Source organism: Diadema antillarum, unplaced genomic scaffold (genome assembly GCF_040938485.1).
Source record: "Diadema antillarum isolate AM-2024a unplaced genomic scaffold, OU_Dant_1.0 seq00000782_RagTag, whole genome shotgun sequence".
Taxonomy (NCBI): Eukaryota; Metazoa; Echinodermata; class Echinoidea; order Diadematoida; family Diadematidae; genus Diadema; species Diadema antillarum.
The window spans coordinates 937,528-1,081,706 of NW_027271670.1; the positions used below are offsets into that span (position 1 = coordinate 937,528).

General features: G+C 39.1%; 3 protein-coding genes across 3 annotated transcripts; 1 reads left to right on the plus strand and 2 right to left on the minus strand.

Moving 5' to 3' along the window:
* Nucleotides 1–2,185: 2,185 nt before the first annotated feature.
* On the minus strand, nt 2,186–52,152 carry LOC139739075 (cold shock domain-containing protein E1-like). Its single transcript, XM_071649688.1, has 22 exons — nt 52,047–52,152; nt 37,423–37,748; nt 33,305–33,405; nt 32,221–32,269; nt 31,353–31,449; nt 28,137–28,297; nt 27,148–27,195; nt 25,090–25,187; nt 24,325–24,451; nt 23,645–23,731; nt 22,779–22,951; nt 21,720–21,891; nt 20,815–20,910; nt 20,082–20,126; nt 17,175–17,300; nt 14,913–15,053; nt 13,925–14,097; nt 12,563–12,689; nt 11,805–11,907; nt 10,988–11,175; nt 10,009–10,169; nt 2,186–6,594 (listed from the first exon to the last, which is right to left on the minus strand). Exons 2-22 carry the CDS (start codon nt 37,447–37,449, stop codon nt 6,462–6,464), a joined length of 2,433 nt encoding a protein of 810 aa, XP_071505789.1. The 5' UTR covers nt 37,450–37,748; nt 52,047–52,152; the 3' UTR covers nt 2,186–6,461.
* A 7,244-nt stretch (nt 52,153–59,396) lies between these two features.
* On the plus strand, nt 59,397–77,544 carry LOC139739082 (protein arginine N-methyltransferase 3-like). The gene is made up of 14 exons (XM_071649697.1): nt 59,397–59,483; nt 61,202–61,485; nt 62,761–62,810; nt 63,436–63,544; nt 64,510–64,714; nt 65,949–66,165; nt 66,975–67,096; nt 67,586–67,658; nt 71,556–71,661; nt 72,223–72,410; nt 74,245–74,331; nt 75,108–75,158; nt 75,847–75,934; nt 77,435–77,544. Exons 2-14 carry the CDS (start codon nt 61,245–61,247, stop codon nt 77,542–77,544), a joined length of 1,647 nt encoding a protein of 548 aa, XP_071505798.1. The 5' UTR covers nt 59,397–59,483; nt 61,202–61,244.
* Nucleotides 77,545–83,251: 5,707 nt separating this feature from the next.
* On the minus strand, nt 83,252–135,860 carry LOC139739095 (inositol hexakisphosphate and diphosphoinositol-pentakisphosphate kinase 2-like). The gene is made up of 25 exons (XM_071649715.1): nt 135,624–135,860; nt 135,095–135,441; nt 134,150–134,232; nt 133,595–133,749; nt 130,249–130,350; nt 128,567–128,728; nt 127,716–127,837; nt 126,737–126,838; nt 125,818–125,904; nt 124,858–124,975; nt 123,751–123,913; nt 117,281–117,292; nt 116,709–116,720; nt 108,841–108,846; nt 105,061–105,183; nt 98,502–98,623; nt 97,029–97,141; nt 96,509–96,575; nt 90,992–91,133; nt 89,912–90,144; nt 88,374–88,619; nt 87,667–87,888; nt 86,737–87,136; nt 86,051–86,185; nt 83,252–84,420 (listed from the first exon to the last, which is right to left on the minus strand). The coding sequence occupies exons 1-25, from the start codon at nt 135,717–135,719 to the stop codon at nt 83,606–83,608; spliced, it is 4,185 nt and encodes a 1,394-aa protein (XP_071505816.1). The 5' UTR covers nt 135,720–135,860; the 3' UTR covers nt 83,252–83,605.
* Between the last annotated feature and the right edge of the window lie 8,319 nt (nt 135,861–144,179).

A 144,179-nucleotide genomic window follows, 5' to 3' on the forward strand; every position in this document is an offset into this window, starting at 1 on the left:
TTTCCCCTGCAAGATCTCGCATGTGGAATTTGTTCTTTCACATTTTTCGTTAGAAATCAGCATGCTTAGAAAAAACAAAAACAAATGCTAGTCTTGTTGTTAATCTTTTCATGACATTTCAAATACAAAAAGCAATATCTACAGCCTCACAGTTTTTATCAATACCAAAAATCAAATGAATTTGCAAAACAAAATAAAAACAATGTCCCTTGAAACAAAAAAATGATTGGACATTTTTAAATGAAATCATGAAACGATTAACAATGACTAAGGCACAGAAATTCAAATAGATAACCATCTATAATGTGGTTCTGTCATCAACTTGTACAATACCAGATATCTTTTAGATTTCAATACATAGCAAACAAATGAAAGCTTGAAAAACAGAATCACATTTTCACAAAAGCCAAATAAAAAAAAAAGAGAAAAAAGACTTGCAATAGATAAAAAAGATAGACACATACATACCTTACATACCTACACCTCCTATAAGAAGGCCCCTCCCCCCCCCCCCAAAAAAAGAAGGTTGCTGAAAATACCACTGACACTGTGCCTAATGAGGTCACCGATTTATGGTTAACGACACAGTTAGCACGCGGGAACATCTCTTCCCCCCGTTACGAGTGAAAGCTCCGTATCAAAACAGTCTCTTTTTTGAAGACGTGTTAAAGCAGATACCATGATTGCCATATTGCCCAACATTTTTCAAGGCATGTTATTTTGTCACAAATGTCAGGAAAGTATGTATGTACCACACATAACAAGCACATCGACCTCTTTTCAGTAATACACATGCATACACTCACCCATACACTAATACAATAAGTCAAGCCACAGAGGGCATTTCTCTAATATGCTTACATCCGTTTTGAGTTCTGATTGGCACAAAAAAAGCTCCATAGAATCGTATGCACTATCCAACGCCCCTGTCATGGAAAGAGTTAAAGTCTTTACAGGAGTTGCACACTGCTTCAAACAAACATCACCATCTCTAAGTGCCAAGCCCACTCGGCCCCGATAACCAAATCCAGGGGTCAAAGGTCGCTTGAAAGACACGGCTTTCAATGACCGGATGTTGCAGCACACTGCAAGTAACAGTTTAGAGGCCTACTTTAGTAAGCCTTGGTGCAGTATGTAGGCAAATTCATGCAGGGCTGATCAGCCTTACATATTCCTGGATCTCAGAAGGCTGGTAGATCTTGAAAGTAGCATTAAGTAAACATGCTGTGCTGCTTATCGAATTGGCTTGCGTAATAATTGCCCAGAGCTTTACATGAGACATTGACATACTGATATATCTACCACAGGCTGCATCATACACAGTATGCAAAAAAAGTGGCCATCTAGCATATTTTCACTCTCAGTTGGGGAAACAGAAAGATGGACTGTATATGCCACATATTTCACAGAGTTTCTATCTTCACAAATTTTGTGAGTTGTGTGCTACTTGTGAATATCAACTCTGGTCCCAACATGCATGCTTACATGTACTGGTATGCAGTACAAAGTATGTCAACAAGATGTGTGAGAATACAGTTTAGTAAGTCTAAGTCTTGCAGCCCCTACTATGTGAATGGATGTGCACAAATGATCCTGATCGCATATTCTAACCACTAGCAAAATTAACGGGAGTCCAGTTTTGTAAAAAAAGAATTAGACCTGCTAAACATATGGCATATACACTACATGTTTCTGGGAGTCTCCAGGCAAAGTAGGTGCAATCAAGTAAATTTGGCAGCTCAATAAATGAGGTACAGTGTATTCAGAGGGAATCAAGTTAAGGAGGAGCTTTAGGCAAGTGGTGCACAACCCAACATGTCCCAGATCGAACCCTGCCCTGGTCCGAAGTGGGCAGAGAACCTGTGGCTACAGCACATCCAAAATCATCCCACTTTTTTACCTTTTGTACATGAACACCGCTTGCAGCAGTAGGCTATATGACCAAGACCTATACAACTCCAGGTTTCACATTACATGTATGATTTATATCACAGGCATAGAATATTCAAATTAGAGTTACAAGATAAACGTACATGTAACCATCTTTGTATGAAATAACTTTTCCAGATGCTAAATATATGACCTTTTGGTAGATGGGGTACCATACAATATAATATATATTAATAACACTGAATGAGAGAAAGAGAGAGAGAGAAAAAAAAAAAAAAACCCGAAAACCCTGGACCGGAATTATGATTTGTGCATGAACACAGCTGGGTAAATAATATTATCAAGGCACAAGCTAAAGATATATAGGCTGGCTCTAGGTGACACTACTGTATCAGATATTTTACAAAATTCCTACTGATGTTGTCACATAAAATACCAGCAAAGAAAAATAACAACAAAAGTCTTCAGGTCCATCACGGTTGATCAATTTTGAGGTGCGGTTGAATGTCAATACCGCTATAATACTTAGGTCATCAGAAATGAAAATGCAACGTCGGGAGAAATATTCCCATGCTTCAATGTTCCTTGGGTTGGTTTGTTTTTTTTTTTCCCTCCAGCATAACTGTTCTACCTAGAGGTCTCGGTCTACTTTGATCGAATTTCTTCGAAAAAGTCCATATGGTGAGCAACTAATCAAGCGCCGCACAATTTAAGACTGTGAGCACTACATAGACATTCTTTTCTAATAATTTTTACTGATGTAGCAACACCAAGGTGATAAATTAAACAGACATCTTGTGTGTTTACCCCCTAACCGCACACTCAGAAACTCCTCCAACAGAGAAATGTGTGAGTTTCAAGATGACGTGTATGAAGACTGTGGATGACATACACGTTGAACAATTACTAGGAATCTCACAGTCACCACAGAATTGTAACACGCAAAATAGAAGCTGCACGCAGCATACTCATTAGTGCAGTCCATCTGATCTTGCTCAATAACCAACAGAACTTGTAGCTGATGGCAGTCGCTTTTTCGTTACGAAAATGAAGCCATGTCAACTTCGCTAATCGCAGCTACTGTATGATGAGCTCAGTTGTCAAATTCATATTTGACATTCCTAATACAAGTCATATGACCTTCAAGCATATGTTTCGTTTTAAAACACACATCTGTAGACATCATGTGGCACATTATTGACAAAATGCACTGCATAGAACACACAAGACTTAATCAGAACGCTGTCGATTATTACATTATTTAGTGAAACAAATATCACGCTGTCCTTCAAGAGAAAAACTCCCACACACGTCACTGTATTATTGCCCAATATAATCGACCGGAACATGTTGAGCTGCAAAAGTGCAATGATTTCCCCATTGCTCTTAAATGACAGCATGACAAGTGTTTAGGCCGAGGAAAGCATGTTGACCTTCACTCTGCTCCCCCATGCTACGTAGCTTCACTATATCACAGTATACCAATGTTCCGTATTCTCAGCGCTTTACATATCACAGCCTTCCCGTACTGTACGACAGGCAAGAAAACAAACACAAAAACACATACACACAAACACACAAGGACACAATCATCTGTGTCACAATAACCCCAAGAATTTTTTCCCCCTCTATACACGGTGCATACTGCCAGCAAGATGCCCACTTGAAGATATATTACATTCAAGATGCTTCCCTGTAGACAGTGCCTTCGATGTAAAAACATGCAATCACTGGCGCCAAGGTATCGTTGCTAAATTTGCACCATATTTCATCCAGTTGGGTTCAGTTCACCTGTCATTATTTCATGGTTTCAAGACGCAGAGAAGTGCAGCTGGCCGACTCTTCTAGGCAAGATCGAAAACTTGGATCTGTCATCATGCACAACAAACTTGGCCTGTATCACAGCATACGTGTACATAGTACAATGCCAGCCGTAGCTCGCTTTGCACAAGCTGTGAACAGATTTAAAGGCACAGTTCACTCAATCGTATTGACTCATAAAGAAATAAGTGCAAATTGAAGATCCGGCATAGATGCACCTCCTTTAGGGCGACTTATACAGAGTGAAACTGGGCCCTGTTGCATAAAAAGATGCAAGCAACATAAGTCAGAATATCAAACTTAATGCAGGTACAGTATCAGCCAATCAGAATTGAGTATTAAGAGACTTAGGTTTGATTTTCTGACTTCGTTTGATCCCAACTTTTATGCAGCAGGACCCTGATCACATATCATGACATCAGCGATATTTATAGTAGGAGCAGGAAAGTCGGGAGAACTTTGAATGAACATTGCAAGAGTGGTCCAAAGGCAAGCCTTAGTTTCCCCAGTGGGGGCTGAAACATAAACACTGGCATAATCCTCAGTTAAGTAATAATGACCTTATACTTGAAGAGTGCTCTCTTGTGAACACTTATGGAGTTATTTTCTTCAACACAATAACTTATCAATGTGAGGTCAATGTGTCAGAACAAAGAATAATGTAATGCTCACCCACTCTGAAATAAAATGATGGCGATTTGAGGGTGGGGTCAAATAAATGCATGCATCTAGAATTTTTCTAAGGTATAGCCATATGGGGGAAAAGGAATAAGATATTTTGGAATTGGACTACAGTCTGCACACAAATGAAGCTAAGCATATAAATGAGATAATAGTAGCTAGCATGGTATTACTGTTCTCTCCTACACCCCTGATATTGACTACCATTTGTGTCAACTCCATGCAACGACCCACCCATACAAATGATATGAGATGTAAACACAACTGTCTTGCACACAATTTTGCATTCTTACAACACGAACAGTATTCTTGGCATGAGCTTTTGGTCAACAAGATTCGTGGCACAGCGAAATCTTCGTCAAGCTAGCCTCACCCCTCTATCTTGATATGAGAAGAGAGAGAGAGAGAGAGAAACACAAAATAACACAGTATAATTATACGCTTCAAACGTAGAGATAAATTGTACGTGTACTATTCTATCACATGCAAATATCAGCAGAAAAGGCATATAGATGCCATGCTCCAAACAATCCTGTTGAGGAAGTTCTCAAGAATGCATCCCTCTCGTCACACACGCGCCCTGAGGGTGAGGGTACACAAAATGGTCACTAATAGCTACAAGACTACCCAGACTGTGTCGGGCAGATCGTTACATGAGAGCAAGAAGGGCGTTAGAATATGTACAGGGTTCAACGTAAATCTAACACCCTTCTGCAGTTGGACTGCGAATACTTTCACAGACAGAAAATATGCGTGCCAGAGGCAGAGATGACCTGTACATCTCCTTGTACATGGTGTTCCAGCCTGCTCCATTTAAAATGAGCTATCTACATGAGCATGACTGGTGGCATGGATACTGTGGCACGTTATAAACGTAGAAATCTGGGACAATCACGACACATACACGTTTCTTTTCTTTCCACACAAAACGACATGTGGCCTTCATCAAAATACTTGAATTGTGATTATTGATCCGTGTTGACGACGATGACGAAGGAAAAAAAAAAGGCGCTTTGCACACGAATACTCCATACATGGGCGTCTTTCACAGAGCGCTGGTTAGATCACTGAGGCTCTGTCTTCTGACAATGAATGTGCTTTGCTCCGATGCGGCACGAAAGCACGACTCCGTCGCAACGGAATGCTCAGTTCGCACTCAGCCTGTCTGCAGGAGGAAGGTAGACGCTTCCATTTGGCCGGCGTCACCGAAAGCACGTATACAATATATGCACCATTCGACTCTTGGCAAGGAGGTAGGCATATTTGACGGTGTTGTCATTTTTGCGCTTAATGGCGAGTTTAGTTCGTGAGCCCCTTCATGCTAGTACCACAGACTTTGTTTACAGAAAAGGTTGATAACTCTCCAATCGTTGTCGCTTTGAGACAGAAATCAGAGACATAGATCACACTCCATGGTGACGCAGTCTTCACAGAGATCATTTTGTACAAAATACTTTTGTGCAGTATCCATTCAGGAGGAGAATCATTAGTCAAAAAACATTTTACCCTATCCTCAAAACTCATTTACACATAGATTGTGTGGCTATACACTGATATATTCATGTGTGATATGCAGCCACATTTCCTGTTGCAAGCCGATCATTTCTTTTCTTCTTAGGCAAAACAAGTGATCAGCTGAATGAAATTCATTCAATTTCTTGTATAGTTTGTACCTTTTCATCAGAAACACCTTATAACTACATTCAAAAAGATTTATTTATTTCTATTCTACAGAAACAAAGCATAATAACTGAAAAAACTCTTGAAAAAAAACAACAAACAACTTAATAAAGAATAGGAACAAATTAATGATTGAAATCATCAAAGGTATGAAATAACAACAACAATGCTTTTTCATTATGGTGCAACTTGAACCATGAAAATACATGACAGATAGCACAGAAAAAGATAGAATAATAGATAGATGGACAGATAGATAGAAAGACAGATACTGTAAAAGAGCGACAGAGAAACAAAGATTGAGATGCTTGGAGTGAATTGAAGAGCCAATATAGCCGAGCTCCCCTGTCGGATGTTGACGAACGCCGAGCAAAGGTCAAAAGGTCACTTTAGCGCTTGAGCATGAATCCAAACTCTGCGCTCTTGGGCCCGACTGGCTGGCGGAGGACAATCAGCCGGAGTCCCTTCTCGTCACTGTGGATGCTCTTCAGGCGACTCAGGCGTTCAGGTCTTGGGGTGCTCCTAAAAACATGCCATTCATACACACACAAAAAAAAAGTGGATAAAGTTCTGGCGTGATTTTAAATATATCAATTCCACAAGGCACAGACAATTGCATAACCTCTGGTCTTATAATCATACACTGTATATACCACATTTACAAGCTAGTAAGGGCAACTCAACTGCAGCATGCAGTAAACTGGAAGGCTTCTGCCTAGATTTTCTTAGCTGGAGACAATTCTATCCCAAATTCCAGTGAAATTTGACCTTGAATTGTAACCCATTATATCATCCAAGGAATTGCTAATTTACCTCTATTCTTCCTTGATCTTTTGCCACAATCACTTCATGCAAATAATCACCTTCTTATGTCCATCCTCCCTTGTAAGTTATATTACCACTGGACATTCTTGGTTTTTCAACAGTTGAGGGTTGGACTGAAATAATGTAGGAAAATTATTATTAACTTGACACTACACACACAAAAACACTACCACCAGTCTGGACATCTCAAATGTTTCTATTAAGCGTATACACATAGCCAGGGCTCGACACTAACGGTGGCCCAGTGGCCCAGGGCCACCAAAAATGAAAGTCGGGCCACCAAATTTCAAAAAAGGGCAAATTTGGTGGCCCGCCTCGGGCCACCAAAATTTTTTGAAAAGTATGTCAATAAATTTGTTACTTTTTGCGCCGGAAATTAGCAGTTAAATTTGTTTAAAGAATGGATGAAAAGGACTGAATGAGTGCCTGAGAGTGAGTGTTGCAAGTTTGTTGAAGTTTATTTATGAGTAGATAGTTTTGTCCAACTTCTAATTCTTACTATCATAAAACTTAACTAGAGATTGTAATTTGTCATCACTGACAAATTAAGGTGATCCGATCTTTTTTTTATCAATGATTCAAGTCCTGATCGCAATAGGCATGACCATGCAGGTTTCATCTGTGGTCAGAGACATTGGCCGTGTGATGTTTGGATTCTCATTTAGAAAAGGGAGTCATATCTGCTATCTTTGGTACCAAATCTGTATATACTATAACGAAGATACAACAAGTACATATGACCTTTGACCCCACTTTGCACAACCTAGATGGCATCTGAGCAAAAAGTAGTTATTTTGTGAAATGATTCTTGTAACATGATCTTTGCGTGTGCAAAATATGGGAAAGATAAGACATGTATTCACCAAGATACAGGATGAAACATTTGTGACCTTTGACCCTAATTTACATACCCAAGATGTTGTCCGATCAAGTAGTTGTTATTTTATGAAATAATGTACGTGACATGAACTAAACATGTGCAAAATATGGGAGTGATAGGGGCTGTTTTTCTTGACTTATTGCAAAGAAAGTTGCAGAAACATAGAAATATCTCAATACATCGAAGATAAGCTTTAATTTCAACCAAGTTTTTTAACATGATTCCGACATTGTATGAAGACAGGAAGGCACACATTCGATAGCGCACAGTCTCAGCTACAACATATTAAAATCGAGGAGAAATTCACCGAAGGGTAAGTGAGCTAGTGCTTGATAAAGACAATCATGTCAATTTTCACATTTAAAAAAATTCCCTCCCATAGACATACCACGTCATAACGAAGATAAAGAAAGAAGTACATATGACCTTTGACACAACTTTGCATAGACAAGATGACATCTGAGCAAGAAGTAGTTAATTTGTGAAATGATCCTTGTAACATGGTCTTTACGTGTGCAAAATATGGGAAAGATAGGATATGTATTCACCAAGATACAGGATGAAACATTTATGACCTTTGACCCTAATTTACATACCCAAGATGGCGCCTGATCAAGTAGTTGTTATTTTATGAAATAATGTTCGTGACATGAACTAAACATGTGCAAAATATGGTGGTGATAGGGAATGTTTTTCTTGAGTTATTGCATATAAAGTTGCAAAAAGAAAGAAATATTTCAATACATCGAAGATAAACTTTAATTTCAACCAAGTTTTTTGACGTGATCCCGACATCGTATGAAAAAACGAAGGGCACATTACGATAGCCCAAAGTCTCCGCTACAACATATCAAAATCTTGTAGAAATTCACCAAAGCATAAGTGAGCTCGTGCTCGATAAAGATAGTAATGTCAATTTTCATTTCCAGAAAAACTGCACTGCCATAGAGATTACACGTAAACTGGTCAAATTTGACAAGGTTACTTTCAATCCATTTTTACGAGGTGATGCCGTCATTAAATCAAAATTGTGTTTTTATATTTATGAAAGAACATTTCATAAGCTTCAACATATTGAAATTTGGGTGAAAAATGGCAAAGGATAAGTGAGATACGCTCGAGTAAACTTGGAATTTGATGACGTCATTTTGAAAATTTACTTTTTTGACTTTATTAAGAAATTTGATATCTTTTAATCATTTTGTCAGCATAGCCAACCCATGAAATAACATGTACAACTCATCAGCTTTCAGAATATGTCAAGAAAATGGGGGGTCACCGTCCATCCTGACGAGTAAAATCCGATTTAAAATTGGCGGTTGTTTGGCATAGTTGCACTGTGTATCCCCATTGACGCACGCGCGGAATTTTGAGTTTGACGGGCCCGTATGACGTCATATTGAATCGGATTGACTTGAAACTTGGTAGAAATATTCCTTGACATTTTGGACATCCCATCCGTGTAAAAAAACTGAAAATTTCTATTGCATACTAGCTGTGCGTGCGAATATGTGCGCGCGCGTACGCGTCCGTCCAATTTTTTCAATTTTTCAAAAAATGCTCCAAATGATCTGAAACGTGTGCAAAAAAATTTTGAGCTCGATTTGAGCATACAAATATTTCAACGCGCGCGTACGCGCGCGTTTTAAGATAAATATGAATTTTTGAGAAAATGAGTAGAACCCGCTTGACTTGAAATATATGTGACGTAATTTACATTAAAAAATTCCATTCCATTTATGAGATATGCATGAAAATGTGTTTTCATATAATGACGTCATAGTGACGTCACGGTCGACTGATCACTATGATTTTACTTGCGCTGTTGTCTTTGCGACATGATACATATATGGTATAAGTTTGACATTGATAGGCAATGCACTTTCTGAGCTAACTCTTGCACAACTTTTGCGGAGAAATAAAGAAATAAAGAAAGAAGAATAAAGAATCAGTACAGATACAGAAGGTGATCCGAGAGGATACTCGGATCACCTAAATATTTGACTCATTTAAAAAAAGGACTTTTTAATGTTTTTTATTGTTGTTTTTTTCGGGACACCAAATTTTTCTCTCGGGCCACCAAAAATTTGAAATTTAGGATTTTGGTGACCCCATCGGGCCACCAAACAAAAAAGTTAGTGTCGAGCCATGACATAGCTCTACTCTTCCCGAACGGAGACAACGTGGGGCATTTTGGTAGGGTGCAAAAATCTATTCTCTGTCCAACTCACGCGACTTTGCAAACGTTGACGGCACTTTGGCGGTTGGTTCTTTGGTTGGTGATGAGGACGAATTCCACCTCGTCGCCGCAGCGCACCTCTCCGCAGGTCACCTCGCTCATGTGGAAGAAAAGCTTCTTGCCGTCCCCGATGTCGTAATCCAGGAAGCCGTACTGCAATTCAACGCATCATTCATAAGGTGGAGTGATGTCAGATAGTGGACGGTATAAGACTACACCCGAGGCGAGAGATGGCATGTTCTATATGCAGTGAGGTGAACTACTGTATATGCCGAATATTTCCTGAGGTTTTTATATTTGCAAATTTCGTGAGTCAGGTACTATTTGGGAATTTAAAGACATGTAAAAATATTGGCCCTGATCCTGACAGGAATGTGACATGCACACTTGAAAGTACTGTACTCCTCGATCGCGAATTTAACCACTTGCGAAATGGTCGGGAATCCAAATTCGTGAAAATCTAGACTCGCTAAATACAGGGCATATACAGTATTTGATTTGTCATTCATGTGAATATGCGATGGGTAAGTAATCATACATCAATATGTAATGGTGATAAAACAAAACAGAACTACCCAGAAGGGGAGCAAGAATATGTTTGTTCATTCAAATTAATGAATTCCTGCGACAATTTGTTTTCATTGCAACTGATTGGCTAAACACACTTTGACGAAAAAGAAATCTAGATAAATAAATGAATTGAATAAATACACAGTACCCGTTGCTACGAGGAATCAGAACCACCACTGGCTATTGGGCGGGAGCTCGGCAGTCTAGTGGATACAATGCCTGTCAAGTAATCAGGAGATCGTTGGTTCTCCTCCACCCCAAGTACGTATGCCCATGATATTTATCATGGCTACTACTAAAACACTGATGGTCGCTGCTTATTAAAATAAATGAAGGGTAATTTGTCATTCAGTTGCAATAGATGTTTATTTTCTTGCTTAGTATTTTTTTTTCAGCCTCACCTGTCCCTTAATGGAGTCTACTTTGGTCCTCTGAATGTTGCGGATGGCAGCGACGTTGCAGGCCCAGACCTGGTCTGAGTCTGGCCAGGTGCAGAGCTGGAAGCACACGTTGTCAGATTTCTGCAGGAACTCATGTTTGTTGAGCAGGCTGGTGATGGAGTATGGATAGGTGGTGGTGGAGCTGCCATCTGGACAACAACAAATATTGGGTGGGGGGAGGGGGGGGGGGGGGAGAAAAGGGGAGTTAAAGGTAAAATGTAGTTTCCAAATGACTGCAGAAACTGTCCATTTTTGCTCCAAAATGTAGACATATACACAAGAAACAAGTACAATAATGGTGTGATAACATGATTTCAGTTGGGTAACAAAATATTACTAAAAAGGTATGCCGGAAGTATTGCAATCTTAGAGCACATCCGATCATGGTTACTATGTGACGTTCTATAATTGATTATGTATATGGTGTAGCATCTCCATGCCACATGCAATGCTTACTATGAAAGTGCAAGCATATAACATAACATGACTGGAAATCACTAACTGTGCTTCTTGAAGAGAGAATAGCATAATTTCTTATTCTGCTGCCGACATTCTTAAATTGTGAATTAATCATTTTTGGCATATAAGACGAAAGATATAGTAAACAAGCAAATTTAAATTTGTCAGCAAATGTGCCAAATAAAAAGTCCCAAAGAATACTGCAACTTTTGGTGAAATGTTTGGCTCCATTTGTCCTAGAGTACCAAAGAGCCCCCCCCCCCCCCTCAAAAAGAAAAAAGAAGAAAAAAGAAAGAAAGAAAAAGAAATAAGAGGCTACCTTCACTATTGCAAGCTATCAGTCCGGTGTACTCTTCTTGGTGTGGGTCAACATTGCGCAGTGGACGGATGACGGTGCCATTGTACTGTCCCTGTTTGACCTCCTGCAGAGAAATTCAGGCACCTTATCATGAGCTTTAGTGGATCATTGTCTTTTCGGCCATCATTTCCTATTCTTACTGTGAGAATCAAGAAATGTTTCATTAAATTGTGATAACAGGATGTAGGACAGACAGATGGAGGGACGGACAGCCTCAACATAAAATGCCTCCAGTGCCCTCCCGAGTGAAGGCATACAAGAATTACTCCCAGACAGAACCACACATAGTGGAGAAGTATTCCTCTCACGATGTCTAAAAGGATAACACACTAGAGCCATTGCCTGCAAACATCTTACATTAAGTCTCTGCGGAGTTCTCATTAAAATACTATATTTCTCATTTCTTCAGGAGGGCAGTATCATGACCTAAATAATGAACCTTGAAATCTCATTCAAGTTGATTTTCAAACAGAATCTTCAAATTCAAAAGACATCAGAATCAATTTGGAAAAAAGAATTTGGTCAATGAAAAGCTGGACAGCCACCTCATGAAAATGTTTTACAAAAATCAATCCTATCCACTTGTAACAGATGAACAGGAACAATTCTTTATTTGTTATTATCATTTTTTTTTTTTTCTTTTGCAGAAAATACAGGAAAGAACTTCACAGAGTTCATTATTCCATGACTTCACGAGAAAGGATTGTGCAGCAACTTACCTTGGGTGGGATGGAGCCAGCTGGCTGTTTCTTGACTTCTTCTGCGCTCAGTTTGGAGCCTTTACGAACAATAGAGTAAGAGACCTCATTGCCTACATCCAGGTCATTCAGGTTGCCATGGTATTCACTGAAAGCAAAGGAAACAAATGTCTCGTCATAAATATTTCTCTTGATCTCACATTTAACGCCCCTGAATATGAAGTGAGGCAGAACTTTATACTTTTCAATTACCGCATACTTTCATAGTGTATACTGAGAATAATGACAGTGATATTGATGTCAACATTGATTACAGCCTGCAGGCATACTTATATGCATCAATACTGTATATGCTGAATATTTCACAAGGTTTTTATTTCCACGAATTTCGCGAGTCAGGTGCAATTCACGAAATCAAAGACACATGAAAATATTGACTCTGATCAGTTTATATGAATGTGACGTACGCATATACTTTCCTCCGTTCAGTACAGAATCCACGATCACGAATTTAACCACTCGCGAAATCGTCGGAATGTCGCAATTCGCGAAAATTTAGACTCGCTAAATATATGGCATATACAGTAGTTCCCACATTCCTCCTGGTGTGTTGTCAGTCAAGAGATTTCAATTGTAAATGTGTATGTGTGATATTAACTCCGTATCAAAAGTTTCTTCTTCATATGGCATCTTCGTATGGGCGGTGATGTGGCTCAGATGGTAGCGTGTCTACCATGCAATCAATGGCTAAGGTTTTGATTCCCATTGAGTCTAGCTGAGCAATGTTGTGTGCAATCATGCCATCCCCTCTAGTAGGAGGCAAAAACACTCTGTCGCTCTGACAGAGGACATTAAATGGAAGACCTGTGTGTGAAGGAGTCACAACTCACTCACGTAAAAGATCCCAATTTACCATCTCAGGAAGAATAGGGTGCTAACCCACAGAAGTGGTCCACCCACATACCACACCAGAAAACAGGCGAATGATGCCGATCTCTCATTGTTTCCCCCATGTGACAAGCAAGAGTCAGTAAATGGTATCAATATCTGTGCATGGTTAAACTCAATCGATTGCATTCCAAAAATAAAGCAATGCATAAGGTCAATATTCATTACATAAAGCACCAATGGTGCTATGTTGTATCATTATAACTTGCCACTCTGATGCAAAGCTTTGTGATCAAGAGCTGTTAACACATTTTCACCAATGATTTTCCAAACAGAGTCGTAATCTTAAACAGAGTTTTAGAATTGGATGCTTGCATCACTAATAAGCTTTACAGTGATGTTTCTAGCCCATCAATCATCACTCGTGAAAACATCTATGAGAAGTCTAAAGTTTGCCTCAGAAGCAGTGAACAGAAAGTTGCTTTTGATTCTGACCTGAAATGGAAGAAGATTTCCTTGTCTCTCTTGTCGCTCTCGATGAAACCAAAGTTCTCCTTCATGACAGAGACCACGCCCATCTTGCGTGAGTCGCCGCTGCGATTCAGGACCACCACGTTCACGGCCATACGGGACCCGTCCTTCTTTATCTCGGCGATGTTGAACTCCACCTGATGTAGAGGCAGAGTAGGATTTGGATTACCACTGGGATCCATTTCTCACAGAAAATTGCACTTACTGTACATCTCCTCTTTAAGGTATTTGTAGTAAGTAATTAAGACTTTTCTTATGCTTGTTTTTAATAGCATTGTTATGAGTGCATTCTGACTTATTTACATATTCATTGCACTGTATAATAGAATTTATTGTTAAGTTTACATGAATGTATCTTTCTATGTATCTTTTGTAAAGCACTTACAAAGTTCTGTACCAGGAGTTTTATAAATGTCATTCATCATTATTGTCATTGCAATCACTGCAACAGCCAAAACAAACTTGACAATCAAAATTAGTTGGACAACTCATTCAAAAGGAACAATGCCACAATCTCACACAATGGCCATAGGGATGAAATAAGGACAACAAGATTTTTTACACCTCCAACTTATTGACAGTTACAATGTAGTTGCTGTATATCTGTACCGACAGGTGAAGAAAGAAAGTCAGCAGAAATGGCAAAACCAGCAGATACGGTAGAACCAGAAATATTTGTGGCATGAAATTTTGTGAACTGCTACTGGCAATTAAATGCAGACAGCATAGACAAGATTTTTCATGTCCATTTAAATTTCACGAATCTTGGCTCCTCACAAAATTTGCGCAAATTTCTGGTTTTACAGTATGTTGACTGGTAAATAAGCACAGCAGGGGTTAAAGGTGACACAACTCATTACCCTACTATCATCAGCTCTGATATCATCAGCTTTTGGACAGTCTGCTCCAGATAAAACTGAACAAAGCTTCTGAGATCAGAAGCATGACTTACCAGGTCCCCGATGGCTGGGGGTACTTTGACTTCAGTGTCCTTGGCGTGGAATGCGATGTTGATGCGGCTTCCATTCTGACCGTAGGTGATGCAGCCAAGGTCTAACTCCTTGTCCCGGTTCTTGCCAGGACTACGTCCATACTGCGAACCGAAAAAAACATGAACAAAGTTTTTCAATTTTTAAGAGGCAAGAATAACTACCACAACTAGAAATAATTTATCTACACCAGGAGTATCAGTATGTTGTCCATGTTCTCTCTCACATTGCCTCATAATTTCCATTACATGCCCTCTATTAAAGACAACTGGTACAGTGTAGTTGTGTCATGGTTACTGATCGTATAATGTCAAACTAGATATATCGCTACGGCGACTGATATGCCTCCGCCATAATGCATGGTTCTCCTAGGTCTATAGTACAATGTCTTGACAATGTGTGATGACAGTTTCACACAATTGGCAAAATATTAAAATGACAGGTTTGACACAAATGTGCTGAATGTTCACTTTTTCTAGAACTAGGTTCAATTGGATGAATGATTAAAATGTCAGAGTGCAGGTATTTGGGGAACTGATGATTTTTACTTGACTTTTGACCCTTTTATAAGTCTATGCATTGAGTAATTTTCAAGGTATTGAGAAAAAGCATAATTTCAGTATCAAATGGGAAAATAGCATTATCTAAACCTAGCCTTTGACCTTTGATCTCACAGTTCCAAAGAGAATCACTGTTAGGTTGAACATGCATAAATATGTAAGTTTCATGACGATACCTTGAGTTACTTTCGAGATATGGAGGAAAAAGTGCAATTTAGCACTTTCACTTGACCTTTTACCTTTTGACCTTTGACCTTTTGGCAAGAAACTTCCCCAAAAATATATATTGGGTAATACATGCCATACATCAAGTTTGAAAAAAAAAAACCCTTCAGGCATATTGCATTTTAAGGAAAGTAGTGATATTTTGAGGAGTTGACCTTGACCTTTGACCCCCTGACCTTGACCCATGACCCCAACTTCCCTAGATAATCACTGCCCATCGGTACAAGCATATATACTAAGTTCCATGAAGATACCTTGAACCATTTGCGAGATATGGAGAAAAACATGAAATTTCAATTTTTTTTTCACAAAATAACCTGTGACCTTTGACCTTTGACCCTGTGACCTTAAAATCCACACAAAGTATCATCCCCCAAGGATATACCCTCATACCAAGTTTGATGTAAAACCACCACACGGTTCTTGAGATATCGACAAAAACAAAACGGGACGGACGGACGTACGGACGGACGTACGGACGGACGTACGGACGGACGTACGGACGTACGGACGGACGGACGGACGGACGGACGACCCGAAAACATAATGCCTCCGGCCACTTCGTTGCGGAGGCATAAAAAAGACAAAGCACTGTACCCACACTGCGCATGAAAATGAGACACTGAGCTGGAACATTCTGAAAGATATAAATGCAACCTCATTTGTAAGTTGACTAGTTGTTAAATAGTGTAAAGAATGTTTGTTTCCTGGTCTTTCTTGACCAGCAGGATGTGGTCATCGTAGTACAATGCCAGGAAGTTTACGATCCAAATTAGCCTATAGTCGGTCACTGGCCTCATTTCACTCTCATTACTGCTATCTTTAGGGCACTTGCCCCTTAGGGTGAACACCATAGACAATTGGCACTGGGATCATCACAGGACAATAGCCAGTCTAGTCCCTTCTAGGACTATAGCCAGTCTAGCCATTCATAGGAAAATAGCCAGTCTAGCCATTTATAGGACAATAGCCAGTCTACCCATTCATAGGACAATAGTCAGTCTAGAGCACATCCATTAGTGGATGTCACTGGATCCACACTCTGCTATGTGCATTGAGAAGATCTAAGAGTTTGGCCTTTCACAAATTTTGAAATGCTGATAAACTTCACTGCTAAGAAATGCACATTTACAGGCTTTTAGACTGAAAAGACATGTGAAATTTAGGCTGAAATGTTTGAAATGGCCTGTAGCACTAGTAAACAATGACATCGCACACACTGATCCTTCACATCCACAGAAGAGGGGTGTGCAAATATGAAATAATAACTTGAAGAGATCAACTTGCTGGACCAAAAAGAAAAATATTTTGTAAGTCCACTTTCACACTAAATACCTACATGTACATATAGGTGTCATACAAGGCGTGTGTTCATTTCTTCAATCATTAGTATCCTCTTTGAAAGGTCTTGAAATTAAAAGCTTGTAATGGTAAACTCACCAGAGTGGCAGGCACTTTGTCCACCAAACCCTGGATGCGGTCGGGGAGGATGTTCTCAAATGTCACGGTTCCCTTCGGCAGACGCTTGATGCGGATGGCGATCTGACGCTGTGGTGATGTTGGGTCCTGCGGTGGTGAACAACAAAGAAGTGACACAATCATAATAGCACGTCCAGCATGGCAAGCCAAGAAATACTGCATTCTAACATCATCTCTCATAATGATGATAGGGTAAAATCTAAATGCAGGACTGGGAAACACCTATCATATTTTCAAAACAGAGATCCTACAAGCCTAATCATAGAAGGTGCATATGTAGAAGCCATACTTCATTGAAATCGATGATTTTAAAATGACATGGAATTTCCATGTCAAAACTGTGACAGTGACAGTGAAAATCATTATGTTTACATTCATTGCAGAGTGTACGTATGATCCATGTTAACCTCTGATGAAATCACCGGACTATTGAAATTTATATAGCAGAGGAGCTTAAAGGGATCGTATAGGTTTGGTTGAGACCTAATTTCAGGTTTCTAACATTTTTGGTGAAATAATGAGAAACCTCTTATGAAATATGAAAGAGCATGTAATTCTATGAGGAATTCAACGTTTATTTGATGAAAATTGGTTTTGAAATGGCTGAGATATCCAAATCAGAGCAATTCTAATAAAGTGTGGGACCCACACTTTTTTACGATTGCTTTGTTTTACTTTGTTTTTGGATGTTTCAGTCACTCCAAACCTGATTTTCATCAAATAAACTTTGAATTCCTCTTAGAATGGTATGCTCTGTACTATTTCATACGTGTTTTCTTGGTATCTCGCAAAAAGTTAAAGGGGCATAGTCCCGGTAGTGTAGATGGCGCTGTTGATGATACTGCCGATCACCGTTAGCATTGATACGAAGATTACCGAAGTAGAGTTGTCATCAAGAGTAAAGTGTGTAGGTGTTGCTAAGTAACGTTGCCTTTGTTGTCTTCTCTGCGCATCGCGCAGTCTGTAGTAATGCCAGGGTGCGTGCATATGTGCTTGTTATTATGACATCACAAAAGAAGTTTGCTAAAGCTGTCATCCCCCTCAGCCGAATCATGAGCCGAACTGTGATCGGACCACTGACTACAGTGAATCGGCCTTCTTCAGACTTGGGAAAGTGGGCCACAGCGTAAGCGCCAAAGAGAAGTCGATAGCGTAGGTCTCTATAGGAAACTTGCGCCGTGCGCCCGCGTATGCATTTGACTAAAACAGGGGGACCATGCACCTTTAAAAGCCCAATTTTCATCTTCACCAATACTGTACCATCCCTTTAAAGTTTTGCATCGACAAGCAGTTTCTCTTGAAATCTGCAATGGTACGTCACTGACCCCAATGTGAACATTGAATTTGAGTCCATATAAAAACTAGAAATGTCGCTATGGCGACTGGTATGCCTCCGCCATAATGCATGATTCTCCTAATAGGTCTAGATAGTCCATGTGGACAATGTGTGATTACATTTTCACAAAACTGGCAAAATATTGAAATGACAAGTTTGTCAGAAATGTGTTGAATGTTCACCTTCCTTGAACTTGGTTTAATTGGATGAATAGGAGAGCATGTATTTGGGGATTTAAGGACTTTAACTTGACTTTGACCCATTCATACATTTATGCATTGAGTAATTTTCATGGTACCGGTATGGAGAAAAAGTGCAATTTCTGTACTGAATAGTAAATTGTTACCATGTTCATCTGGCCTTAGACCCTAAAATTCATAAGATAATCACTTTCAGGTAGAACATGCATAGATATGCAGTAGGTTTCACGATAAATTGAGCCACTTCCGAGATATGGAGGAAAAAGTTAGTTCAGCACTTTCACTTGATCTTTGACCTTTTGACCTTTGAGGCAATAAAAAAAGAAAAAGAAAAAAAAACTCTCCAGAGAATTTCTATTAGGTTACACATGCATACACCAAGTGTAAAAAAAAAAATACTAATCCTGCTGGCATTGCATGAACATGAGGGAAATAGTAAAATTTTGAAGTGTTGCACTTGACCTTTGACCCCTGACCTTTGACCCCATGAACCCTACATTCTCTAGATAATCACTGCCAGTCAGTACATGTATATATACTATGTTCCATGAGGATACCTTGAACAATTTTCCAATTTACAGAGAAAAAAAAGAAGTTTTAATACTTTTACTCAACCTTTTGACCTTTGACCCTTGACCTCATGACCCAAACTTTCACCAGAGAATCTAAATTGGGTAATACATGTATACACTAAGTTTCAAGAAAATATCTTCAGGCATTGCATAGATATGGTGGAAATAGTGAAATTTTATGTATTTGACCTTGACCTTTTGACCTTTGACCTTGAGCACGTGCACCCAAAAGTTGATAGGCACAACTTCACCCCCTAATACACATACATGCCAAGTTTCATCAGGATACCTCAACAGCTTTTGATAGTTACCTTGTCCACAAAATTCATTACGGACGGACGGAAAGACGGACGGACGGAAGGACGGACGGACGGACGGACGGACGGACGGACGGACGGACGGACGGACGGACGGACAACCCGAAAACATAATGCCTCCGGCACCACTTCGTGGCGGAGGCATAAAAAAGAACAGGCTGGTACCAATTTTAGGAACTAAATCAGTCTTAGTCAAATTAATTCTTGGTTTCTGATGGTTTAATGAAACAGAGCAGCCATCTGCTATGACAACAAGCAATAGCTCTCTCATATGTCACATAAAATAAAACACATAACAGGGTTGTAATTTTGTCAGAATTCAAAACAAGTGTTTGATTAGGAGAAAATGCTTCTCTATTGCAACATCTATTCCCCCTAGCATCCAAGCCAAGACAAAACACAATGATAAGTTTGTGAGGGCTGAAAACAGAGAGAATACTTACTGGTATAACCGAGAATTCCACCTCATCAGAGACACATATATCACCCTACCAAAAGAAAAGAAAAAAAATTGCAGACAGCATTTTGTAAATTCTGACTATGGTTTTATAAATGCATTGCTCCAATCTGTCTACTAATTGCCATCAATATTATTATTATCATTATTATTACTATTTATTCAGCCAAATGGAAATGAAAACAACATTACATACATTCAAATGGAAATGACATATGGAAACATTAGATGTGAATCCTGACATATTTTCAATCATAAGCACTAAACTTCATCTTGAAGTAATGCATCATGTAAAGGACACTACTTTTTGTTTGGTGGTTTTGTGCTGAAACTTTACATCATCATTTTTAATATTCGTTGCTAAAATTTGACATGGTAGAGTAAAGCTTTCTTCCATTTGAGCCCTGTTTTTCACTGCAGAATTTCGAAAGGTCTTTTAATTACTACTTAAGATTTAAACTGGTTCCTAAAACAGCAACACATTTCTCCCTGAAATGGCAGATTTTTGTACATTTCTTGAGGATTTTGTGCAGACTAAATCAATTTTTCCGATTGCATCAAACAACAGCAGACATAAGAAAAGCCTCTTAATCTCTACACTTTTAAATGACTGTTAAAAAAGCCACATACTTTAGAACTCTGAATATCACAATACATTGCTGATCGAAACATACTATCTATTTCAGTCAATTATGTGCCAGTGTGCTTGTGTGACTTACAGCTTTTAGCATTTCACTGAAGTGAAAGAACATCCTGGCCTCCCTGCAAGCACACTTAATGAAGCCAAAGCCATCCTTCACAGCTGCTACTGTGCCCTGAATATAAGAAATAGGACGAAAAGTCTGCTGCACGAGTCTACACGAAACGTCTACACAAAAGATGTACAGTGTATGACTCTCAAACAGCTGCTTGACTTTCTAATTATAGCAATGAGACAGAAACTAATTTGACTTTCTGTTTTCTCTCATTATAAATAAAATTTTATATCATTTTGTCACAGCAGAACAAATAAAGATATACGCATATCAATTAAGGGACCTGAACTTTTACTTCATTGTAACAAAATTATGTTATAACAGTGTTCATTATATCAGGAGCACACAGTACTTCATTTTTTTTTTGGGGGGGGGGGTGTAGAGAAATAATAGAAGAGAACATATTTGTTCTAAAGCCCCTTTTGCTTATTTTGTGACAGTGACGTCTTTTCTCACTTGAACAGGAAGTTATCAAACACATTCAAGAATAAGTACCTCATTTTGCACAACATAACAGCACGATGCAAACACCATGCGTCTAGATATTATCAAAACAACTTTTTAGTAATTTACATATAAGTGGGGAAGGGTTATGACTTTCTCAACACTTCTATAGTTTTGATCTTTTTCCTCCTTAATTCATTCATTGCTCTCTTTGCATTGCTGTCCATAAAACAAAAGTACTATCATAGGCAATTTTTGTGCAAGGCTATTTGGAACAATAAAAAGATGCCTCCTTTTTTTTGTGTGTGAGTAATTCAAAATCAAACACAATGATGGGAAAAAACATTTTCCATCAAAATTTCGTCATAAATTTGAATGTTACAGAGCATGCGCATCACTACTATCATGACTAAAGAGAGTCTCACCGTTTCGCGAGTTTCGCTGCCGCACTCAAAGGTGCACTCCAGGAGGGCGATGTTGGTGGCCCGCTGGAGGTGGTCCCGTCGGTCAGTGGCGATGTGAAAGTCCACCATGTCTCCCATCAGGAAAGTGTACGAACGCAGGGTGTCCTTGTCGCCAAACGAGAGCTCTCGCTTCCTGAGAGGGGCAAATTGTGGTGGACAGCAATTTAAGACCATAAATAAAGAGACAGAGGTAATGATTACAATTTGATTCTCTTAAGCGAGACCTAAAATCTCTGCATTTTCTAGAGTTTTGCTTATCCTCCACTTTCAACAACTTCAAGGGAAATTCTGTACCAGCAAAAAGTCTGAGAGAAAGTGTAACATTTTACAAACACAACAGTGAAAATCTGATCAAAATCAGATGAAATTAGGAAAGTTATGAAATTGTGAAGTTTAGCTAAATTTCATAAAACAGTTTTTGAACAGTCAATATGAATACGCAAATTGTTAGTTGATGATGTCATCGCCTCACATCTTCCCATGTAATTTGTGCATAAACTATGCATAGTTTCACTACCCGCTATTTTGCTTTGCATAGTTTGGGCAGTGTGACCACAAACTTCACGAGAAGTTACCAGCGAATCTTTCTTCAAAACTCCCTGCATGCACTTGAGAAGTCTCTCATTTCTCGCAAAAGTATGCCTAGTTTTGTGTAGTGAGACTTCGCACGGCTTAAACTTCAAGAAGTTCATGTCATGTGTTTAGATTCATGTCGTGTTGTTTAGGCAAACTGCGCATTATGCTGCAAGTTGTTGCTCATTTGCATCTTTTATATTCAAGGAGGGCGCATGGTTTTTGCCCCGTGTTTGAGACCAAAACAATGGGTAGCTTCGCATCACTCGAACTATGTGTAGTTTTGTTGGTAGTGTGACTACGTACTCAAAACTTCTGGAAGCTATCGGGAAGGAGAGTATGCACACTTTTGAGTTGTGTGACCGCAACTACTGAGGAAGAAGAAAAATGATGACAAGGGAGAAGAGAAAAAAGAGGAGAAGAAGAAATGATGTGAGGTTTTCTCACCCTCCATCTTGGGTGCTGTAGACCACCTTTCCGGGGAATGGTTCCGTCGTCTTCTTGTTGGTGAAGCGAGGAATGACCTTGGTAATGACTCCCTTGTACGTCTCAGGACTCACATCCTCAAAGATGACTGTTCCTGCAGGCAGCTTCTTGATCTTAGTGGCAACCTCCTTGTCCTGTCAACAAGCCGTATAATTTGATGTTTTGTTACATTGAATGAAAAAGGAAAAGAAATTAACAAACCACAAAAGAGACTTACACAAGAAAGAGGATCACTAGCGCATATTAACAAACAAAAAACAAAACAAAACAAAACAAAACAAATAATGATGATGTAGCTGGTTATCATAATATAACAGAAATACGTTTCACACCTCATATATTACAAATTTTTCTTTGGGGAAACTGAGATGTTCCCAAAAACAGTAAAATGAGAAGGAAAAAGACTGAAATTGAAAAGGCATCTCAAACTTCAATTCCAAAGCAAAGGAATGGCAACATTGATAACAATTTGACAAGTCCCTTTAAAGCAACCTGACATCCACAGACAAAGTTGGCTAAGTAATGAGAAGATTTTCCACGAAAGGCCACTCATGTTGACTCCTTTCATATATGGGAGTTCTTGCAGAGAATAACTATTTTTTTTGCAGTACAATTCATTTCACAATGCATCAACCAACTTTAAAACAGCACACCATCCATTCTTTTTCACACATAGTCTATGCTGAGTTTGTCGATGTATATTTGGAAGAGTATACTCATTTCTAAGGCCTGTGAGAGTTACAGCAATGAGCACGAAGGGTAGAATTCATTGCATTTGATGAGGGGGCTTAAAGGCAGCTGACCCAACTGCTCGGCATCTGACTTACGTTACGAGTTCCAATCTCAAAGTCCACATCATCCCCCAGGATCAGGTCGCTGATGTCACCGGTGAACTCACTGTAGTGGAAGAATATCTGTTGGGAGACAAACAGGGTTTCATGCAGTCACACAACTTGATTTTACTTTCAAAATTTTCACAACAGAACAGCATTCACACATTGCCATTGGCAATCTATGAATTTGATAATAGTTCTCATGTGTACAAGTTTGTCAAAAAGCAAAGCTGAAAAATCATGATCTTTCAGCAGATCAACCCTATGGCAGATGGATCAGTGACATACAGTGGACTCTCATTATAACAAAGTCCTCGGGACCGACAGTTTTCTTTCGTTATATCGAAATTTGGTTATAACCCAACAAATAAACAATAAAAACACATAGAGCCGATAATGTTGCGGCCTAAATTTTTATTTCGTTGTAACCGGAATTTCGTTATAACCGTGTTCGTTATAACGGGAGTGCACTGTATAGAACAGACAAATGTACTTGTGTGTTTGTGCATGTGTGTGTGAGAGAAAGAGAGAATACTTTTCCATGTGCAATAATTGCTCACATTTCAATCTACTCAAGAATCATTCAGGGCATACCTAAATGACATTTATAGTAATATTTCAATGCAAGATGTGAAATTTCTGATGGTTGCGAGTCTTTGATCGGCCCTACTTACCTCTTTGACAGCATCGGCTCGCTCGATGAAGCCGAAAGATTCCTTCATGGAGCAGACGACGCCTTGGTAACGAGGCACTTGGGCTGACTCTAGGAGTCGCAGCTGTCTAGCCTGCATGTGGCCATTTCTGATCAGAGCAAATCAATCGTCGCATTGGCTCAATGACTTTCTTCAACTTCAATTGCCATGCTTTTCAAAGATATATATTTTTTCTATATCTGAATTGAGTTAGATTGATTTGTTTCATGTGGCTGCTATTTATGAAACAATGGACATTTCTAAGCAAGCAACCATGGGACCAACAGTTTACAAAGTTCCCTCAGAAGGACTATGCAAATGAAGATAAAGTACCTTGCAGGAGGCACAATGTTGCAGCCAGGGGACTTGAACCAGGGATCTAGTGACTGAAGGCCCAAGGCCTTATCCAATGAGCCACACCGGCTCTTCAAAGGACAGTGTTTCTTTTCTGAAACACTAGCAATGCTACTGAATGGGTTTACTTTTGTGGGATAGCTGGTGAGGGCTGCCATTATTCACTTTGACTTCTATCATACCATTTTTGTTCTGTTCCAACTCTGTTCTACCTCCTTATTTTTCCTGGCCTTCTAAAAGAAATCCAAAGAATATCAAAGCAATTGGCAGTCAAGCTCTTAGAACCGAGTTACATACAATGTATATGTTGAATACTTGCTAACCGTCAATTGATATGCAGCCAGTAAGTGGTCATATGACATAACAGACATATGCTGCTTAACATTGGTGTACCTTTTGTCTGTTGCAACAAGGAAGGCAACTTTATCCCCCTTCTTGATGGCAGTCCCCTCTGGCACGTCCTCATAGCTGTACATCAGGAAAAAGCTTTCCTGTTATCATTTTTTTTTTTTTTCAGCCAGAGGAAAAGTAAAAAAGAAAGCAGGAGAAAGAAATAAATAAGCAGTTTTCTAGTTGATGTATTCATTTGTAATCATTCAAATCTATATGTACAATGTACTATGCGCACACCATACACAACACATGGTTCGTTCACTCATGTCATATATGGCAGTAGCTTCATTGGTTCACAATCACTCTACATATTCTCCAATTCACTGTAGAAATTCCAAGTCATCAAATCTACCATTTCAGATGTTTGTATGACACAGAAGACACGGAGACCTCCCATTTAATGAGTTGACCTGATAAATTTGATGGCTTTTAAGAAGAACTGGCACATCACAGGCAGCTTGATGGAAATTTTATGTGCCACTCAACATTTCCCCTATATACACGTCATTAGCTGGCAGGCATGCTTCATTCTGACCTTCTGCCGTAATCACCTGGCTATTAACAGAATATTCTGTATGGAAAGAATCTCTACAAGTTCATGACCTCTTTCATGCTCCACAAAAACAGGAAGGAGATGTCGCTGTGCCATAAATAGCCATCACAGAAATTATTCCCCCTTCCACCTGCTCTGCAAATCTGTCAGATTTTGTTAGTCATTTACTCAAAATGTTCTTTAACCAAAATATCTCAATTGAATCTCCCCCCCCCCCCCTCATTCATCACAAAAACAACAAAAGGAAAAGTGTAACAAGCTATTCTCTAAACTTATGATGAGTTACAATCTTCGCCACCATATTATCGCATACCTCTTGAATAAAGTGTATGGCTAGTTTTGGTGCAAGCACCATTACACCATTCTTTGTACATAAAATATTTATCTCCCAAAGTCTATCAGCGGTTAACCAAGTGATTTTATACCATCTAGCCTATAAATAGATATCTTGTATCAAGGTATTTGCCACCATGGCTTACTGAAAGAGGGGGTAGGGGGCAATGTGGCCACAAAACCACAGAGGCTGGCAAAGTGTTATTTCCCATTAAAAAATAGAATGCTGTGGTTAGTCTTTGAGATCCTTGATCTTCAAGATTTGAATTCCTGATGTCATGGGGCAGTCTGGGGCCTGTTGCAATGTGTGAAGTGCTCTACTTGCAGTGTTCACAGGTGTACACAATTCAGATTCAATGACCAACTTTACACTCTTTAGTGGTGCAGCATTTACAATCATTATGGATCATGGAGGTGTTTGTAGTGTTGTAACCTCACGCCTGTCTAAAATAAAACATCAGAATCTACATTGGTCATCACACTGACAGGCAATGGCTTTTAATGATGATGCATCCTCACGCCTGTCTAAAATAAAACATCAGAATCTACATTGGTCATCACACTGACAGGCAATGGCTTTTAATGATGATGCATCCTCACACAAGCCTGCATCCCTGAAGCGAATCTCACTGTGTCATATCTAATCAAGAATGGTTAAAAATGGCCATGTTCAAGCACTCAAAGTGAACTGAACCATACTGTACCGTACCATTACTGCACCAGATTGAGCTCTGTTTTGAACTTGATTCTGAGGGGTCACACATTGCATAAGAATAGGATCAATCACTTAGCACACTTACATTGTACATTACATACCAACATCCCATCACTAAGGCACGGATTTAAATTTTTGTATTATGCGTTACCTGCACTCATCTCATGTCAATATCCCGTACGATACGCTTTTGGACCAGTTTGCATTCGAGCGCTCTCTGTATGGGTATGGTACAGGTATGGAACTGTGCGCTTTTGGACCACATCAGGAGATACGATGATCTTTTGAACATGTATGGCACTGTTCGGTTCTCATTACGAGTGTCAAAGTGCTCCCCTGGCATGGGTACAGTATGGTATGGCACGTTTTAAAAAGAGCACTCAAACACATGCAACAAGAAATTATTGAAAACATTTTGACAACTGCTAATGAATGCACATAAACAGAGTGCTCTTACCCCACTTATTTCATAGGCTACTTGTCCGAAAGGTTCAGATCCGGAAGCCTAGGATGAGAAACAGCAGTTACAGAAGAATTACTATCTTATCATCGATGCATATTTACTTGAAAATCAAATCACAATTACTTCAAAAGTCAATGAACACAACAATTGTAAATTTTCATTATTGAATAGATACAAGGAAAAAACAACAACACATGCCAAAACCGCTATAAGTTTGTACATATGATTCATACATCGTGTTTTCATAATATCGACCCTTTTGCATTGTGAGCCCACAAACTTTGTTGGAACTTTGCCAGGCTACTTCAATGCAATTCTTCATCCCCTGAAACCCCCCAAATAAAAACAAAAACCTTTAATGGAAAGGTAGACAACTCACTAAAGAATAATAAATGCTACAGTTACACGTTTGTACTTATGAATGCTAAGGTAATACAGTTGTGGAAATTTTCACTTGATAAAGTTTTCATATTGGGTCAATTTTAGTGAACTTCACTTGTTTCTTATGATTGTGAGTATTCTCGGCTGAGAACATCTTTATCCACAACTCCTCACGTCTCCCAAAGATATTTGTGCTCGTGCAGTGAAGCACACAATAAAAGAAAATTCCTCTCTGCAAAATATTTTACATTAGCAGTACCATGGGGTCTAGGAGTTTACATCACCTTTGAAGTTCAGTGATGGTTACTTTTAGTACTTCTGCGCCGACTGACGAAGATATCAAGCCAGCGGATGCACCTATTTTCAAGTATGGGACAGTACAGGTTACATGTGCACAACAGCACAATTTCCAGGAGCGTAGTGTATACTGCTTCTTTTGAAAAGTTATTCTTTTTACAACACCTCATATCTAATACACACATGCATACACTCTCCCAAATGGAGGGAGAGATCTCGATAGGAAGAGAAAAAGAAAGGAAGAATGAGGGGGAAAGGAGGGAGGAACGGAAGAAAGAAACTCTGTCAATTCTACGAACACTCACTGCTTTGCTGCTCTGCGGTTTGGCTTCGGTGACAATCAACCCCTGGAGCTGCTCTTGTCCCAAGATCTCTGTGGACACCATTCCCGGTGGTAGCTTCATTATCCTGCTGGCGATGGGCTTCCCTGTACGACGATCGCTGATCATCTCAAATTCCACGGGGTCTGGAAACAGAAGAGCAACAGTTCTTAAACTACCACTCCTCAGTTGAATGTTTATTGCCACAGGTTAATGACATAGACAAAAGTACCAACAACAGTATCTGTAGAAACCCTTTGCGGCAAGGCCTATACTGTATATATGCTGTTATTTTGGCGTACAGATTTTTTTCGCGAATGAGGAGGTCATAGACATATTCGTGAGATGTTGTTTTCGCGAACTGACGCCGACACTAACGTAAATGCGCTATTACCCTAGCGCATGGAGACATTTTCGTGTGTTGTTAAATTCGTGAAATTCATGAAAATTAAACCCTCGCGAAAATAACAGCTTATACAGTAATTAGTGGCAACAGAGATTAATTTCGAGATATGTGCTAATCATTCAGAACATGCGCTTGAAAGTACTCCTAATAAAACCAAACATCGTGAGCTGCGTCGTGACATGAAGCTAGTCAAGTGATAAATACTCCACGGAGCCCATACAGCTGGTTGTATCATGTGCTGCTTTCTGACAGAGTTTGCAGTTATACAAGTCTCTTTCTCACACACACACACACACACACACACACATACACATGCGCACCACCTACACACTATCCACTTCCTGTGTAATGACCAGTACACGTGTAGGTAAACAAACACGGACCACTGTTTACCAAATACATACTATGTTTTCATCATCTTGGACCATAATACACTACTCCACATTGACTGATGTGCAAGTTCAGACGTGAGGATCTAGGCACTACTACTTTGTCATCATTACATCATGTTTCTTTTCTGTGCCAGCTTCCCCTCAAAATGCGGTCACATGATCTACCCACACACGACTGCAAGCACTGTCTAAAATATTTCCACTCAGTGGGGGTTGTTTCCTTCCTTGTCTTTCAAGAGTACATGTATGTCTTACATATTAGGAAACCACTTCCGACTGAGCCCCCTCATTTTGTGTTTTGTTTCTGTCAAGATCTGTTACAGTACGTGATGAGCCTGAATCACATTTTGCTGACTTTTCATGTTTTACAGGTTTTGATGTTAGCCCACATATAAGAATATCAACAACAAGAAACAAAAATAAGCAAAAGGAACTGACATAAACAACTCTTCTTTAATAGCTAACAATATTTTTGAATTTATCAGAAAGTCATTCTCCAGAAGTGCTCAAGTACCTTGCCACAAAACAAGCTTTGGTTTAAAAAAAAACAACAAAATAGAGTAAAAGACACTGAAACAAGACTTTAAATGGGTGTCAATCTTCTTCTTTTTTTTTTTTTGATTACTTGAACTGTGTCTCTTTCACTCTAATCTCCCAGGATAATACATAATTATACGTCACACATTCATCAAAAACCTTTTGCTCTATACATGCAACAGCAACAAGAGACCCGCGGGTCTAGCGCTCACCTGAGTATCGCACGTTCACCTTTCACGCAGTCACTAATCTAAATTATTCACAGCTCTACCAAAATTTGACGAGGCATTCTCAAGTGGAAGATGAAAATGTACAATAAGGGCCCAATTTTTTCAAGATTCCTTAATTTGGGGGAATTGGGGCCCCCTGGGGCCCTCTGGGTGGGGCATGGTGCCCAGTTTGATAAATTGAGATCCTGACCACCTAGGGATGCTACCTGCCAAGTTTGACAAAAATCCATCATGAGGTTTTCAGGAAGAAGATGAAAATGTACAATTCAGGCCCCCATTTGGACCCTTCCAACCACCCCCCTCCCCCTACCCCCAAGAGGAGCACCCCTGGATCTCCTATGAACAAACTTGAAACTACAGTCATTAATGTACTCACTCATAGTATTATCTCAGCTCTATAACTTCTGATTCTAGAGAAGATTTTTAAAGATTCCTTCATTTGGGGGGTTTGGGCCCCCTGGGGGCCCCCTGGGCGGGGCATGTGCCCATTTTAACAAATTGAGATCCTAACCCCCTAGGAATGCTACCTGCCAAGTTTGGTGAAAATGGGTCATGGGGTTCTCAAGAAGAAGATAAAAATGTACAATTTAGGCCCCATTAGGACCCCCCCCCCCCATCCCCCCCCCCCCCCCCCCCCCCCCGGGTCCCAAGGGGGGCACCCCTGATTCTGCCATGAACAAACTTGAAACTACAGTCATCAATGTGCTAACTCATAGTATTAACCTAGCTCTATCACTTCTGGTTCTAGAGAAGAAGGTTTTTGCCGATTCCTTAATTTTGGGGGGTTTGGGCCCCCTGGGGGCCCCCTGGGTGGGTCATGGTGCCCATTTTAATAAATGGAGTTCCTAACCCCCTAGGGATGCTACCTGCCAAGTTTGGTGAAAATGAGTCATGGAGTTCTCAAGAAGAAGATGAAAATGTACAATTTAGGCCTCATTAGAACCCTTCCCCACCCCCCTCCCCTGGGTCCCAAGGGGGGCACCCCTGATTCTGCCATGAACAAACTTGAAACTACAGTCATCAATGTACTAACTCATAGTATTAACTTCGCTCTATCACTTCTGGTTCTAGAGAAGAAGATTTTTACAGATTCCTTAATTTTGGGGGGTTTGGGCCCCCCTGGGGGCCCCCTGGGTGGGGCATGGTGCCCATTTTAACAAATTGAGTTCCTAACCCCCTAGGGATGCTACCTGCCAAGTTTGATGAAAATCGGTCATGGGGTTTTCAAGAAGAAGATGAAAATGTAAAAAGTTTACGCACGACGCACGACGGACGACGCACGACGGACGACGGACGACGGACGACGGACGACGGACGACGCACGACGCACGACGCACGACGGACGCCGGACGAAGGGCGATCGCAATAGCTCACTTGAGCCTTTGGCTCAGGTGAGCTAATAAAGTGGCAATGTAGGAAATATGTACACTCAATTTGTGGATACCACATTTGTTTCATGTGTACAAAGAGAAACCCAAAGTGCAGATTTACTCCTCATGAAATATCAGCACTGCACTGCACAGAAACAATGCAGAACTTTTTTTTTTTACTTTTTTTTTCACTGCTACAAAGTGCATCACGTCTAAAAGTATTTTCAGAGTGCAAGGAGACAAAATCTCCTAGGGGGCGACATTACCTCCAATGTGCAGAGCCTCGATGGGGCCCTCAAAGTGGCTATAGTGGAAGAAGAGTCTCCCCTCGCGGTCACAGCACTGGAGAAATCCATAGGAGGACTGCACGAAGGGGATAGGACAAGAACAACTCAATCAACCAGAGGCTAAAGATAGTCGTACCCATGTGCAGGTTTAATGAGACAGGTACTCTCTTTGATACAATGTCTTGTGCTTCTACAAATATCACTTACCCTTTAATATTAATGTGCTACTAAATGAGGAAGTAAACATAGACAACAAACTTGCCTTCTACAGAGCAGTATGCACGACATCACAAGGTATCACTTTGCCTGTCCAACTGATATTTCACCTGAATGAATGTCAAACACTGTCTGCTCTACATGGGGCTTGCACTAGAATTCAGTCCTCCAGGAACACACATTGCAATCATTCCCTTTAAAACATAACCAATACTTCGTTTTCATTTCACTTAATAAATCCGATAAATATGGGGAAGTCAGCTTTGTATTGTCATACAAATCGGGCATGAGGAAAGATCCATCAACTCTGAGAAAAAGGTGACAGGTTTTTCTTTTTCTTTTGCCTTCCACATCGATGGGGAAAGATGAGGAGATAGGGAGCACATTGACTTTGGCAGGATTTCAGATCTTCCCTGGCTAACTGAAAGGTCAGGGGACTGCTGGAATCTTCGTCTTTAAACACACTGCCTGATAAGGAGCGTGGAAATCACTTCTGTTGCAAAAACATTGAAGTCTGCCACTCACCCTTTGAAACCGTACCGGTCTGGAGTTACATTCTACGTGTGTACACGACAGAACGTGTGATACATTTACTGAGGAATGAAAGCAATGTCATGGGCAGGAGACTTACCAGCATTTTTTCAATGATACCAGTTTCTCGTACAGGCACTGCGGCAATGCTGGGAAAAGCAATGAACAATATTAAAGCATGAAGCAACTTGGGGCAACATTTGTCTTTCTGCTGATAATGAAACAAGTCATTTGGTGAAATCAAGACTCATAAATCTTGATATGATAAAAAAGACATATATACAAATATAAAGACACATCTTATATACAGACATACACATACACACACAAAACACCAACCACCACATTTAGGAAATAGCATAATACAAGAATATCTGAAAAGCAGTAAACCACCACGTTAACCCCCATATATGTGTACTGAAATATACAATGCACATTATTCACAAGAACACATCATTTTTTTATACACATACTGTACCTACACTAACAAGTACAGGGATCCCCCTCTATTTATATTAAGACAAATATCCTTTTGTTATGTGGACATCCATATTTAGAAAAGGCTTGAAGTCTACACTGTGGCACAGAAAGAGGAGTGGTGTAATTCTTTGTAATGTTTTGACTTGGTTTAATAATTCAACTGTATGGCAACAGAAGAAAGGAAAAAAGCATTACCCGAGACTGACTCAAAAGTATGTATTAACTTTAAGGATACAAGTTAGCTTTATACTTGCAACAGATTATTAATATACAGTACCTCAAATATTCTGTATTTGTTATTAATATTGTAAATATGTGTTGTACAGTGGACTCCAATTATAACGAAGTCCTTGGGACCGGCAGTTTTCTTTTGTAATATCGAAATTACATTATAACCGAATAAATAAAGAATAAAAACAAAGAGCGGTACATGTTGCGGCCTGAATTTTTATTTCGTTCTAACCAGAATTTTGTTACATAACCGTGTTCGTTATAATGGCAGTGCAATGTCTCAGTACAAAATGTTGCCTTGCGAAACATATCTTATATATATAAAAAATTCATTAAAAATTGCCTTCACTGTGCAGGAGATGAAAATGACTAGAAACACTTTCCATAAAAGATACATGTGTATCCTACACAACAGTTTATAAGATTTAAAAAAATATATATACATATATCAGGTTCATTATCACAGTTCTTACCCATTGTTGATGGGTGTCCCTGGGTAGCTCGTTGACCTGTGAAAAGTGAGGGCGCCCCCATTGGGTGAAAAAGGTTTGGAATGGTCCTGGGAATTGCAGCGCTGGTGAAGAGAAAGAGAGAGAGAGAAAAAAACCCAAACAAATGTGTCAGCCATTCACGTCCTCATTCATCAAGTCTTGGGTTAACTCTGCAGCAGAAATCATCTTACACTAAATTGGCAACACTGAATATCACTGCATGTACTGTATGTTAGAGAATTAGTTGTACATCATGAAACTGGTTGAATTTAATAAATCTGCACAAAGGGAAATTTACAAAAATTGTCAATTTTAAATGGAACAGGAACTTTAATCTTCTCATATGTGTTGCCACATATCGTACATGTAAGAGAAAGTGCTCTACAAATTGTGCAAATACTAGGAGGCTTTTGATGCTGTATACATTAATTTCATCAAATCTAATCCTAACCATGTGCTATTTCTGTCAGGGGGGGGGGGGGGGGGGGAATCTTGTCGATAACACAATGATCTGGCCTTAAATTGTCAAATCAAAGACTGTTCCATTTTGTTACTTGCATTACACACTTGTAAACTTGTTTGCAATACACAGTGTACATACACTGTAACTGTGTAGATACTTTATTTACAGAAAGCCACAAACAAATTCTCTTTGACATGATAAAACATGGCAGGTGAATTTTGCTAAAAGTTTTCATTGCATCACGTCAAGCAATATTTGCTACATATGGCCAAATATATGTCAGTTCATAATTTAAACAAAACACTGAATACTGCATGCATCGATACACATCTGTGAACACTATCCAGACATTGCAAGTGTACATTCCAGACACACAATATTCCATTCTCCTAGACTTTTATAACATGGAATGGCAAAGAATGTGAAGTAAGTACAAGGACAGAATTGGGGAAAGATAGGGCAATATAAAATATCACATTTATAAACACACACAAATTTTTTAATATGTATTGTGTGTCAATCAAGAAGAAAACAAGAGGAATGGGGGGGGGGGGTACTTAAAGAAAGCCTAGGTACATGTAACCAATTAATCATGTTGTTATTCCTGCACCACATACACAACCACATGATTATTTAAACTTTGCTGTAATGTATAATGTAATATGAACTATGACTAGCAACTAGTTCCATTTGAATGATGTAAACAAAGCACAGAGAGGCTGAGTAATATCATCACTCGGCATGACGATGACACATCATTTCTACACAACTGTGCGTCTTGTGAGCACTGCGCCAGCAATGCCTGCGCTGCAGCGGGCGGTTGGAATACAACCCTGCGTAGATGGGCTGATGCTGGAAAACAAGCAACCCCTGGTTCCCCTCTCAAAGATAATTACTGGATGAGCAGCTGGTGATGACAAGCTGTCTGGTGACATTCAATAACACATGATCAAGACCTACAATTGTACATGTGCTCAACACCCGCACGGGGCAGCTCCTCAGCTGTGCAAAGGGGCATAGCTGGGTACACATAGTTTCGCATAACTGGATTCCAGGAAAGCATGGGCCCAGCCTGCTCTGCCTTGTTGTGTCTGATCGAGCACTTTAACTCTGTGTTGACACAAAACAAATCAGGACTCTATGCATGAAATCTGTTCAAAGCATTTCCCTGATGGTTCCAGATATTTCTCATTTGAGATATAAAGTACTTCTTGGGATGTGGGAAACTGGTTAGAAGTTTGCTGACAGCATGGTAACTATAAAACTGTACACACTGCCAGTACAGTTGAACCTCTCGTATCCGGACAAGTCGGGACCGGGGCTCATCCGGATAAGGGATTTGGCCGGATACGGGAGACTCAATGCTTTATACATGTACATATACATACACATGTACTGATGTAGCCCATTGTAGTACCACATGTAGTAATGTGTATACTGCAACCTTTTCATTGTTGCACTCAGTAACAGACCCCAAAATAGAGGTTCGTGTTTGCAAGAATGAAATCATTTTCTTTTATAAATTCTTGGGATGATTTACCTAAATAATTATTAAGAAATGTATCAAGTATATGTAATTCATGTGTGATTGTGTAGGAGTTCTCAAGGAGTTGGGAATCCCCCTTTCCTCCCGTAATTATTGGGAAAAAATCATGGCGAGATTGCGTCCGTATAATAGAGAGATCCAGATAAAGGGAGGCCGGATAAGAGAGGTTCAACTGTACTTTACTAGTAACTTGTCACTGGTACAATCACGGGCATTAAAAATGGAACAGTGCACACTTATGTACAAGTGTGCATGGTTGCATTTGTATAGCGAAACTTAGAGCATACTGTACCTCCAAACAGAAACTCTGAAATAAGATTTCAGTTCATTTAATGTACGTTACAATGTATAAAGCACTCTAGTGAAAAGGAATTACACTGTATTTCTTTTCATTCTACATATCATCTAATGTATAATATTACAAATGGTGCACTGAGTTAATAATTCTTCTTTGTCAGAAGTACATGTACGATTATTGTGAAATTTAACAGAATCAAGAAGATACACATCTTGAATGAGCATCATACATTAAAAAAAAACAAACAATACATAGCAATGATAAAGGTAAATATTCTCTCCTTAGCCTAGTGACTACATTACACTTGTATGGAGTACATTCTAGTGTGCAGCATATATTTGAAATTCTTTTGTATCATGTGTGTAGCATGCAAAGGGAATGAATCTCCTCAAATCATTTTATTCTCAGTGTACATTTGTAAACTGCCAATGCTTTGCAACAATATTCTTCCAATTTGCTATCGAATTGGTGAAATGAAATATTCAAATTCAGGATTTGTGCACTACCCATCACAAGACGCTGTGCACGAACAGAACATCAGGCACACGACTCAGACAACACTAATCCATGCCTCACATATTACACATACACTGCATGTACATGTACATTGCCTCCGGCGCAAAAACAATTCAAAGGCAAATCTGTCTGCATCATGCATGCCTACATGTGCACGCATCTCTGGACTGCGCATGACGGAATGTGGTTGCCGTTGCCAAGATGTCAATTACAATGCCCGCGAAACAATGCTTGTTTATGCTGGTTGGAGTGGGCAGCAAGCACTGATGTCTTCAAATAGTTACGGTGTACTTGCACATCACTGTGAATGTACACTGTACATGTAGACCTGCTCGGTTTGGTTGCTATTCCAGCATAATGGGGGCTTCAGTATACAGATCAATAGCAGATTTATGCACAGACATAGCACAGATGCATGTACCTGACTCATAGCAGAACTCATTGCATCATCTTCTCTTTTGCTTTCCAAATTCTGAAAATTAATATCCAGGTCTGTCATTTCCTTCCAAGGAAAATTTAGCAGATATTTCAACATGGGCAGCCAATAATGAATGCTAATAATGGAAAACTTGTATACCTAAAGATTTACAGTATCATACTGTATTATTATACTGACTGCATAGTATGCTGTCATCCAAACTGAAAGTTTTATAAGTTTCACATCAATGTGTATGTGTACTTTAAGGTTTCCATACAAATTGCATGATGTACCATTGATCAATGCTTTATTCTTACCTTTGTTTTTCTCTTTGATTTGACATTTTGCTCTAAAGTTCATATCATATACACAATACGCCTTACTTGTAATCAATTCTAATGGATGTTGTTAACCCTGTACAACTGATGAAAAAACAAAAAAACAAAACCCAAACATATTTGCACGGAAATTAATAAATTGGTGATCTTAAAGCATAAATAGCAGAGAATAGTAATTCAGTCTGGATAATGCAAACCAAGCAGAGAAACACACAGACACAAACACAATAGTTTGCGACATCAACACAGGATAGTGATATTAAAGAAAATGTACAGAAAATTCAACATATTATCATTTTCTGGCATAATGAATGATAATAATAATGATGTCACAAACTATTGTATTTTTCTCATCCACTGGAGGTGGCACTGTTCATAACTTTTGAACAGATAGCTGCATTCGTTCATTACTTTTGAATGGACTGCTGTGTTCATTCCGTCCACATGCATATTTAGGTTTCATTCCCCTCATAGCAGTCTCCAAGGACAAGTGATGCAAAGTTCAACGTCAATTGCCTTACCTGCATTTTCCATTGAGGACTGGCCATTATCTGTTGTATAACGATTCCCTGGTACAGCTGACAGCAAATTCTGAGATGGTTTTAGATGAAAGTGAATGGGTGTCAAGGAAAACTTTTCTTCGTTTCTCTCCTGGTTTCTTCTTGGCAGAGTGCTGCTCTTTGCGCTTCACAGTTCAAGTAACTTTTCACGGAGTTCCTCCAAGTTAGAGCCACTTGACTTGATGGTCTTTGAATGGTCGGTGCTGTGTTGAGCTGAGTAGAGTTGACAGAAAGACTTCTTACAGCGAGTGTTGCATCTCATGGGCAGCTTGGATGAAGGAAGGATACTGCATCAAAAATGGATACAAAACAAATTTAATAAACTTAACCTCACTGTATGCGGCATTGGCATCAACTTTAGTGGTGCACAAATTTCAGTGCATTTGCCCATAGAAACTAGAACTATCACTCATTGTGATTAATATACCCCCACCCACAATTGAGGAAATTAGCTCAACCCGGATTTTATTTTTACTTTTTAATGAAAAAAAAAATTACCAAGGCAATGCACTGTCCAACACTAAATAAATGTATTGCTCACTGTTAGTCAAATGTCCCACATCTCAAGTCTAGTGCTCAAAAACTGAGTGAGCAAGATAAATAAACTGACGATTTCTATGGTTTTTATTAAAAATTGTATAACCATGGCACAACACAATGTTGGATATTAACCAAAAAATGAAGTTTTGCACAACTAATCATAGCCATCACATGTGCCAAATTTCAAGCCAAATGCTAACAGGATGAGGGGCTTAGTTGAATTCACAATATCAGTGTATCATTTTCATTAAAAATATACTGTTACCATGGCAACACATTTTCAACACTGACAAAAGAGTTTTTGCACATCTAGGTAATGTAGAGGTAACATGTGCCAAATATGAAGCCAAAATGCTGTAAACATAGAAAGTTAAAGTAGGATCTAATCAAAATGTTTGTATGATTTTCATTCAAAATGCACTGTTACCATGGCAACACATTGTTCAACAATGATGAAATACAAAGTTTGCATATCTCTGTACTACAATGGTTGCATGTGCCAAATTTCAAGCCAAATGCTCAAAAAGTGAGGGATTTAACTAAATCCACAATATTTTTTTATGATTTTCATTCAAAATTCATTACCATGGCAACGCAATGATCAACAATGACGAAAGGTTAAGTTTGCACATCTACATACCATAGTGGTCAGGTGTGCCAAATTTCAAGCTAAATGCTCAAAGACTGAGGGAGTTGGCGGAATCCACATGCTTTTTGGTGAAAAAATGTTGTTACCATGGCAACGCATTGTTCAACAATAATGACAGATTAAGTTTGAACATCTATATGCTATAGTGGTCATCTGTGCCAAATTTCAAGCCAAATGCTCAAAGACTGAGGGAGTTAACTGAATCCAAAATATTTTTGCATGGTTTTCATTCAAAATATACTGTTACCATGGCAACACATTGATCAACAATGACCAAAGACTATGTATGCTCATCTACGTACTATAGTGGTCACATGTGCCAAATTTCAAGCTTAATGCTCAAAGACTGAGGTAGTTACCTGAATTCACAATATTTTTGTATGCATTTTAGTGAAAAGCTGCTGTTACCATGGCAACCCATTGTTCACCACTGACGAAAGATTAAGTTTGCACATCTATATGCTATAGTGGTTGCATGTGCCAAATTTCAAGCCAAATGCTCAAAAAGTGAAGGATTTAACTGAATCCACAATATTTTTTTATGATTTTCATTCAAAATATGCTGTTACCATGGCAACGTATTGATCACCACTGACGAAAGATTACCTTTGCACATCTACGTACCACAGTGGTAATGTGTGCCAAATTTCTAGCTAAACGCTTGAAGACTATAGAAAGTTAGCTGAATCCACAATATTTTTGTATGTTTTTTGGTTAAAAAAAGCTGTTACCATGGCAACGCATTGTTCATCACTGACGAAAGATTAAGTTTGCACATCTATATACTATAGTGGTCATGTGTGCCAAATTTCAAGTCAAATGCTCTAAGACTGAGGGAGTTAACTGAATCCACAATATTTTCGTATGACTTTCATTCAGACTATGCTGTTACCATGGCAACACATAGAAAAAAAAGATGAAAGAGTAAGTATGCACATCTACATACAATAGTGGTCACATGTGCCAATTTTTAAGCCAAATGCTTGAAAACTGAAGGAGTTAGGCTAATCCACACATTTTTGTATGATTGGTAAAAAAAAAATTCTGTTGCCATGGCAACAGATTCATCACCACACACATCAAAATGTGTTTTGCACAAATATATATTACATTGATCGCATATCCCAACTTCAAACTGAATTGCTACAAAACTAAGAGATTAGAGCAATCCACAACATTTTGTAAGATTTATATGAAAATCTTCCGTTGCCATGGCAACGCATTATGAAATACTCATGAAAAAGGTCTCTTGCACATCTGCCTGTGATAGTGGTCACACATGCAAAATTTGAAGTTTATTGCTAAAAAAATGAGAAAGTTGTTCAATCCACAAGTTTTTATGAAAATATGCCGTTGCCATGGCAACGCATTATGCAATAATAATGAAAAAGGTGTCTTGCACATCTACCTTTGATAGCAGTCACACATGCCAAATTTGGGGTCAATTGCTCAAAAAATGAGAGAGGAGTTCGATCCACAACATTTTGCTAGATTTTTTTAAAATTTGCCGTTGCCATGGCAACTCATTATGCAATACTAATGAAAAAGGTGTCTTGCACATCTCCCTTTGATAGCAGTCACACATGCTAAATTTGGGGTCAATTGCTCAAAAAATGAGAGAGTAGTTCGATCCACAAGTTTTTATGAAAATATGCCGTTTCCATGGTAACGCATTATGCGATACTACCGAAAAAGTGTCTTGCACATCTACCTTTGATAGCGGTCACACATGCCAAATTTGGGGTCAATTGCTCAAAAAATGAGAGAGGAGTTCGACCCACAAGATTTTGCAACGGACCGACCGCCCGACCGCCCAACCGCCCGCCCGACCGACCGACCGACCGACCGACCGACCGGCCACCCGACCTCAGGGGGGCATTTCATGAAGCGTTTTGTCAGATATTTCGTCTGACAAAATGTTAAAAGCTACTGAAATCCTTGCATCAGGGGGGCATTTCATGAAGCATTTTGTCAGATATTTCGTCTGACAAAATGTTAAAAGCTACTGAAATCCTTGCATCTGATTGGCTGAGAGCAAATTTGTCCGACAAGTTGTCAGACAAAAATGCTTCATGAAATGCCCCCCTGATTGGTTGAGAGCATTTTTGTCCGACAAGTTGTCGGACGAGAATGTTTCATTCCTATATACCCCCCCCCTACACACTATGTGTGGGTGGGGGTATAATAAATGATACAGAAAATATCTTTTCCTCATAAATAAAATGTACCCCAAATATATGTTTGAAACATGATGTAGATATTCCTATCAATTGTATGAAAAGTTGGTCATGGCAAGATTTTACACACATTTTTTTTCTCCTTGATGTTTATTGATTTCATTCAAATCATTCATGAATTAACCACACACATCCATACATACACACACACACACACACACACACACACACACACACACACACACACACACACACAATTCCAGGCGCAAAAATCATTGAACAAGACCGAATATTTAGAATACACTGGCTTCCCACAAGCAGAGGTAAATTTGCACATTTACAAATGCGGCAACATTGTACTTGGAGAAAACCAAGGGAAGATCGCCTTGCTTCTCAGATATTATTTGTAACTGCCTATTATGTTTAACTAACAGCATTTTAATACCTGTGTACATACAGTGTATGTGTGCACCGTATACTTTAAGATGATTGTACAAAATAATATGCTTAATATCTTTTATGCACGACGCAGACATGATAAAACGTTTACACTAGCTTCAGCTGTATCTTGAATGAGAGCAGTCATTATGTGAAAAAAAAAAAACATATCAAGTTGAATAAATAATTTTCTGTGTTTGTGTCTTGTTGTTGTTTTTTTTTAGATATATGGCTTAAAAGAACAACCAAGACAGGTGCAGGTAGAACATTCATGCATGTTTTGTTTGAAATTTCATGTCTGACTCCCCCATCCCCTGGTGTCAGAGGTACCATACATTGTACGAGGGTTACAACACTGCTAATAATAACGACACCATTGTTGCACCATGAGCCACATTTGACATTGATGTGTGCTGAATCGGCTGTGACTGGCATGATCCTTTTAATGATACACTGTATCATGTTTCAACTTCTCTGACTGCACAGATAAGAATGCAAAGATAAGAAGGCAGTCTGCGGATACACTTTGTGAATGAACTGATACAAGTAATGTATTAAATATTTACCAGGTACTTAATCTTATTAAAGATCAAATGGCTATATTTGTATGATCATAATATTACACAATATTGTGTGAATTTACCATTTGCATATATATCTAATTCACTTTTATGCTCTTTATTTCTAGGACAAGGTTTGGTAACATGCTCAAGCACATGCACACAACTTATATTCCTAATCACACTATCTTTCAACAGTTTTTACATCATACATTGTAGTCAAAATTCATACACATTGTAGTTCTTATCACACAATTTTATACCCAATCACTGGGAGTTATACTCATGAACGTGTGTACTGTAAATACATTGTAATGTTGAGTTCTGCATTTGACATAATTCTGAACTTTAATTGATAGTGCTTTAACTAAGAGTGTAAATCTGCAAATTTCCACAGAAACAGAAATAAACTTCAAATTCAATCTAAACCATTCAGCTAAAATTTGCAAATTTTATGTTATCATTTCCATTTCTACATGTACTTTGACCACTGAGGTTTACTACTCTTTTAAAGAGCATGGCATAAAAACTGATCTGCTATTTTTTATAATGGCACAAAGTTGACATTGTTTCTGAAAAATGTTTCTCCAACAAGATGAAACATTGAATAAGACTTTGCCAGCCTACACCACCCTCCAACCAAAAACTAAGCATAGCCTACAATATGTTTGTTTCATTGTCTACCATGGTGAGATTTTGGTCAAGGAACCTTGTCACCTTTGACCTGATGCTCATAACTTTGAGTTGTATAATGCCTTCATCCTGGAGGGTGTTTCATAAACCTGGGGCCTGTCTTATAAAGACTTGTGATAGAAATCAATCACAAGTTTTGTGAGAGCTGCAATGCAAGTTGCATTGATTTGGGGACTTGTGATTGATTTGAAGGCTTTACAAGACGGGGCCCTGTTCTTAAAGTTACGAGCGACATAAGAACGACTGGTGATCAGTTCTTGTGCTGAATTATTGAAATTCTTTATGTATAGGACATCAGAACTGATCATCAGTCGTTCTCAAGTTATTGGTAACTTTAAGAACAGCTTTATGAAACACCCCCCTGGTGTGGTTTGGATTTTTGCAATGTAGGCCTACACAATGTAGGCCCCTACACATTGTACATCGTATGGTTCACACACACTTATGATAAGTTCCCATTTAACCCATTAGTAGTTGTACCGCCCAAAACCACCATCTTATTACTCCCTATAACACCCGAAACCACTCGTTTGCTTTTTCTTTTTTTAGTTTCGTTTTACCATTTTTATTGTTTTCATATAGAATGTATACATAATTTGAAAGAGGTCAAAGGTCAACAAAAGTATGTCAGAATTACTTCTGTGACATACCATTCTCTTGGTGAAGTCTTAACAGGCTTTCAAATAAACATAACTTGTAATAGACAAAAATAAACATGCAGTGAGCTATTTTACATAATTTAGAAAGAACATGTCAAAATGAGAGTAATATTGCCGCATCTTCTAGGGAACCATAGGCCATTATGTACGGAATCTTCAGTTGGTAAAGGGTTAAATACCTCGAGGTGCCAAGTAAGTATACTTGGGTGACCCGCACCTCGTCATAGTTAATGTTTGCGCATATTTGAATCACATTTCGCCACTGAAATTCTTTGAAATCCAACTCACATACAGGAAAAATGCTGAAAATTCCAATGGAATCACAAGCTCACTGATCGATATCGAAAATTTGCAGCTATCGTCGTCAAACGCGAACGATGCGAAATAGCTGTGCGCTAAGGAAGGGGCCCGCAACTCGTCACCCGCGCTCCCATAGGCAAAGCATGTAAAAGACGTGTGCGGCTGACCGTGATGCTCCCATAGACATACACGTAAAAGATGCGTGCGGGGACAGTGGTGATACTTATAACACGTAGGGTCCTATTCCGATTAAAATTTCCGATTTTCGCGAAAAACTGTTCGGTTTTCACCAAAATTTGCTTGGCCCTGCCAAGTTTCAAGCATACTGAACACAGTCCCGGGCATAAATTTTTGTTTAGTGCGTTTAAAACGATTTTAAGCGGGGTGACGGTATTCGGGCCCCTGACGAGGTGCGGGTACCTCGCTATACCACTTCCGGGTATGCTAAAAAGAGACAATCCCTCAATACTTTACACCATGTATGACTAGACAGATGGATGGATGGATGGATGAATGGATGGATAGATGGATGGATAGATGGACAGATAGAGAGAAAACCCAACACATAATGCCTTTAGCACTGCTGAGTGAAAACAGTAGTAAAACATCTGTTCCTGTCAGACATGTTATCATTCACCTTTGGCAATGACATGCTTTCGGAAGCTCCATGGTGCTGTCATCCTCAAATACCGCTTCGTGGGTGCACAGACTCAGACGTACACAAGGTATACTTTTGTGATAGAAATTCCTTTACCTCATAGAACTCAGGCAAACGAAAGACAGTAAGGCATGTCTGCTGCGTGCTTCACAATTTTTTTTTTCTTTAATTAATGACAGGTACAGCTAGTTTTACTTTCTTTTTTTCATTAAGAAATATAGTTTAAGAGCCAATTTCCTGGTTTTTACAAGAATAACAAAGTCTTCTGTGTTATTGGATAAATTGTCATTATGTCCATTTTCAGTACTTGCAAATTGCAAACACTGAAATAAAATAAGAGAACTCTCCATGAGATGGTATGAAAAAGTAAACAAAATAACATTATTAACTCTCACAAGAGATAACAACTGTCACTCTGGTATGTGAAAGAATGAAAAAAATCAACCAGTATTAAATTACAAGCTCAAAGTGAAAGTAAAAAAAGACAAAGTGAAGAAATTTCCCAACACAGGTCACAAGCAGACACATCATACTGAACAGATTGTACTGTATGTTGATACTTTGTTGGGGGAATCAGCCAGAAAGGAAGTGAGAGCTTCAAAATCTATGTTGTTACTCAGTTTTGTGCTTTTAGTCACTATGCCCTTTGACACTTGTACTGTACATTAGATGCTGAAAGCACACTAAGTCAACATATGCCTATCGACACACATTCTCATCAAACAATAACATCCACAGCAGAAAACTTGTGAGCTGACCCGAAACAATCATGTTGCAATGGCAGTTGCACCAGTAGATTGTTACGTCTGTATTCACTTGAACAGACAGTACAAGAGTGTGCCACATCCACCCCCCCCCCCCACCAGACTTTGTCTACAGTAACTTGTACATAACCGTCTACCCTCAGGGCACCCATGCCCATCCCACATGCCGCATACCAGGTATGATCATTACACAGTGACGTAGGCAATGTACAGGATTAAGGTTCCGCATAAGCCTGATGACATTTGTACTTGAGTGTATTCACCATGTGAGATGTAAAACATCGTCAAATTTTTCCCAAGTATGTCGCCCACAGACGGAAACTGGAGTGCAGCTTGTTGTGGAGAGTGGTGGACACGTGACCAGGAGGGAAACCATTCAGCATGCTACACTGTACATGCCACACTCTCAAAACGGAAATGAAATCGAACCCCACCTTGTTTTTATTGCAGTTACTATAATTTTAATTTATGTCTACCTCACTGACTTCTGTTCTTATTCATGCTTTGAGAAAGAATCCTGAACTATTTATGTATCACGGATCTGTAAAACTATTTCTGAATTAAAGGTTTCAGTCTTGCTGGTTGACAGTGCAGAATCATTTTTCGCACTCATTTGCATGGCCAATTTCCATTTGAACAATACACTGAGGGTGTACAGTGTACTCGTACTTGGCAGTATTTTGAGACAAAAGAAACACCAGCTCCTGGAGTTAGCAGTTTGTATTTTGTCTTGCTAGAGTGCTGAAGACTTTAATACTGAAGGCCTTTATACCACAACTTTGCAAAGAAACAGATCACTAACAATCACACCTACAGAGCGTACGACTATCCAGTAAAAAAGCATGATCACACTGACTTTTCATATAAAAATGCTATAATGTTTTTGCCCCCATGTACTTCTAGCATTGCACACAGCCCAAAGCACCACATGCCAAAATTTTAATGGTTACAATTTGTCTAACAATTGGAAAGCAAACAAACAAACAAACAAACAAACAAACATATTAGTACAACCATAGAGCACATGATTTCGGTACTAGACCCTGAGTCTGACAGACAAGCAAGGCCCTTCAGGCAGTCAGCTAATCAGTCACACAATACTTTCGTCCAGAATTATTGCTGCTGTCACCATGGATGTTTCATCACCATCTCAACATCATTCAATTCTGACTCACACACACACACACACACACACAAACACACACACATGCTTACACACATATTTCAGCCCACTCTTGGGTAAATTCAGGAGGTTCCACTTGGCAAATTTCCTAGCTAAATTTGCATTTCCCTTATCCAGTTTTTGTCTTGGGACTCATTCTGTAAAGTGCGCAGACTGTGTATGGGAAACAGAGCTCCATCTGGAAAGATTTATGGTCCACTGAGATGGCATTTCAAGGAATAATTTCCTTTTAGAAAATGAAAAACAGTTTTAATATGTATGTCTGGAACAAAATGCAGTGGCAGATCCAGAGGGGGGCGCAACGGGCATGCGCAACCTCTTTATATTTTTTTTAAACAAAATATATATGAAAAGAAAAAAATAATTTTGTGAAGGTACCTCCCCTTTACGGAATTCCTGGATCTGCCCCTGAATGGTGTACAATCTATGTAATGAAAATACTACGCAAATGGTATTTTGTAATGAATCTAGCAATCATACCATGGAGCTACTAACAGTTAGTAGCTCCATGATCATACCAAAATGCATGTAGCAAATTGCTATGCAATACCAGGAAGGAAAATGATTCCCCTCATTTTAAAAAATTCGGAACTTGTGGTCATGGGCAATCTCTCTGAAATAAATCTAAAAGTACAAAGTGTAGTATTGAAGTACAGCATTCAAGCATCTTCCATTTTAAGTCTCTGCTGATCACTGCAGCACATTGTTATTTTAAATCAGAGAATTACCATGAGGACATCTACAGCTGTACAAGTTAATGCACATTATTGCATCAAGTTTCAAACTCAGCCACTCACATAATTATGATAGGTATGGCAGAACAACACTGAACATGCAACTTTGAATTTACAATTGTTTATTAAAAGGTTCATCTTTTACAAGCAATAAAACTGACATTTACACTGAAAAAGGAAGGATGTTTAAATGCCATGAAGGATAAATTATTCTTCAAAGTAATACCCACACAATACTTGTTTTTCTATTCTGATCTGCTCTAGCCCTGCTCTGCTAAGATTTTTGCCAATAAATGTCAAACATAAAGGCACATCTTGCTGCCATTGTTGGGTACTGCCACAAAACCACTCTTACACTTGTCCTTGGCAAACAAACCTCACTACCAGACAAATCAAATTGATAAGAACTTTCCTGTACAAAGTACAATGTATGAGACCCTTTAAAGGACAAGTTCACCTTCATAAACATAAGGATTGAGAGAATGTAGCAATATTAGTAGAACACATCATTGAAAGTTTGAGGAAAATCAGACAATCCGTTCAAAAGTTATGAATTTTTAAAGTTTTTGTGCAGTACCCGCTGGATGAGAAGACTACTGCAGTGTATGAATAACTTAGATGTCACATGCGTACAACAATATAAGGAAAACATAAAGAGAATTTCACAAAATTCCATCTTTTGAAAAAAGTACACATTCCCCTGACTTGTTACCGACAAATGTTATGGGTAATATTATTCCCCCTGCCTTTAGAAAGAGGCAAGTCAAGTGCTCTTTTATTATGCGAAAAAAGTGAAAATATGTTGAATTTTCTTTTACATTTTCTTTATACTGTTGTACGCATATGACTCACAAGCTGTAGTAGTCTCCTCATCCAGCGGTTCCAACACAAAAATTTAAAAAATTCATAACTTTTGCATCGATTGTCTAATCTTCCTCAAACTTTCACTGATGTGTTCTACTAATATTGTTGCATTTTCTCAATCCTTATGTTTATGAAGGTGAACTTGTCCTTTAATACCCCAGGGCTGCACACTAAATCATTTCTTCTACTGGTCCAACCAGTCCATTGGACCAGTAGATACCCAGTTTTTCCATTTTTTACTAGTGAATTCCTGAAAAAGTTACTGGTCTGACAGTGCTTTTTACTGGTCAAGGACTGTTGGACCAGTGCCAGTGTGCAGCGTAGCTTACACTATTGGCAATGGGGCAAGTAAAGCCCGCCGCACACTACACGATTTTGCCCCGATTCACCGGTCTTAAGACCTTAAGACTAGAAGTGTGACGTCACAGTCTTGCCATTTTCTAGTCGTACGACTGGGTCTTAGCGCCAGTCGTAGAGATTTGACATGTTGAATTTCTACGACCAGTCGTGAGCTTTCAGCCATTTACAATGCAGCAAAATGCAAGCGCACGCAGTGCGCACTGCGCGCGCTTTACAGTCGTAAGCCTACTCGGTCGTATAGTGTGCGGTGTCCGGTCGTACGACTGGTCTTGAGACCCAGCTTGGCTTAAGACTTTAAGACCAGTCGGATCGTGTAGTGTGCGGTGGCCTTAAGACAAATATTTTTTGTCATGCTCTGCATTAAAGGCACATGGTCCCGGTGGTTTAGTCAAAATGCGTACGCGGGCGCACGGCGCAAGTTTCCTATAGAGACCTACGCTACCGACTCCTCTTCAGCGCTTACGCTGTGACCCATTTCCCCCGAGTCCGAAGAAGTCCGATCCACTGAAGTCAGTGGTCCGATCACAGTTCGGCTCATGATTCGGTGAACACGGGGGATGACAGCTTTAGCAAACTTCTTTTGTGATGTCATAATAAGAAGCACATATGCACGCACCCTGGCATTACTACAGACTGCGTGATGCGCAGAGAAGACAACGAAGGCAACGTTATTTGCAACACCTACGCGCTTTACTCTTGATGACAGCTCAACTTTGGCAATCTTCGTATCAATGCTAACGGTGATCGGCAGTATCTTCAACAGCGCCCTCTACACTAATGGGACTATGCACCGTTAATGCAGACACTCTATTTTATGAGCCAGCTTGGAGTAACATTCTGCACATGAGCAGATAAAAGTCATTTGTGAAAAACTTGAGACACAGTGTTGTATCAAATTAATTGACCAATGTCATAGACAGCAGCTGAACAGTTTCTTTACAGTGCAGTGAAAGGACATGGTTTTCTAAACATTCAAGGATGCTTGTTAAAGTACTATAAAAGCAAGTTGGATTACCCAGGAGGTGTATCTACAGTAGCGGTGTGACTTTTGTTTCAATGCTATAGGCCCAATATATTGTAATTGATGTAATCAAATATGAAACATCATGTACACTGCAGCAACCACAATAGGGTAAACTCTGAGATTGTAGTAATTCCAGCCACGATTTTTGGCTTATATTTCACATTTTTGTCATTATCTCAACTATAATTTATTATTTCAGCATTATTTCACACATTTCCTAGATGCATTTGACTGAATACATTTCAGAGCAAAAATTGACAGTTCTGCAGTCATGCAAGAACTGAATGTTTTTGCATTTAATGTCCTGTCATAGGGACAGTGTTTTGCCCTTACCAGAGGGAATGGTATGATTGCATGTAGACTCGGTTTTAAGATCAGGATCTTTAAGAATTGCCAGTGTGACCACAACCTTCCCATGAAACTTCCCAGGCCACTCAAACTAGGCATATTTGAACGTTCACAACTGAAACTTTGCAAAGCTTGTCACGTGATCAGTCCACTACCTGTTGCAGCATTGATCGATGGTCATCGGGTGGCGCCTCAATGGGATGCACCTGCATGTATTGTTACAGTTTGTATGTCACAAGACATTAGCTGTCAAATTGCGTATGGTTGGACCTACTACTCATCGACCGCTTTTGACTAAATAACTTGTGTGGTCCGAATGGACTATTAGCAGCTCGCACAGGCGCATGCAGATGACGGCTAACGGCGGCCAATCACAGTGGCGTCAGCTTGGTGCAGGTAAACTCGTAAACTCGTGAAAGTGACGGCCAATGGTAGCTAATCACACGACAGGGGCATAGTACAGTCTAACACGTAACTGCATAAGGGTGGCCGCTAAGCATGGCTGATCACGGCTAGTGTACAATTGTATAGGTGTGTATGCCAAGCTTTTAGGGGCGGCGCTAGGCATGCGCATTGGGGCTGTGGATGCCTGTGCCCGGCTGGGCGCAGACTATCAACGCAGACTGTCTCAATGCTTTATCCTGTCTGGAGAGGTCTCGTCTCTACCAGGTACTGGATCTGAAGCCACAAGGCCTCTCTGCTTCGACTCTGCCACCACTGCTACAGCTCTGGGGGAAAGGTTTGCCATTCTCTCCAGCTCTCCGGCTCAGTTACAATCCTGTTCGTATATTCTTCGTTCCTGTGCTCTGTTTGTGTCATCTTCTTTGTTCCTGTTCTGTTCTACCTGCGTTCTTGTTCTTCCATCCAGCTCAATTTTGTCGATGTCAGATTATACCCAGTTCGCCCGTGACAGGTGAGTTTCATACCCATAATATGTGTTTTGACCACATTGGCGCTGCAAGCATGGTTCGAACCTGGGTGGGAATTTTTTCTAAGTAAGCATCTTAGTAAAAATTCCTCAGTTTCACCTTAATTTCATTTCATTTATGGCAGAAAATAACAGATTCATATCACAGGCTCAGATTACTGATTATATACGCAATTCTCGGGGACAAAAGGAAGTAACATTTTTAACTGTGCGCCGGTGCAAGCTCATCGTTTTATTCAAATCAACTGCCCATTGAAATCTCATAAATAGCTAAGACCTGTTAACATCAATTACTAATGAGGATTTTCTTCACTTCCTTTTCCTTCTGTTTCCTGAGGTTATTCACTTGTACCATCCTCATTTCTCTTGATTTGTATTTATGCTAAAATATTTCAGCATATTGCACCCCGTCCCACGGGTACAATCTGTACGTCTGATTTTATAAGCAAAAAGGCCATTGTGTGAAGCTGGTCCATCTAAAATAGTAAAAATAAGGTGGTCTATGAGTAGTAAACTTAACAATATAGGCCTACTCTTTTTCTTTCTTCTTCTTCTTCTCCTTCTTCTTCCTGTACTGTGCAGAACCTCCTGAGAGTATACTTGCACACTTGGTGGGCTCTTCCACATGACAGACATCAGTTGTTGTGTAAAGTGTCACTTTGTTCTATTTCTTTTCTTTACGTCTCCCTGTAAAGTTGTAAAGCTGTTAAGTTAGTTGTAAACCAAATATGGTTAGTCTTCGGACTCTTATTTGGTGTTTTTTAATAAAACCGAAATTGAAATCATGAGACTCCAGGCATAAAAATGCACAAAAAATATATACATGTTTCTAAAAAGTTTTTGTACAAGTTAAAATCCTTCTGCGCTGCCCTGGGTGGTTAGTTGAAGTTGACATCTTTGAATGTCAAGTGATGTCAAGTTGACTACGTCTTGAGGCAGGTGGTTCCACAGGCGGATGGTGTCTGGGAAGAAAGTCCCTCTTACTAGTGCGCATGCACACAAGTAGTAGTAAGTACGTAGTTACCCCCCCCCCCCCCTACTACCTAGTGTAGTGACCCAAACGTCAAGAACTAGTAAGGATTGAGAAGTTTGGCTGCCAGTGACAGGTGTGGGTGGACGACCAAAAATCACAAAGACTTCGCAACTGTAAACATTTGAAATCCCAAAAGGCAAGGCCAAGGTGCAAGCCCAACAAGCTCAATAATGAATGAACAGGCACTGCCTCTGCACTGCACTGTCTGTCCTAGGACTCCTACGCTTACGTGTGTAAATTTACTGCACAAGTCAAAGACGAGTAAAATTAAAGTAGAATATCCAAGTCGGAGCAAGTATGACCAGGTAGAGTCTTTAACTAGAATGATGTGCCGGTGAATGAATATGAATCCAATCAGCCTTTCATCTGTTCTGGAAATTGTGTTAGATACATAGTAAAGCCTACGCAAATTTCGACGTTATTTGAGGAAAGACAATGAAAAATGCGACAGCAATGCAATCACAGTCAATGACAATGAATGAATGAATGAATTGAATCCATCGGCTCAGTCGACAATACAATTCAGTTTCAAACTCAAAATGCTGTTCATTTCACGCACATACAATCTCATGATCATTTCCAACACGTCTGCATCTTCCACATATAGCTAAGTTGGGTAATTGAGACAATAAATGACCTTAAATTCTGTCCAAAAGTGAAATTTCAGACTCACCTCAACACGGCACAGCAGCACGTCTGCCCTCCGCCATAGTTTGCGTGTGTGTGTGTGTGAGAAAATTGTTCATTCGCGCAGCGCAGAACGTACGCATGTTATGAAGTACGCATGTTATGAAGTACGCATACAAATACCACGCAGTCATCCTATCCAATGCATCAAGAGAAGCAGACAAGGCACGCGCACGCGTTCGAGTGCGTGCCGCTGGAGGTGGACCAGTGCGGACGGGTATAAAGAGGGGTGGGTGGGGGGGGGGGGGGGGGGGGGGGGTGGGGTGGGGAGGGGAAGGGGATAGACTTAATCAAAAAATATTACGAGATTTTGCTAAAACTGGAAAGCTATAGGCACCTATCACATACGGTACTGTCATAAATAAGAAACAGAAAAATTTCGAACAAATCACACTTCTTTCCGAAAAGTTCATCTGCTACCAATGATATTGGAATCAGATGGACAATATTGTGACATTGTGCGAATTGTTCTTATTATTATTATCTACCAAGATATAATTATCAATCAGGGAAGAAACATGCAGGAAACAAATACATGGCCAAGGTTTTATATTGATCAGCAAACAATTTATATTCTATATCTTTCATTTCACAGTGATATCAAGAAATTTGCGAGAAGAATGTTGGTCTGCCTGAAGGCCAACACATAAGAACAATTCAAATTCACATTAAATCTTCCCTCTCTCGTCAACATATCCGTTGTTTGCATGTTCGTTTGTGTTTGATATTAAAGAGGGCATGGTTTTGAACAAGTGCTAGGGTGTTTGCTTATGTATGGTTGTTAACAAATTAAATTTTGTGGCATCATTGGTCAATACACCTAATCATTACTGACTTGAAAAACTCTGACAGAATATAGGCTTACAGGCCCTATGAAAATCACAAAGAATTAATGCTAAACTACTCACAACTTGGTGAACAAAATAATCTCCAATCAACTGCAAACTGTGACATGGAAAATCACGCTCGCATCTCGCAAAACGTTTATATTACTGAACATTTGAAATTAGATTTCAGTTTCAGTACAGATGCTGGCCCAAATGTAAAGTAAAATGCAGGTACTTTTCTAAAAATGAAAGGCTATATTATGGTAAACTTAATGCAAAAGGAACACAGGGGCGTCACCAGATTTTTTTCAAGGGGGGTGCGTTTTGACAGTAAATGTAAACTGTGAGATTTTTTTTTTAAATTTGATTTATTGGCTCCTGTGTCATCATGTACATTTACACATACTCCATACATTGTACATGTGATTGTATACATACACGAATCTTTCGCTATGAAGGACTATACGGGGTACATTATGTGACGGTGTGAGATCCTCGGCGATGATCCATTCCGCTCCTTCAGTGCGGAGGGTGGGAGGGGGATACCCCTGCCGTTTGTAGCTATATTTTTTCGTTTTCGAAATCAAGGGGGGGGGGGGGTATGCACCGGGCACAACTGCTGGCGATTACTGGCAGCAACATCAGGAGAATGGCATAACGATTAGATCGTCTGTATCACTTCAGTCAATCAATTTTCCTTACAACGTTTTTGTTACCCCAAGTTTCCACAATTATGTTTTCTCAATTTACTTTGTTTTGATTATGCAACCTTATTCTATGTTACCAAAGAAAGTGAAATGTTTATGTTCTTTTCGAAAAATGAAATAAAGTTTGAATTGAATTGAATTGATTAAAATGCGAGCGAGCGGAGCGAGCGAGCGTGAAAATTTTGACATTTTACAGTCCAAAAACTGCCGTTTGTAGCAATGTTTTTTTCGCTTTGGAAATTAAGGGGTGGGGGCGGTGCGCCACTGATAGTCAAGGATGTCGGTTTATGTTCATGATTGGGGGAGGTATGACCAGCGAGGGGGCGTCGAAGTGACCAAGCGGGAGAAGGATGTCCAAAATCTGCACTTTAGAGCATCCCCTAATTGTTTGTGTTTGTGTGTGTGTGTGTGTTTTATACATGGAAAAGTTGGGAAATAGCCCAGGTCAAGTCAAATTATTGGCAATGCAAGGCATTTCAATATAGACTATAGTATGTAAAGCAACACTCAGTGATCTAGCTTTGATATAACGAAGTATAAGGTACAGAGGTGTACATTCTACATTGCAGCGACTCTTTGCCGTTCCAATGTTCTGAGTATACAGCTCCATCCTGCTTATCATTCAGAATGCCAACCAGGAATCACGCTGAATCACAATATTTTGTCGGCTCCGGGCTTTTGAACAATGTTTCACACTATTGACATGATTGATGCCTCTTTAATTATGGCTAAAAGAAATCTTAGAGAAAAAAAAAATAATTTCTTGCTCACCCTTTCATGTCAATTTCAAAAGCAGTTTACTAACCCTTGAATTACCATTTTGATATATTTTTTTTTTTACCAGCGGATGGGGGGGGGGGGGGCACGTGCCCCCCCCCCCCCAGTTACGCCACTGATTGGAGACCTATAATGGGGGATGGTGTGGGCGGGGTATCTCCCTCCCATGCGACGGAGCTTTTGCATTTTCTGAATTGATAATCCGTTGCACAATGAATGAAATATACCTATGACGTACACAGTATAACGGTCGATAGATAGTAAACACTACTGTATTAGTCTGAGAGCTGGCTGCTGGTCAATTTACCCCACCAAGCCCAAAAGGTTTGACCCCTCAGAGTTGCTGGGGCCACCCTCCTCATTGAAAAAATGCGCGTCAGCCTGGTCCCTGAGGGCGGGTTCGGCCCCCAGGGACCCCCCGAAAAGGCCCTCCGGCGGGTGTAATTTACCCCATGGAGCCCATGGACCAAACTTGGCCTAAATGAATGTCCTATGGGTGTACATAATCAAAAAATAAAAACTGACAAAATATCTGGTCGGGAAAGGGGTTGCCAGAGCACTTGTTTGGACGCACAAAACCTTGTTTTCGGTCAAGGAGTCTGCGCCAAGACTACACTGTCCCATATACCCTGTACTGTAGCGTCTCCCACCAGTCTCCAGTTAGTGCATGTAGTAGTCTTGGCGCAGACTCCTTTACACCCAACAAGGGTTGTGCCTGCAAATTACCCGTTTATACCCTGGGAACCAGGGTAGTTTGCATGCACAATTTGACCACACACACACACACACACACACACACACACACACACACACACACACACACACATGCTCACACATGCCTCTATGTAGTATATACCATAACACTAAACATGTTATTTAGGTGTCTTAATAATACAGCCATAATACCTTGCACATAATTAATGTCAGACATATAAGATGTTCATACCTTTTGAATGTTTTACATGGATACTATCAATACACCTTTAAGGAACACTGAAGAAATTTGAAATTTGTGTGAAGTTGTATTTTGTTTTACTGGTCACACAGCCTACTTTTTCTGTATGATGTATTCACCTTATGAGACACAAATAGAGCTTTTCAGAAAATGCTGAAATAAAACTTTTGTTATGAATAGACTTCAGTTTCAGACCAACCACAACAGCACTAAAGGCCAGTTGTATAACACATTTAAGTAAACATTTTCATCATCACTGCAGTGCATTAAACATACCTTTAATAAAGTTTATGTCAAAAAGTCGGATTTAGCTTGGATTACTTCTCTTTCTCCTGCTTGATATCCTCTTTTAAATACATGTACAAATAACAAGTCTCAATCCTCATATCCTCATATAAGATTCTTTTGAAAACCTCAAACTAATAACTTTTTGTGTTTTTGGCTAATAAAACCACCCTTTGATGTATAAAATAGGCAAGGGTTACAGCATCCATTAAAACATTCCTTTATTTGACTCTAATAGATTCCAAATCAGAATAAACTGCATAACATAACATTCAGCATGTTCAGGAAGGAGATTAATGGTTTTGGAAATGATATTGATCCATTTTCATACTCAGCAGTACATGACACCTCATAGTTTCGGACAAATATCTGCATAAGACTTATGAACACATTTATGGTGTTCTATATAAATTGTATACATGTATTGCTGAACTTCCTTGAAACATCAAATAACAAGCTTCACAATCGAATGCTAACTTTCTGTAATGAAAATAAAAGGCTGGGAGCATTTACTTTGATCTTGTGTTCTCTTTATATCTTCAGCACTTTTTTTTTTTTGGTCAAATTCTAATTTCTGGAGATACTTTTTATTCATAGTAGTCTAAGCCCCACACAAATGGTGTCACATACTGCAAACACTGCAATTGACCGTGACCAGTACACCGTGACTAAGCTGAAACATCAAATCATCAGCTAAATAGCTCTCTTTTTATATAGCATATAGGCTGAGAGTATCAACTTGGTCTTGTGGTCTCTTTATATCAGCATGTTTGTCAACTCCTTATTTCTGGAGATACTTCATCTTTAGTTCCCCAGCCCCACACAAACAAAACTCAACCTATGGTGTCACATACTGCAAACAGCGCACCATATATAGTATGATTGCCATTAACCCTGGACATACACATACAATGTTGAAACACAAAATTAACAGCTAAATGAAATGTTCGCTTAATCTCTTTTGTTTAACAATATTATGCACGTTGAGAGCATTTACATGTTGTGTTCTTGTGTTCTCTTTTATATCAGAATTTTTGTCAACTCCTCATTTATGAGATACTTTGTCTACCTCCCCTTCCTCCCCCCCCCAAAAAAAAGGTAATACTTTCAGGGTGTAATATACCATGTACAGTTACAATGTAGTTCATGTTTATGATTTAATTGCCATTCAAAACTGGCAATTACACATCAAGCCATCCATTGCACTCTATGGAAGACTAAAGCTTACATAATTTACATAATGTAGGCCTGATAAGCATTGCACATGCCTGTTACAGTCGCAGGCTATGATTCCTGAACTGAACAGTATTTGGCATGTTTGTTCATACAAACATCAAACATAATTTCATATTTTAGTCTATCATACAGTATGATGCATGATTTGAGGCATATATAACTGAAGTCTACTCATACATGCGTGTATATATATATATATATATATATATATATATATATATTTTCTTATAAGGTGGATACATAACAAAGAATAAGCAGGTTGTGTGGCCAGTAAAACACAATACAATTTCACACAAATTTCAAAATTTCCTCAGTGTACCTGCTTGAAGGTTCACTGATAGTATCAATGTAAAACTTCAAAAGGTGTGAACATCTTATAGGTCTGACATTAATTGTGTGCCAGGTATTATGGCTGTATTACTGAGAAACCTACACTTATGTTTAGTGTTATGGTATATACAATAGAGTAATGTGTGAACATTGTGTGTGTGTGTGTGTGTGTGCGCGTGTGTGTGCGTGTGTGCGTGTGTGTGTGTGTGTGTGTGTGTGTGTGTGTGTGTGTGTGTGTGTGTGTGTGTGGTCAAATTGTGCATGCAAACTCCCCTGGTTCCCAGGGTACAGCGGGTAGTTTGCAGGCACAAACCCTTGTTGGGCGTAAAGGAGTCTGCGCCAAGACTACTACATGCACTAACTGGAGACTGGTGGGAGACGCTACAGTACAGGACCTATGGGACAGTGTAGTCTTGGCGCAGACTCCTTGACCGAAAACAAGGTTTTATGCATCCAAACAAGTGGTCTGGCAACCCCTTTCCCGACCAGATATTTTGTCAGTTTTTATTTTTTAATTATGTACACCCATAGGACATTCATTTAGGCCAAGTTTGGTCCATGGGCTCCATGGGGTAAATTACACCCGCCGGAGGGCCTTTTCGGGGGGTCCCTGGGGGCCAAACCCGCCCTCGGGGACCAGGCTGACGCGCATTTTTTCAGTGAGGAGGGTGGCCCCAGCAACTATGAGGGGTCAAACTTTTTGGGCTTGATGGGGTAAATTGACCAGCAGCCAGCTCTCAGACTAATAGCATCAGTGCTGCCAAAGCCGGGGTGCGATTTTTTTTTTTTTTATTTTTTATTTTTTTTTCCTCCTGGTGCAAAATAAAAAAAAAGAACAGTTATCTAGCGTCCGGCGTTGAGGTCGCTCGCAGACTGAAGCGTTTTTTTTTTCTTTCTTTTTTTTAAGGTTCTGAAAGGGGTGCGTTCGCACCCAGCGCACCCCCCCCCCCCCCCCTGGTGACGCCCATGGGAACATTCCTATTAATCAAATAATGACACCGTGCTCTCTCCCCTCACCCGGAAAATCAAAATAATAGAATAGAACATACTACGTTATAGATCAATTACTTTATAGGGCAAACACTCCCTGCAGGGATCATCATAAATTATGTTTCGTTGCGAATTGTGTCTTCAAGGACTACTGGAAGGTGTTTGCTGCTTTGTTAACGCTCCTTTAAAGCGATCATATAGTTTTCGTTGAGACTTGGTTTCAGGTTTCTAACTTTTTTTGATGAGATAATGGAAATCTCTAATGAATTATAAAAGAGCATGCAATTCCAAGCGGAATTCCACTTTTATCTGATGAAAATTGGCTTTGAAATGGCTGAGATATCCGAAACAAGCGATACTAGTTGAAAAAAAAAAATTGACCCACCTTTTATATTAGGATCTCTTTGTTTTTTGGGGGGTTTTTTTTCGGTTATCTCAGCCATTTCAAAATCGATTTTCATAAAACTTTGAATTTCTCTTGGAATGATATGCTCTCTAGGAGCCCTAACATTTCATGAGTGGTTTCTCAGTATCTTGCAAAAAGTTAAAAGCTCTATCCTCATCCCCACCAATACTGCAGAGTAAGATGAAGAAAACTATTGAATACATTATTATTATATTTCCGAACTTATTCACACTGGAGTATCAAATGCTATCGAATAATTCTACATCAGAGACTCCAACCCCAAGCACCTTCTGATCTGGAGATTCTCCCGCCTGAAACCTCTAGCAAAACGGGAGACTCCAACCTGATGTGCGTGAAGGAAGTTCCTTGCAGCCGGGGTCCAGCTCTCTAGGGTTCTAGAGATGCTCTCCCGTGCTATCTAAGGCTTATTTTTCAACATAGTAATGGCAATAAGTAAGAAATCATGTCAAGCTGGAGAAACAGAGCCAAGGCGGGAGAAATTAAATCTCAAGCGGGAGAACGGGAGATTTTGCAAAAATGGGTTTTCGGCGGGAGATCTCCCGTCGAAAACGGGAGAGTTGGAGTCTCTGCTACATAGGGTACTTTAATGCCCTTTACCACTGTCTGAGTGCTCAAAGGGTACTGAAAATATTAATGGTAATGAGTGAGGTTAATATTACACAAAATTATTGGTATTTTGTATGTCCTTGAAACATCGTGGTTACACTACACATTCTTTATGACTCCGTTAGTAAATTTCCGGAGTTGAAAGCGTGCGCGTCAACACCCACATGCGAGCGCACGTTGCATTTAGAAATGGCGGCTCCCTGTCGCTGTTCTGTTTATCACTGGTAAGCACGTGGTTACATAGAATTAGCATTAGCGTCTGCCGTGGTATCTCCTCAAGCAAGTAAGTGGAATTCAGACATAAAATGTCCGTATTTTCCGTATTTTTTATCTATCGTATATTTTTATTCTGTAGACTATTTCTTTGAGACTTGAGGTTAGCTAAAACTATTGACATTGCGCGAAAGATCTGGTGATAAATCAGAAATGTTGTTAAAGTGGGTGCGCGCTCAGTCCCATACATTCACATATTTGTTGCAAGTTAAATGAAATATCATATGGCTTAAATTCGGCTGTAATAAACCAATAACCATTGCACTGATGATTCTTCTGTCGCAGAATCTAGGCAGACAAAGTCTTAATGACTTAAACTGCCGTAGGGAGATGAATTGTCTGTCATCAGGAGAGCTAGAGAGATGCAATCTAGATCGAGACTCTCTAGACTCTAGTGTCGTATCGTAGTCGATGGTAGTGGAGACATAAAAGTTACTGAGTCTATAACCCCGGCGCGGGGCGCTGTATACGTATTGGGGTCGCTGCTGCGGTTACTGAGTCTATAGACTCTTAGCCAGCTGAGCTATGGTAACTTAAAATTACTTGAAATGGGCCCCATATATAGAGTCTCTAGATCTCTGTATAGGCCTAGGTCTACTATTAATTTACTAATACAAGTACTAGACTAGGTGACATAGGTCTACAGCTAGGCAAGAGTCCACGGCACATAAGTCTAGTCCATATAGACCTAAGGCCAGGGCTAGGAAAATGTACTAGAATTAATCAAAGTCTAAATTTAGAAAATGTATTTACAATTAGTTTTAAATGCAGTTACCAGTAGGCCCTAAATAATGTTCAATAATATAGGCCTACTAAATTTAATGTACCCTTTTACTATTTTTCTATGTAGAATAGAGTGGAATTAACTTGGAATTTAAAAGTGAATCACACTAATGATATTCATGTTTGCTTTTTTAAAGAGTTACACCTCACAGAGAATTCGAGAAGAGGCATAGACAAGAGGCATCAAATGCACTGTAAAATTAGTCACACAATGATACATCAGTGCACAATCTAATGTGAACACATAGGCCTGTATTTCAACGTGAATCATCATGCATACTGTGAACCCTTGTACTTGCAGTACCAGTATTGTCTCTGCTTTGAAGTACCCGGTGATGCCTTGATGAGCAAGTTTTCTGCTTGAACCTGAACCACATGGTCTTGCCAAAATTGTCTCATTCTTTGATTTGTCAATTTTTCCCTCAGAGTAGGGGTGGAGGTAAAATGTACAGGTGGTCTAGTCACTCACAGTATGGTAATGTGTAATAACAGTGAACATATTTACAATATAGGTGCAAACCAGTTGCTTTGAACTATGAAAAAAGGGCTGCAAGGATAGTGCCTGATGAGCTGAAGGTTTATTGGTGCAAGATTACCATCAATGACAAAGTTTACTAGCTCTCTCTCTCTCTCTTTGTCATTGACTCTGTCAATTGAAACACAATTCATTCATCGCACAGACCCAATTTTATCAAAGGGGGTAATAATTGTTATAAACAAATACCATGGTATAGGCCTATAAGATAATATGGATGGATGATGGGTACATGGTAACTAATAAAATTTGCTCTTGTAAGTGGTTAAAAATCATTTACGAGTATTCAATCACACCATTTTCTACTTCTACCTCTACTTCTACGGTGCTTCTCATCAAAGCCTGTTCAGCAACTGGATGAGGGTTATCTCATCTCGATCCTGAGCAAAATGTTCTCATCCTTACCCTAGATTTTGACACCAAAGTCATCATATCACTCTCCATCAAATACCAATGGCCGAAAGCGAAGAAACTGTCGCTGGTTTCGGAATGAGGAGTGGAGGAGATGATCACGAGGACATGGAGGATGACGACCTCTGGGAAGATGATGATGAAGATGAACCAGGAGCTTCCGTAGAGTGTCAGCCGATAAAGTGTTTATTCTGCGAGACCTTCCATCCTTCTGTGGAGGATGTCATACGTCACGGCGAAGAGAGGCACAACTTCAACCTTCAGCACGTGGCAGTTCAAACAGGTAAGTATATGCCAGATTTTGTTGTGGAAGATATAAGTATATATACTGTAATACCAGATATTGTTATGGAAGATATAAGTATATGCCAGGTTGTGTTATGGAAGATATAGTGGAAAATGCACTATTGCATTTATGTGGACAGTGAAATACCATGGTGTTTTGTGCAGTAATTCGAATGCAAGTACACCACAGAATGCATTGTGAAATGCAGTGGAATTTAGGCGGGTACTGTAGTCATTCAAACTTCAATCAAAATGTGCATGCAAGATTTTAGTGTGAATCGTGTCGTGACATACCACTAATCGTACAGCGGTGTATTTCTCACATGGCCCGACACTGAACTTGTCTTCTCCATGTAGGAGATATGCATGCACAGTGCTTACCTTACAGTGGTGTACTTTAAGGCCAGAAATATAATGGTACTTTGTGAATGTAGTATTTATTACCATGGTATTTCGCCAATGAGAATGATGGCACTTAATACCATGGCAATTCAAACATGAATGCACCTACTGACTTCCTTTTGAACAGGGAGACTCTTTCAGACCAAGCAGTATTAAGTGTTTTTAATGTGAATGCACTTTGCTCCATTAAGAACTAATGTTGGTTAGACTAGCCTTGGTGGGGCTGCACCTCTCCAGTCACTAAACTGTAGCATGGATTGCTGTGCTTAAACTGATAAATGTAGTGTCATTCCAAATTCTTCCTCTTGTTGAAGAGTCCATGGAAGATCTCTCAAGTCTTGGTTGTAACAGCCTACTGGAAAGATGATGATAATGATGATAAGGATTCCCAGCATTTATATTGTGCCATGTATGATGTATCGCAAAAAAAACAAAAAAAACAACACAGAATCTTTTATGAGAATCAGTAATTGAATGCCTGTTTAAAAAATTAAAAAAAATTATTGCGAGTCTTGAGTGAAGCTTTGAAGTGCTCCAGATAGTTGATTTCATGGAGAAATAATGAGAGAGAGTTCCATTGATAAGGAGCGACAGAGGAAAATGCCAGGTCTCCTTATATCTCTTGAGATGTGTCATTGGCATCTGGAGAGTAAGGCTAGATGATTAAAGAAAGATAGAAAACTAGTTGGATAAACAGAAAGATAAATACATAGACAGAATAGTGAGTACCTATCTGGTCACTGATCATTTCTCTGTTTTGTTTCTTGTTTTCAATAAAATAAGTACTTGCTTGCTTGGCGGATGAAAGCCAAATAACCTTTGTATCTAAAGGCCTAAGACACACAAGCTATTTTGTTTTCAATATTTGCAGATTTGGACTGTATTGGATTCATCAAGATGGTGAACTACATCAGATCAAAGGTCAGTATGAAATATTGGCTATTTCCGATCTTTCTTCAAAACAAGGATTATTATGACTGGTCCATTATCTTCTATCCATTTTTCACACACATCAATAATTTTATCATATAAGTTAAGTAAGTTATAGGTCTCAAGTTAGGTACAGGTCTTCTTCTCTTGTCCTAGTTCTTATGATAATGATGATGATGATGATGATGATGATGATGATGATGATAATAATGATATCAGTAATAATAATAATGATAAAGATATTGATATAAAGTTATATAATATTTTTGATAATATTCATTATCCCTATCATCTTTAGTTACTATTGTAATTAGTATCATTATTATAACTGTTGTTATTGTCATATCATGATATCAGTGGGTACCTCCATTCTTCAAATGTGCATATTGTTTACTTCACTTTGATCACTTCAGTTTTCATGACAATATATAATTACAAGGTTCCACAATTATTGTGTACTCTTTTCACTTCACATAGGTTTGCATACCTTATTCTCTGTTACCAAAGAAAGTGATATGTATATGTTTTTGTCGAAAAATGAAACAAAGTTTTAATGGAAATTAGAAATTATATTCAATCAATGTCATTATCACTGTTTTTATTGTCATGATTTTAGAACGTTACAGCAGATACCATCATGACATCTGTAAACATGGCTCAGATCCCGTGGGCAGACGACACCAACATGAGGCCAGCCAACCCAGAGGACCCACTGCTCCTTTTCGGTGAGCAGACAATTTCCAGAATCCATAGCAGTGGCATATACACAAAGTCAGTGTGAATAGTGTGTAATTATAGGGGAAGTTTCACCGAACGTGTATTTGGCTTCGATCCGGGAATGCAAAAAGATCAGTGAAATGGCCTATGAAAGTTTGAAGAAATAGCACTGTACGAATTCAAGAATTATGATTTTCTACAGTTTTTTTTTAAATTTCTTGTGCCTCCCTCTACAGAAGGATTGAAGAAAACATAACAGGAATTTCACCAATTTTAATTTCTTTTAAAGAAAAAAAAGAATACTCAACCTTAGTCTTTTTCTAGAATATGTTTGCGCAAATATCATTTGTGGGAAAAATACCACAAGATCAAAGGTTACTGAACTGTAGTTTAAGGTGTAATTATAATAATAATGATCATTTATGATAAAACAACAAATTTGTGCAACCTTTTTTTTATGTCAACATTGTGTATATGCTGTGATCACATTGTTCCATAAAGATTAAGGACAAAGAAGACATTAATTTTGGCAAGTAAATGTCTTTTCAGGAATTCCTGTAGGCTTTTGTTGAGTACTGTCTATTTTGCTAAATAATTTGTAGACATAGCCATTTATGTACTACATTTGTAAGATTTTCAATATTCCCCTTAGTAAAATACTCACACTACTGTATAAGCTGTTATTTTTGTGACGGTTTGATAATTTTCTTGAATTTCGCGGATCACAGTTGAATCGTGAAATTAACAACATGCGAAAAAATGTCTGCATGTGCTTTGTTGATGGAACATTAATGTAAGCATTGATCGGCATTGATTCGCAAAAAACAACATCTCGCGAAAATGTCTATTGCCTCATCATTCGCGAAAATATCTGTACGCAAAAATAACAGTGTATACAGTACAATGTATGTGACAATTTGAGCAGTTGGTATAATCTTACCTGACTCTAATGATTTCAAAAAACATGCATCAGACATAGAATCCTTCCTGGAGGATAGACGGAACAAGCTTGGCACACAGTCACCACTAGGGGGCAGTGCTTCTGCAGCAAGCCACATGGTCAGCATTTCTAGCAAGGAGCTGCTTGACCTGAGGAGAAAGGTTCAGAATCTTGAAGAGAGGCTAGCACAGACCGAGGATTCATTATCAAGAGCTGTGCAAGATTTGTCTTCAACAAGGTATCAAAAAATGAGTAATGAGAAGAGAGAAAATGTGATATATATTAAGCTGTCAATCTATACACAAAAGAATCACATTTTCCTAGACATTTTCTGAATGTTAGACTTTGTATGCTGGAAGGTTTTGATGGATGATTGGTGTCTTGATAGCAGTAAAAGACAAAACTTGAATCCATAGTTTGTGAGTGGGATCACATTTCTGTGAATCATATTTTATGATGGATCATCTGGAGGTTTAGCAGTAGGAAATTAAAGGACAAGTTCACCTTCATAAACATAACGATTGAGAGAATGTAGCAATATTAGTAGAGCACATCATTGAAAGTTTGAGGAAAATCAGACAATCCGTTCAAAAATTATGAACTTTTGAAGTTTTTGTGCAGTCACCGCTGGATGAGAAGACTACTGCAGCGTATGATGTCATATGAGTACAACAATATAAGGAAAATATAAAGAGAATTTCACAAAATTTCATCTTTTGAAAAAAGTACGCATTCCCTTGACTCGTTACTGACATATGTTATGGGTAATATTATTCCCCCTGCCTTTAGAAAGAGGCAAGTCAAGTGCTCTTTTATTATGCGAAAAAAGTGAAAATATGTTGAATTTTCTTTACATTTTCTTTATAATGTTGTACGCATATGACATCACAAGCTGTAGTAGTCTCCTCATCCAGCAGTTCCAACACAAAAATTATAAAAATTCATAACTTTTGCATCGATTGTCCAATTTTCCTCAAACTTTCACTGATGCATTCTACTAATATTGCTGCATTCTCTCAATCCTTATGTTTATGAAGGTGAACTTGTCCTTTAATGTTTTAGACCTCATAGGCTCTTCATTCTGAGTGCCATACTTCATTAAATTTCAGCTTATGTCTGTTGCCCACCTCTAGATCAAATTCAAACTTTTTTGTGCTGATAGCACACTTTGATCTTTGTTCTGATGATACACTTGCTCTGTGTATTATCATTCTAAACTATGATGAGTCCAACTGTGTCAAGTCCACCCAGAGATGTTGTACAAATCTGTCAAACAACTGACATACATGTATATTCACTCACAAAAAAACAAAAACAAAAATGTAGCAGTTGATCATGGTTTGCCAGGGCATGTCATTTAATGTAACCGTAGTGATTATGGTTAGACTTTGGTAGACAAGTTTCTCCCTTTTCCAGTCATGTGAGCAGTCTCTAAAGAACTGAAACTGTTATGTTGTTTGTTGATTAATCAGAGAATTTGCACACGGGCTCCTGGCCTCGGCAGACAGCACCGACAGGTCTTGCCGACCCGATCTGTCTGTTGGCGAGAGGATGTCGAAGGAGGAAGACGAAGCGTACTTTGACTCCTACGGTCACTACGGCATCCACGAGGAGATGCTGAAAGACCGTGTGAGGACGGAGGCCTACCGGGACTTCATCTATGATAATCAGTTCATCTTCAAAGACAAGGTGAAGAGCAGGAAGGTGATGCGGTTGCTAGGCGTGCCATCGTCATACAGATGACAACATGCCACTGTGGCATGGTATACGAGGCTGCTGGACAGTAATCAGATTGCTGTCTGCACAGGTCATGAGATCATAAGCTTCACCACTTTAGATATGACAAGTTAATAGGAACACCAACTTGCAATGATGTATACAAAAAAACAACTGGAAGAACTTTTGATGTGAGAGACAAGGTTTTGCTTTCGTTTTTTTTTTGTCTGTTTTTTTCTTTCTTTCTTTTTAGATAGTCACAGGCATAAAATGATATGACTGACTGAGTGTAACCTCACAAGCATAAATCTTAAATCAAGATGTTGTTTATCTTTTGTTCGTGAAAGCTGGTTCTCATTTTCGTTACAGCGACAGCATCATCATGTCACCAATTTAATAGACTATTTTTAAACACTGAAAAATTATATGAATTGTGTACTGGAAGTCAGTAGTCGTATTTCTTTGTTAAACTTTTATCAGTTTTTACCTTCTCTGTTTCACTTGTTTGATCGGCAATAATGGCCAGTCCACTTGTATTTGAGGGGCCTTTTCCCCCTCAAAATCAAAGCAAAGTTTCTGTCTGAGATGTTTTCTACAGTGAATCCTATAATGATGTTTTCAGTGTTTGATGGCAGAGGAGCAAAGTATTGCTATGTTCTTGTCTTCTATTAGACCATGTTTTTAGTTGTAAGGATGACCCACCCCCCCCCCCCCTTAAAAAAAAAAAGAAGTGATAAAACGATAAGAGTATTTTTACTTCTCTGTCCACAATTCCCTGCTAGGTGGTGTTGGATGTCGGCTGTGGAACTGGTATACTGTCCATGTTTGCGGCCAAGGCAGGTGCACGGAAGGTCATCGGTGTCGACCAGTCAGACATCATTTATGAGGCCATGGAAATTGTCAGGTCAGTTTGAACTGCCCAGATGCAGATTCAGGGACATACGTATCATAACCATTATGCAAAGGTATTGGTTTTTACGGCAGATATTTTCAAACTTTTAGTTACAATAATTGCCATTGTAATATGATTCAAACATTAACTTGTGTTAATAGGGCCGTGTTGAGGAGGATTAACAAAACTTTTAAGATTTAGAAGAATGAAATAGGTTTACAGGATGCTTTGGTATGATGCTGCTCTGAGTGGTATGAAGTAATTTTGGACCTGTGTCTTGCCAATACTAAAAACTGTGTGTATTTGATGGAAAGAAGAAACTTGGTGAATAAAACACCAACAGAGTTTTAGTGTAGGGGCAGACAAAGGGGCTAGAGTTCAGAAGACATCCTTTCCTAAAGTAGCATGAGGATAGCTAAGGTATTATTGATAGTTTGTGACTGTTTTTCTTGAAAATGATAACATGTGGAATTCACAATTATTGAATGAACTCTTTTGCAGGGAAAATGGTCTCGACAATGTCATTACACTTCTGAAAGGACGATTGGAAGATGTAGACATTCCTGTAGAGAAGGTAAGGGAAGGCTTTTATCTTGAAGCTTTCAATACCTTGGAGCTGAGACTGCTATCGTGGAGCTAGTAAGATATGACTATGACAAGATATTGAATACATTAATCATTTGTGATGGATCCCACAGATAAAGACTGTATTCTTGATATGCTTTCAGGGCAGTCATTTCATTACAACCACACTGAAGGGCCCCTTTCATTAATTTGTCTATATATTTCAAGTAATCTTTTTGGTCAGAGATTAATGATAAAACTTGTACAATTACTCTGTTTATTAGAATTCTTACATTGATAAAGTTCCATCAAATTCTGTCAAGAGGTCCATGTCAGGTAAGCATTTAAATTACTGACACAGCATGTGTTTTGATACTACTGAAAATCGTAGAATAAAATGCCTTTTTTTCAAAATGAGATGCTTGCATCAGTATTTCTTTTTCTTTAGTGGTCAATATCAAAACAGAAGATTCAGAAACATCCATTTCTATACAACTATATTTTCAGTATGCCTTGAATGCCAGTGTTTTATATTTCATCTAAAGCCTGGCTTTAGAGGCAAGTTGGGTCACATGACCAGTTACATGACTCGACACTGCACACTACGCAATCAGACCAGATAGCTAGACCTACGACTGCACTGGTGTCAGTACATAAACTATAGCATGATTGGCTGGTTTCAAAAATTTGACAAGTCAAATCTTCATGGCTGGCATTTCTACCCAGTTGCTCAACTGGAAACTGACAAGGCTGGTGACGTCACACTTCCAGTTGCTAGGTTGTACAACTGGTGAATCTTGGCAAAGTTGTGAAGCATGGCCGGTAGAACCATGGGGGCCATGGGGGCTCGGGCCCCCACACTTTTTGTGCACCATACAAAGGAATACATAAGGTGTCATCACTTTGGGCCCCCACACTTTTTTTAAAGGCCCCGTCACACTACAGCATATAAATCAGCGAATGTCTAGCGGATGGGCAAAATTTGGCAAAGTCCAGATACGCTCAAATCCGCCCGAATTCGCAAGCAAAATGTGGTTTTCGAACGTTCGCCTAACGAATGATGGGCATATGCTAACCGTGTTACGAGCGGATAAAGTAACGAATGAAAGCGAATGCGCACAGTCCATCCAACGGATGCTGAGCGGACAAAGCGAATGAGCAGCGAATGCCCAGCATATGCAGAGCGATACTGCGGCGATCACATGACGGATCTCGGCTGATGCACACTTCACCGAATCATTTTGAGCAGTGACAGTATATATCAAGTAATGTTGTGACTGTGAAAATGGCCCTAAAAAGAAGGAAGCAGAAGTCACCACCAAGTACTCCTGATGTCACTACCCTCGACAGTCCTCAAGATTCCCTTATTAAAGTGCACTTCCTTCTGATGATCACGTTGATGTCGATGTTGGTAGTCCAACATCCTCCATTGTGTCTGGTGCCTCCAACTGGAGTCGAACTTTCACAATTCCTAATTTCCAAGCAGAGATTCCCATTTACTACAGGTTGACTTTTATAGCAGCAGTTTACAATAATGTTCTCGATATAAGCACTGCAAGTGCGGTTATTATCTACCATGTATTACTTCATGCCAAAATACGTAAATGTATAATGAAATGTCATGTAGGGGGCTGTGGTATAGTGGATAAGACTCCCGACTCCCGAGCCGAGGACACGGGTTCGAATACCGCCCAGTGCTTACATCTTTGGGCAAGATTTTTTACCCACGAAATCCTTCTCGACCCAGGTGTATTAATGATGGGTACCTGGCAACGCTAGGGTAATAATAACAGCAGGGCCCTCTTTTAGAGCAGTGGCAACACTGAAGAGACTACCCTGGGTAAATAAGACCTTTTTCTTATTATCATTATTATTATTATCATTATTACTATTATGTGTGCTATGAATATATATTCCTACTACCTTTAATTAACGTGTGTTGCTGTGCAGATTTCCTGGGCGAATTTGAACGAACGGCGGACGAATAAGAAACGAACGCAGAGCGACCAAAACTTTCGATCAGCGGATGCTAAGCGAACACAGAGCGGATTGTTATTCCGTTCGTCATCCGCTCAAGATTTTGGACATGTCCAAAATCAAAATTTGGCCCCGGCGGATCTCTGCGAATCTCTGCGAACAGCTAGCGGATACAGCGAACGTCAAGCGGGTCACGAACGACAAGCAACGGATGTGAGCGTATCTCCAAATTTTCGGATCCGCTGGGCATTCGTTGGCTCGATCCGATCTAGTGTGACGGGGGCTTAACCCGGAAGAATGTAGGTGGCACTGAATAGAAATAGATAGAGATCTTGAAGCATAAGCGCGGTAAGGTTATGTTTTTCCACTGAGGACTTTTTTTTTTTTTTTGCTTGTCAGCTGAAGAAACTGGGAAATGGAAGGGGAGAGATGAGCTGAGGACTTTGTCTTTGTCTTTTTTATTTTATTTTTTATTTTTTGCTTGTCAGCTGAAGAAACCCGGAAATAGAAGGGGAGAGATGAGCTGAGGACCTTTTTATGCCTCCGCAACGAAGTGGCCGGAGGCATTATGTTTTCGGGTCGTCCGTCCGTACGTCCGTCCGTCCCGTTTTGTTTTTGTCGATATCTCAAGAACCGTGTGGTGGTTTTACGTCAAACTTGGTATGAGGGTATATCCTTGGGGGATAATACTTTGTGTGGATTTTAGGGTCACAGGGTCAAAGGTCAAAGGTCACAGGTCATTTTGTGAAAAAATTTTTGAAATTTCATGTTTTTCTCCATATCTCGCAAATGGTTCAAGGTATCTTCATGGAACTTAGTATATATGCTTGTACCGATGGGCAGTGATTATCTAGGGAAGTTGGGGGTCATGGGTCAAAGGTCAGGGGGTCAAAGGTCAAGGTCAACTCCTCAAAATATCACTACTTTCCTTATATTTATGCAATGAATGAAGGTTTTTTTTTTTAACTTGATGTATACATGTATTACCCAATATATATTCTGTGGGAAGTTTCTTGCCAAAAGGTCAAAGGTCAAAAGGTCAAAGTGAAAGTGAAAGTGCTGAATTGCACTTTTTCCTCCATATCTCAAAAGTAACTCAAGGTATCATCATGAAACTTACATATTTATGCATGTTCAACCTAACAGTGATTCTCTTTGGAACTGTGAGGTCAAAGGTCAAAGGCCAGGTTTAGATAATGCTGTTTTCCCATTTGATACTGAAATTATACTTTTTCTCAATACCTTGAAAAATTACTCAATGCATAAACTTATAAAAGGGTCAAAAGTCAAGTAAAAATCATCAGTTCCCCCAAATACCTGCACTCTGAAATTTTAATCATTCATCCAATTGAACCTAGTTCTAGGAAAGTGAACATTCAGCACATTTGTGTCAAACCTGTCATTTTAATATTTTGCCAATTGTTTGAACCTGTCATCACACATTGTCAAGACATTGTACTATAGACCTATTAGGAGAACCATGCATTATGGCGGAGGCATATCAGTCGCCGTAGCGATATATCTAGTTCTTTTTTTTTTTGCTTGTCAGCTGAAGAAACTGGGAAATGGAAGGGGAGAGATGAGCTGAGGACTTTTTCTTTTTCTTTTTTATTTCATTTTATTTTTTTTGCTTGTCAGCTGAAGAAACCCGGAAATGTAAGGGGAGAGATGAGCTGAGGACCTTTTTTTTTTTTTTTTTTTTTGCTTGTCAGCTGAAGAAACCCGGAAGTGATGGAAGGGGAGAGATGAGCTCAGGACCTTTTTTTTTTTTGCTTGTTAGCTCATGGAACCCGGAAGTGGGCCCCCACACTTTTGAAAACACTCCGCTGGCCCTGTGAAGTGTGCGGTGGCCTTTTGATAACCACATTCTTGACTGTTTTTTCGGTTTGAGCATTGATACAAACTGTGGTTTTTCTGCCTTGCCCTGCAGGTGGATGTGATAATATCAGAGTGGATGGGTTTTTTCCTCCTTTTCGAATCCATGCTGGACACCGTGCTGTATGCCAGGAACAAATATCTCAGGGAAGGAGGCATGGGTAAGGAAACTTAAGGATCGATGAAGCTAGACATCATCAGGTGTAGTGCGTGTAAAAACAGCGTCATATGATTTTGTTAATGAAAGCACCATGTGTAATTGTGGTGACACATATTAATTTTCAGAGAAACCAGCTAGAGTTTCTGTTCAAAGGGATTATTTCTGCATATTGCCACACATGTTTGATCTTGGAGATGGGCTGAAATAAAAAGAAATTGAAATGACAGATGTACCATTGGGGATAGACAATGCAGGACAGGTGTGTTTAATTATGTGAGTTTGGTGACAAAAAAAAAAGACATTTCAGTCATTTGATAGTCCACGGTTGTTCTCACAGTGATTTCTTTATTATGCACAAATTAACTGCACACATGTGCGATTACGTAATTGTATAGGAAAAACAATGTCATTTAGAATTGTTTGTAACTGCTAATACGATAAATAATCCCCTTCGGTATACATTCTGTAAAAAACATATTTATCATAAATTTCTAAGCACAACCTAGCCTCTCCCGATCAATGTGCAGTTCATGAGCGTAGTGCCCTCATTTTCTCATGCCAGTTTACCCAGACTTCTGCACACTCAGCCTGGTTGCCGTTAGCGACGAGAGGGGCCACGCCTCCAGGATTGCCTTTTGGGACGATGTATACGGCTTCAAGATGTCCTGCATGAAGTCGTGCGTGCTGGAAGAGTGCGGGGTGGATGTTGTAAAACCTGACACTGTGATATCAACCTCCTCCATGGTAAAAGTAAGTAAATTGGATGTTGTAATTTATCAGTTTACACAGGTCTCAACACTAAATCTTTTGTCTGGTGGCCTGTTCGGGCCGCTAAAATCTTTAAATGTGAAGTTTTGGTGGCCTGACAAAGGTGTGTAGTGGCCCAAAATTGAAGCAAAAGTGACGATTCATTTTGAATCTTTAGTTGCCCTATCGGGCCACCAAAAGATAAATTTGCTGGCCCGACACCAATCTTTATTGGCCCCGGGCCACCGCTAGTGTTGAGCCTTGGTTTGATTTAATCATGAAGTAGAGACTCTCATTACCACACCTCGTAACTATCTTTGAAATTTAAGCTTGAATAGATTACAGAATGATTGCCATTTGTGACAGGGTGCTGCCATACAAACCGACTTGCCTGCTTGCCCTTGGCAACTGAAACTTGCTGTGGGCAAGTTAAATGAATAGGCATGTGCCAGCTAGAAGTACAATTTGTGTGGGGCATTGTGTATATGCCCACTTCGGTCCCACTTTGGGCAAGTGGGAGAGATAGGGCCTATGTTGTGTAATGCTATGTTGTGTAATCATTTATATATATATATATATATATATATAATGATAATAATATGAAATATTTATTTAGCGCTTAATACAACATGTTTCTAAGCGCTTTATAATGCTAAACAGCCAAACATACAAATCAGCTTAGAATAACAAATAATTTACTACAAATGCATACAAGGCCTACATAATCATTAATTCTGCTCTAAAAATAAATGAGTCTTAAGTTTCTTTTTGAAGATGTCAACGGAGGTGGAGGTCTGAATGTGAGTAGGGAGAGTGTTCCAAAGAAGGGGGGCACAAACGGAAAAAGTACGGTCACCATAACGATTGTGGGTGCGAGGGCCAAGTTTAAGTTGGGTTGCAGATGATGATTTTAGGTCCATGTGTGTATCCGGTCTGGGTTTCGATGAGATCAGGTCAGTTAGATATATATATATATTTTTTTTTAAGGGAAAAAAAGGATGGTACAAACCCTGCTTGAGAGTAAATGTCTTAGTTGAAAGGGCAATACAATTTTTACAGGGAGATTATGCAAATCAGACGGAAAGGTTTTTTTTTTTTAAAGCTTTGGCTGTTTTTCACACCTTTTATTATCATTTTTTTTTTCGGGGGGGGGGGGGATGGGGCTATTTCTATGTATCCATTGAAACGGATGGGCACAATTACCTCGTAATGAGTGATGGTGTTTACACGTTTTTTTTTTTTTTTTAAGTGGTCAGTAAGATTTCAGAGAATGAGTTTGTAATTACAGGATAAGTGCCCATTGGCATAAAATAGGAAAGTTTGCTTGAGTGTACGCCCATGACTAGAAAAGTGGGGCTTAACTTCCTATTATGCAAACCGTTTGTTGCTCTGCATGATACTTAATATTACAACAACTGACTCACATAATTATGATCATAATTGTAATGATGATTATGATAATGATGATTATGATTATAATTGTCACAGAGTCTCATCATTATTATGTTTATTGATACTGCTACTACTACTGCTGTGGCACTACTACTGCTACTACTACTACTACTACTACTACTACTACACTTCTACTACTACTACTACTACTACTACTACTACTACTACTACTACTACTACTACTACTACTACTATTACTATTACTACTACTGCTACTACTATTTCATGTGGCATTGTTAAGAAAAAAAAAAGGTAAGAGATATGTTGCCTAATTTAGGAGACGTATGAATCACATTGATGTCATAGATCTCCAGTAATATACAGATATTTTACTTCATGAAATATACCCATCAATTCTTTTAAAACAAATTGATCTCCTTGCCAGTACCTTGATCTCTCAACTGTGCACATCCAAGATTTGGACTTTGTCGCGGATTTTAACATGGAGGTGCAGCGTGATGGATTTTGCACTGTAAGTGTGTGGTTTACTCCTTTTCAGTTTAACCCATTAAGTCCCATGATAATTTTCCTGCATAGATAACCATTTTTTAATTTTTTATCATGATTTTTTAAATTTGCAACTCTGAATCTTACTGCGTATCTTCGATACATTGGAGAATGATTAGATGAATCTGGTCAAATATATTGAATCTGCACAAAATCAGAGAAATTTATAAAGAAATTGCCTCTTTGAGAAAGAAACAGGAAGTTATCCTAAAATCTTCTAAAATGTGTTTACCAATTTGAGAATTGGTTTTAAATTCAGCTATTCAGAAGCTTTGAGATAAACCTGTAAATGGTGAAGTGGCTCACTTTGAAATGTTACCAATTTTACTGAAACAATTGTAATAATTGTAACGAAACAATTAGTGCAAAATGCTTTGAAATGTGAAGTGATTATAAAAAATTGCATATATTCACTGAGGCAGTCTGAAGTCTATGCATCTAATAAGGTCAACAGCTAGTCCAGGGGAAAGGTGTAGTCTTACTATCATCACATCTATGAAACCTTTTGTGGTATTTCAATGTCTCAACAGTGTAGGCTACTTAACAGCGAAGACGTAAAACATCCCTCACTGGCAGCTGTTGCCTTGTAATTTCATAAATTCTGAAAAATCTTACAAGCCTATCCTATTGTGATAACCTTCCCATAGCTGTAATCTGATAATGCAAATTACGACAAGTGCAATCTCTGTACAGATTAATTACTCACTCACAATTTTTAAATGCACCTTCATTCCCACACAGGCTCTGGTCGGATTCTTCGATGTCATCTTTGAGAAGAGCTGTCACAAAGCGGTAAGTCCTCTAATGATAAGCTGTGATTATAAGCTATAGCATAGTTTTCAGAAGGGCTCAAAATTCATCTTCCACCATTGGGAGTTTGCTTGCAATATGTCAAAAGGTTCTACAAAGAAACTTGTCTGGCTGATGTGATTTGCCAGGATATTGAGTTGTTTTGGAGTATTTGAGATCAAATGTGTGACACAATTTTATCATTTATTAGTGGAAAAATGAGCAAAGAAAATGGGATTCCATCGGGATTTGAACCCGAAACCTCCAGATTGCTAGCTGGATGCTCTTCCGACTGAGCTGTCGAGTTCGAATCCCAGTGGAATCCCATTTTCTTTGCTCAATTTTCCTCTAATAAATTATATTCATTTCTGGTCTGTTTCCTTCTGTTTGCGTTTGTTACAATTTTATCATAGTACACAACTTTTATTCCTGAAACACCCTCCCCTTTCAGTAGTGGATAGATAGAACATGACTAGTATGTGATGATCGAAGCCTGCCATAGCAGTAGTATTGAATAGCAAGCAACTAACGAGCTGCATGCAATTGGTAAAGATTTGATATATCAATATTATATATATTTATGTATGTATGTTAACTTTCATGGGTTACTTCTCAGGTGATGTTGTCCACTGGACCCTTAGCACCACAGACTCTTACGTTTATGTTTTCACTTTCATGGGTTACTTCTCAGGTGATGTTGTCCACCGGACCCTTAGCACCACAGACTCACTGGAAGCAGACAATATTTCCCTTCAGGAAACCCTTTGAACTCAAGAAAGGTGGGAAAATCAGTACAGTTCACTCCCATTGTAACGGACAAGGTTATAACGAAATTCCGGTTACGACGAAATGAAAATTCAGGCCGAAACATTATCGGTTCTATGTATTTCTATTGTTTGTTTGTTTGTTTGTTTGTTTTTTGTTCAGTTATAACAAAATTTCAATAAAATGAAAGAAAACTGCCGGTCCCGAGGACTTCGATATACTGGGAGTCCACTGTAGTTCTGCCTATTTGTATATGAGATAGCCACATGTAATTGATATGTGAGGAAGTGAAATACTAGAGTCTTTCTTTAACATAACTTTTTACCATAACTTCTTCTATTAGAACACTGATTAATTCCGCGCTTATTTGTGTCAATGAAGGAAAATTTGTCAATCACTTGCAATAAAAACAATTCAATGCAAGAATTTCATTACTTTGAATAGAGTCATCCTGTGATTATCTTTGCAAAGGTTGCATCACAAAAAATTACTTTGATTATAGAATTATTTTGTCTTAAATGATCTGTGCATCAAAAATCAAGCCAACAAAGTCACAAATCAGCATACTTAGCATAATCACATTCAGATCACTTTTATGTTGTTGTAATCATGTCTTTATTGATAAGTTAAAACAAAGGACATGTTGACATATATACCAGGTCCGTGGTCCTATTTGCATACACTGAATGAATATTAAGAAATTAAATGGTAGTCTTTTGCTGTCTTGGCTCTTTTTTCCATTCTGTTGTGTGTTGGGAAGGCATTGATTGGAGTTTATTACAGTGTAAATGTGACCTTGCATCACAAAACCAACAAAAACTGTGAAATAGGATTTTGTAGTTTACATCAAATAGTGTCTAACTCATTGATATTGGATGTTCCAACCCAACGACAATTTGTACAGTACTTTTAAAAGTGGACATTTTCGTGTTGTTCAAATTTTTGGGCATTTCGCGCAACCAGGAACTAGCACGAAAATCAAAGCATGCAAATATTTTTTTCACGCCAAATGTTTCTGTGATTGATGTCTTGCTTTTCGACCAAGTGTTCGAAAGTGAAGTTGAAACTCCAGGAATGTTACTTTTGACCAAAGGGGCTGTAAGGTCATGACTGCCTATATTGTGCATGCACGAAAAAGTGGTTTTTAATGGTGAGGCAGTTCCAGCAGAGAGGTGAATAGATTAATGACAAAGTTTGCATAATTGATACATACATTGTCAGATCTATTCAAGAGTATTTTGAAGTACATCAGTGTATCAGGGAGTCAGTTCCTTGCGGCGTTTACATGTTCACTTGCATGTGCCTTATGAGTGGAAAATGGAGAAGAAAAAAAAAACCCAATGTCAGGCAGAAGAAACCTTGGTCTACAAAAGCTATTTTCACTACTTTCACTTGTAATATTTCTCTGCTTCTAAACTTCCTAACAGATGGAAGGATTATTTTCTTTACTTTCTCTCCATTTCTCACTTCCCCTTTTCTTCTCTCCCATTCTTTCTTAACCCTCATTCCTGCAGGAGAAGTTTTGTCTGGTAAGATGTCCTGCAAGAAGGACAGAAGGAACCCACGATCCCTGATCGTCACGCTGACTCTGAAGAACGAGACTTTCACCTACCGGATCAGGTAGCAGGTGGCAACAAAGCCTTCTTGACGAGATGTTCCCTTCGATGCCTGAAGTTTGCTCCAGCGGAAACAAACAAACAAATCTTCTTCTGGAGAAAACACATTACTGCAAGCTCCTGTGGAGTTGAGTGAATGGATTCTTCTTACATACGGTCCCGTAAAACTGGATATTTTTGCGCGAGTAATTTTTCGCGCACGGCCGGGTAAGATGGATTTTGCGTGTTTTTAATTCTGCCAAATCAGGACATGAACAACTGGAACGCATGACATGCAAAAATATCCGTATGCTGTTATTTTCGGGCTAGCGTCTGGTTGCGCGAAAAGTGCAAAAATTTCCACTTTTACAGTATTCAAAGTGCACCATCATGAACTTTGGCTACCAAAAACCCCCTTGATAAAGAGACCATTTGTTCATTTTATTTTTACTGTGTCATGTTTCTACTCGTGTCAAATACATGACAAAACTGTTGCACATATTTTTGAAATGGGAAGGAGTTTAGAATACTTAAAATACCATGGCGAGATATCATTGTCTGTTGCTTCTTAAGAACAGTATTATATTCCGAGTAATGCAGTAACATACATTCAGGCAGAAAACTTTATATTAAATAAGCCTCAAGGAAATTTCCCAGGTTTGGTTTTGTGTCATACATACACAGACTGGTGTAGTGCTTTTCACCTTCCCTATGCTCTGTTACAGCAAAGTACAATAGCTCCAGTGTGTATTACTTTGACTAGTGTTTGAAAGTTAGCTGTTCAAGTTGTAGAAGAAAGGATATAAGGGGAATGAAACCCAAATACTGGTATATTCAGTGACTAAAGAGAATTCAACATTCTCATCTTTCTAGCGCAATGAAACAGCTCTTGGCTTACTAATATCTCTTCAAAGGGCATGAGGAATAATATTACCCTCTATATAAAGAAATAACAAGTGGAAGGAATATGTACTTTCCATAAAATATTCAGTTTTGAGGAATATACTTTTCATTTTCTTCACATTTTTACCCTGTGATATCACAAATTGTTGTCCCTTATCCAACAATGACAATACCCAAACTTTAAAATTCATGATTTTTTAATTGTCTGCTATTCCTCAAACTTCACTAATGTGTTTAACTAATATTTTCACATTCACGCAACATACATATTTTATATATTTGTGTTTCATTCCCCATGAACTTTGAGATCCAGAAGTGTGCCGACACGAAAACGAACATCCAGAAATCAACTACCAGACTTTTAGCCATTTGTCATATGCGAATGCCAATGAATGTGGTTGCATCTGCTGACATAGAAACATTGGGTGTGTATACTTTAGTGCAACTTTTCCCAAAACTTAGTGCAGTATTCATCATAAAAAAAACAACAAACAAAATTAAGACAAAAACAGGATATAGGCCTGCCTTTCTGTTTAAGATCTTTAGATCGACAACACACACACTCAAGCATCATGTTGATGAGATGCAGAACGCCGATACTGTATTCCAGTTTTAGTCTGTGTGAATATTGAAGTCCCTATCCAGAAAAGGAGAAAAGTACTGACCCTCTTTCCCACCAAGGATCATGTTATGTCTCTATGATACCCGTACTTTTGAGTTTTCAACTTGTCTAGCTTTCATAAAGTCTCTTTATGCTATTTGATCGATCTCTGTCGAGAAATATTGGAATTGACAGCCCTGTTTGTATGTTTGTGGATGTCCTAAAGGCTAAAAAAAAAATAATCATTACACCACTTGAAAGAGTTTTGTTGCTTTCAAGAGAAATGTGTACGTGTGGGCACATCCCTAACGTGTACCATATTCAGAGTTCCTTTGCTGAACATCGGCCCAGAACTTATTCCTATACTGTAAAGTGGATATTTTCGCGCCAATAATTTTTCGCGATCGGCGGGGTAAGAAGAGTTTTGCATGTTTTAAATTCCGCGGAATCAAGATATCAGCTACTGGAACATATGCCGTGCAAAAATATTTGTGTGCTTTTATTTTCGCGCTAGTTTCGGGTTGCGCGAAATGCGCGAAAATTTCCACTTTTACAGTATGTAGAAATATAATGTATTATACCCACACACAAGCACACATACATGTACATATCCATTTTATACACAAATTTATGGGAGACAATCACAACAAATCTGACTTGATAAAACAATACATATTATTTTCTTTATTACGAGCAAGAGCGAACAAAATTACATTTCTCTTACTGTCATGCATGATACTTACAACTGGATCATTGCAGGCACAAATTTCATTCTAGAATGGCAAATTATTTCAACAATACATAATATGCAAGAGTTTATCCTACATGTACATGCCACTGCTTAGGATCACAACAGCCCCTCATAATATATCCACTGAAAGGACCACTGCATTATCAGCTGCACTAGATGGGGCATTAATAAAATTACAAAATTGTCATAATTTTTGCTGTAAGAGTATTTTCTTTTGAGATACAATGTACAGCTTCAATAAAGTTGCCCAACTGTTGATTAAATGATCAAAGATGGCCAAGGAAGTTTAATATGTTGTTTTCTGTCAGAGTCAGACTGCCCCAGTTGCCCACACAGTAGCGATTGGCTATCAACTTGTGCTGAATGTTGTCTTATTTCAGTTATTAAATCTACCGGTAAATGATCAAACCTTTGTGAGATAGCCATGCATATAGGACAATGAATAAGAATGATGAGAACAAACAATAAGCCAGTTCACACTTCCAGTCTGAGCATGTGCAGATAAAGGTCATGGCAGACCTTCTCTTAAAATTGACTTATCCTGAGGCATCTGAAAAAAAAAAAAAAATAGATAGGTCTTAATGAAAACTCCGTCTTCAATATTCATGAATGAACTAGGTGCATATCAGAATGTACATGTGAATGCAGATTTTTTTCCAACCAGATTAACAATGTTAGCCATCCATGCAGCACTTGCATCTATGTAAATAACCATTATCTGCTCCACTGTTTTTAAATGCTCTTCTAATGAAATATCAATAAATGTTTTGAAAAGTCTGTGGTTGAGAGGTCATTGCAAACCACTGCTAACTGTGAATTGGCTTTTATACATGAGAATATTACTATTAAAATGGCCGATAAGATTTGGATTAACATTCAAGGATGTCAGTTTTCAGGCAAAAGCCTGAATTGAGACCCTGGTGATATCACAGTACAGGCCCTTTTGGGTACAAAGTAGCTTCATTTTAGATTTCAGACCCTCTCTCTGTAATATTCTTTTAAACTAGTATCCCTGAAAATTCCATGTTTTAATTTGAAGTGCTGAAATGTTCACTATAAGTGCCGTACTACGTAAGATTTGAAAAAGATACAGAATATTACTTCCTACAGATACAAAGTGATGATAGTCAATTTTTCCAAATTGTACGGTTGTGCTACAGAAAGATCGTTCAGACAGATAGTGCTAACAATGCACTAATACATGACGTTTTGCATGGGCAAGACGCTGCTTTCAATAAAATGTGCGTGGTTAACTCCCACACAGTGGGCTGTTAATCATGTAACATGTCAGACAAGATTTTCCAGTTACCATTTAGAAGGTATCGAGTGTCTCAAACACACAAGAACAGAGCAATATTTGTCTGTTTCTGTTAAAAAATATAAATTCCAGCTTTCACAGAAAGCTCAAATGTTGTGCGATTTTCACATCACCTGAAACCTACGAGGGGCTTTCTTCTTGGTCTCGCCATATACTTTAATCTCAACAATCCGCACAGTTAGTAACATGTACTGGTACCCTGAACAAACCATCATGTATAATTATAGTGATACTCACATCATCAAACACTGAAATTTTGATGCACATCAACTGAGAATTGCAAAAAGGCCTTGCTCTTCGACGTGGGAGGGACATGCATGGTTTCTATTAAACAGCAGGGCAACAAACTTCAGTGTCAACCAGTGTATGCATAGTTTTTTTTTTTTCCATGCCTGTACACAGAAGGTACAAACCAAAATGCTACATATACATGAGCCACTTCTGAATCAAATACGCATATAAACTTTGAACATTGCAAACCATGCAGTAAACCTGAGCTAATTCCATGCAGTAAGATGATAGCTAAGAATGTGATGACTAAGACTAAGGGTGATACTGTGTGGGAACACCACAATTCAAGGATTCTGGGAGTCGTGAGTGAAATTTTGTCTGTATCACTGGCTTTCCACTTGTTACACAGAACTGCATTTATATGGAAGAGATCTGAATAAAACCACTTGTGAAAAAAAAAATCCACCCCTTTCTCTGTTTTCCATTGTCACATATCTCCTCTGATTGGTCATACCTGTGATTCCATCTTGTGAGAACGCAAATTATGATGGACACTTTTCAATTTTCTTTAAAAGTTTTTCTTTTTGGTTGGATAGGAATAAAACAAGCTTTTCCAGTGGTTCCCGAAACTGGTGTTGGTGTCTTCTGGCTAAGATTGTAACACTGCTGTTTCATTGATTTCTCACAATATTTCATTTACACTGAATTACACAAGCTATTATTCTCGCACGAATCACAGTACAAGATTAAATACAAGGTAAAATAGTTTTAAAATACCTCAAAAGGACAATTAAGTTCACTTCTCTACAGTTCAGTCAATTTTTTTATAATTCCTTCATGAAAATAGCTGCTATCTTTACCAAGAGATCTTTGATTACAAGACAAGCTTCACCTTTCCTGGCTGCTGGTGTAACCCGTTGAGGACGAGGCCCGAGTATACTCGGGCAGGTGTCTATGGGAAATGCGTGTTGTAGCAAAATCAGTCCATCCTCAACAAAGAGAATAATTACAATCGTTGGGTAAGCTGCATTTCAACATGGAATAGACGTTTTAAAAAAGTGTTTACTTAACGAGAAAGAAAAAAAAAAGGGGCAAATTTTATGATACCCGTTATCTTGAAAAGATGTCATCAACTCATAATCTTGCGTTGAGTTGTCTTTATTGCTTCTGACTGACAAATTGCCCTTTATCAACGTTAATAAACACTGATTATTCTCTATTTGAGTAATAGCCATGATAAAAATCATGGCCATACATACTGAGGTGGGATATCTATTTGTGTCTATTTACAAAGATAAATGGCAATTTGTTAATCAGTTGTGCTGTTATAAACTGATATGACAAATTATAATGCTCTTTCCATTTCCTACTATCTACAAAATTCACACACATCGGCTTTTAAACTTTAACTACTTTTCAAATACTTCAGATTTCATTTACACCCAATTACTTTCAAGAATCCATGCCCTACATGTATGTGTCATAGTACTTCTGAGACTAAATTGTCAAAATCTCTTGACCTTTCTGACTGGAAGACCAATGGCATAAATAAAGTTATTAGGAAAAAACTAACTAACTATTAACAATTCATACGGAGCAAGTGAGAAAAAGAAGAAAAAGAAAGAAAATAATCTGTTTTACTGCATGAGATCCAGTCTGATCCAATCATCAAGAAAATGAGAATTCTTTGTCTTTATATGTTAAAGGGAACGCATTAGAGCTTTGATAGGTAGGACTAGGCGTTACACACCAGAGGGTTTTAGGCCCATGACATAACCATGTTCCATGAATACCAATACAAGGATACAGGATGCCAGTCAGCATAATATATACAATTGTATGCAGTGATATAAAATGTTGGATTCTTCTCTTTTTTTTGTGGGGGGGGGGGGGGATTATTTGGGGTCTACTTTTACAGTTTTTCGTGGAAAGTACGATGGTATCAAAACTTCATTTTGAATTTCATCTCAAAAGTACTGCCCTTCCTGCATCTGTTTCAGAAATTTGCAATTACTAAACACATGCCACGACAGTGCAGGAAGAGCATTAGAATAATAACTTTATCTAAACATTTGTGTCTTTGGTAGATTTTCATGCTTTTCCTAAACAGTTCAAGGAAAACTGAGCTATGTGAATCACCAAGATAGCAAGCTGTGAACAATCTTCAGAGTGATGCATCCTCAGCATGAATACTTGTTGGTGTAGACAAACAGCATTGTATCTTCACTACAAATGAAATGGTTGAACACACATTGCAATATGAACTTGATCATTGATCGCCACAACTCAGGAGGTGGCAGACTTCTCAGTCCCACTCACAGCTTCCTCTGTTGGTTCTGCAGGGAATTTGAATGCAGTTGCTCCCGACAAGCTGGTGTTACTACCAGTACTGGCACAAGGTGTTGTGACCTCCTCTTCCGTGGTTACCTCATCACCATTCCTCTCCATGGGGCATTGGAGCGTCCCTTCCTCCGGGTCAGGGGATGAAACATCCGCTGGAAACATGTGCGCTAGATTGATCTCCAGTCCCTTAACCCTGCCCGTCTCTTCCCCGATGCTGGAGAAGGAGTCATCTCTCAGCCGTCCCACAGAGGTGGGACTCGTAACCCCGACCGACACGTCATCCAGGTTTGGCATGGTCAAAAGCTTGAATTCATGGCGGGGGCCTTCATGGATATCGTGGCCTTCGTCACTGGCGAAGTAATCCTCTGGTTTGTCGCTCTCCTCCAGTTTGTCCTGCTCCTGCTGCTGCTGCAGGTAAAGAGGTTGAGACTTCTCCAGGAACTGCATGAAGTCAAACTTCTTTGAGTGGCTCTCGGTAGGGGAAGGGAGGGCACTGGACCCGTTGGAGGACGGGTTGCTCGCCGAGCGGCTGTAGTACGAGGAGCCGTCGGACTCCTTGCTGTAGAGGTACGAGGGCTTGACGCGCTGCGGCGTGAAGGTGTTGATATGCATGCTGTTCCGCGGCGTGTGGCACTCGGGGGTGGAAGCGCCATCACGGGCGATGCGCTCCAGGAAGTTGTCCACCTGTCTCAGGGAGAGGCTGTTGTGAAGCGTCTCCAAGGCACGGATGGAGGTTACCTGGATGTGATGCTCCAGACCTGAACAGAGAAAGCAAAACCTGACATTCTGATCTTTTCTTTTTTTTCTTGTGTGCGTCATTACATGTTTGTTTGTTTGTTTGTTTTAGATTGACTTCAAAGCAAATTCAACTGTCTCAGACATGGGTAGGTGCAATGTTCCATACTTATGTATGTCAATGTAGTCTGAAAAAAAAAAATGTTCACATTAGTGTTATCTCAAGTTGTGGACAAAATACAGCTAATAAACGACTGTGCTTTGCCATGATGTTTGTTTGCTGCTGAGGTGACAAAAGAACCAAGGAGGAAGATTGTGTGCATGTGTTTTTACTCTCATGGTACTTATTGCAGATGGTTAAAGGCACTAGAAGAACAGGAAACAGCAGAGGAGGAAGAGGAGAAGGAGGAAGAGGAGAAGGAGGAGGAGGAGAAGGAGGAGGAGGAGAAGGAGGAGGTGGAGAAGGAGGAGGAGGAAGAGGAGGAGGAAAAGGAGGAGAAAAAGGAGGAGGAGGAGGAAGAGGAGGAGGGGGAGGGGAGAAGGAGGAGTGGAGGAGGATGAGGGGGAGGAGGAGGGGAGGAGGAGGAGGTGGAGAAGGAAGAAGAGGAGGAGTTGAGAAGGAGGAGCAGAGGAGGAGGTGGGAGGAGGAAGAGGAGGAGGAGTAGGAGGAAGAGGAAGGGGTGGAGAAGGAACCGGTGGTGGAGAAGGAAGAGGAGGAAGAAGAGGAGGAAGAGAAGGAGAAAAAGGAGGAGGAGGAAGAGGACAAGGAAGAGGAGGTGGTGGAGAAAGAAAAGGCAGAGGAGGAGGAGAAGGAGGAGTGGAGGAGGAAGAGGTGGAGGTGGAGGAAGAGGAGGATGAGGAGGAGAAAGAGAAGGGGGAGAAGAAGGAGGCAGCAAAAGAAGACTGGGAGGAAGAGGGAAAGGGGAAAATGAGGAGGATGGCGGGGGATGATAATCAAGATCATCATTAGCAGCAGAAAGGGAGTAACATAATTTCTGTCAACTATGACTGCAGTTATTTTTAGGATGTCTATGACCCCGTTTACAGTGCGGGGCTGGGCCGCGCTTTTAATTCAAACCTTTCAATATTTTGTCATAGTGGCGCTCTGCTTGTAAACAAACGCAATTTGGTATAGTCTGGTTTTCAGACCCTTTGCCAACTGGATTCCGTGGCGACGAAGTCGCTGTTCGTGCAAAGGCCTTTGCCGAAGGAAAAATCCTTTGCAAGATAAAACCACCTTAAACTATACTAGTTTTCAACGTTGAGGGGGTTAATATTGTGAATAGCGAAATAGTACAGGCAGAGGGTCTGTAAGTCAGACTAAAATTTGGCCCAGTTTGCGTTTACACCAAGAAAAGGCCGGGCTCGGCTGAGACCACCTCCAGAGCGTGGCCAAATGCGCGACCAATTTTGGCCCCGCATTTGGCCTTTTTCGTGTTTACACTGAAATGAAGGCGGGCTCGGCCGCGGCCGAGCATCGCACTGTAAACGGGATCTGTGATTGTTTCCTCTCACCACTCCAGAGAGTGGCCAAATGCGCGGCCAATTTTGGCCCCGCATTTGGCCTTTTGCGTGTTTACACTGAAATGAAGGCGGGCTCGGCCGCAGCCGAGCCTCGCACTGTAATCGGGGTCTGTGATTGTTTCCTCTCACCATGGTGAGCAGCCGAGTATGCCGATGCTCTCCTCATCAGAATGTCATCATTGAAGAACCAGGACGAGTCGCTCAGTTCTGGGGCGCTCTTGACGTAGGGCAGTGATGGGTGGAGCTCACCGAGTGTGTCCTCATCTGTCGTGCATGGTGGAAATTCAGGATGCAAAAGGTCGCGTGTGTTACTGTCATAGTGATTGACCTGGCTGCCCTGATGGAAAGTCTTTGCTGTCGAGCTTACTGATGTCACAGTCTTTTGTGGCATTCTTTCTGTTATGTGCTTAGCAAATGCTCATCCAGGAGCACCTATCAACTAAAACCCTGTCTCTGGCAGGGACTTGGAATAGTGTGTACAAGGTTTTCTGTGCCAATTGGTACAAGGCCACAAAAGATTAACCCAAAGAATTCAGTGACCTGTCACATACAGTACCAAGTCATCTTTAAATTGGAAATCTAACAGGAAACAATTGAAATAGTGTTGAAAGGCATGTGCATGACATATCATTATTCATTCATACCACTATTACCTCATACCATAATTCCACAATATATGGATATCTGCACATCTTCTTGTACCTGGAGATTTCAGCTGTATTAAAATCATGCTGTGATACCGTGATTGTTATGGAAAACCTCATAGAATTAGATAGCAAAAATATTCTTTTCAATCTATCAAATAAAAGTCGTACCTTCTTTGCCTTCCGCCACATCCTCCACAAGAGCCTTAGCAAGGGAGGGCTGCATGGGCGGGGTGGCTACCGGTTTGGTGTTCTGTGCCAGCTCCTGCTGGGAGGGAATCTTGATGGGTGGGATGCTGAAGATGGGTTTGCCCACTTGCTTGGATGTCCCCTCTTCACTGGCCTCCTTGCATTCTCCTCCTTCCCCTCCTCCTCCCCCTTCTGCTCCTGCTCCTCCCACTCCTCCTGATAACGATGCTGGCGCAGAGGTGATCTTCACCGGTGGTGGTGGAGGCGGCGATGTTGGCCCAGGGGCAGACTGTGATGGATCGCTAGGTTCCTCGTCAGATGAGTCAATGCAGCTGGATGGGCCGGTCCCTTCTGAGTTGTTCTCCAGGGGCGATGCAGTCCCCTGCAGTCCAACGCAAGTAAAGACAAGATGCATGTCATCAAAGTATATCATGCAAGATATAAGGAGAATGAGTTGGAAGCCTGTCTCATCACATCATGATACACTTATGATAAAAAAAAACAGAAATCTTTGCGGTGAGGAAACTTTTGCGCAACATGAAACTAGCATGAAAAAAAATGTACACGATTTTTTGCCTGTGCTATGTAATACTATCTTATAAGGAAAGACGCTTCTTTTTCATTGAAAGAAGGAGACGAAAGAAGTGACTACACGGGACCATACATACTGTAAATGCCATATATTTAGGGAGTCCAAATTTTCACGAATCAAGACTTCCTGATGATTTCGCGGGTGTTTTAATTCGTGATCGTGGAGTACTGTACTGAATGGAGAAATGTATACGTGTGTGTCACATTCATATCATTAGTCATTATTTTTGTGTGTCTTTAATTTTGCGAATAGCACCCGCGAAATATTTGGCGTATACAGTAATCTTTGACGACAAGTCACATCAATACGTCCGTACTCACAGAGCTGTGGACAGCACGGAAGGGACAGCAGCCAGGATGATCGGCGTTGTCCTCACAGTCCTTGGCCCCGGGGCTGAAGTGGAGCTCAACGCGAAACCTGTCGTCCGACATCGGGTCCTTGCTGGGGTCCTCGTAGAGCATCAGCACGATCTGCGTCATGTAGTTCAGCTCTCTGATGCTGCCCAGATACTCACACGAGTTCTGCCAGTTCTGGTCCGAGTCCTGTGGAATGAGAGGAGGACAAGATGGAGATAGGGGAGGGGAGAAAAATCAATTTGGAGAGATCATAAACCACTTGACAGTACTTCCCCCTCCACTCTCCCCGAGGAAAAATTGTACTGAATGAGAGCTCTCGCGTAAAGGATGCACGGCCATGTTGCATAAAAGGATGCAATCAAACAAAGTCCAAAATCAAACTTACGCCATGTATCAGCCAATCAGAATTTGGTATTTTGAGACTTATGTTTGATTTTCTGACTAGTGTGTGATCTTACCATTTACGCAACAGGGCCGTGATCAGTAAAAGCCTGAGTGAGATTGGACAAATAAGAAGAAAGTGGGAAGAGTGGCAAGTCAGAATGCCATATTGACATAATCTTTCCCTGTCTGAAAGAAAGCTTTTGAAATTCTTTGACGGAATTTTTTTGAGTATAGTCATGAAGGAGATACCTCTCTTCCAAAACTGGATCACAACGGACAAGACTTACGTCACAGAGGCCGCCGTATCGGAGGCAGGACAGCAGGGAGTGGATGTGGCTCTCGCTGGTGAAGTACAGCCGGGTCCGCACCTGGCGGTCCGGCGACATCACGCCCCGCGAGTAGAGCGGGTTCAGCCGGTACGTGGTCTCGTCATTGCTGTTGATGCGGTGCAGGTCGGACCGGATCTTCTTCAGCAGCGGGGTGCAGATGCCCTGGCCGATCTCAAGCTTCTCCTGGGAGGTGATGCCATACTCCTGGGGAGAGAGCGGGGGAAATCTTGCATCAGGACTCCATTCAATTGTGAATTCATTTACATTTTAATTGCAATCGGCACTCCAACCTACAACGGGGCAAACACATATATTATGAGAATAAAAACTTCTTGGCCAACAATATACAGCATGTCCCCCAAAAAATTACAATGGGAATTTTGCATTGATAACTTCAAACATGATTAAACTGTCTGAATGCTACTTCAGGGTCTAAGAATATAACATCTTACCAATATTTTGCAGAAAACCCCATACAATCATTGTAAAGCATGTCATGGGTCTGATTCTTCCAAGTTTAGCACTTGGATGCTCTTGGAACTGCATATTAATGTGTGAACACAATGGACAAAACTTGGAGGGAAGGGATTCCTGACATGCTCTACAAAAATCCTCATTTCTCTTTCCCCACTGAAGCAAATCGAATGGGGTTTTCTGTAAGATGTGGGTAATAAGTTATAGTTTCATACCCTGAAATTGTATTTGGATTGATACATGATTTTTAAAGTTATTGTGTGGAGGGTCCCGTTGTCATTTTTGTTTCTTTTTTTGACATACATTATAAGGCAGGAATTGGCCTAAGGATCTCCTCCTTTAACCCTTTCTGTGCCAGGGACTATGGACAGTGTGTTCATGTACAATGCTATGGTGTTTTTATCAATGCACTAATAGGGTTGAGGACCAAGAACCTTGTCTTCTATCATCAGGAGCTCCCACTGGTGTCTCTGGGTGTGTTCGAGTGCTCTAAAGCGAACCAAGGCGAACTGTACCCTGCCAAATGTGGAGCACTTCCTGCTGTGCTCCAAAAGGGTAACAAAAGCGTAGCAAAAGTTTGCATGTGAGAATGCCTCTTAGCGTATCGTACTGAACTGTGCCAGTTTCTGAGCGTTTGAGCGCTCTGTTGAGAAAGCGTACCTCACGAGTTAATTTTTAGAAGGGGTCACGCATTTTGTAGCAAAAGGGTCATTCACCTGGCGCACTTGATCTACTAACAGATGTCCTGAACAAAGACAATAAACTCTTTGCATTATGACGTATGTACATGTTACGCGCATTCTCACATGCAAACTTTTGGTACGCTTTTGGTACCCTTTTGGAGCACATCGGAAAGTGGTCCACATTTGGCTGGGTACAGTACACTTTAAGAGCATTTGAGCACTCCTCTGGCGTGGGTATAGTACGGTACAGTTCCCTTTAGCAAAAAGCTTGAACAGCCTTGGTGCCAAAGGGGGGGGGATCTGATTATTGCATAATCATCACCTCCACATCCCACTTACCTGGGGGATGATGAAGGTGGCCAGGTTCTCGGCACAGTTGTAGAGATCGTCCATGTGCTCGAAGCCCATGGTCCGCAGCACGTAGTTGTGGGCCATGTCGTACTTGATGCAGTCGTAGATGTCGGGGATCTTGGTGATGTCGAAGTGACCGCTCTTCAGCTTGAAGTCCTTCTCCAGCTTGACCCATCGGCGAAGCATGAGGTCAAGGGTCTCGGTGTGATACAAAACCATGTCTACATTGGACCACATACAACAAAAACAAGTTAGCATGGTAACAATGACAACATGAGAAAATATATTATGTTGCACACAGACTTCAAGAAGAATGTATCACGCCATTTACTCTTACCAGATCTAGGATACACATACAGACAGAAAACCAGAACACATTTAGTCTCTGGCACCTTTTTGGGTGGAGCCATAAGAACAAGAGAAAATGATACAGAATAATAATATGTAAACTATGCTTTCGTTTTCTGGCATCTTCACAAGTTCCTTTATCATATCTTGAGAATGGAAACTGGAAATAGGAAGTTTCATGAAAATCAAGAAAAACAGACCTTCATTTCCCTTTGCAAATGTCTCTCACAAAGCATCTCCCAACCAACCTTCTCTATTAAATCTACCCCCCCCCAAAAAAAAAGGTGATGTGATATGAAAAAAAAAATTATGCACCTTTATTTCATTGACATCTCAATGTTGATTGTGGAGTAAAATATGGACTCGATGAAAACCAGAAATATTCTGTGTTTTTTTCTTCCCCATTCTTTCCAACTGAAAATATGTACAGTGGACTCCTGTTATAACAAAGTCCTCGGACCCGGCAGTTTTTTTTCGTTATATCGAAATTTCGTTATAACCGAACAAATAAACAATAAAACGACATAGAGTGGATAATGTTGCGGCCTGAATTTTAACTTCATTGTAACCGGAATTTCGTCATAACCGTGTTCGTTTTAACGGGAGTGCACTGTATCTCCAAACCACATTCCTCACTTCTCCAAAATTAATCCAACCAAAAATGTAGAAAAGGATTAAACAAATCAGGGAAACGAAAAAGAGTAAAAGAATTATACATGCCTTTGTTTTCTGGCATCTCCATGGTGTCTTTGATCATCTTGGTGTGTGTCTTGATGTGGCGGTGTACCTTCTGACACATCCTGACGGGATTCTTGATGAAGGAGAGGGAATCCAGGAGGGACTTACTTCCTGTTGGTGCCAGCTGGAGTATAAGGAAGGAGGAAAACTTTTAGTCGTTTGCAATTCACAAGGCTCAACAAGGCAAGTGCCAAATTGTGTCTCGCCTATTCACGTACAAGGAATTAATATCTTTTATAACTCCCAGAAGTTAATTGACCTGCTTATGACCTTTGACCTTGTGGTGACCTTCAACACCCCAAGGGACATTTACCATCCAAGTTTGGTCACAAACGGACAAAGGGATCAAAAGTAATGAGCCATAATCTAAACGCGGCATAAAAACTTAACATTGAGCCCTAAAAATTTGACCCCTTTCTGTGACCTTTGACCTTGTGATGACCTTTAACTCCCCAAGAGACATCTACCGTCCAAGTTTGGTCACAAACGGACATAGGGATCAAAAGTTATGGGCCACAATCAAAACGCGCCCTAAAAACACAACATTGGGCCCTAAGTTTGTTGACCCCTGTCTGTGACCTTTGACCTTGTGACGATCTTCACCTCCCCAAGGGACATTTTCATCTAAGTTTGGTCACAAACGGACAAAGGGATCAAAAGTTATGAGCCATAAACGAAATGCGCCCTAAAAACTTAACATTGGGCCCTAAAAGTTCGTTGACCCCTGTCTGTGACCTTTGACCTTGTGGTTACCTTCAACTTCCCAAGAGACATTTACCATCACCCAAGTTTGATTGCCATTGTAGCAACATGTAATGAGTTACGTGTGATAAGAGGGTCTTGCAAGTAAACTTTAACGTATGACCTCCAATGACCTTTGACCTTATCATGTGACCTCTTACGGCACCATAACATGAAGGTACCCCAATGCATCCATCACCCAAGTTTGATTGCCATTGTAGCAACATGTGTCGAGTTACGTGTGATAAGAGAGTCTTGCAAGTAAACTTTTTAGAAACGTATGACCTCAAATGACCTTTGACCTTATCCTGTGACCTCAAACGGCACCATAACATGAAGGTACACCCAGTGCATCTATGACCCAAGTTAGGTTGTAATCCAAGCAACATATGTGAAGTTATTTGTCAAAAGAGAGTCTTGCAGGTAAACTTTAACACAGAAAAGAGAGTCCTGCACATACTCTTTAATATATGACCTCAAATGACCTTTGACATCATCACATGACCTCCGACAACACCATAACATGAAGATACCCCTAGTGCTTCTATTACCCAAGTGTGGCTGCCATTGCTGTAACAGTTGTCAAGTTATGCATCATAAGAGAGTCTTGCAGGTAAACTTTAACATTTGTGACGGACGACGGACGGACGACGGACGGACGCAATTTGGATCCCTTAGTCTCGCCTTCACCTCCGGTGGGCGAGACAATAATATAATACAGTCAAACTCGGATACCTCGACATCGGATAAGCCGAATATCACTTACCTCGGGGGCAAAATGAAAGTCCCGATTGTTCCTATGGAGTTTCCGTGTATTAAAATTCGCGTAGCTCGAAAAAGATAACTCGAAGTTCGGTTACCTCGAAGGGAAATCTAATGTCCCGATCTTAATTAACTTATTGTTTTTCCCAGCATGTTGCTCGAATCGAAATTGTAAACATCACTCAGCATCTCCGATTAAGCGCGCGTGGACAGCGAAGACGTGTCACATGTTTTCACACTCGATTGTAAATATTCTGAGACCAGAACAATCGCGCGCCCAAGAAGAAATACCCGATAGCTGACAAGGAAAATCCCCAACACCACACGTACATGGTATGCACATAGCACCCGTGCCAATGGAGTGCTTTACGATAGAGCACTACGCGCTGCCCCATCATTTGCTTTTCTTTAACCACTGTGTTTTGATTTTTGATCGAGACAGTCATACCGTGCGCGTAGATTTCTCAACCGTCGGGGCGCACCTGCTTACGTTGACAGTTATATCTTTGCCATTAATCACGCTCCACTGTCAAAACATCAATCTACCTCGTAGTGCCTTTTTTTAAACTATTTTTTTTTTGCCTTTCACGAAGTTTACTTCCCCGAGAACGCAAGCACTGAAACTTTTTTTTCCAGCAATGCGATTATGAAAATCTGGAAGTATAGGCCGATCACAATGAAGAATAGAATACACAGGGCTCCGCACTAAGTTTTATCGGGCCACCAATATCATTGATTTTTATTTTGTGGTGGTCGAAAGTAAAATCTGGTGACAAAAAAAAATCAGGAAAAACATTAGAAAAACTAAATCGGTCCTACTAAACATAGACAAATTAATATTAAGCATTATTGAAGTGATACAGATGTCCATGTCTAAAACAAATGAATAGAAAATTCAATCATCTTACTTAGTGTTTAAAGATTTGACAAGTTAATAGGCGTAGATATTATTATAAAAGTTGATGCCAATATATTGAGGAGGTCAAAACTTACGTTTGAAATGAGAAAATGGGAGCATTTGCTGACATTTGTTAGCATCCGACATTTGTTTTAGCATTGTAAAAAACCGAAAGTTACCGTTATTCATTTCTAAATGTAAAAGCAAACAACCGACATTCATTTTAGAATCTTACGGAGCTGAATACTATCGTAATCCATTTCCAAACGTGAAAGCAAACATCCGCTATTTGTTTTAGCATCTAACTGAGCGGATTAATACCATTAATCATTTCCAAAATTTAAAGCAACAATCTGTTATTTATTTTTGCATCGTACGGAGCAGAATATTACCGTTATTCATTTCAAACATCCGACATTTATTTCATTATCGAACGGAGCCGAATGTTACTGCTGTCCACTTCCGAAAGTGAAATGAATCATCTGACAATTATTTTATCATCGCACGGAGCCGAATGTTACTGTTTTTCATTTTTGAACGTAAAGGCAGACATCAGACATTTTAGACTATGAAACGTATAGCTGAATGTTACTGATATTTATTTTGAAATGTACCGTAGCAAATATCCAATATATATATATATATTTTTATCATCGTATGGGGCAGAATGTTACTGCTGTTCACTTCCAAACATGCCAAACGTAAAAGCAATCATTCGACATGTATTTTAGCATCTTCCGGAGCTGAATGCTATTGACATTTACTTTCGGACGTATCCGGCATTTATTTTATCAGCGTACGGAGTTGAATGTTATTGTTATTCACTTCAGAACATCAAAGCAAACATTCGACATTTATTTTAGCATCTTTCGGAGCTAAATGTTATTGCAATTTACTTTCGAACATAGAAGCAAACATCCAGCATTTATTTCATCATTGTCAGGAGTTGAATATTATTGTTACTCTTTTCCGAACGTCAAAGCAAACATCAAACATTGACTTTACCATTAAACGCAGCTGAATGTTACTGTTATTCATTTCGAAATTTAAAAGCAAACATCAGACAGTTATTTTAGCATCATATGGACATGATGGAGCAGAATATTACTGCTATTTTCTTCCGAACATAAAAACGATCATCTGACATCTATTTTAGCATCTTCCGGAGCCGAATGCTATTGCTATTTACTTTCAAAAGTATAAGGAAACATCCGACATTTATTTAACCATCGTACGGAGTTGAATGTTATTGTTTTTCATTTCCGAACGTCATAGCAAAAATTCGACATTTATTTCAGCGTCTTCCGGAGCCGAATGTTATCCTTATTCATTTCCGAACGCAAAATCAAATATCTAACATTAGTTCTAGCACCATACGGAGCTGAGTCTTATCGTTATTCATTTCCAAAAGTATGAGCAAACATCCGACATTTATTTTAGTATCATACCGAGTCGAATATTACCGTCATTCATTTCCACAATTAAACGCAAAACTCTGACATTTATTTTAGCATCTTACGTAACCGATTGTTACCGCTGTTCATTTTGAAAAGTGAAGGCAAACATCCGACTTTTTTTTTTTGGTGGCGCGATCGGGCCACCAAAATCTTTATTTCTGAAATTTTGATTTCATTTCCTATTTTCACTCAATTCATTCATGTAAAAGTTGATTCAATTCAAATTGACAAGCATGCAAACAATCACTAGGCACTATAACAGACACCATGTTGAACATCGATAAACGTTGAACATCGATAAACATCGGACAAGTCGAAGAAAATTCGACGTACGCGTACCTCGAAATTCGCGTACGTCGAACCATTTTCTTCAGTCCCGACGAATTCGAGGTATCCGAGTTTGACTGTATAAAACTACTGAAAAGCAAGAAATGTTCATGGCATGAAATTTTTGCAAATTGGAGGCGACGGCCTTTTTCCTAGCACGAAGTGTTCGCGAATTGCCACTGGCATCCAATGCATTATAGTATACGCAAGAACTTTCATGTGCATTTAAATTTTGTGAATCTTGGCTCTCGAAGAATTGAAATGCACGCAAACATTTCTGGTTTTACAGTAATGCACAGGTGAGAGCATGTGATTGGAGACGCAACAAATTTGAGGGTATGTACAACGGTGCAACATGCAACCTGTGTCCCTTGCCTGTTGCTCGACATTATGCATATCCAAGAGTGTTCTTTTTTTAAAATGGATAATCGAACTATGATATCACCTGGTAACACTTTGTAACAAAATCAGCCATGCAGGCAACCGAGTGAATCAAAGCAATTGTTTGGGTTTGTGATGAGTGCATGCACAGAGCAATATTAATAATCTGCCACTGGACAACACAAACTGCTGCAGTTACTGTAAAACACGATATATTCGCGGCATGAAATTTTCGCGAATTTGACCCAATGGCCTTTTGCTCGACACAAAATTTTCGAGTTTCCTTTAACATTCAATGCATACAGTGTCGACCAAAAACTTCCTCGTACATTCTAATTTCGCAAATCTTGGCTCTCGCGAATTCGCGAAAGTAAAATGTGTGTGTGAACATTCCTCGTTTTAGAGTATTCAGGTTTGCTGTGCACTTTTTGCTGTTCCTTGTATGTCAACAAAAAACTAGAGATCACACACATGCCTCACTTCAGAGCTTCTGATTGGCTACATTCTTGAACCTATTTTACAATATGCAATGAATGCATGGCTGTCAGTGCACCGGGGCAAAGCAGCACTTATGCGAGGGTGTTTACACTGGCGCCGAATGAATGATGGAAACCCTACCGGTATTAAGCGCCTTTTGCATCTATATAAATAAACATCCTTGTGCCTTACATCAACTAAAAATGACAAAAATATTAAACATGCATGTTTATTGTTAATTACAAAACAACATACAATGTAGAGTTTGATTTCAGGGAGTGCAGTTCTTTCATGTGGTTGGGAGAGTTTATACACCTCAACAATGCAGAATTCAATGTGTTTATACTACAAATTTTCACATTTTAAGACAGCTAAATTTAAAATGCTTATGAGTTTGAACAAACAACCTTTTGACAGGCTTGGGCATCTGAAATTCAAAAAGATGTATTTACTCACCTCATACATATCTTTGGGAGAAAAGAGCCTGTCCTTACTGAATGACTCAAACATCTTGTCCTTGACCCTGAAACAAGACATTGACACAAAAATCCAAAAATGATTGGATTATTGGCAACAAATAGGGTTATGGATTAGATGTAAAATCGACTGCACTGTTAGCTGTACTTTAAAAGTGGAAATTTTCACACATTTCAAGTGACATGAAACTAGCGTAAACACAAAAACACTTGAATTGTTTGCTTGTTGTACGTAATACTATTTTATACTTTGATTCTTACTATTTAATGAAAAATAAGCAAAATTTATCTTACCAGACTGAGCACATAATATTACTCATGAGAAAATTTCCGCTTTGAAAGTAAGCTCTGTCAATTTTTGAACATTACCTCTATTACTTCTTGGTCTGTATAATCTTTATGCAAAAAAAAAAAAAATTAATGATCTTGACTTAATATAAATATCAAACTTACTGAAACACATGTAAACGAATGAAGAACTAATAGTCTTACGGGCATACCTTCCTTGAATGGTGACCGATTCTTTCTCGTGGTCCAACAGGCCAGTTGTGTTGGCGCTCTTCACCATCTGCACCAGAATTGGGGTCAGTTCACCCTCCAAGGCAAGCATGCCCTGTAGAATCAGAGCAACATGTTAACTATAGCACATCATAGGAAAAAAATATGGTCACGGATAGAGCATACTGATTTCTGTTGTATCTCAGTCTGTCAGTTTCTCTTTTCTTATTTCTTCCTTTTAAATTTTTTTCCCTCTTTCTTATCTACATCTTGTTCTGGCTTCTGATTATTTCTTTCTACACTAGTCCTACAAAAGAATCATTAAAACTGACTTGTAGTACTCCAGTGTACGGATTTGCCAAAATGTACAGTCAACCTTGCCTATAAAGTCAAATCTATTTAGACTGAAGAAATAGCCTCGACTTTGAGAAAATTGAGGGCCTATGAAGGATTAAAATCAATAAAATATGTTAAAAGAGAAGAGAACTTGAAAAGACCTTCGACCCAGGTGATTATTTGACTTATGGGAGGTCGACTTAAGCAAGGTTGGCTGTATATCAAACATTGTCAAAAAAACAAACAAACAAACAAACAAAAAACTCTATTGAAAGCAGTCATAACATTAAAATGACTGTTGGAGGAATGTACCTAGAAACTTCATTAACCAGGCTGAGCATAGATATTGAAATTCAGTCCAGCAAAAGAGAAGAAGAGCATGAAGTGATGTGAGCACATTACAGCAGAATGTGCATATATATTAAACCTCTGCTCGGCCCAAAGGATATACTGTGTAACATTAAATTCTTGTCAAGCAATGCACACATTACAGAATCTTGACAGACCTGCCACTTGTAAGTTACCAATGAGTAACTGTATATGTCACATACTTCATGAACCTGGACTTGTGTGACAATTTCAGGAGTGATTATTAAACTGCTATCAAGAAACAGTGTAGAATGAAAAATATCCATCAACCTTATACCAGAAGGGACTTCCCACTGTGGAGACAAAATGTATTGCAACTGTCTTTAACACTGGAAGAAGCAATAATTTGGCATGTTGTTACTTTGCATCCATGAATATTGGTCAACTTGCAAATTCACACACACAAAAAAAGAACACCTCAAAATATATGGCACCCACGTAAATGCCGACATGCCAGTAGTTAATCAAATTCATGAACCTCTTCAATCGAGATGGAAGAATTTAATGAATTTGAATAATTACGCAGTACCCGCTGCATGCTATAAGGATTAGAACCAACACTTGCTGTCGGGCAGAAGTGCGGTGGTCTAATGGAGATGACGCCTGTCCGGAGATCAGGAGGTCACAGGTTCAAATCCTGCTCGAGTATGTACGCCCATGATTTTTTATCATGGCTACTACTAAACACTGATCAATTCAGTGCTTATTTATTTACAGCGATGTAGGGCAATTTGTTGATCAGTTGCAATGCCAGTAGTTGCTCTACCCACCTTGGTGAAAGCTGCTGCCGTCATCTGGACTCGCCCCTCGTCCGATGCGTAGATCTTGAGATCGTGGCGGTACGTGCTGTGAAGGCGGAGCAGACCACATCCAGGAAATCCCGCATAGTCCCCTGGGGGTGGTGACCGGATATAAAACAGAATGGGATGAGAGGGGTGAGATGGGTACACTTTGGAGGCTAAATAGTGAGGTCTGTAGCTGAGGAGCTCCTAATGTGTTATTTTCCTTAAACTGTCAATGTTTGCTTTCATTTTATGTGTCACAGCCATTTCATAAATTATTCAATCTTAACCACATCTCCACTAATTCTTCTGTGCAAACGTCTTGCTTTTACTTCATCTTTAATCATGCCATGACACAATCTGACCTTGGTCATCAAACTGACACGTACCCACGCCCTTTTGTCAAATGAGGACAATATCAGGATTTTTACAGTTCACTTGTTGTAAGCTTGCTAGTGTGATACAATGTAATGACCTTATCTGTGGAATTATTTTTACATCCTCCCACCCCAAAATCCCCCCTCCTCCCACCCCAAAATCCCCCCTCCTCCCCCCCCCCAAAGAAAAAAAAATACATGCAAAAACCTTGTTATTCAGTCTTAACAATGTAGAAATGACAAAGGTTTGTGGCCATTTTCCACTCCCTACTCCTAACATGCAAATGCTTTGTATTCACTTGACACCACATCACAAATCTGATAGCAAAGTCGTTATGCTTGAAGTGATGAGACATTCCAGAACACACGCTGCAAGTGATGATCACACAATCATCTTGTAAGCTCTTGAACACACTCGAATGGTATCCATCAGGCACATGTAAACTGTATAAAAAGCTGTTACTTTTGCGTACAGATACTTTTGCATATGAGGAGCTCACAGACATATTCGTGAGATGCCGTTTACGTGATTCATCGCCATGGCTACCGAAAATGCACTAATGCCTGTCTGTTTACTCCACAAATTCATTGCCATCAAGATCAGGTGGCAATATCTTTATGTGCTTTTAATTTTGTGGCTTAACAGTGATAGGTAAAAATAAATCCATGAAAATAACAGCTTTTTCAGTAGTTCACTCTGATTTCTCTTTCTTGACAATGTGACATGCATTTCTAACTTGCATTCCAACGTTATGTAAGTTTCCTCGCACACAACTATTCAGAGAATAAAATGATGAATCCATAGAATAATTTTGATTTCCTTAATCGGAAAGATGAATATCCACAAAGACATAGTGAACTGTCATCTTCAAATGGTGAAATTACATTGTAGCTCATCTGCATCAACTTTTACAAGATCTAACACTTTGAGAAAATGTCACAAGATGCCAAAAAGGCAGAGGCTCTTGGTCTGTCATTTAGTCTAGTCGACTGAATTTTAAAATCTTCTTAGAATGTAACTTTTCCCGATTGCCTGGTATGCTCATATTATCATGCAAACAATGAAAGCTTTTGTTGATTTGTGTGCGTGTGTGTACTCACAGAAAGGCAATAATGTGCACTGGGAGCATTGAAGGGTGAAAGCAAATGATCTCTGTCATTCAAATAAGAGCTGATAAAAACTTGAATGTGTGAGATGATAGTGTGAATGCCAACATAATTATGTACATGATGAGCTCAATGCCAGTCCATAAGATTCCTATACATTGTGCCCTAAGAATACCGATACTCCATCTGTTTTGCAGCTCCATATCGCATAATGATATTGCTATGAATTATAACTACATAACATGCTGATAAATAGTAAGTTAGTAACATCCCATCAAAAACAAACGTGTGGAGTTTTCTACACATCAACCTGGACAGAAGACATGCATTGTCGTAATTTGGTATAACTCTTTATCTCTGGTCGAGAGACATCTAAGGACGACAGCTAAAAAGTGATAGCATCAGCATAACAGAAACCCAAATGCATTAAGTGGTTTTTTGAATTGCATCTTTGTAAACTGCTTTTGAGGCATCCCAGAGAAAATTAATTGCCTGGCTGCCTTTCCCTCGAAAGGGGGGTAGTTTACATGACTCTCTACAAAATATAGTCACAGAGATACGTGAACGCCAATGCAAGACATTTCGAAGATATTTTGGATCTGCATCTTGAGCGCTCTGCAAGTTAGCATATGTTGGGTAGAGGTCATCCCTTAAAGAACGACACCCCGCGTCAAAGAGCCCATGAGTTCGACATTGAAAAAGGGTCCACGAGTCATATAGCCCACAAGTCATACAGCCCATGAGTTCGACACTCGGCAAATAAGGCCCACGAGTTCGACATTAATGTAGGTAAAAACAGCCCGCCAGTTTGACATTACAACATGGGTTAATGCCTTGGTCTCGTGGGCCTCATTTGTTAAGTGTTGAACTCTTGGGCTGTATGACTAATGGGCTGTATAACTCATGGGATGTATGATTCGTGGGTGTCTAACTCATGACGTGCACCTGATGGGTTGCGTGACACTAAAGCATGGAATTGATTCTGACATAAGACGACTTTTGCATCAAACACGTTTTGGTCACATGATGCAATCGTGTGGGATTGAATGTGAAATGACAAGTTTTCATTCTTTTTAAGCCTTAAGACAGATGGTAACACTGATGCACATGACCAACAGTGTTTTGGTACACCACTTCACAATGAACATAGTGAGTCTTTTTTTGTGTGTGTGTCAAAGCAGCAATCCTTTTAAAGTGCCTCTTTGATGGGAATGAGGAATCATCCCTCTTTATTCTTTCCTCAGTGAAGGTCCTCCCTTGTAAGTTGGATCATTTCTTCCGTTTGTGTCCGGAGGAGGAACTGGGTCATAATAACACAATGTTTACCAATGTGTGTTGTCAGTATTTCTGAGGCATGCAACATGAAAATGGTGCAAATGATATTCATGAGCAAGTCTGAAAGATTCACCCTTCCCAGATCTATGATTGTGATTGGTTCCACCCCCCCCCCCCCCCTTTCTTAAACTTTTGTCTAGTTGGATCATTTCTGTTCCTCTGCACTCTTACTTTGTCATTCTGTACAAATGTCCAGAAAAAAAAAACCCCATTTAGCTATCTACTGAAATGAATTGTTTTTTCAAAAGCTATCTCATATCCCTCATGAATTATAATCTTTGTTTCCCCCGAGTGGGTCACCAAACATCTTGACAAAATTACAGCGGATGACATAAACCAAATGCCAATGAAACAACCAAACAACTTACAGCAAGTAAATGGGCACCTGAATGATTAAAAGCAAAACATATCCATATTTCAGGATTGCACATTTAAAAAAACCCACAGTATTTTTTTTTTTCGGGGGGGGGGGGGGGGGGGTAAATCTTACACTAGCTGTTTGCCTGAGTTGTCAATTTTGTCTGTTTGCTTTTTTTTTTTTTTTTTTTTTTGAAACAGGAAACTCAGAACATCAACACTGACAAGCTCAGAACACTAACTTTAATAAAAAGTTTGAAGTACTTGAATGTGTATATCATAATAGTACACTGACATGGTTTTTCTCATGAAGTCAGAGGAGAATTAGGATAACTCAACTCCACACTCATAAAGCACACTGCATATGATGCGAAAGTCTCTTGACTCAATAATGATGGCATCAATCCATGAGTGGCATCTCAAGGATATTATGAATTAAGCACACACAGGAAAAGCCATGCTGAATGGGGTAGTAGAAGGTAAGAAAGGATCACAATTACTTAAAAGAAAGTCTTCTTGCGTCTCTAAATAATAAAGAAAACAATAAAATAAAAGTTGAGATATTAATTTCCATGTAACAACTATACATATCATTTCGATACAATCCATGACAGAAACATATGCACTGAACACTTTTCCTGTTTTGTTTTGTTTTTTCTTTCTCAAGGTTAAACTATGATGTAATCTGGCATGATGGTACATATTTAACACAACATATCTGAGAAGGGAAGTAAACCATGGCTGCAAAATGAAAGTGTGCTTTAAAACATCACTACATTAACTGTAACTGAAAGATAGGTTATGCAGCAACTTGTATTCACAACTCCTCAGGGAGCTCTGTCGATCAGTATATCAACTAGACAAAGACTAGGAAAATCAAACAGAAGACCATGACCTCTGAAAACTACCAACATGGATTTAGGTATGTGGGACATTACATTTTGGGCAAAGTTATTAGTTACACTTCCAGTTTAACAGACTTGCTTTAATACCATAATTACAAAAAAGTTTGGTCTTTGCATGATCTCTGTTTACATTATGCAGGTGGTGTTACATGTTTGTCATACATTGACTTTAAAATAAACAGCACCATTTACAATAAGAATTTTTTGAAGATGTTCCAACAGAGTTATGCAAGAGCTTCAAGGTTGAAAGAGATACCTCAGAAGTGCAAATGAACACGTCAATTTGCTCGGAAAGGAATGATAGACTGAAAGCCGGTTATAAATGGGATGAAATGATATCAAAATAAATCATTTTAGAGCAAAAGAAGTGATTACAGGCAATATTTTGATGATAGATTGCAACAGCAAAATTATCGTTCAAAATTCGCTTTTCATTTCTCCAAAATAGGTCACGAGCGTCAAGCAAGCAGAAGAACTATCCAGTGTCAAGATGACCAAGGTCAAGTCAGGGTCATGAGTATCTGTTTTTTCCACTGACAGAACCAATACAGTGCCACCACTTGAAAGACTCCAATTTTATATTTAGGAGACGGGCTTTCCTAGTGAGCACTTTGGGGAATGGCAGATTTTGTTCTTGTAAATTAATGTCACTAGGCATGGTTTTCTTGTTTTATTTGTTAAATCACATCAAATTCACAATGTGCACAGGGTCATTGCTAAGGTTACTGCCCTTGAAGGGTCAAGTTTAATTCTGGAAAAGTTATTATGAGGGAAGAGTGCTGCTAAATTTCATCCTCCTTGAAAGATTTATGGAGAGAAGATACCCTTGTATGTCATGATATGTGGGCAAGCAACACTCTGACAATGGAATTAATTTCATATCTTTTTTTTTTAATACAACTGTATTCTGGCATATCATTTTCCATGATAAAAGAATATTACAACAAGTCCCACATACCCTGTACTTTTGGGGGAAAATGAATGGTCTTCAGTTAGTCTTTGTCTCATAGCTTGTTCTGATTTTGATATTCCTTACATAAATATATCTGAATATTTCAATCAACCTCTTTGAAACAAATCAAGCTAGGTCCACTTTGAAAGCAAAATTTTGCTGTCAAACCGTAGGCCCTACTTGGGTGTTGCTACAATTAATTTTCTTCTATGAAGACTTGAAGTCTTAAACCTTTACCTCAAAGTCTTCATTTTTCAGAAGTTGACAATAGAATCACAAAGAAACCACATACCTTGAGAAAGAAAACACTGTTATTTAAAATATGCCGACTCTTAAACAGTATGAGTGTCAAATTGTAGTTGAAAAGGTTAAGTCTGTAGATATTTATGTTAGCAGGTTTTATAAAGCACAGCTAATTGCAAAGTTAGCAGAGAACATTAAAAGAGAAAGAGAAAGAGAGAGAGAGAGAGAGAGAGAGAGGGAGAGAAGAAAAAGCACTATTGTAGCACTTAATGATCATTACTCTCTCAATATTCTTTCTTGATTAACAGCTGGGGCAGATACCATACCTGTAATTATTGAACACTTAAACACACAAGTACATAACTTGGTATGCCGTGTGTTGTATTGGAGAAATGTCAAATGACTGATTAAAGATAGGACGAAAATCAAAATTCTAGTAACTCAACCAAAAATTTAAAAATCAGAGAATGACCACGATCTCAGTTAGTTTTACATGCATGATGTCCAATGCCAGGATTACTTCGATGAGGTAGTGAGGCTGGTGTGATTGTGAGAGACAAGTGTTTCAAAACCCTTGCCTTTACATCAAACTCTCGAGTTTTTAATGTTTTCATCAAAATATCAAGACTGTCACGGCTACCAACACTTACACATCAAGACCGGGGGGGGGCATTTCATGAAGCGGTTTGGTCAGATATTTTTCTGACAAACTGTTACAAGCTACTGAAATCCTTGCATCTGATTGGCTGAGAGCAAATTTGTCCGGCAACTTTGTCAGATTAAATGCTTCATGAAATGTCCCCAGTCATCAGGGGAGATTTCTGTGTTACATGCATCTCAATGGGCAGAAATGATTCTAAAATCAGGAAGGCTCTGCCATAATCTCTCGTCAAGTTGTGAAGGCATATCATTTTATTTACCTATAAATTTTGTAATCAATTTATTCATTTATTTTCTATTCATTATTCATGAACTTTATTTATTCATCTATCTATCTATCCATCTATCTAATTTATCTATTAACTTATTTATATGTTTATCTTTCATTTAATTTTTTTTGGAAAGTTTTATTAAATCAAGAAGACTGATTTTAGCCATTGACCCCTACAGAGTACCAAAATGTGATGTCATAGCCATTCATTGCCATGGAAACTGGCTCCAAACAACCTCATGTAGCCTGTATATCTGTGAACATGACGGTTGCTAACCATACTCAAATAACAGACTGTGACATCGTCACTTTGGTACTCTTTATTTCCAATCAGCCTCACCTTGTCCTCCGGGGTAGATGCATCGGAAGGCTCGCCCCAGCTCCTCCGCCTGGACGCGCCCTGCCGGGGTTAGCTCCCCACCCCACTTCAGAATCAGCAGTAACGACGGGTCGCCTTTCGAATCTACCGCAACCAATAAGAATCGAGAATGTCTAATTATTGAACGTTCTTCTCCCTCTTTCCCTCCCTCTCTCTTCCATCTCTCTCACCCTCAATGACCAATGAAACAAGATAAATACAAACCAATAGCATACTGATGAAATAACTGACTACAAAGTTGAACATGTGGGCAAATGCTACACCTTCAACCTCATTTGTAAGAAGAGAAAGAAGTGCGGACATATTGAATATGTCTAATAATTTAGTTTGTGACACTCATAGTCTGTTTACATAAAATGAGGGTGGTTATGATAGAAACTTCAAACCTTCAGGACACATGACTGGGTTACATTTCAAATAGAATATGATACAGCAACAAGCATGTCATATGTACACCTACATATGTGCATCCATCTTTTTTTATCTTGCTGAAAACTCACACATTTTGAAGTGATGACATAGAATGTTACTTCTTCAGGCATCAATTCATACTTTGATTCATACTTTCCTTAATAGGAAAGTAGCATAGCCTTCAATACATAATGAATGTTATCTGAGTGTGTAAAAGTCAAAAGTTTATGGATCACACAGCTCCATACAGTTGCTTAATTGGTGAGCATAACTGTTGCATATACCAGTACACGGTTAGTTTAGGACAATAAAATTCATACAATGGCATCGAGTCAGCTTGGAATTTCCAGCGAACAACATCAAGTCATGCATAAGCTTTCAAACCACTGCATGCAATAATCACATGATTTCACATCAAGCTACTGGAAAACTAGAAACATGCGTGATATGAAAATTTCCAAATTAGAGCCGATTGAGTTTTTCACGACAGTTTACTTTCGCAAATCGCCACTGGCGTTCAATGCATTGTGTAGACAAACACTTTTGCGTGCATTTTACTTGCACGAATCTTGGCTCTTTGCAAAATTAATTGCAAAAGTTTCATGCACACAGAAATTTCTGGTTTTGCAGTATTCTACAAACAAAAACATGAATACACAAAGGGATCCTGTTGTAATCAGATGCTAGGAACAGTTCTGAACTCCACACACACACACACACAAGAAAAAAAAGGGAGAAAATATAGAACAGATTTTACAGGGTGTTAAATCGAAACTGTAACTCTCTCAGAGGGGGAAAAAAAGTTATTTGACAGGATGCAAGATTCAGATTACTACTGGATGACAATACATGAAATGTTCTACATACTTGAATAGCCATTAGGCAGGGCTCGACTAACTTCTTAGTGTTTGAAATTTGACATTTTGGTGGCCCAAAATAAGGCAAAAGTAGCAAGCCATTCTTTAATCTTAGTTGGGTAATTGGGCCATTCTATTTAACTGTCATTTTCAAGAGAAGTACAGCAAACTAGAGCATGTTAGGTCATATCTTCCTGCCATACATGAATATGGAGAGAACAAAAGGTGAATTCATGCTTCAATGAACACGGCTCATCTCAATAGCAGTCTGTATGTGTGCAGTAGATGACAAGCAAACAGACATGCAGAAAAACAGACAGTGACACACAATCATTTTAATAGAGGAGCTGATATATCTCTCTTTCTATCCATCCATCTATCTAAATATGGACGTATGAGAGTAGAGAGAGAGTATGAACAATAGGCTTGAATATTCATTTCTACTGCTGAAGGTCATCTATCCATTTTGCAAACATTATAAACTTGTGCATGGTTGAAGAATGTCTACACACATCATTTATGCAATTAATCTTACAGTAATACAACTTAGAGGGTTTGTTTGGTTTTTGGGTTTGTTTGTTTTTTTTTTTGTGGAAGAAATGGAAAACAAACCCCATGTCACTCGAAACCATGCCACTCTTTTGCACTAAGAATAGCAGTTGGAATTTTTGGGGGATCTAAATAAACTAATAGGAAATCTTTAGTATTGTTTCCCCCTCCATTATATACTGTAGAAGTGTTCAGCTGTATCATTATTTCGAAGAAAGGCCGGAATTACCTGCCTGTACAATATACAAGCTGTATGAAAGATGAAAGGAATCTGATTTTCAGGATTGCAAATGGGACACACAGATTTTCACATGCGTTCGACTTTGATATCCATGAACACATCTGGTCACATGACACATCATACGACACAATGTATCCCACTATACTTTTGACCGAGGTGGGCTAATAGCATATATGTGCAACAACTTAGATATGGGTAAAACACACATGTAGTAGACAATATCCTATTATTGGCTATGAAAGATTTTATACAAAGTCAGGTTGGCACATCTTTTTCTCAAGTGGCAATTTCTTTTTCTTCTTTTTTTTTTTTTGTAATTCTACTTCTTTTCTCCATTAAATTTGGTTTGAACCTTAAAAAAAAAATCACATGATATATGATAACTCACTTTAATGCAAATTTCAAACTTTAAACTAAAAGCCACGCTTTCATCACTTGTTTTTTAAAGGCAAGAAAAACACAAACAACACTTTGTACTAGCTGAAAAGTTGAACTAAATTTCAACATCACTGAACGAAGTTACCACATCAAATGCCTGATGATGCATGTATAAACAGTCAAACCTGTCTATAGCGGCCACCCAAGGGAGACAAAAAAAAAAAAAATGGCCATTACAGACAAATGGCCGCTACAGACAGGTTCTTTAACATGTTTTTTTTTTTTCTCCCGGAGGGAATTGTTTTCAGTGGCTGAATATGGCAGGTAGCCACTATAGACAGGTGGTCGCAATTAAAGACAGGTTTGACCGCATGTATGCAATCCACATTTAGGAACATACACATAGCATCCTACAATACTGCTGATCTTTTCTATTCTAGATGCAGCTTCACATCAACAATCACTATAACGACTGAGGCAACTAAATACGCTGCTAACATGAAGGGGATGGGGGAATCCAAGATGGCGCTGTGCGGTTAGGACGTGCCTGAGTGTTACGGAGGCATTAGGAGGAAATAAAATTGCAGCTCATTTCGCCTATTACAGTTTGAAAAGTCAAAATGACATCGAGAAAAAGGAGCTTAGAACAAGGAGTCGTTACAATCTCCCATTATTTCAAGGAAAAGGAGGATTTTGACCCTAAGATGGATTTTAGCGACGCTACTACGGAGAAGGCTACGCAAGAACACAGTGACAGTGATAATGCACACGGCTTAACTGACTCGGCAGTGCACACGGTAGTGAAACCACTTCACCGAGATATGGAGGGAACCAGCCCGGGCGCGTCGGCGGAATCACCTCCACGCTCCTCGCTTGAGAAAAAACGACGAGTAGACGGGGAGAAGTCAACCACAGATGAACTACTCGCGGCCCTTATCCACAAGATAGACGAAATGAACTCCAATCTCACATCCAGGTTGGACACAGCTCTTGGTAAGATTGAAACAAATGAGAAAGAAATCAGTAACTTGAAAGAGGAGCAAGAGTCGTGCCGTTTTGATATCAAACAGTTACAGGACCAAGTAAACAAGCAAGAAAAGGAGAATATGAAATTGAGAGAGCGTCTTGTTGACCTCACTGCGAGAGAGATGAGGAATACGGCTGTGTTTTACGGGTTTCCTGAAGGTGCTGAAAACGCTGGGAAGTGTGAGCAATTGATCAAAGAATTTGCCAAGTCAAATATGCAAATGGAAGGTGAAGTGAGCATTGAAAGAGCTCATCGCACAGGCCGCATCAGGCCAAAACCCGGCCCTCCTCGCCCAGTTGTGGTAGCTTTCAGTAGATACACAACCAGACAAACAGTGATCAGCAGTGCCCGCAGATATTTGAAGGAGAGGCCTTTTCAGCACAACGGAAAGGATCACCAGATATTTGTCGATGAGATGCTGCCGGTAGAAGTGCGAGAAAGCAGGAGGAAATTGCTGCCACTGAAACGAAAGCTGAAAGAGGAGGACCCAAAGCGAAAGGTGTACTTCAAATATCCGGCGCGATTGTTCTACAGGGAGACTGAGAGCGGAAAAGAAGTGGAGTACAAGCAGCACACCACAAGATAGAATGGATATTGGCAGTTTGCTTTTGCACAGTAGACAATGGTCTAACAAAATACGAAATACTTTGAAAAACTCTTGACACGACTGCGATAGCTCAGCAGTCGGCACCCTGTCATGCCAGCAGTATATTAACAGTTGATATCTCCGAAGACAAGATACACTTTTCATGTGATTAAGTGATAAGGAAAATCATTTGTTTTTGCCAACCTGAGGAAAAAATAACTGTGAAGATGCCCAGGGGCACTTGGATTACTTGTGATCATGTTTTATTCGATTTCATGCAAATTGTATGTGTGTTTTTTTCATTGCCAATGTTTTGTTGTCTGTTTTGTCTTGATCATGGTGGGTCATAAGAATTTACAAGGTTACCTACTTGTGAAATATGTATAAGGATCTGAAGTTAATGACCCATAATGTTAATGGGCTAGGGGACTTTAAAGCCAGGAAAAAATATTTTTGTTTTTTATCCAAATTAAAAAAGGATATTATTTTATTACAGGAAACCCATTCGACTGATAAGGATGAAAGTTTATGGAAGAACCAATTAAGAGCCGATATTGTATTCAGTCATGGAACCTCCTCTAGTAGGGGAGTGTGTATCATATTTCGGAAAACCCCACATATAAAATTGATAGAGACAGTGAAAGATTCTAACGGGAGATTTTTGTTGGTTAAAATGGAAGTATATGGAAAAAAATTTATGATATGTAATGTATATGCACCAAATAATGAAAAAGATCACATGCATTTTTTTAAAGCTGTAGACTTGACTATACAAGAATATTATGATGCTGAACAGACAATATTAATAGGGGGAGATTTTAATTTTATTCAAAATTTGGCATTGGACCGAGAGGGCGGTAATATGAAGTCCACTTGGAAGCACTCTTGTGAAATAATAGAAAATATTAAAAACGTTTATCATGTAATAGATATCTGGAGAGACAAGAACCCGTTATTAAGACGATTTACTTGGAGACGCCCCAATCCTTGTGTTCAGTCAAGACTGGATTTCTGGTTAATCCATGAGTCTGTACAAAATATGGTGACAGATTGTGATATGGTCCCCTGTGTTTTGTCAGATCATGATTTTGTGAATTTACATCTGAGAATTAAAGAGTACACTGTGGGCCCATCTTATTGGAAGTTTAATAACAGTTTACTTAGTGATGTTGAGTATGTTGAAAATTTAAAGGGACATTATGAGATGTGGGTAAATGAATGGGAAGATAAAAATGATAAAGGAAAATTATGGGATTGGTTAAAATTCAAAATACGAGAATTTACAATCACATTTTCTAAAAGGAAGAAAAATATAAAAGAAATTAGAAGAAAAGAATTAGAACAAGAATTGAAAATAATAAATGACATGGACCCGACAGAAATGAATGAGCAAAAATGGGATAAGAAAGAGAAAATTGAACAGGAACTTAACTGCATGTACAATTATTTAGCAGAGGGGGCCATATTACGTTCAAGATGTACCTGGTACGAGAAAGGAGAGAAGAGTACAAAATATTTTTTATCATTGGAAAAGACACAAGCACAGAGTACAAACATAGATGTATTAGATACAGGTGAGGAACTTATTGAACATCCCCATCATATACGAAATTTTGTGATGAAATCTTTTGGTAAACAGTTTGAAAACAGGGATACAGTGTCTGACAAAGTGAGTTATGATTACATAAAAAGTTCCTGCTTAAAACACCTCACGGAAGATGAAAAGGCCTCTTGTGAAGGCCTGATAACACATGAAGAGGCAAGGGAAGTCCTCCTTGGGATGTCAAAAAATAAAACACCTGGTAATGATGGCTTATCGGTGGAATTTTATGAGACATTTTGGCCTTTGATTTCTAAAGAACTAATAGGATCATTTAATCATGCTTTTGAAAAAGGAAGTATGTCCGTGTCACAGAGGCAAGGAATAATTAAATTGATTCCTAAATCCAATAAAGATAAGAGATTATTGGGCAATTGGCGACCAATCACTTTAATAAATGTGGATGTAAAGATACTTTCTAAATGTTTAGCGAAACGTATGTCCAAAATTATTGGTAATTTGATAAATCCTCAGCAAACAGCATTTATTAAAGGCAGATATATAGGTGAAGGTATAAGACTGATTTCAGATTTAATGTTTTATGCAGATGCCAACAATGTATCTGGAATTGTGTTAGCATTAGATCTTACCAAAGCATTTGATTCACTCAGTCATAGGTATTTATTACAGTGTTTAGAATGTCTTAATTTTGGTCCGTCAATGATACAATGGGTGAGAACATTGCATGCAGGTATAAATAGCTGTGTATTGATAAATGGCTTTACCACTGGTTATTTTGAAATTGGAAGGGGTGTTCGCCAAGGCGACCCCCTTGCCCCCCTTTTATTCATATTAGGGCTCGAGATATATTTAATGAGATTGTTAAATAATCCAAATATTATTGGAATGGAGATGCTCGGAAAACAGATTAAATATACAGCTTACGCTGATGATATAACATGTTTTTGTAAGGATACAGAATCATTATCAGTATTACTAGAAAGCTTTCAAGAATTTTCTGAGATATCAGGCCTTTGCCTCAACCGAAGCAAATCAGAAGGAATGTGGATAGGAAAGGATAGACTATCGAAAGAAAAGCCACAGATGATAAAGTGGACAGACAATGGTCTTAGAATTCTTGGAATCTGGTTTTCATATGACAAAAAAGAAGCAATCCGAAGAAACTTTGAAGATCGATTGGGTGAGATTAAGAGAACATTTTTTATTTGGAAAAATCGTAATTTAACGTTAATTGGTAAAATTCAAATTTTGAAAACATTTATTATGTCTAAGATAATTTATTTGATGTCAAACATTGAAATTCCTCAAGATTTTGTGAAAGAAGTAGAGAAGTTAATGTTTTCATTTTTATGGAATGGCCCAGATAAGATTTCAAGGTCAACTATGTATGCACAATATGCTGAGGGTGGTCTCAAATTCCCCAATTTACAATGTATGATTGATACGCAGTTAGTTAAGTGGGTTAAAAGATATTATGGAAATCGTAACCATCAATGGGTGCTATTGGGAGATTATTTCTTAAAAAGGCTTGGTGGAATTCTAGTGTTTCAAAGTAATTATTCCCTTGAAACTATTGATAAGAGGGGTATCCCTCCATTCTATGAGAATATTCTACAAATATGGTTAAAGACAAACATACATGAGGATTTTATTGGTGATGAAAATAGCCAAGCAGACATCCTACAGCAACCAGTATGGAATAACCAGAATATTTTGATTGATAAGCACTCAATATTCTGCAGCCCGTTTTTTGAAGCAGGTTTATGTTATATATATCAAATATTTAGTATTGATGGACGGCTCATTGATTTTGAATTTTGGTTAAGGAAAGGAGTGCCAAGCAAATATAATATGATGTATATGGCAATTGTAGACTCTGTTCAAAAATACTCGAAATGTTCCTTCAATACACTCCTATTGGAGATGTTTTGGAAAGAAGAAGTGGCTCAAAAACAAAAGGATCTTATTATTTCACAGTTACAAAATGTGAAATCAAAACCAATATATGAGGAATTTTTAAAAGAGATTAAATCAAGACCTGTTTGCGAAACAGTTTTTGCTGGCAAGTATGGAATTCAACCAGAAGATTGGACACAAATATATATGTTGCCATTTACATGTACAATTGAAGTAAAATTGAGAGAATTTCAGTTCAAGTTGTCGCATAATATACTTTACACAAATGAAAGATTGTTTAAGATGAAAATATCAGAATCAGAGTTGTGTACGCTTTGTAAGTCATGTGCTGAGACCCCTGTACATCTGTTTTTTGATTGTAAAGCTGCCAAAGAATTACTTCAAAAATTTGTGGATGAAATTGGTACGATCTTTCATGTCAAATTAGAGGATTGTACAAGAATTAGAGTAATGTTTGGATTCATCAAAGACTGGAAAGGGCCCCACAGGAGTTTATTGAATCATTTAATATTGTTATACAAAAGGTACATATATATTCAGAGATGCAAAGATACAGGTGTGAAATTTCATGGATTGACAGCATTTATTGTTAATATCCGATATATAGAATCCAACATTGCAAAACGAACAAACAAATTAAATTTTCATTATAAGAAATGGTCCCCTGTAGAAAATATTTTTTAGGTCATTGTAGAAGAACATACAGTCGACTCTCGTGATAAAGAATATCCATATGGCAGAACCCCGACGTGATGGGGTAGTTTTTTGGGGGTCCCAGGGTTTGAAAATTTTCCTATTCAGAGGTATTTGCGCCCTGGATACGGCAAGGTTTCAAAAGTGACAAGATCACGGTGATTTCGCTGGGCCCAAGGAGTTTATTGTAACGAGAGCTGACTGTATCTTTAGGATATTGTTCAATTGTTGAAGAGTTTGATACCCATCTTTTACTGTTGTTGTTGTTGTTGTTGTTAATTTGTTAAACAAAACATGATTTGTAATATGATTTTGTATGTTATGTTGTATAATGAAGAGGAAATAAATAAATTTGTAAAAGAAAAAAAAAAAAAAAAAACATGAAGGGGATGATAAAGAACTGACCAAAGACAATTCACCTGATTAAACGGATAGTCCACCCTGGAAATTAATTTGTGTAAACAGCAACAGAAAATTTGGGGGACAGAACAGTGGCAGTTGAGCAAATTCTGATAAAAACTAAGAAAGCTTTGATATTTTAAAGCTGTGATTGATCAGGCACAAATTGGCAACTATGTGATGTAGCATTTGAGTTCACCCTCCATTTGCCCTATGAAAAAAATTTCCATTAGATTTCTCTTTTTTTTTCATTATGGATGATGGAATATATTTTTGGAATGCAAGATTAGTATAGAATACAATATATAATATTGTACTATAAAAGGATGCATGTAAGATTGGAAATTTACTTGACAGGAAAATGGAAATTTCTTATCTTGTAGTGCAGAGCAAATGGGGGGGGGGGTGAGCTCGCATGCGACATCATGGAATTGCTAATTTGTTTCTGATTGACTGCAACTTAAAAAAATCATAACTTTCTCAGTTTTGACTGGAATTCGTTCAAATTTTCACTGTTATGTTCCTCCAACTTTTCTGCTTCTAATTCACACAAACTAGTTTTTCGGGTGGAATTCCCCTTTATACATAAAATCTATTCCTGCTGCAGCAAAACCAATGTACATGTTTCTAAGAATGCCAACTGGTTGATAGTCCCATCTGCCGCAATTAAACTGCATATGGACACATGCAGCAGGCATTGCCGTGCAGCACTGATAGGCATCACTCAACAAATGGCACAATGAAGAACATACAGAGGAAAGAAATTGTTTGATGAAGTTATGGGTATAAGAGCAGCCACAAGCAATTGCCTGTATTGTCAAGATGTAGTCACAATAGGTTCTGCAAAACATTATGGGAAAGTTTCAAAATCACATGGCAGCAACCTCCACAATAGTGACAACACGATGCCATCAGCGCCAATACACCATGCAGCTATGTTGCTTAACAAGAGCAATGCAGCCAAATGACAGTAAAATGAACAAGACACATGTGAACACACACACACACACACAAATGACAAAGAAGACGATGCTGAAACTAATGTTTTTGTAGCCACACACAAAGATGAATGTCAGTTAATAATAATAACAATAATAATAATAATAATAATAATAATAATAATAATAATAATAATAATAATAATGAAAATAATAATAATAATAATAATATTGATGATGATAATAATAATAATAATAATAATAATAATAATAATAATAATAATAATAATAAGTTCTTAGAATGCATAATTCCATAAGATAGTCTCTATGCATGTACAAATGGAAACAAAATCTTTCAAATACTTCTCTATTCACATGTAATTAACAATTATCAAAAAGATGAGTTTTTAACACAGATTTGAATTTATCAAAATCTGAAATGCATCTACCGGTAATACTGAGGGGGAAATCATTCCATAATGATGGTGCCATTTTTCCAAAAGCCCTGTCACCAAATGACTTAGATTTGTCACTTATTTCAGAGAGGAGATTTTTTGATTTTGAGCGCAGATTATGACCAGGATGATATGGCTTGATGAGTTCACTGAGGTATGCAGGGGCATTTCCATGAAAACATTTGAATACAAGGGTCAAAATCTTAAACCTGATACTAGCTCTTATCGGCAACAAATGAAGACTACGTAGGATGGTAGTAATATGATCAAATTTAACATCAATCAAAAATAACATCAATTATTATTATAATTTTTTCTTTTGCAAGCTCAGTCTTCAGTTATTTTGAAGATAATAGTGATTTAACAAGACATTAACATACTGTAAAACATGATATATTCGCGGCATGAAATTTTTGCGAATTGGAGCCGACAGCCTTTTTCGTGGCAAGAAATTTTCGCCAATTGCCTCTTGCATTCATTGCATATAGTGTAGATAAGAAATTTCGCGTGCATTTTAATTTCGCGAATCTTGGCGCTCGCGAAATTCGCGAAATTAAAATGCACGCGAACATTTCTCGTTTTACAGTATTCTTAAGACTGGCTAATACAAAGAATGATATGGAAATGATATGGTCATGAAAATATTTCATAATTCTATTTGTAGGCACAGTTGATATTCAATTTGAAATGTAGAATGAAATCTACACGAATCAGCTGTAATGCCATTAAAAAAAAAAAGATAAGCACAGAATGCAGGAACAGCATGACCTTCTTTTCTTAAAAAGATCTTGGAATGATGCCAGATATACAAAAGTAGTGATGTCTCTATGTGTATTTGTTAATAGTAACTTCACAGATGACTGACTAGTCGTAGAGAAAACGTTTAGAATACCTCTGTCTTTTTGTAGACTAGGTCATAAACAACCCATTCCACTTTGTAAGAATCTCAAATATATATCTCTCTAAATATAAACACTCCATTGATCTTAAAGTTCATGGCATACAGTAGTAATTCACTTACATCAAGTAATAGCACCCTTATGATAGCCTCTTCATTTAGAATACAAGATAAGTAGAAATACTAAATAATGAAATTTGAAACTGAGCACATCATACAGAATCAAGAGCAGTGTGTGTGCCATATTCTGCAAATCATGCACTGTGTTTGACGAAATACAGAGTACAAAACAGCGTTAATGCCAAGCACATAAAGTTTTGAATTTTTAGTTACACTGCAAACCATCCAACAATTTCCGTCGCCGGGCAATTTGTGGGCGGGGTTTTCACAATCACAATGAAAGCACAAGTATATGTTCAGCAGGGTTCAGGTAAGTTGTTTGGTCACTCAGAATGTAAAGTGAAATACTATTCTCCTTGTCTTGCAGCATTGTTTTGGGGTTGTTTGTTTGTTTGTTTGTTTTCAGTGAACATTGCTATTTAAACATGCTCTGTGACATTTCACATACCCGAACTCGACTTGGAAGCTGACGCTACAGAGATTTAACGTGGACACGTCAGAAGATTAGAGGAAAATGGTGAAAGTGTGCAAAAAACATGAATCAATAAAGATGGGAGCATGGATGTTATGCAACTGGGCAGTGGCCATTTCCTACAAATCAAGGGCTCCATGAAAGAGGAGTTGAAAGAAGAATTTTCTTCACTGCATTTGCACTTCATTCTAGGATTCGAAGTTTAGCACTGTTTGAATTATATGCCAGATTCAAGCCACAAGTCCAAATTGCACATCACAATGGAGAACTTCGTTAGTGCGTCACTAAGAAAGAAAAAAAAAATCATTCAACAAGATATGATGATTCCATACTGATTGCAAAGTAGATTGCAAAGAGATCTCTTTTTTTTTGTTCAAGAGAGAGAGAAAATGCACGATTCAGTGAAAGAACTCTGTTACCGCTGTCATTTGGCTTAGGCAATTTTTTTTTCTTCTTCCTGTTTTTTTTTTTCTTTTATTGATGGACAGAAGTTTGAAATATGCTGAAAACAGAAATACACACAACACTTTCAATGGTTAGTACAGATCTTCTTTGTTTTTTTCTTTGAAAGTTAGAGACACCATAGATGAGTGAGCAAGATGGACTATGAACACAGATACTCAGCACTGGAGGTGAACATGCAGTTTACGTACCAAGGTTACAAGGGCTAATGCTTTACCTGAATGTGAGGCTATGAAACAAAGAAGACAAGATAGATTTTTCATTCAGTTAAGTACGATACAAATATGTGTACTTCACATTCCCATATATTAGCGAGCTTAAGATCTAAGATGCGAACGCTAAGACGATATTAGGCAAAAAATTGTGTTCTGTACGTGCGCAAGACAGCCGTTTCCATTGTCCAACCCACGAGGTGTTATCATCACAGCGTTTGCATCGCAGAGCTAAAGCTCGCTAGTACATGTGTGGACAGTGCTCTCATCAAGTGCAATATTGGAACTGGAATTCAAATGCAACATTTATATGCAAACCATCCCTTGCCGAGGTGTAAGTGCCTTATGCCAGTTTTTGCTTGGAAAGGGGCAAGTGTTCCACAATGCAATCAATTTAATTTCTTGGGGCATGATACCACACGATGTCCACAGCCTGAAAAGGGGGAGGGGTGGAGGGAATGAGGGGGTGTTGTGTGGATACATTGTTAAGGAACAACATGGAAGCATAATTATATTACTGTATACGCCATATATATATGTTTTAAATGGAGAGTCTAATTTTTCTCGAATCAGGACTTACCAACAATTTCACGTGTGGTTGAATTCACGATTGTGGTGATCAAGACTTAGGCTACTACACTGTATTATTATGCACCTTGTTCATGAACTACATGACTGTAAGCGTGCAAATCGCATACATGTCTGGATCAGAGTTGATATTTTCACGTACTGTTGAATTCGCAAACAGCTCTCCAACTCGTGAAATTCACGAAAATAACCCCCCTGCCAAATAGCATATATACAGTATATCAAGGCAAAACAGTCGCATATCAAGAGTCCCATATAATCGATTCCCTTTTGAGATAATTATGGCCATACACCATTGAGTTTTAGGGCATGACATACCAGGATCCCACAGGGAAAGGGTTTAACCTGGGCACAAAACATGAATTTGCACGGTTTTGTTGTTGTTGTTGTTGCTGTTGCTGTCTTTTCGTTGCTATTACCCACAGGAATACCGTACAAGTACACGTATTAATACCCTCATCACCAAAGTCATAATTTTGACCTCAAGTGTTGTTAATAGCCACTGGATATCCTTGGCCCCATTGCACAAAAGACTTGCAGTGTAGACTCTACAAGCCCCAAAACAATAAAAGACTATACCCCCCCCCAAAAAAAAAAACAAAAACAAAAACAACTAGAAATGTCGCTATGGCGACTGGTATGCCTCCGCCATAATGCATGATTCTCCTAATAGGTCTAGATAGTACATGTGGACAATGTGTGATTACATTTTCACAAAACTGGCAAAATATTGAAATGACAAGTTTGTCAGAAATGTGTTGAATGTTCACCTTCCTTGAACTTGGTTTAATTGGATGAATAGGAGAGCATGTATTTGGGGATTTAAGGACTTTAACTTGACTTTGACCCATTCATACATTTATGCATTGAGTAATTTTCATGGTACCGGTATGGAGAAAAAGTGCAATTTCTGTACTGAATAGTAAATTGTTACCATGTTCATCTGGCCTTAGACCCTAAAATTCATACACTTTCAGGTAGAACATGCATAGATATGCAGTAAGTTTCACGATAAATTGAGCCACTTCCGAGATATGGAGGAAAAAGTTAGTTCAGCACTTTCACTTGATCTTTGACCTTTTGACCTTTGAGGCAATAAAAAAAGAAAAAGAAAAAAAACTCTCCAGAGAATTTCTATTAGGTTACACATGCATACACCAATAGTGTAAAAAAAAAAAATACTAATCCTGCTGGCATTGCATGAACATGAGGGAAATAGTAAAATTTTGAAGTGTTGCACTTGACCTTTGACCTTTGACCCCATGAACCTTACATTCTCTAGATAATCACTGCCAGTCAGTACATGTATATATACTATGTTCCATGAAGATACCTTGAACAATTTTCCAATTTACAGAGAAAAAAAAGAAGTTTTAATACTTTTACTCCACCTTTTGACCTTTGACCTTTGACCTCATGACCCAAACTTTCACCAGAGAATCTAAATTGGGTAATACATGTATACACTAAGTTTCAAGAAAATATCTTCAGGCATTGCATAGATATGGTGGAAATAGTGAAATTTTATGTATTTGACCTTGACCTTTTGACCTTTGACCTTGAGCACGTGCACCCAAAAGTTGATAGGCACAACTTCACCCCCTAATACACATACATGCCAAGTTTCATTAGGATACCTCAACAGCTTTTGATAGTTACCTTGTCCACAAAATTCATTACGGACGGACAGAAAGACGGACGGAAGGACGGACGGACGGACGGACGGACGGACGGAAGGACGGACGGACGGACGGACGGACGGACAACCCGAAAACATAATGCCTCCGGCACCACTTCGTGGCGGAGGCATAAAAACAAAATAACAGTTGAGCACCTTCCTCAATTAGTAGCCATAGCTATAGCAGTTGTTGCTGTGTTAGCAATTCATGAGATTTACAGCTGATGGCAAATGAATGTGTCTACGGCCAGCTGTATTAATAGTCCCACTGCTAGGAAATTTGTTATATTTATGGCAATAATGCAACATATATCAGAGGGAGAAGAAAAAAAAATTATCCATGCAACAGTGTGCTTAAGAAATCATTATGCCAGTATTAGGTAAGTATGTTGCATATTGTATTACTTATAAAAGAGGAAAGATCTCTACAATTTGAATGTTAACAAAACAAAGAAAGAAAAGTAGTAAGATATGCTTGCACCAGCCCCAAAGTTTCTCATTAGTCTGATGTGACAAATATACTCATATAGACAACTGGTGACAAAAGTTCAAGGCAAAAGTTAATATGAACTAACTAGTCATAATATGTCATTGAACTATTCTCAGCACTGTTGGGCTGTATTTGCAAAATGATTTTTAACACAGTAACTCTAACACATTATTATACTGTAACAAAATTCTTTAATTTTTTTTTCTTTACTCTTCTACTTTGTTAAAAAAGAAAAGAAGAAGAAGCTGAATATGGTTGGTGCTGGTATGTTTGTTTTGCTTTAGAGGGGGACAGCAACCTGACAATTGGGATTTTTTATCTTCTGCATTGTGCTGTAACAACTTCATATTTGTGAAGTTTTGCATTAAAGCAAACACACTCCATCCTGACCAGACATTTGCATATCACCAAAAGAAAATATGAAAACTGTTGATTTTTTTGTTGTTGTTCAAAATAAAGTATTCAGTTACTGCATAACACCAATATTCAACTAGGCAAAGAGAATACAATTCTATTAAGATTGATAAGAATGATGACCGTCCTGCTGGTAGAAGCCTGTCCAATTAACTCTTTATGTGCCACATTTGCATGCCCGACTCAGTTGACGGCATGCCAAGTTTTGTTTTTTCAACAACTTTGCCGATTACACGTCCAGGGTTAACAAAAAATCTTAAAAAGTTCAATAGATTTGAAAAATGGAATGTTTACCCAAAGCATGACTATGTTGCTGTCTCAGAATAATGTGGCACACAGGAGGTTCACACCATGGCACATAAAGAGTTAATCAATCTAATGCTCCTATGTGAATTAATTAAAATCTATACGAACACACATTTCGACTATGTAAATCAATTCATGGTATTCATGTACAGATGAGTTATGATAAACCTTGCCTCCACTCTTTCAGTTAAAACATTAAAAAATGCAAAGAGCCCACTGAGAAGAATTTACCAACATATTCAGTGTAAATTGTAGGACAATGAAGAAGAAAGAATAGTAGAAAATAATATCTAGTTCTATGTACACAGTAGCAAAGAGAAATCACATACATATTCATGAAGCATCCATGTTTACGTATCTCAATCAGGGAAACTAGATCAACAGATCTGAAGTGAGTGGTATTTTAGTAGCTATTCTACTGAGAGCTCACAAGTTATATGAACAAGTATCTGCATTAAATAAAACTGAAATTAGAAATAGCAGGAAAGTGGAGCTTTAAAAAACATCCCCATACCACACAATGTAAAATTCAAAAGATTGCCAATGCCTTAGATAAAACATTGCAAATGTAAACCAGCTTCAGCAGATTAATTGCAGATATCAAAGAGAGAAGTAAATATGAGAGATGCATGTATATAGAGTGACTGAAAGTACAGCAGATCGAAAATTTTACCCTCTTTCTTCAGGAAATTGTTCAGTTTACCAACATCTGTAGAGTAAGTCAACATATATTACTTCTGTTAAAATCATACAAATTCTAAGCAGAATTCTAAGCAGAATCCTAAGCTTGTACGGAAGACCAAGAACAACTACAATACCTGGCATTTGCATGAACTACACTTTTAATGCTCAATAGACCATTTCTGTGATGTACATTCAATTTCTATGCAGGGTTTTGTTGACAAAAAGACTACTTTAACAACCACAAAGCTTACCCACTTTTTGCCCTACCTGGCGATGGCTACCAGGGGATGGCTAGTAGAAACCGATCAGTGGGAATCAGTGGGAATGCTGAGGGATGATTGTTCCAATCCTTGTGGGATTCATTTAAGAGTACATGATATATCTACTGTTGTATGAAAATTATTTGCTTCAGAACGGTCTCATATTCAAGTAATGTGCAGATTAATGCCCCGTCACTGACCAGGCACGCTAACCTGGAAACATTAAACTGCACATTACTTGAATATGAGACCATTCTGAAGCAAATCATTTTCACACAACAACCAATGTACTCTTAAATGAATCCAGCAAGGATTGGAACAATCATCCTCCAGCATTTCCACTGATTCCCACTGATCAGTTACTAGCCATCCCCTTTAAGGTGAATGTTAAGTGATTTCTTACTAAAGAAATTTAATCAGAGGGAGCAGGTGAGTAAAATGATTCAATCTTGTGAAAATGTCTGCTTTTACAGCAGTTGTTTCATGACTGTGATCTTGGGTCACAATACCAAATGGTTCTTTCGCAGCATTCTCATGCTTTATACACTCTGCTGCATTTGTTTTATTATTTTTCTTTCTTTCTTTACAGAAGTGACAATTTAATGAATGAATGGCAGAAAGGGAGGTGGGGGAGGGGCGTGATCAATCTACACACCAGAAACATTATAGCACCATAAGCACTCAAATTTATTGAGGGCAGCGTCACTGGGTATGTTAACCCTAAAAAGACTGGGCTATTTTGGTAGCTCGAAAGATTGGGGGGGGGGGGGGGGGCTAAAGGGCCCCCCCTTAAGATCTCGGCCGTGGATGGCGCGATCGCCGCAGAAATTTGCACAATGGTAGTGAGCGATGTAATCTACAAGATCGTATATTTAAATTTTACAAAATAGTCATCTTTTATTTTATTTTGATTAATTATGCTAATTTATGCGAGAAATCAGACTTTTGATCTAAATCAGTAAACAAAGCTCCAAAAGTGCTCATTTTTGGTCTAGTTATTCTTTGTGGCATTTTTAGCAAATGCACTTGAAAAAAAATTCGGTATCAAAATTAATCTCTTATTTATTCTATTGTTTTATGAATTTCTTATGTATTTCATTGTTTTTTAACCTTTTGTTTTTGTTGTTTTTTGAACAAAATTTGTGGCAGACACTTTTTGAAGCATAATACTCCTAAAACAAATTAATTCTAGCCATTGAGAGTAAAAATAAGCATATTTATATGAACCATGTGAAAAAAACTCAATTTGCATTGACTTTGTACACAAAATCACATTTTTGAGCCATTTTCGGCCTCATGTGCATGTACAAAAAGTTATGTAACTTCAAAACCGTACCCCCGGGCGTCACAAATTTGGTGTCAAAATGTGCGGGAAACTCGAAAGAAAAAAGTCATAGAGCATCGCGGCGAGAGCATTGCGTGTTGCAGAGTAATCGCGCGAAATGTCGAGGGGGGGCCTTTTAGCCCCCCCCCCCCGCAGTCTTTTTAGGGTTAAAGGAGTGAAAAATAAAAGCATGACCAGCAAATCATGCACAGTGGCTGCAGGATAAGTGGCAATAAAATCTTTTCAGCTCTTTGTGACCTGGTGTAAATTGTTGCTCGTGACACCATACTACTATGGTCATCCTACCTGTCTCTCCCCATCCCTCCCCCCCCCTTTTTTTTTTGAATGACCATTTCTGCATCTGATAATGACTATACCAGTTGTACAGTTGCTGGTCTTGCCGCAAAGAAGAGTTTCAACGTAATCATACTTCATGATAACAGCAACTACCATAGCAGCAGCCCAATGACTTCAAAGATTTCTACCTGTTTCCCTCGATACCAAACTAAGTCTTTTCCTTGCAATGGGGCCAAGTGATGTTTTCTAGAGTTACAAAAAAAAAAAAAACCTACAAGGGCTGAACAATTCAAAGTGAATCACCAGCAATTTTATAGTAGTAGGTAACAGATGATGGGCAACTGACGGTGAAAGAATGGTGGGGTTGGGAGATAATTGCACATATATCATCCCCTCGGGAGATTAGGTGAGTTATTCCAAGGTTTGAGTTTTACCTTCTTCACTGCTGGAGTGCTTCATAATGCCCTTGGGGAGGTACTTCAGCTGCACCTTGCGGTTGATGCCGGAGAAGTGGCCGTACATCTCGAGGACTGCCTTCAGCTGCTCAAGCTTGGACTCCCGCTCCTCGATCTCTGGCTGGCTGCGGTGCTTTTGCCACTGTGTCAAGGAGTTAAGGAATGAGGCATTAGACGGGGCATAGGGCAAGGCAATAGGGTGGAGAATGGGGTGAGGTAGTGGACAAAGTATGGGCAATGGGTGGTGCACGGGGTAAGGCAATAGGTGGGTAATGGGGTGAGGTAGTGGATGAGGTATAGGGTAAGGCGACGGGTGGGGCAGTGGACCAGGTATGGGGTAAGGCAATGGGTAGGGCATGAGGTAGCAATGGGTGGCACATGGGGTAAGGCAATAAGTGGATAATGGGGTAAGGCAGTGTACAAGGTATACGGTATGGCAATACGTGGGGAAGTGGACCAGATATGGGGTAAGGCAAAGGGTAGGGCATATGGTGAGGTAGTGAACAGAACATAGGGTATCAAAGACAATGGGTGGGGCATGGGGTGAGGTAGTGGACCAGGTATAGGGTATTAAAAGCAATGGGTAGAGCATAGGGTTGAGGAAGTGGACAGGGCACAAGGTAAGGCAATGGGTGGTGCATGGGGTGAGGAAGAGGACCAGGTATGGGGGTATTAAAGGCAATGGGTGCGGTATGGGGTGAGGTAGTGGACCAAGTATGGTGTGAGGTAGTGGGCAGGATATGGGTTGAGGATGCAAAGATGACAAGAGAGCATTAATCTCACTACAAAGTATGATTTAATCATACATTCTAGAAACCTCTCTCATTCAAGGTTTTAAGCATGTTTAAATCCACTGCACCTTGAAAAAATATCTTTCAAAGCTAGTGCTAAATTCTCAATTATGATACATTGTTACAATCAAACTCCAATCAATGCAAAATTATTTATCAATACATGTTTATATTCATTTTATACAAGTAGCAGAGAGCAGTTACATTTGACAACGGTAAATAACTCTACCTTACTTTCTAATACACAAATGTATTCTTGGGCCGGCTTTGGGTTAATGAAAATAAGAGCTTATACCTTGAGCTCTCCAAGGAGGTATCGTGCCACATCAAGAATCTTCTGCAGCTGCTTGGGCCTCTTCAGTTTCACCTTGCCCTTGGAGCGGCCACCGTACTTCTCAAACAGCCGGAAGAACCTGACGTGTCCAGCGGAAGCAAACACTTACATACCAGTACACAGCAACACTGTGTATTCCATATACTCACATGCACAGCAATTACTGTAAAACTGGACATTTTCGCAGGAGCAATACCTCATGCTCAGTAGTATAAAATGGATTTTGCATGTTCTAGATTCAGCAGGATCAAAGAGATAAAATCTTGTTACATACTAGCAGAAACATTCATAAATTATGCTTTTATTTTCATGTTAGTTTCTTGTCGCGTGAAATGCGCAAAAATATCCATACCGCTCAAATTTCCACTTATACAGTACTTGCATGTAATTTAAGCAAGTCTATCACAAAATGCCCATCAACATTAATCGTTTGCTTGTCAGAAATCAGTTTGAATGCTTTTGAATGAATTCACGCATGACATCTAAAACTGCACAAAATGATACAGCAGAAAACCTGATTGCTGTTTTACTCTTTCCATCAGACTCTGTCATGACTACAAATAAGTTTGTATCTAATCGATATGCATGGTATTCTCATGCACAGCTGACTGCAAAACCGGAAACATTTGCAGCATTCACCTTTCTTGAATTGGAGCTGATGGCCCTTTTTGCAGGATAAAATTATCACAAATTGCCAACCACAATAGAACATAACACCGTACAGACTTCTAATGCATTGTGTCGGCAAAAACTTTTACATGTATGTTACTTTCATTAATTTTGGCTCCTTGCGAAATTTGCGAAAGTGTCGTGCACACAAAGGTTTCTGGTTTTACGTTATACAACCTCGCCTATACAAAAATTAACTCAATTTCACAGCCTCATAGATGTAGAGTTAAAAGTCTGGCAAGAATTCCTTACCTTGGATGCTTCACTTCCATTTTCATTTTCTGCTTGGGTGTCCGGTCTCCATGTCTGATGACAGCTATAACACATCGCAGCTCCATCCTGGAATCACAATGTGATTTATCAATGGAATTTTAGATAAGGACTCTTTTGTTAATCATCATATGATGTGAATGACTAGGTGAGAAAAATGGCACCCAAGCCTCCAAATACTTGACTTAAAGTACACTGCCATTAGCTTCAATCACTTTCTTTATCATTTCTTCATCAAGATCACAACTAATATCATTTTGCAAATAATACATGTACATGGCACTAAACTGTACCAGTCTCATCTTAGAAATGACAATCAGAATTTATTTTAAAAAAAACCATATATCTTGCAGCATCACAGACACAAAAACTTGTAGGTACATTTGTATTCACAAGGTTTCTACAGTTGACTGAAAATGATGACTAAGATTCTGCAACCCTACACAGCACTCTATGGGCACTTATAAATGTACACAGATCAAAAGTTTGAATACTTCCAAAACAATGAATGAAGTGGTTAATGACATTTATGCCTTTAGCCCCCTTATAAAACTTCACTGCCCAATAGGGAGCTTTCACAATGTGATGCTGTGAAATGTGCGCCAGTAGCATGTTCTTCAAGCTGTTGTGCCTCACAAGCACTTTCACAAATGTCTGATGTGGCAGCTTTAATCACTGATATGCAAATTTTCCACATGCAAATGTGTCAGTGATGTCAAATTCCTTCAGCTGCATCAGGGCTTCCAAGTCGACACTACCATGGCTGACTACCATCATAGATCTAAGGCAGAGTTTGAAGCTCGTAAACTATGCCAACTGCTGAAATTTGCACAAGATTTGCATAATTTCACATCTGCGTTACCACAGCGAAAGCTCCCTATTACCCCCTTGGTCAACTTACATGGTTCCTGAGGTGGTGGGCATGTAGGGAATTTCCTCATCCAGTGTGAACTTCTGCCAGGGGATGTTGTACTTGGGCGCCAGCTCTCTCATTATCATGTTCCTTGGTTTTGGAAGAAACAAGCACGTAAACTTCATCATATATTGTACATCATCACTGCCACTAGCTAGACACTGTTGGGTCAATTAAAATGTCTCCATGCTATCATGTTTGTCACTGTTAAAACGGCATTTGTACAATTTTACACTATGCAGAGTACTGCATTTCACAGGTGTCAAAATTAACACGCCACAGTATGATTCCTAAAGTACCAACATATATGGTGGTCAATAAATTTATAATCAAAGTACACACACACACACATACACACAGTTTTGACATGACTGTAAAAGGATTAACAAAACCAAACAATACTTTAAGACTGTACATATATCCAACAATTGTAAAGGTAATCACTGTTTTAAGATCCCGTGTGAAAACTATTGAGTGTCTCATCTCTCTTTCTTAGCATGTATTTCTATTTTCGTCTAGACTAAGAATCAAAAAGAAAGAATAGACAAGTGCCAGAAAGTGAGGATTGTTATCTTGAGCATAATCCATAGAAAATGCATAGAATGACTGGAAGAATTACAGCCTGTTGAAATCAAATAACTCGCAAGCTGGAACAATATACACAGAGGTCAGGAAAAACCATGATTCAATACAACAAAATTTATCATGAAGGTTCAATGTGGGGATGTGGGCCACCACACATTGCTTCACAAGAAAAACATTCCATGATTTTCTATGTACTTGTACATCAAAACAAAAGACAATCCAAAATTAGCAACTTTCCATCTTTGAGTAGATATTTTGCCAAACACAGTCATTGAATAATGATTTGTAATCAGGTCATGAAATACAATTTACTGAAAAACTAAGAATCACACTTAGTATATCTGCATCTGACACAATATTTTAAGGAGTGACTAAGGCTCACCCAAGAATTTTGGCACAATCATCATAGTATTTCTTGGAGTTCTTCACAAAGCTGAATCCATTGACATCGCAAACGTAGGATTTCCCGCTGGCCCGAAGCAGATCAAAGCCACACACAGTTTGCTGGGTATGACAGAAGTTGCCAGACAAATTACACACACTTGTACACAAATAGTGCTCTGTTGTCAAATTATCCTAACCAAATGCAAAAGGAGCTAAAAGCTTATTGCGAGAAAATAGCTAGGTGACAATATCATTTCTAGCTTCTCTGTGGACTTACTTCTTTTGTGTGCTTGATCTTTGGACATCTCTTATTCTGAACACCAAACGATATAATGTAATTACACATATGATGTTATAGTTTTGGTTTATGAAGCACACAGCCAATTAGCAGGGCTGTAACCTTCTGCAAGCAAAACAAAAGAAAAAATCAACTCACAAATGATCAAACAAATATTGTTGCATTCTAAGTATTCTGAAGACAAAAAAAAAAAATATCACGAAACAGCAAAACTGCATGTATCAAGCTTGCTGACACCAAATTCTAGAAAAACACGTTTTCCATATTATACTACATTTTCTTCAATGTCATATGTATAATGGTTGGCAGCACTAAATAGGAAATGCACTCAACGACACGATATTCATAATTACAACACAAAAATTGACATGATTAGGTGAGTGACAATGCCATAAAGTCTCGCAACATTACGGCACACAGAAACGTTTGATGGCTGCAACCCATTATGTGCTACTAACACGAAAACCTCTCTCTCCTTTAAACAGCTACAAAACTTAAGTCCCATCGGACACATTACAGATAAGAATTATCTTGCAGCAACTCATGCCCACCTTGAATGCGAGGCAGACTTTCCTGGCGATCATTTTCTCGTGGTTGGTCAGAATGACCGGATAGCGGACCTCCTTCCCTTGACTGTCCCTCTCGACTTTACCGTCCAGGGCGGGTGATTTCCTGGCCTCAGCATGGGCATAGTCAGGTCCAACTGTGTAGACCTACACCGATATATGTACAGGTCACACGAGTGAAGCCAAAAGGTGGAACAATTACATCGCAATTTATGGACAGCATTGTGTCAGACACTCTCACATCAACATAAAGACCCTTTACCCATTGAGGACGAGCTGATATTGCTGTAACACACATCTTCCATAGAAAACTGCCCAAGTACATGTATGCTTGGGACTCGTCTTCAACGGGTTAATCATCACATTTAACCTTCACATCTGAAAAATCTGAAATATATATTGTAGATTTATATGTGCTCATATTAGATTTATAGAGCAATACTTACTGAATCTGTTCATTTCAGTTTCATCTTAAACGTCCTTTGCTGGAAACCAAAAACCATCAGTCCTGTGGTATTTTGCTTATGCTGTACAATGTATATGCCATATATTCTGCAAGAATATTTTACACATTGAGGCAAGAGAAACAATTTTGTAAGCAGCTGCATCTGTGATCAAGAATCAGTGACAAAATGTGAAATTCACATGTTAATCTCTTTTCGGGAGAAAGGTATGTGATTTCCCACCTTGAGGGCGATATACACAATGTCTGAGTTGTGGGAATGCAATATTTTCATGATTCCTTGATTTTGAAATACCAGTGGACTTGCAAAATTTTCAAAAATAAAAACATGGCAGAATAAACTACATAGACAGTAAATATTCAAAACACATTTATATGACCATTCGCTGTGATTGTAACACTTCTTTTAACCCTAACTAGGCCGGGGGGGGGGGGGGGGGGGCCTCCGAGGCCCCCCCCCTCGACATTCCGCGCCATGTATCGCAATCGCAAAAGGCTATCGCCGCGACGTTTCATGACTTTTTTCTTTCATGTTTCCCGCATCTTTTGACACCAAATTTGCGACGCCTGGGTGTGGGGTTCCGAAGTTACACATAAATTTGTACATGCATGTCAGACCAAATATTGCTCAAAAATGTGAATTCGTGTACAATTTCAATGCAAACTGTGCTTACAGGCAAATTTCATAAAAGCATGATTATTTTGGGGTTTTATTGATTAAAATCAATGAATAACATATTTCCTTGTTCGGAGCGATGGCGCTGACAAATTTCATCGAAAAAACAATGAAAAACATAAAGTCAAAAAACAAGGAAATACATAAGAAATTCAAAAAACAATAAAATACTTAAGAATTTTTCTGATATCACAATTTTTTTTATTACATTTGCTAAGGACACAAAAAAGAATATTTACACAAAAAATGTGCCTGTTTTGAGCTTTATTTTGTGATTTATACCAAATAGTCTGATTTCATGCATCATTATGCATAAATTAGCATAATTTAGCATAAATGATAATTTTTTTGAAAAATTAACATCAAGGTATTTTAGATTACATCATAGGCAATGTGGGTGCTAATTTTCGTCGCAATCGCGCCGTTGACGGCCCAGATCGGCTCTATAAACTACCTAAATAGCCCAGCCTAGTAAGCCCAGCCTAATCATATTGTATTGTTGAACTGTGCACCAAAAACAAGTCTTACCTTCACATCAGTTCCATCAGTGGGCATGAATTCTTCATACATGTATGAACCCACCCTCCTGATATGGCTCTCGGGGGAATAAACGCTGCTCCTGTTACGCATCTATCAAAAGAGTGAAAGCAGCCAGAAAAACAAGCAGAAACTTGAAATCAAGTTTCCATTATGACACGATGACATATAAACAAACAAAAACAAAAAACAAACAAGGCAAGTGCCATAATGTGTCTCGCCCATTCGCGTACAAGAAATTGTAAGCAAATGGGATATAACAGATAAAAAACTAGAAATGTCGCTATGGCGACTGATGCCTCCGCCATAATGCATGATTCTCCCAATAGGCGTATAGTACAATGTCTTCACAATGTGTGATCCATGACAGTTTCACATAACTGGCAAAATATTGATATGACAGGTTTGTCAGAAATGACCTGAATGTTCACTTTCCTTGAACTGGGTTTGCTATAATTGTCGAAGAGTGCAGGTACACAAATTTGGGGAATTGAGAATTTTTACTTGAATTCTGACGGACCCTTTTATAAGTTTAAGCATTGAGTAATTTCCAAGGTATGAAGAAAGAGTGTAGTTACAGTACAAAATAGATTTTTTTTTTTTTTTTTTGGGGGGGGGGGCATTGAAACCTGGCCTTTGACCCTTAACCTTTGACCTTTGACATTCTGGCTGGAAATTTCCTGGAGAATCTCCATTAGGTAATGCATGTATATATTAAGTTTTAAAACTAATAATGCAAGCATTTCATATGCTAGTGTGTGAGGGAAATAGTACAATTTTGAGGAGTTGACCTTGACCTTTGACCCCCTGACTATTGACCTATGACCCCTAAATTCCCTAGATAATCTCTACCAGTCAGTACATGCGTATGTACCAAATTCCATGAAGATACATTGATCCATTTGTGAGAAAAATGATATTACATTTTCACCTAACCTTTGACCTTTTGACCTTTGACCTTATGACATGAAACTCTCTCTGGAGAATCTTTACGCAGTAGCACATGTCTACACCAAGTTTCAAGAAAATACCTTAGGGCATTGCATAGATATTGGGGAAATAGCAACATTTTTAGCATTTGACCTTGACCTTTTGACCTTTGACCTCTTGCCAATGTCACTAAGATCTACTCAACTAATTGTCCCATCATACATCATCCTTGGACCAAGTTTGGTGAAAGCTGCTTCATCCAGTTTTGAGTTATCACGTACACAGATAAATTTTAGGATTTGACCTTGATCTTTGACCTTTGACCTCTGTCCAATTTCACTAAAAAAGTAATCAAGTAATTGCAACTGATTGACAAATTGGCCTACATCGACGTAAATAAGCACCGAATTGATCAGTGTTTTAGTAGTAGCCATGATAAAAAATCATGGGTGTACATACTCGAGCAGGATTCGAACCTACGACCTCCTGATCACCGGACAGGCGTCATCTCCACTAGACCACCGAGCTTTCGCCCGACAGCAAGTGTTGGTTCTAATCCTTGTAGCATGCAGCGGGTACTGCTTTATTATTCAAATTCATGATTCTTCCGTCTAAATGTTTTCATTGCAACTGATTGACAAATTGGACTACATCGACGTAAATAAGCACTGAATTGATCAGTGTTTTAGTAGTAGCCATGATAAAAAAATCATGGGCGTACATACTCGTACATACCCATGATTCGTGGCGGAGGCATAAAAAAGAGATATAACAGATAAAAGAGGTATAAAAAGGTAAAAATTTATGGCAAAAGAGAAACGTGCCATAAAAAAATTAACATTGCGCCCTTAAAGTTCGTTGACTCCTGCCTGTGACCTTTGACCTTGTGGTGACCATCCACTTCCCAAGGGACATCTACCATCCAAGTTTAGTCACAAACGGACCTATGGATCAAAAGTTATGACCCATAATAGAAACGCGCCATAAAAACTTAACATTGGGCTCTAAAAGTTCGTTGACCCATGCTTGTGACCATTGACCTTGTGGTGACCATCCACTCCCCACGGGACATCTGCCATCCAAGTTTGGTCACAAATGGAGTTATGGATCAAAAGTTATGACTCATAATAGAAACGCGCCATAAAAACGTAACATTAAGCTCTAAAAGTTCGTTGACCGCTGATTGTGACCTTTGACCTTGATAACATGATTAATCAATTCCTTACCATTAGTGGTATCATTATGAGACAGTTTTTTTTTTTTTTTGTCAGACACAGTGGGCTACATTAACAAAGGTGGTTCAAAGCTCGCCTGAATTTAATCAAGTCCACAGACACGTGTAAAAAAGGCATACCTTGCACAAATGCATGTCAGCTTGCATTCATTATCTATGGGTGCGTTTATCAACTCCTTTTCTCGACAGAAACAGGTTATCCAAACAGCTTTCAAGGAATTTTTACGAGCTGATAAACGCGAAGCTGTTCTGAAAGCCCTTTAGGAAAGCCTTTTCGAAAGCCCCAAATTTGTGGCTATCCAAACAGGTTTCCTAAACAGGTTTTCAGAAACCTGTTTGTAAAAGCCTTTTGGAAGTTGATAAACGCAAAGCTGTTTTGAAACGGCTTTGTAGTCTTGTACTTCAGCACTTGTACTTCTCCTCGGGTCGAATAGCGCAATGCAGCTGTGCAGTGACAGGCCAGTTAAAAAATCGTGTTCGCAAAGAGAGTTGATAACCGCAACTATTTTGAAAGCCGTTTCTAAAGGGCTTTGGAAAGGGCTATCGAAAGCCGTTTAAACAGGGGAAAGTTGATAAACGCAGCCAAATTCTCATGCCGCCACTCAGAAATATTTGAAGTATGTGCTAAACTGGAGCTGCCTCACAGATAGGAAGACAATTGATTCATGTGGCATTGCATCATGACTTGTCACTCTCAAAGGAAGATATGTCTTTATGATGGTAATTGCTTTTTGCCGTCCCTTCTTAGAAAACAAGCGGCACATTAATAGTACAGGCAGTCAGGGCTTTGGAAAGGGCTCTCGAAAGGGCTATGGAAAGGGCTTTCGAAAGGGCTATCGAAAGGGCTATCGAAAGCTGTTTAAACAGGGGAAAGTTGATAAACGCAGCCTATGTCTGTTGGAACGCATGGTCTGACACCTATTCATGCAACTACAACTTAAATAATATATAATCCATGGACTCAATTAAAAATCCCTTCATTAAACCCAGCAATGAGTAGTCAGGTTGCATAACAATGATTTGTATAAAGCTTGCTGCATCAAGAAAAGGATCGACATCTTTTTCAAGATTTGCTTTTAACCCTTCTGTGCCTGTGACTTATGGACAGTGAGTACCATGCCATGGGGTTTTCTGTGTCAATCGGCACTCAGAGCACACGAAGGATTAACTCACCTTTCTGAAGAGCCGCTGACTTCCTCCCCCTGCCGATGAAGGATAGTAGATGTAAACGTTGTGATCCTCAGCCGAGACGGGCTTCTCCACAAAAGGCTTGCGGAACACCGCCTCATTGATCTCTAGCTCATCTTCATTCTCCACCAAAGAATCATCTGCCAGACACACAAAACAAACAAACAAACAGATAAATAAACACAAATGATGATGAAATATGACGTGTATATATGTAAAAGCCATTGTGAGACCCCGATACACACACTATAAACCGACTGTAAAAGGGTGGATAGACACATTACTGATGTAGAATGAACTGATGAATATGTCAAGAAGGGATATGAAACATATGGTAAAGGTGAGAAAAAAAGTAAATAATAAGTGTAAATAAGATATAGAAAGTGAGAAAAAAAAAGGTGTATAAAATCCTATGAAAAGAGCAAATCTGTTTCTAAAATCCCTTGGATTGGAAAAAAGGGGATACAATTTCAATATCTAATTGATCATCATTTATTCATATGTCATTTATTTTTGTTTACAAACAATAACAGCACTAACCTTCTGGATCGCCATCTCTGTCGTGGATACCAAACCGTGGTACTGGGATGTCCTCATCAGACAAGATCTGGAAGACTTTCCTCCTAGTACAGGGAGAGGAGAAGTTAGTGGGAATGAGATTAGACACTCCTGGTAAATACAGATAACATAACAGTAAATCAGTGACTCCATATACATCATGAATGAAGATATCATCTCATCCATCATTTCTTCACGTCTCAATGCAGTTGTCTTTTGCGGAGGTTAAATAGCACGTACACATTGTACAATTGTTGTCAAGGACAGACAAAGGTCAGCCATGTTCAGTGTACTCTTACATTCCCCTTTTTCATGAGAATGGGAGTGCACTGAAACAGTATGGTACTTGTAAGAAGATTGTGACCAGCTCGTGTGTAAAGTTCATGGGTTCCTGCGAAAAGGTTCTCTCAGTCTGCATTTATTTCACAATGCCAGACAAAAGCATGGCAACATTTACCCCTTTCAGTGCCAGATACTTTAGACAGTGTGTACAACAGTATTGGGTTTTCTGTGCCAACTGGCACTCAAAGCACAAAAAAGGTTAAAGGTATGGTTTACCTTTGGGAGCAGTGATTTGAAAAAAGTTCAAGTTATCACATTTGATGCATATGTGTAGGTCAGTTGTATCCCAAAATATCCTACCACATAAAAATTTTGCAATAAAGCCTAAAATATAAGGAGATATCACTGTTTTTCTCGCTTAACCATAACTTTAGATGGTTTAGTCTAGAAACAATTTTATTATAACTACTGTTCACATTTTGTATCAACAATGCTTAACACTGATTATACTTTTCACCACTGGTTATTTCTATCCCTAACTCAGATTTCAGAGCTATTTTGAAACACTAAAGCTGGGTTTTTATTTCATCTGCAAATGGTAAACAATGCCTTTAAAGGGGATGAGATTTGGGGAACTCAACTGACCGATCCAAGAGATTGTACTGGGCCTCCAAGTCATTGATGACGAACGGTTTGCACAGCTTTGCGTACGCGATGGCCTTGTGCAGTGGAAAGCCTGTGGAAAAGAAGGAGATGAGCGCATCGCACTTCGGCCAGCTCTCCACGGGGTCGTTGAGGATCATGTCCTCATCGAAGATGTCCAGGGAGATGCCCTCAAACTTCTCGAGGCGGTGCAAGATCTCGCGCATGGGGCGCGATCCCGACTTCTTGCCCATGCAGCAGATCCCAACGACCACCTTCAGCTTGTGCTCCATGGCATCCCAGCGGTAGAGATTTGACAGTGTCGAGGGGGAGGAATTCATTCCATTTGGCTGGAAAGATTTACAAGCCCACCAAAACAAAAGAAGGAAAAAGTGTTACTAATTTTTTTTTTCATATGCAAGCTTTTATGACTTTAATTTGTACAGCAAGAGTAGTGCATGCTTCTATCAAGTAACTAAAATTGAATACAATGGAGGAGCATGACTTTGCATTATTTGTATTTCAAATTTACCTGGACAGACATGGGATCACAGGAACCATCTCCTAACAAGGATTCTTCTCCACCACCGCTGGGTCCCTGAGATGTTTTCTTGCCCGGAATATCCATGCTAAAAATGTGCTGTGATCCAGACTTGTTTAGATGGCCTTTAAAGATTTGATGGCCATTGGAGTGGTCCGATCACTGACGGCTCTCTAGGACATCACACAGAGTTGGCTACAACCTAGCTGAAAAAGTGCTTTCAAAGTTGATGACCTGGGATGGACAGGATCGAACAGACAATGTAAATGAATGAACAGCCATTAAAACAAACAAACAAACACTTAAACCAACAAACAATCATTGCATTACAGCTTATTCTGACTCTCCTAGCTAAGTAGATTGCGCATGATAGAATTTGCACCCTATCAACTACCATGTATTGTAGATCTAGGCCCTACAGTGTATGTCAATTTTTTTTTTTTTTGGGGGGGGGGGGTGGGAGGGTACAAGAAAGGCAAACAAAAACAATAACCCAACAAGAGGCATGTTAATGGTAGCATGAAGTCATTAACACAGTCCTTACAGTACAGCAGTAAATTCATTTTTATCTAATCTTCACCAACTCTAAATTAAATACAATAAAATGTTCAGATGGAGTTGAGAGCCCCTTTGTTATACTTTTAAAAAATTGATTACCAGGTAGTTTAGACCAAGATGTGATGTAAAGCAAGCTGCCCATAGACCACTAATGTAAGTTATTAGATTTGACCATATTTAATAACACCATCCACAATTTGACAGCTGGCTCCATGGAAAACCTATGCCTTTGACATGCGCTGTTGAATTTTGGCACGGGAGGTCAAACCTGGTGCTGTTTTTTTTATGTAGGGCCTATATGTTGTATAAATGTTATGTTTTGAGCGTATTTAAACATACAACCAAGCTAAAAAGGGCATTCTTTAATTCAGGATGACACAAATGCTGAATCACAACAACGATGTCCTGGCTGCTGCATCAACTTGAGTACAAGAACCAGATCTTGTACTTAAGTTGTAGGTAGAGCTAAACTCTACACAGGTTGTCTGGGCCTGAGATATAAATCCCTTAATATGTAACAATGTTACATCAACATGTGAATCGGGTGTGATGTTCATGCTCAGAAGCCACTTGACTGTCTGAGCAGGTCACTGCACCCTGCTGGGAGCCAAACAAAAAAGTAAACAAAACTCACTCGATCAGTCAACGTCAACCATGCAACCAGTGAACCAGCAAATAATAACAATTTATTAACGTCAGTTACCAAAAGTAGAGGACATTTCTCACTAAACATAGGCCAAAAATAATTGCCGTCACTTTCAACATGCTTCTCCAGCCCTCGTGTAGATCTGGGCCCTGTTGCATAAAACCCTTACCGCTGGACTTACCGCTCCTTTCTAGCGGTAAGTCTTCAAATTACTAGTAGCGGTAAATTTTATAATCCTTGATGCTGATTGGCTGTGACACCTATAATTTTGACGGTAGTTACCATTGAAATTCAACGGTAAGTTTTATGCAATGGGCCCCTGGTTTAATACTGCTTCGGCTCGGCTCTTAGCCTGTTGAAGTTGTAAACTTGTAACACGGTGCAGCTGAGTGCGTGGGCCCTGTCGTCTGATACACTGAATGCAAAATCAAGAAGGCTGCCAATCAAGTAACCACAGCAGCGACCCCAACACGTATTACAGCGCCCCGGGCCGGGGTTACCAATCAAGAAACTAGTGACAGTGTACCGGTACAAATGTAACGTTACTCTATCTCAGTAGCTGAGCCTTTTCCTCGACTCCTAACGGGCAACGCATTCATGTACCTCTTTGTTCCTGCGAAGAAACAACACATCGAACGATGAAATTTAAACAGGAGTTACTATGCACTGCATTGCTCACCCCCATATTATGTGATTTTCAGCTCTTTTTCCTAACTCCTACAGCGTTCCACTGGTAGTCACCCCATATACACCGGCATATTATGTGTTGATTAGTGTACAATCATAATACCATAATGGGTGTACAGCTTCAGCGTGCTGTTGATGCAGTACACCGCGCGTAATCCAAGAGCATGCTGTCGCTTTTTCAGCAGTGTACCGACCTGAAACCTATGGTGGCCCTAAAGAGACAAAGCGAATAAAAAACAAAACAACACAAAACAAGACAAGACAAAACAAGTAGGTCTACACAAGTAAAAAAAAAAAAGAGTACACATACGTTGTGTATTAAATCTAATTTACATGTAATGAATTTTGCTAGTCAAGAAGGCTTAACAGCGATATTTCGATCAAAAGACTTTTGACAGTCATGTGCTTCATTTTTGTACTTGATTAATTCGGTCTCTTCACTGAGGTCTGTGATACGGCTGACTCTTCTTTCTGAACTTATTAAAGGGATCGTATAGTTTTGGTTGAGACCTAATTTCAGGTTTCTAATATTTTTTTGTGAGATAATGAGAAACCTCTTATGAGATCAAGAGCAAGTAATTCTATGAGGAATTCAACGTTTATTTGATTAAAATTGGTTTTGAAATGACTGAGATATGCCAAAAAAGAGCGATTCTAATAAAGTGTGGGACCCACACTTTATTACGATCGCTTTGTTTTACTTTATTTTTTGATGTTTCAGTCATTCCAAACCCGATTTTCGTCAAATAAATTTTGAATTCCTTTTAAAATGGTATGTTCTGTACTATATCATAAGTGTTTTCTTGGTATCTCGCAAAAAGTTACAAGCCCAATTCTCATCGCCACCAATACTGTACCATCCCTTTAATATCATTTTTTCCAGGGGAGATACTGTTTAAAAAAAAAGGAGGCTAGTTTTTATAGGCTGGGGAGGAGATTATGCAATTGGGGGGCAGCCCCTCCCCCCCCCCCCGCCTTACACACATTTTTATTTCTCTGAAAAAAAGTTGGAAAACAAATAAATAGAAAACATCACAAGCAAACCCATGGCATTGTTCCGCTCGAGATTCTCTCCATCGAAGAGGGGGGGGGGGGGGGATCATCGATCCTGACCCCCCCCCCCCCCATATATAACACACAAAGGTTCTGCAGTCCCTGTTCTAGAGGCCATGAACGTGCGTTTTTCGTGAGTCCTTGAATATAATATTCTGTAGCTAAATTCAGGCTGCCCCAGGATTTGTAGTATCGCCTGCAGATAGCTACTCATCCAATTTGCCTTCTACCTCCTTTCAGACGGTAGAAAAAACTCTTGCAATCGTGATCGTTATCTCTATTGGAATAATCACGATTGCTATTAAATCGAGATATTTCTATATATGACAGTTCGAAAGCAAATTATAACGATTCTAGAATTTCAATTTGCAACTCGAGGTCCGGAGGTAACATTGATTCGCTCAATTATTCATGGTGCGCACTTCCCGACTGAAAGATCTGACCTAAAAACAACAATAACAATAACAACAACAATAACAACAACAACAACAACAACAACAACAACAAAAAAGCATGATTGAGGAGGCGGAGCTTGGCTCTACCCTACGTTTACTCCGCCCACAGACAGCTCGAAATGAATATATTGCAATCTTTATGAGCTACAATACAGTATAGCTAGCGCCTTCTTCGCGAGTCTGATTGACAGGTACAGTACCAGGAACCGCATACATGTACCTTCAAAACTCAAGTCAAGACTACAATCACGATTCATATAAACTTGATTACGTTCCAGCGTCTGAACGCACCGTAACTAAAATCAAGATTGCAATCACTTTCAAAAAATTCATTTAAAAAAAGAGGTGATTACTAGAGAGCTCATTGTAATAATTAAAAAAAGGTGATAATACAAGAGAGCTTATTGTAACAAAGGACGCGCGTCCCCTACTACGCGCGTCCTTTGTGTCGTCATTAAAGGATCTGCACCCCGCGCATTGCAATGGAGGGTGAAGCTTCATCACTATGGTAATGTGCTAACACAGTTGACTCGACCATACACAGTGCGATACTAAAGTACCAAAATTATAACTGAATGTGATTTTTAAGGTTTCTCCAGACACTGAAGGACGATCGTCATGACAGCGCAATTTTAAATCATTTCTGGTAAGTTTTCGGATAGTCCTAGCGATTTAACAATTCGGGATCAGTGGGGCTAATTGAGTTTTTGCGTTGTGATACCTTCCTTTACCCGGTCTTATTCCTATTATGCTGATTCAAACCTCGATGTTCCATCTTCACTCTTTTAAAACCTTCTCTTATAGTACCTCCAGTAGGCCCTAGTATACATTCTGCATTATACTCACTAACGGAGTTGATCCGTAAAAATCACGTTCATAGGAGCAAGGAAAACTGTACTTTTTTTTTTTTGGGGGGGGGGCATTTATTTCGCTTTTCGTCGGAAGTTGCCCGGCAACTAACTGTGTGTGAGAGAAACACCGGAATCGAAAAAGCCTTCTCAGGAGTGTGTGTTTTTTTTTTTTTTTTAACTCTGCAGTTTACGTAGCACCTATCACCTACTGTGGCCTAAAGGAGGTTCTGTTGAGTGTAACGCATGAAATTCTTAATTTCACACTTAAAAAAACAACAACAAGCAAAACAAGAATATCTGCACTGTAGGTTCTATATTATCATCTTTTTCTCCATGCAAGGTCGTGTGATATTCGAACAATTCTTGATCGTCGAATGTTTTGATCGAGCAAAGATGCCAGAAGCATCTTCAGCTGATCAGGCAAACACAACGAGACATCCAGCCGATAGGGCCGGGTGCCCGCATGGTAACACAGCGATGGCTTTTTCCGAGGGCGCCACACGTCTCAACTTCCTCACAAGTCAGGAGGACTGTGAGATGATGAGGTAAGAATCTAGCAATCAGGATTTCTTCTCTCATCATCGCTATTCCTCTTTCTAAGGCCCTATCCCTCTCCGCCTCCTCCTTTTCATTTCCTTCTCTCTCCCCCATTCCCCCTTTTTCTCGCAATAGCTTTTACAAAGATCTCAAATATGTGATCCAGGGGCGGATCCAGGAATTCCGTATAAGGGGGAGGCGCCTGTCTATTTTTGTCTTTTTATTTCTTTTGTTTTAAATAACCAACAAAAAATATATATATAGAGAGAGAGAGGGCCCGCGCCCCGTGCGCCCCCTCTGGATCCGCCACTGTGATCTACAGCCAGATGAAGGAGTTGTAAATTACTATTTCATCAGAAAGAAGCATCCAGAAAATTTAACACAATACGAAACTCCCTTGTCATGATTATAGTCGACGATGTTTTCATTCTGAAATGTATGTTTAGAGACTATAGAGAGTGACCACACATGCCCCCCCCCAAAAAAAAAAAAAAAAAAAAAACCTGATTAGATTTTTACGATTCCCTTTTATCATTCCCAGTCACCTGACGAGAAAGAAAGGACACCACATTCTCACCATTTCGCATCTGGACATCGTCACCTACCAAAGCATGATCCAGGACCAACACAGCGACAGTCACCGTAACCATGGAAGCAGACATGGTGGGGTCCTCGCCTGACTCTCAGAACTACATGGCAATCATTAAGACACTTAACATTATTACACTTTTTTAATTCATACAAAAAGATATACATTTTCACAGCATTCTGCTTTATCCAACAAAACAAGATGTAAGGACATTCATAATTCAGTGAAAGTAATAAATTGGTAACAAAGATTGATCCTGTATGTTTCCAGTATGTCTTTCATCTTTTGCATGTCACACTGTGGTTGTTGGGGAAAAAATATAGGTAGAGGTACAGAGGAAGGGAGAATGAAGGGGATGGGAGGGGGGGGGGGGAGAGAGAAATCGACTACAAGACAAGTGGTGATTACGTGCAATTCAATTATCTTAATGTGCATGATGCATTTTTTTTTTCTCATACGACTACGAAATTGACAGTCACTTTTGTGGAATTATATCATACAACTTGCATGGCGTCCGATTTTATCGGCACTCCACCTTGGAGGAACACACAACCAGAGTGCTTGCTTTTCTAATCCCAAACCCACGTGACGTACATGAGTTTGTCAGCTGCTAACATGCACTTAGGCAGTCTGAGAACAAGGGCGCCATCAGCCCTTCCGGTCAGCACCAAATGGCCTTCAACACAAAATGCCCTTCAAATTAAATTGCAAAACCGAACTGCCTTTCTAATGAAATTAAACATTAAAAATGCATCGGGACGGGTTGACGACACGTAATAACAATGAATAGCTTCCTCATTTTGATGACCATGTTACAAGCTATTTTTAAAGAGTCTCGTTATTCAGAGCTGATGTTATCGCTCTGCATAATTGATGAAAACGCCGAAGTTCACGAACAGAACACTACTTTCTTTACGATTAAGTTTACTATAGATGGTGAAGAGTTGATGCAAACGTGCTCGAAAAAAGGGTATTTAAGTCAAGTCAGAATACTTTCTAGTCTCACTGATCTCTGTAAGATCAAGCTATCCACAAACCTAGCGTCCACTTCTACGAGCAAGTTTCCTTTAAATATGTCGGATATCATGACCGCGTCCAGTCAAGCTTACCACGATGCTTCAAATGGTACTGGCAACCAGAGTTTTGAAGAAATCAGCGAAAGCTTTAAAACGTATTGGCAAAACGCGTACGAACTATCTGGGTTGGCATTGTCAGCGTGTTCGATATTCCTAAATGGTGTGATTTTGTCTTTCGTTCTCCTGAGAAAGAACGGAAGAAAACAGCACAACATTTTTGTCGTCAATCTTAGCCTAGCTGATGTTACGACTGCGTCGTGTTCACTCATATACTACACGAATCAACAGGTGAGAAATACACCCGCCTTTTCCATTTTTATCTAGATTAATGCAAATTGCGCCGAAAGCGATAGATTCTTCAAGGGAAATTCAACAACATGTTGAGTACACAAGCAGAAAAAATAAAGCTTACAGATAGAAGTACAGTGTATCATAAAAATCGGAAAAAGTAAGAAAATTATAGGAAAGTTATGAGTTCTATAGCTTCGCATGTTTTTACTAAAAACATCCATATACACCATACACCTGCTTACGAGATGAGACCTGGTCTTGTTTATTTGCCAATTTTTAAGTTTTGAAGCCTTCAAGGTACTGTTAACCATGGGGGGCAGTGATTTAAAATGTTCGAGTTATCACATTTCTGTGTAGGTCAGTTGTATCGCAAAACATCTTTCCACGTAATAATTTTGCAATAAAGCGTAAAATATAAGGAAATATCACTATTTTTTTCACTAAACCGTATAACTGTAGATGGTTTAGGGTAGAAACAATTCTATCATAACTATTGTTCATAATCATTTTGTATATTTGATATAACTTAACATTGATTACACTGATTAACTTTTTTTACACTGATTGCTTCTATCCGTAACTCACATTTTAGAACTATTTTAAAGCACAAAAGCTGTTTTTTTTTGTTTTATCTGCAAATGATAAACAATGTCTTCATTAATTGATTACACCTTGACTGATCTTTGAACTCTGTGTTTTGTTGCCCTGTCTCTAGATCACACGAATACGTTGATTTTTAAAAGATTAGCGTTTTTTAAGCTTTGGTGTCGACGAAAAACTAAGAACTGTAGACCCCATTCATGACTTAAACAACAATGTATGAATTCAGTTTTTACAGTTTCTCTATCATAATTATTCACTGGCTATTATAGGCACGTCCCTAATAGTTCTCACTGTGATTGCACCGATGTTACTGCGATATGGCTAGAGATACAAAAAGAGGTAATATCACGGTAATTTGTATATAAATTACCTTTATTTATAATATTACTGGCCAATCATTTCAAATCTTGTTATTGACACTTCAGGTTTATTTCTACCTGCGAGGGACTGCAGTGTTCAATGCGAGTCTCAACGTGTCCTGTCTCAGTCTCCTGTTCGTTGCCGCGTATCGATTCATAACGATCAGGGTCGATCCGTTCGGGAGGAGGAACATCGTGACCACGCCCAGATGCGTGGCGACCTGTCTTTCGGCGTGGCTCCTGCACGCACCCCACGTCATATTCACAGACCAAGTTGTCATTGCCTACGTTGCATCCACCTCCATCATCCTGGTGATGTTCTCGACTGGACTTGCTTACGCTCTCATCTACCTCGACATCTCGCGTGCAGCTCACCATGGCAACGCGACGGACAGGCGAAAAATGGATGAGAACAAACGTCTTCTGCGTACATTTGCGTTCATATACACCACAAGTATTTTGGTCTGGGTTTGGACCGGCACGTACTATATAATAGCAACCAGAAAGTTGGCGCCGACGTGGCTTCTTCAAGCCAGCGAATGGACCATAAACATCAATCTGGTTCTCAATCCCAGTATATTCGTGTGGCGGTCGCGGGAGTTTCGAGCGATGATACGAGGTTGGATACGTGGAAAGAAAACGGGCGTTGTACCAGTTGTCGCCTGATTAACCATTGCTGTCTACACAGTAGTCACCTGTATTCAACTTACGCCCCAAATTATGTCACCCTTAACTGGATTCGAGCCACGTGTTCACAATCAATATAAGGGTACGCAGGTGGTACATATAGATTTAGATATAATAAGCAAGTGCGACGATCAAATTGCTGATTATTTAGTTCA

What these genes read in the sequence shown, in the direction of transcription:
- LOC139739075 (XM_071649688.1), bottom strand. Translation starts at nt 37,449, where the DNA reads ATGGCCAGTCCTCAATGGAAAATGCAG. An exon ending in GTCCTCAATGGAAAATGCAG is followed by an intron (nt 33,406 to 37,422) that starts GTAAGGCAATTG and finishes TCTCTTCACCAG; the next exon opens with CGCTGCAATTCCCAGGACCA. An exon ending in GTATCATTGAAAAAATGCTG is followed by an intron (nt 31,450 to 32,220) that starts GTAAGTCTCCTG and finishes CCCTTCGTGCAG; the next exon opens with TCCTCCTATGGATTTCTCCA.
- LOC139739082 (XM_071649697.1), top strand. Translation starts at nt 61,245, where the DNA reads ATGGCCGAAAGCGAAGAAACTGTCGCTGGTTTCGGAATGAGGAGTGGA. An exon ending in CAACCTCCTCCATGGTAAAA is followed by an intron (nt 72,411 to 74,244) that starts GTAAGTAAATTG and finishes TCTCCTTGCCAG; the next exon opens with TACCTTGATCTCTCAACTGT. An exon ending in AGAAGAGCTGTCACAAAGCG is followed by an intron (nt 75,159 to 75,846) that starts GTAAGTCCTCTA and finishes GTTACTTCTCAG; the next exon opens with GTGATGTTGTCCACCGGACC.
- LOC139739095 (XM_071649715.1), bottom strand. Translation starts at nt 135,719, where the DNA reads ATGGATATTCCGGGCAAGAAAACATCTCAGGGACCCAGCGGTGGTGGA. An exon ending in CAGTACAATCTCTTGGATCG is followed by an intron (nt 134,233 to 135,094) that starts GTCAGTTGAGTT and finishes TCCCTGTACTAG; the next exon opens with GAGGAAAGTCTTCCAGATCT. An exon ending in CAGAGATGGCGATCCAGAAG is followed by an intron (nt 133,750 to 134,149) that starts GTTAGTGCTGTT and finishes TGTGTCTGGCAG; the next exon opens with ATGATTCTTTGGTGGAGAAT.